Source organism: Mytilus californianus, unplaced genomic scaffold (assembly GCF_021869535.1).
Source record: "Mytilus californianus isolate M0D057914Y unplaced genomic scaffold, xbMytCali1.0.p SCAF_11, whole genome shotgun sequence".
NCBI lineage: Eukaryota > Metazoa > Mollusca > Bivalvia > Mytilida > Mytilidae > Mytilus > Mytilus californianus.
In genome coordinates, this window is record NW_026262593.1 from 56,808,806 (window position 1) to 56,952,984 (window position 144,179).

Genomic DNA, 144,179 nt, shown 5'->3' on the forward strand with positions numbered 1-144,179 from the left:
ATTTCTCGACATATTCTCGACATTCTTTTTTTTTCTCAGTATGGCTTGACATATTCTGAACATTTTGAATCGTGTCTTAAATTTACTTGACAGTTCTGAGTTTTACAAATCATGACCAAAATTCATGATATAACTTTAATCTTTATTTCTCTTTATATGATATACTGTTGTTTCAAGTAACACTTCTTTACAACAAAAATAAAAGTTGGGCATGTAAAATAATTGAAAATTTGGGTATATACATATTTTTACAAATGCAAATATGGCTATGAAATCTAAAGTATAAAATAATTCAAATGTGGGTGTGTTGATATAAAACAATTTCAATGTGGGTTTTTAAATAATTACAAATTTTGATTCCTAAATCTTATAAATTAAATGATTCAAACCAATCATACTGTAGACATATTTCATTCTACATTCATAATATTCAATGTTGATATGGTAAATAATTATTATACCAAAATGTGGTTTATATAAATAGCAAATTATGATGATATACAAATCATTCATTTAACAGAAGAAAAATTTGTGTAATGTCATCTGTTGGAATATATTAAGTATTACACATGGGCAGGATGTTCCCCATTAAATTAAGGTATTCCACACCCCAGAGTACACGCAACTGTCAAATAGAAGTTATTGCTTTACCTGTAATTAGCCATTAAACTTATCAGTTGACCGACCATGCCACTACAATTTAAAAAGTTTGTTGATAGATGAAAATGAAAATCATCATTTTGATGAAAAAAAATTGAATTGAAATGGATTTTCTTCATCAAAATTATGAAGTTAATTATTTTAACATAAAAATAAATTGAATAATTCCCAAAGATTAAAAGAAAATTATTACCTACTTCAGAAATAATAAAAAAAATGTATTTATAATGGGTCCCATCAATGATTTCAATAGAAATCATCGGTCTTATGAAATGGTTATGAAAAACAGACATGCATAATATAGATCTAAACATTTTTTTCTTTTCAGGAAGGAGTTATCACAAATATTTATTTTTGATAAAAAATTATAAAATTCAACACTCAAATTTGAAAAAAAAATGTTTTTGGGTTGTTCTAAAAAATGAATAAGGTTTTTGAATCAAGATGGGAACAAATTTGACCTAAACGAAAGCCCCCCCCCCCCCCCTCTTTTTTTAGCCACACAAACCCAAAAGATGAATTGTGGGGTCCAAAAGAGATACAAGATACCTATTTTAGTAAAGCAAATTTGACTGGGAGTTTTGCGAACGGCAAAAATCTAAATGCTGTTTGTCAATACCTTCGACTTATATTCCAAGTGAAAACAATTACTTAAATGTTTAATAAAAATACATCAAAATTAAACTACATGGGGGATTATTCAGGGTATTCCAACTTAGTTGCACCAAAAGGGTATCTTACTATACCAAATTAATCCTTGATTCTTCAAAGTTTAGTTTAGCCATAATAAAAAGGAGTATATAACAGCAATAGAATGTCATAAACAGTGCAGAATAAGTCTGTTCACATTTCAGGCGAAATTTAAACTGTTGAGATAGTGTCAAGACATATTTAAGACTGTCAAGAATGTGTCGAGACATATTCAGACATTATTTAGAATGTCAAGAATATGTCGAGACATATTCAGACATTATTAAGAATGTCAAGAATATATCAAGACAGATCGAGACAAATTTTAGACAGTCAAGAATTGGTCGAGACTAATCCAGACTCTTATCAGATGATACAGGAAGTGTCGAGAAATTTTAAGACAATGTTCATACTGTCAAGACACTTGTCAAGAAAAATCAAGAACCTTATTAGACAAATTCATATTATGTCAAGAATTTTAAAAATTATTCAGACAAATTAAGAATGTCGAGTAAAAATTCATGCAAATTCAGACAAAAACTGGTCTTTTCAGACTTTTTGACTTTTGTAGTGAGTACAAGTCTAAAAATATATCCAATTTTCAGAAAAATTGCAAGTTTATATCATACAAATTTGGCCAACACACATTCATACCCCTATAGACAAGTCAAGAGATGTTCCGAAAAGTGTAAATATTACCTTTTTGCACCTGTCTAATCACTCTTTCGATATCAAAATCAGTTAAAATAAAACATTCAAAAGTTTATTTCAACTCTTTTTTTTCATTTCCACCCCATAAAAACTAAGATATGTATGAGAAAGGAAAAGAAAAAATAAAGAAAAAATACACTATAATAAATTGTATCTTGTCTTGGGGAGGGATAAATCCTACTTGGTAAAGAATCACTCTGATTCAAACAAAAATTTTTCTGAAACTGACATTATCAAGATGCTTGATTTCTTGATTGACAACATATTTGTTACGTTTGAAGGACGTGTTTTTCAACAGACTGTCGGCATTCCAATGGGAACCAATTGTGCCCCTCTCCTTGCCGACTTGTTTTTTTATTATGATGAGGCTGACTTCATACAGGAACTTCTTAGGAAGAAAGATAAGAAGTTAGCAATATCCTTTAACTTTTCTTTCCGATATATAGATGATGTTCTCTCACTATATAATTCAAAATTTGGTGACTATGTTGAACGCATCTATCCCATCCAAGTAGAAATAAAGGATACAACAGATACAGTTAAGTCTGCCTGATATCTTGACTTACATCTAGAAATTGACAATGAGGGTCGGTTGAAAACAAAGCTTTACGACAAAAGAGATGATTTCAGCTTCCCGATTGTGAACTTTCCATTTTTATGTAGCGACATTCCAACAGCGCCTTCATACGGAGTATATATCTCCCAATTGATACGATATTCCCGGGCTTGTATTTCCTATCATGATTGTCTTGATAGAGAGTTGCTGCTCACAAGGAAGCTATTAAACCAAGAGTTCCAAATGGTGAAGTTGAAATCATCCCTTCGTAGATTTTACGAACGCCATCACGAGTTGGTTGACCGTTAACGTTTCACAGATGATATCAGATTTGTTCCTTATGTCGTAATCACAATCCACATCTTTTTTCACCACGAATGTGACCTACCGGATTAGACTATTTACCGGATGTGTAATAGCATGAGCAACACGACGGGTGCCACATGGGGAGCATGCTTACCCTTTCGGAGCACCTGAGATCACCCGCAGTTTTTGATGGGGTTCGTGTTGCTTAGTCTTTAGTTTTCTATGTTGTGTCTTGTGTACTATTATTTGTCTGTTTGTCTTTTTATTTTTTTAGCCATGGCGTTGTCAGTTTATTTTCGATCTATGAGTTTGACTGTCCCTCTGGCATCTTTCGCTCCTCTTTTAAAGGGAACTATATTCGTGGACAACGAAAAGCTGGATCATTAATTGTGGTCTTGGGCCACTCCTGGCATCTAAAAACACTTACACATTTTGCCGCAATAACGACTACGGTCGATGTCGGAATCGGAAATTCTATAACTTCTTTGAGAAAGTAACATCTCGAATGGTAACTTTTAATACGTACTATTAATGACTGTTTAATAAAGGTTTGATTGTATACTATTCAGATACCTGCATAAGACTCCTCCATTATTATCGAATTGAAATACTTGGTAACAAAGCAAACTCGACGTTGAAGAGTATTTGCAACCCACAACAACCGACAATTATACAGTAAATTCTGTAACTGGGGATGAACTGTATAATACAAATCGATCAATATTGGAACACAATGACTAAACAATTGTGTCGGGTTTAAATAAGAGTACCAATATTTTGTTTCGTCTCCAAAATACAAAAAAAAACTTATCAAAGGGATATTCAAACTCATAAGTCAAAAACATACTGACAATGCCATGGTAAAAAAAAAGAAAAACTATCAAAAGATAAACAACAATTCGTAAAACAAAACATAAAAACCAAAAACTGAGCAACACGAGCCTTACCAAAAACGGGGTGGATCTCATTGGCTCCAAAAGTAGGGGCAAACCGTGCTCCGAATGACGTGCGTCGTATTGAACATGTAAGTGCTCACTCGTTGAACAAATTTTACAGGTAGGTAACACTCGAAAAAGAGAATTGCAATTTGGGAATGGAACTTATCCGTCGTCAATTAAGAATCAGATATTCCATAACGTTTAACCAGCTGGTGATGGCTTCGAAACATTTTCAAAAGTATTACTCAAACTTCACATCTTTGAATAGTTTTCTAGTTGTACACATCAACCTTCTTCTAGAAAATCATGATATAAAATCCATCATACCAAATTCTATATTTTTTAGGTTATATAAGCAGTACAAATTGCCATTCATGAAAGTCTGCATTCATTTGGTAAGTTTAATTACATTAAAAGGTCAAGGTGCAACAGGTTTAAGAAAAATTAATATTTTATAATATAGATTAAGACGAAAAATAATTTCGAGTATTATCTGTTTATACTAATTTCAGGTTTTAAAATTCACATCAATAGAAAAACATATTTGAAATGCCACATTTTGCATGTATAGTTATAAATTAAATATGAGGACAAATAAAACATTGTAGGAATACTATCATATTTAAGATTGATTATCTGTGATTTCTGATGCAGTATAACTAACGCATTACCATGTGTGCATGCCCTTTTTTTTACCTTATCTTGATAAATTTGTTTACATGTGATCGCTGTAATGATGACATACAATTATTCATGCTCTCCTGTTACAAAAAAATATACTGATATTAAATTTAAACAACAAGAATTTTGATTTCCTATCTTTTATAAAAAATGAATTTGTTCGCCTGAACATATTAGCCTATTTATAGTGTCCACGTAAATTTTGTGAATGCTATTATTATTTTCAATTTTAATGTGCACTGCGATATATTGTAATGGTGAGTAAAATCGCATAATAGGATCTTTATTTTCAAATAAACAATACACAAAACGTCATCATAAAAGACGTATTCAACATTGAACTTATCGGTTTCAAAGGAAAATAATCGCAGATGGTTTTTATATATAATAAAGTTGAGGAATGTTTTACTCATTTATATGTTCTTGTATTGTGAATGTAGTTTATAGAGTGTTGATTTTCTCCAATTTCAGATGTTTTTATACCACGAGCATAAATTAATTTATCCATATTTTGCATGCATTTTCGGAAATTTCTTGATTTTGTTCAATTTTGTAATTGATGCAATGTGCAAACTAATCACATTACCATGTCCCTGAGGAACCCTGTGTAGGAGAAAGTCCCGAATTTTAGTTACCAATCTGGTATTTCATATGCATGTTTCTATACATGCAAGTAAGATGAATAATTTGTTCGGAATGATTCAGAAAGAAACACATGTTGATTGGATCGGGTTTGTTTGTTATTACTAACGACTTTGTTGAACATTTGTCAATCAAAATAAATTTAATACTTATACATAAAAATTTAGACGGAACAAATAGGGGAACCTACTTTTAAATATATACACATAAGTGGGTTTAAATCAGAAAACAAGATTATGGATCTATTACAACTCTGTTAGGTTTGTTCGTCGTCAGCATGTTTTGCTTCATCAATAAAAACATTAAATCGTTTTACGTTAATATAAACATTTTTTTATGATTCATATTTTGTTCAATGCATATTTTCACAGGTTGGATTCTTGTGGCTTCTTTTTGCTTATGCATACATGCTGTTATTTGACTACAAAGTAAATGGAATTTCACGCACAGACTATTTTATAATCACTTGGATGGTGAGCTTTTTCGTGGACGAAACCAAACAGGTTCTCAATTATTTTAACAGCTTAAAGATTGTGTTTAATAGATAAAAGAAGATGTAGTACGATTGCCTGTGAGACAGTTCTTCATCCTAGTCCCATTGTTTTAAAAAGTAAACCATTATAGGTCAATGTACGTCTTTATTCACCGAGCCTTGGCCTTGTTTGTTTTCGATATGAATGTAGGGTTTTTGCTAAAAAATATACATGATATAGTGGTAATGCTGTTTTTTTTTTTAAAATGTAATCAATAAGATGTCTGTTTGTGCAGATGAGGCTTTCTACCTGAGGCAGGTTATTAGTCTTTTTTTATATTTTCCCCATTAGTTTGTGATGTGCATACAACGTATTGATAAACAACGCAGATTATAAATTAAATGTTTTATATATATGTGAACGCAGATTTACCAACGTCATTTTAGCGCGTATATGAACAATTTTCGGCAGTAGAAGTACAATCTCCGTGATTCTTAGTTTTCTGATATCTTTACTTTGTGCTATATGTATCTCAAAGTACCTACATAAATTATCAAGTCCTTTCCAGTGTTTTTTTTATGGTTGCTATGACGCTGTTTTATAACCCCGACACATGTAGGCTCCCTTATTAAATGGCAAAATCTAAAGGTCAAACACACCAAGCAAAAGGAAAACAATTATAATCATATGTTTGGCTAGGTACATGCATTTTGTCATGTAGAAGATGGTGGATTAAACCTAGTTTTTTAACTATTGTTCCAAATTATTTTTTAACAGGTTACTACTATATGTTCTATAATACCAGTCGTGTTATATTTTTAAGCATATTGTATCAATTGTACGAAACAAATGGAAAAGTTACATTAGTGACTGGTGGAATCGGTTAGACTGGTGTTCAATATTGGTATATACCGTTGGAATGTGTCTAAAGTTTGGCGAAAAACGAATTTATCAAGATGCATCGAAAGTCTTATTAGTAGTTGCTTTTATACTTCTGTGCATACGGATCTTAAATCTGTTTTGTATGTCAGAGATTCTTGGTCCCAAGTTAGTCATGATTCGCAAAATGGTATGTACAAATTTATTAACAGTTCACTAGTATTTGTTTTGTTTTTTTTCCTCTCAGTACAACCACGATACAGATGACATTATTAACCATGTCAATACATAAATCCTTTCTATAGATTTATTTTAAAAACTTTAAAAAAATGGAGAAAAAAATAACACAACGACTATCAAATAAAAAGTATAATGTGACAAAAAAAAGTGAAGCGTTATTACCTCAAGTATGATGAAGATCAACCAATGCCTGTAATGTCAATGTATTGATGAACATTCAGTCTGTTACAAAAGACAATAGCTAAAACAATATGTTATGCTCTTAAACTCTCTTAACTAATAGAATGTGATAAAATTATTCATCTGATTTTCAAAGAGTTAACTCCCTTATGAATTTATTCTATACATTCCTTTAACTGTAAGATGTAAACAATACTTTACATAAGTATGAAAATTAAATGAACATGTTTTATTTACATCACGTGATATCGTAAATATGGTTTTTGTTTTTTAGTTTTCAGATACAGTTGCCTTTATGGCCATCATGACAGTGATTATGATGTGTTATAATATATCTTTTCACGCTCTTTTATATACTAACTCTGAGTTTACCTGGTCAAAGCTGGAAAAGATCACTCAAAATGGATACTGGATGTTATTTGGTGAACTGAATTTAGATGCGGAAAAATGTAAACACACATGATTCTTGTGAAAACTTAAAATTATCTTTTTTCAATTTTGAGTCCGTGATATCAACATCACATCTCACACAATATGTCATTTTATTTATTTGCAAAATAATAATAATTAAATTCTTTTAAACGAATAAACAGTCACTTTTCCAATGGTCAAATCAAAATTGAATCATGTCGCCTCAGATGAGTAGCTCGTTTTAAACATATTTTTGCCATACGTGTATATGTTATATGAATTATATTAATTGAAATACATTATTAGAGTACATGACTAAAACATAGAAAAATACATGTTATTTATAAATAATGATACTCATCACAAAGCAAATTAGGCATTCTATAATCCTTGTTTTCTGATGGAATATATAATTGTTTTACTTTCTATACAAAAACACAGGTGATTAACACATTAAATTACTACAGTACCATTCATATATAGCTCGGGAAAGATCAAGGCAAACGGCATATAACAATAGTCTTAATGAATATAAAAAAAAGTTCATACAGTTGCTGCAAATAGTTGACCTGGAACTGAATTTATAGTCATGCATAATAGTATATTTTTAATGCAAGGTAAACGATCACTTTAACACTAAATAAAGCAAAATTAATTTAAATCCAGTACTGATTAATTTCTATCATATTGCCATTGTAACATAATATTAACATATTCCAGTAACTGTACCAGACTGTACATTCGACAGAACTTTGTTTGAATTTGGGGCTTTGCAACAATGTCCCTCGACGTTTGGGTTACACCTTGTGCCTTACTTGAAAGCTTTCTATGGATTGATAGCTGTAATATTATTGCTAAACCTGCTAATAGCAATGTACAGGTAAAATATGTCATTACCAACACAATGAAGTATTTGTATGAAATTATATCATTGCACTTTCCTATCTGTTATTAACATAAGCTTTCAACCTTTGGACATTATAAATATTAGTATAATATTTATCTATGATTATGTTGGCGATAATTTATTGAGTTCTTGCAAAGTATCAATATTTTTACCACTGAGGTCATTGTGTGTGGTTTATCAATTAACGCTCTAAAACGTATTCATTTCGCGTTTGTGTTCTTGATTTATGTTCTACATAAATCGGTGGGTCTCATGCTTTTGGGTTTTTTTTCACGTCTTTGGTGCCAATATGCATGACATTCATTCTGACAATTCGGAAAGGAAATAAACATTGTTTTAAAGAAATTGATTAGAGTGAATACAAAATTTACAAATTATCAAATAAATGTTTTAAATAACTATACTTGTATATGCAATTTTATTGATATGTTTTTTCGACGATGCTCTTAGAACTTAGATGATCGTTTATACTCAAGACATGTTCTCCCCCGTCTTAGATTGCTAACAATATAATGAAATGCCTTAATCTATATGTATAACAACTGATTCAGCATCTAGGAAACTTTAGACGGTGCGGAGACGTTCCCACTACTGTTAGCTACAAAAACTGACAAAGCGTTGCCTGTTATACATGTTATATTGCCTTACGTAAACTGTCCAGTTTGTAGAAGCTTCCACAATCATTAATATTTACCTGAACAATTGATAAAGCGTAGCATTTAGTAATGTCCGTACATTATTAGTGTTCTTGAGAAAGTTATAAGTATATATCAATTTATTTAGTCAGAAGCAATTGTATGTGCATTTGTCTATTTCGTTAAACACTAGAAATAAAAGATAACAGTAGTTAACTGATGATATAATACTTTCAACGAATTAAAATGTCATGATTGTATGTCACGAAAATAAGACTATCGATTTGTTATAATTTCTAGAATGAGGGAACCCAGATGCGAAGACAGAATACTGGTGCATAATTCGTCATTCGTTCTCTGTTGACTATACTTTTTTTCTCTTTCGTTTGGGGCACGCTATTAACGATGACATCCGAAACAATGTTATCAAGAAATCCTATTACGTATCTATTGTAATACTTAAACACCATTAAATGGGATAGAGAATATGTCAATGTTGAGACAAGGAAGATTAAATTTGGCAAGCTAAACTCATCTCATTTGTTTGTCATTTATAAATGATCTATCTGTGTAAATACACGAACAATATCAATAAATGATTTATACTCCAAATGTCGATAGTATCCTTAATTCCAAGTTCACTGTGATATATAACTTACAACCATTCACCGAAAGTTTAAATTAAAAAAGATTGCAAGATGATATGTTTTAGTTTGGATAATGTATTTAAAAAATCTGCTTCATACGTATAAGTACCAAACCAGTCGGTCTGAATATATGCACATGGCGTATCCATTGGAAAACAGACTGTCTGTTTAAATACATATTTTTGTAATCCAACGAGTTAATATATAAAATAATTCATTTTGATGATATTGACCTTGTTGTATTTAATTGTGTTATACTCTCTGAGTAAACATAATTGCAGTTTAAAAACGTATAGATAAAACATCAGCGGGCGTTGTTACACAACTGCCTTCGATGATTACTTTGGTCAATTAACAAACCTGAAAAGTAATTATATAACATACTTGTTTATATATCATTAATGTTTATACATATGGCAAAAGCATTGCGGAGAAGTAAATATTTCTCCTAAAAAAACATTTCTGTGCAGTTGAATTTGAATTTCTTTCAGTAATACATTTAAAGAAGTCCACGATGAAGCGGAATTTTATTGGTCACAGCTACAGAACGACTTTCTTGAGGAATACAGTGTGAAAACGATATTTCCAATACATGTCCAGTTACTTGTTTTACCGGTGATCATCATCCATGCCTTCATATGGTTTTGTTGTCCTTATCTTGGTGGAAAATTGTATGAAAAATGTCGCTGTGATGAAGAAGTTGATTATGGCCAGAAAGCTGTTGTCGACGACGGAACAACTTTAAATCGTGGTCCTATGTTTGTTAGAGGTAAACATTTGTCTAATATAATGTCTTAGTTCTAAATAAAAGTATTATATCTGTCAAAATGAAAATGTTGATGTAATGTCTGTAAATATGACAGATTAAAAAAGACAACACCATATTTAGAGTCTATGGAAGTATAACCCGGTTGTAAGAGGTTCCGGTGGCAAAACACAGTGCTCTTCATCTTCGTGTTTTTGATAACATTGATTCTTCGTGGTTAACGAAATTCAACAATATGATTCATAATTGTTTCAGAGATCACAATTCTGATGTTATCGACTCTTTTAAGGCTTTAGCGTCAAGAAAAGGTTTGCAGTTTTTTCTTCAGTACAGCTCCCTTACACTTGATCAGCAAATGATTTATTTGAAAAACATGATTTTATTATTTTGATTTTCCCCGTGCGATATTGAAAATGTACTGTTCTGCTTTAATATGAATAACATATATAATATTCAAACTTCAATACAAAAAAATAACACAGTGAACTCATCATCTGAATTCAATCTTAAATGTCAAAACTCATACTGACGCATCAACTTTGAAAGATGATTGACATACTTCATTTGTCTTTTGTGATGCCGCATACTAAATTTGTCTCATATAATGCAGTGTTTGTGTTTTGTCTGGCTTCTTTTCTGTGATGATTGCTAGGGAATATTTTTTGATTGTACATCGGTAAAACTCTCTGAAAAACAATTATATTTGTAGTTATGACCGTTCGTGATTAACAGATGTGCATACTGTTTTACTGTCTTAAGTTTCTCTGATTCCTGCTTCATCGGCTGGCAAATCTCATAATGATAATTGTCTTCATATCCATATATATATGTGCGATAAAGTTGTAAAGTTGTCACATATATACACACATATACTGATTTTATATTGCTGTAACTTCGTGGTTAAGATGATTAAGATATTCAAAAGACAACCAAGATGTGGAAGATATTCCATCCATGCGACTTACATGAATTCGCCAAACGATGCAATGCTACAACCTTATATATGGTCTAAGAGAAGATGCATAACTAGACTAACAAACGTTTTGTTTTACATACTGTAAAAGAGAGGCAAAAGATACCAGAGGAACATTCAAACTTATAAGTCGAAGCTAAATTGACAACGCCTTGGCTAAAAAAGAAAAAGACCAAAAAGACAAACAATGGAACACAACACACAACACACAACACAGAAAACCTAGACTGAGCAACACGAACTCCACCAAAAAACTGTAGGTGATATCAGGTGCCTGCGGAAGGGTAAGCAGGTTCTGCTTCACATGTGGCATCCGTCGAACGTGTGTTGCTTATGTTAGTACAAACCTGGTTGACCTTTTAATATGTTTTGCTAGTCAGAGTCACATTGTCACCGAAGCATGGGTTCACATTTTGCAGAAGGAAAATGTGGTAAAGATGAAACAAAGTATAGGTTATAGATCTATTCACCCATGTGCAATCTAGTTATATTCAATAGGGAACGTATATTTACGTTTATAAACATACATATTATCGATTTTATTTTAGTTTTCCTGTATAACACAAATTTTGATTTAAAGCTAAAATCGACGAATGAGGCCGAGGGAAATGGTGCTATGAAAGCAAAAGGGTAAAATCTTTAACGATATATTTGTTTCTGGTCCTAATCTAGTTTATATTCATTACTTCTTTGTTCTTATTATTGACCTCAAATATATGTCATTATTATATAGAACATCAGCTATTAGGAACCGTCTGGTCGAATAAAATAAAAGACTCAATAGAAATTGAAAAAACCAAATTATGAGTTAAAACATTACACTGCTGCAAATTCAATTACATGGTTCTGATTTGACAACATGTGTGACAACGTCTTGTAGAAGAGCATAGGTCAATTAAAATGCATAATTTTTTCTTTTTTATCTTAAACTGTATATTTGAAATACATATAATCTTTGAATTTTTTACTTCAAAATTGGCCTCATTTTAAGATTTTGTATATTACTTTGAATATAGTAACCACAGAAGTAAGAACATATTTTCTACAAGATGCACTTACATCTTTGGATAAAAAAGGGGGAAGATATCAAAGGACATTCACATCTCATTCATATAAGCCTAAAAGAAACTGACAACTCTCATGACAAAAAAAGCCAAAACCAAACACTAGTATACAAGTCACTTCATTTGGATGATCTCAGTTGCTCTGGGATTTCAAGTAAATCATTTGACACCTGTAGCAATGCAGTAGTATGCAAATCCAGGAAACCTGGTATCTTGTCCATTTCTAAAGTTTCTCCTGAATTCAAATCTACGTTGATTACTTTTTGAGTCTGATTCTCTATACTAATTGTTATTTTGGTTTATAACTAACTTTTTTTCCGTATTGTCATATTTAATTTTGTAGTTAGTTGCCTTTACAGTACCAAGTCAGGAATATGACAGTTGCTTCAATTTGTTTGACATGTTTAATGTGTTTGAGATTTTGATTTCCCATTTGATAAAGAATTTTCCTTGGAGTTCGATATTTATTTATTTAACTTATCATGATCCATGTGATTAGTATGCTGCTTGATATCATTTTTATAATTACGGAATCAATTTTCACTTTGATATATAGTTATATAAATCTATCCATTAGAACGATAATGTAAACAATAAAGAATACTAACATTCAGATATATTTTAGCACAATGACCACCAAAAAGTATGCTTGTGATATTTAATGTTGCCATATCCGTATATCTAATGATTGCTTATCAATTCCAGAGAAATAGACATCATGGAAACTGACAGAATAACGGTAAATCTTCGTGTTGATATATACTTAATATAGTGTCAGAATTCACTGAATTAAACCTAATTGTAGCGTGTTATATCCTAAATTTACAAAGAAAATGCATATGAAATCGAGAAAGAGAGAGTGATGCGTAACATATAAAAAATGCTCACAAATCAACAAACGTAGCATACTAGTATAGTTGTTTAAAAATTAAAATAAGGAAGCCATTTTGCAATGGCACATTAAAGGATCAAGCTACATTTTTTAACGATTCATGTAGATTTTCTTTTTGGAATTTCAGCAGTAGAGTCAAACAACATGAATAGCTTGTTCAGAGTAATCTCTTCTTCAACATTTGTTTTCTCTGTTTGTTTTTTTGTCCTGTGTTTTTCATTATGTGTTACTTATAATAGAACTATTTCATGTATTTTCGGCGCGTATTGAACTGATATTGTTGTATGACGACGGAACATTTGACTGGAAAATTTTGAGTTTTTTCAATACTTGTGTTTCCATTCAGTAAAGTGTTTCGAACATTGTTATTATAATTTGTATTTACTTATGTATATATTACCTTGAACACAGCACAAATGGAGTATTTCACGATATAATGGTGTACTTTATGTTTAACAGAAGCTTCAAGTTCAATTGGATTCAAATAGCTCCAAGCTAGAACAGCTTAACGAGAGAAACGATAAACGAAATCAAAAGGTTAGTAAGCTGATATCGAAAAAATTGAAAAAAAAAAACAAAACATAATTCATAGCTATGTGATCAGTTAAACATATCCTGACTTATAAAATAATTGATGATTGATATGTGTTTTACGCCACTTTCAGCACTTTTGTGATATTTCGTTGCTATCAGTTTCTATGGTTGAAGGAAGCAGGAGTGCTCGAAGAGAACCAACGAGTTCGGCAGGAAAACTGACAATCCTAGCCAATTAAGATTGCAGTCAAGCGCACCTGCCATTTGTGGGATTCTTACTCATAACCTAAATGTTGACATGCTAGTGATTCAATAGTTCGACTACTTTTTCTCTTTGCTACTTAGACCACTCAGCCACCGATGCCCCACTCTCTTTATACAATAAAGTAGCCTATTTGCTATCAAATTTCTATGTGATCATTACTTCATCACAATATTCTTTGACGATTTATATAACGTGATTTAATATTTATATGACTTGATCCTTATGTTTAGTTCCAAAACATAACATGAACAAGCTACTGGTCCTTTACATAATGACATGTTTTACAATATATTTGCGCAAAGTATGTTTATGCATCTACGTCATTTGGTCTCTGATTGATAGTTGTCTCATTGACAATCATGCCACATCTTGTATATGCATTTGTCGTTTTAGTTATTGAACAAACAGAAAGAGATGGATAAATATTTGAGAGATATGAAGAAATATTTGAAAGATATGAAGAATGTGGTTCGTAATCATTGTTATATTTATAAGTAAAAATCATTTATTCATATTGTAGTCACCACATATATATATATACGTATCATAGTAGTTTGAATGTTAAATTACAAAGAGCATAAAACATCAAAGCTCCAAAAAGTTGAGCCCGAAACACATACGTCGTAGACAATCTTTACGTAAGTGTTTCGAAAAATTCAATATTTCATAAACGGTATATTTACAGAAAACAAACAGAGAAATAATTTCTAGGCCAAAATAAAAGTGCAGAACTGTCCATTGTAACATTTAGCAACCAGCAGTCATTCAATCAAACATTAATTACATTCTTCTAGCCTTGTACAATGTTACACTGTTCACCGTGTTGTATGATCACATGGTCTTGTTTTTCTTCTGTTATCATATAAAGCCTTTATTTTAATTGAAAGAGAGACGTGTCATTTAGTTCATTAAACCAATAAAAAAAAACTGATTAAAGCAAATTTTGTTAGACGTTATGATATAAAAAAAAAGGAAGTTGTCGTATGATTGCCAATGAGACAACTCTCCACAAGAGACCAAATGACACAGAAATTAACAATTATAGGTCACCGCACGGACTTGAACAATTAGCAAAACCCATACCGCGTAGTCAGCTATAAAAGGCCCCGAAATGACAAATGTAAAACAATTCAAACGAGAAAACTAACGGCCTAATTTATTAACAAAAAATGCACGAAAAACAAATATGTAACACATCAACAAATGACAACCACTGAATTACAGGCTCCTGACTTGGGACAGGCAAATACATACAGAATGTGGCGGGGTTACACATGTTAGCGGGATCCCAACCCGCCCCCTTACCTGGGACAGTGGTGTAACAGTATAACATAAGAACGAACTATAAAAATCAGTTGAAAAAGGCTTTATATGATGGAGACATAATCTTTCAATGAGTTTTATTGAGGTCTGGAGCTGGCATGTCAGTAACTGCTAGTATTCCTTTGTTAAATTATGTATCATTGACATTTTGCTTAGTTTCTTTTGTTACCTATTCTGACATCGGACTCGGACTTCTTTTAAACTGAGTTTTACTGTGCGTATTGCTATGTGTTTCTTTATTCTACATTGGCTAGAGGTATAGGGGGAGGGTTGAGATCTCACAAAAAATGTTTAACCCCGTCACATTTTTGTGCCTGTCCCAAGTCAGGAGCTTCTGTTAGTCTTGTATGTTTTTTAATTTTAGTTCATTTAAATGTTTTGGAGTTTAGTATGACGTCCATTTTCACTGAACTAGTACATCATTTTATGTAGGGGCCAGCTGAGGACCCCCTCCAGGTGCGAGATTTTCTCGCTGCGTTGAAGATTCATTGGTAGACTTCTGCTGTTGTCTGCTCTTTGGTCGGGTTGTTGTCTCTTTGATATATTCCCCATTTCATTCTCAATTTTATTAACTCATCAGCTGGATACAAATAGAAATACATCTTACAAAAACACAGAGTGGACGTGGTCGGGTACTTGTATATCCCAACACCAAAAAGACACTTAATACTGATCTGAGAGTACTCGCAGTTACTGACAGCTAGTTCAAAGCCACTAACAACTAATAAAATAAATCATGCATCTAAGACTGAATTATCAATCAGTACACATCCAACATCCCATGGATTTAGTGTTAAGACGTCATAAAGAGTCAGAAAAAACTAGTTGTAAAAAATATAAACACCGTAAGTCGCTGCCAAAGGAACATCACCATCCAAAAAGGGAAAAATTAACAATAAGGAACGAAAAATCGTCCCTTTTGTCGTAAATTTTAGTGTGGAGTTTCCCGCGTAAAACCCTAATATCTAAATCTAGGAAAGGACAGTTATTATCGTTTAAATTTGATTTATTTAAAGTAATTTCCTTTGGGTAAATTTTGGCAGTATATTGAGAAAGTTCTTGATTATTTAACGAAAAAATATCATCAAGATAACGGTAAGTGTTGTTGAAATTATCAATTAAATGCAATTTAGACGGGTCTTTACTGAGTTTGGTCATAAACTCTGATTCAGTACAAAACAAAGTCTGCTATTAAAGGGACGCAATAAGTGCCCATTGGAATACCTACAACCTCTCGATAAACTTTGTTGCCGAAACGTACATAAATATTATCAAGGAGAAAATTAAAAGCTTATTATTATGTATTGTGTATGATGATATATTTGTTATGATGACGAATAAATATGTTTAAACTAAAATTAACAGCTTCAATCATCTCATCACACCTCTAGTAAGTATATCTAGCATATTTACCTTTCTCAGTAGAGAATCAATTTTCATATGCTATTGGAACGTAAAAATATTGCATATTGTTAGTTCAGTTATACTTTGAGCTAAAACAAGCCTCATTATACTGTCATAACAAAACCTAGCTTTTGTCTATCGTTTGATTTTTACTGTCGCTGTTTCTATAAGATATTTTTCTAGTTAGAAAAACACTTCAAGCAAACACATGCCCAACACTCTGTCTAGATACACTTTGTATTTCTTTAATTTAACTTATACTATTTTGTAAATTTTTACCATATCAGATATTGAAGAGACTGGAAGGTATGCATGGCAGTTTTGGAAGAATAGAGAAGGAGGTTTGTAATAAAGTATACTTGATTATAAACAAAATAAGTAGTCACCTTCAACCCATCATTCACACATGCAAATAGTCATAGTTTATGACGTTTTGTATTAGTTGTTGTTCTTCATGCATGTCAACATTTGACTCAATGCATTTTATATGAAAATATTCACAGAAATTTTCACGATTTTCATTTGCGAGGAAACATAGCATTCTGTTGAAATCAAAATTTAGTTAAATCAGCTGGTCGCAATGACATCCAATATGTTTATCATGATATCAAATTGATGTAACTTAATCCTTTACATGATGGAATGATGAAGGTATAAAAAAAATATGCTTTTTTTTTCCGTATTGCAATCAATTATCCATTTCACCATAAATCAAATACACTTGTGTATGTTCACCCGATACTACAAGCACATGGGTATCCTCATGCACAAGCGATTTCCAACAGAGTAATGAAGAACTGAAATCTGACGGACAACATTATGAGTTTTGACACACCGTCTACAAGTTTCAATTCACTAGCAACATGTTTTGCGTCTAAAATCTTTTTATACGAGTAGTTTAAGATCCAGATAAAACTTTGTATTTTCAATATTATGTGTTCGTCGTTTGAGTTGTATTATGTGCATAATCCACATTACGATTGTGTTTAATTTATTCTACAGGTTGTTTGATACTTTTCTTCTTTAAATTAAGATATATTAACTGAAATATTTTTATAATTATCGGTGCTTTAGACAAAGGTGTCAAAATTTAACACAGCGAACAAAAACATTGGCCTATAAAATTAGATCAACATTTCCTTAATCATAACAAAACATATTATATGACCAGTGACTTATATCGTATAGTAAGTATAATCAAATCAGTAATGGAGTTGCAGTTTTATTAATAACCTTCTAACTTGATTGTCACTTTAAAAATAAATGCATATTTATTCACCCCTTATTTTATTGATTTTTTATTTAAATTGTGTTCAAATATACATGTAGTTCGTATAAACCAACTCGGTCGAATGGTTTCTTATGCATATCACTATATCGGTAGGGGAGATTTATTTAGATGACTGATTTTATAAAAACTTATCAAAACAAAAAGGTGATATAACTTAACACCTTCATATAACTACACTTGGTTAAATGCCTATTTTTTTTTTCATCAGTTACAATGTCTTGGGTCATCAACGCAAAGTAACGGAAACAGTGTCAATGGGTTTCATTCTATCCAATTTTCTGGCCATATTCAAGATTTAAAAACATATTTTTTTCTTTTTCTTCTACAGATATAACATGTATCCAAAATGATTTAACATAAGTTCAAGTAGATAAATATATTTTTAAAGAGCCACATTAAATTGAGACGCTAGTTTCTAAAAGTGTAGTGATAACGCAATTAAGAATTACAAAATATTAAAAGCTTAATTGTGTACTCTTAGGTATCAAAAACCGCCAAAATTATGAAAGAGGTAGATTTCACTTCGGATGAAGAGGAAGAGGAACAGAAAAGTGATTCCTCAAGGTCAGATGAAGAGGATTCCGATGAATTATCTAGTTCTCTTGATTTAGAATCATCAAGTAAGAGCAATCGTCCTAACATTTGGTTAAAAAATTAAAAAAAAAGAATAGTAAGCAAAACACCGTTGTGTTAAAAAAGAGGGACGAAAGATACCAGAGGGACAGTCAAACTCGTAGATCGAAAACAAACTGACAACGCCATGGCCAAAAATAAAAAGACAAATAGACAAATAATAGTACAGATGACACAACATAGAAAACTAAAGACTAAGCAATACGAACCCCACCAAAAACTGGGGGTGATCTCAGATCCTGCTCCACATGTGGCACCCGTCGTGTTGCTTATGTTTAAATATTGAGCACTTTTGGGATAAATGAGGGAAACAGTAGTGTACATATATAGGTTATGACCCACTCATCATTTTTTAAATTATATACTCATATCAACCATCGGGACATTATTGAAAGCGACTTATACATTTGCATTTTGTGGTACAGGTGACACTTGTGAAATAGTTCTTCTCCGATTTTTGTTGGGGTATGCCGTAATAAATTTTGAGATCCTTTACATCTAAATTCTTAATTGGATGTTTCTGCCAATTTTACACCGAATACATAATATTAAGACATTAGATTTAATGATCAATAAACTGATATTTTTTTTATCGGAATTTTAAATTTGAAACTAAGAAATGTATCACCTTGATGTATTCATCTGACATCCAGTTCGAATTTGGCCATTCTTGTGATCCTTTCAGATTTTGTCAGCGTTTCATCGTTTCCATTATGTTTTGGTTTTCAAATATTTTGGCTGAGAGCATAGCTCAAGAAACTTTAAATGTGCATCTAGCGCTGTAACATTGGTACCTTTAATGTGACCAATACATATATATAGATTCTACCACTGCATCGAGTGTGATACGATATTTATCCACTCGAGACAGTTAAATATTTAAAATTTAACTGCCGAGAGTGGATAAATATCGTATTACACAAGATTTGGTGGTGGAATCTGTTTCTCTAATGATTTTCAAACAATACGCAGGCAAATGTATTCCTTCTTTTCGAATGATCTGCAAAAAGATGTGTTCTTTCTATGTGACGTCATCAGGCATGGTCGCCTTTTTTCATGCCGTCACAATAGGAAATTCAGAGGAAAGCAAGAAAATTCGACGTCATAATCGGATTTTAACCAATGAAGAACTGAGATCAAACGAACCACACGTTGATTAAATTTTTTTTTATACAATGGGTGCAGAAAGGGATAAACTGACGAAGAATAAGAGAAATTCCTTTACACATAGAAAGTTAACTGTTTATTGTTGTTAAGCATATATATATATATATGTTGTATACAAAATATTCCTGTTTTTTGCAGATGACCCAGATTGTAAAATGCAATGATCAGATAATAGCAAAGTTGTAAGCATGTTTGAACCAAAATTTTTTTCGGAAAAAGCAATATCATGACTATTTGTACCATAACATATTGTATGAACTTGACGTCCGGAATAACACTGGATTGATTGCCTACTATATGCCTTAAATCATCTGTAGTGTCGTAACATATGTATTTACATTTGTGTATATGAATGTATGAATATGAACTATATTTTCTCGTAGTATGTTCGATGTATTTCTTACTGTTTTCCAATGAAGTTAAAAACAAAAAGAGCAGCTGGTAGCTTTATTCTGTTGATTGTTATATCATAAATACTTGAATTTAGTTTGCAAAAGTTTGAATTTCATGATAACAATCATTTTTATCTGATTAAATTCTCATTTTCTCTGTTATTACAAGAAATGCGTAGTAACAGCAACAGTTCACCCAAAATAATTGCTTACGATCACTGCAACGTTTCTAAACAGAAAGCGAAAAAACCTATATGACATATATTTTCATCATAATGTTTTTTTCCTTTTCCTTGTTTATTTTAGATTATCGCTTCAGCTAAAGAAAACGTCCCATTACATGATTTTGTAATTAATTATATTCGTAATGTTAGTAGTTGTGTTATACTATAAGCTACGCTTTAGTGTTTTTTTTTTTTATATCAATTCAAAATAATTGCGAATCTTACTGTTAAATGAATGTTTACAATGAAATTGACGGTCTTAGTTTTTATAAACATTTCTGGTAGGCTTTAGTTTTCAAGTAATTTGTTATCAAGCAATTCGTGATCAATGGATAATTATTCCCGAATATTTGAGGCGTACTGTGAACAGTTTATTTTATTTGTGAATATGCCAATAACATTATAATACCGGTTGACCATGTTAGGTTAATAATACCATCAATTTATTTCAGAAAAACTATTTGTATAGCTTTTTATTCTATCAGCGTTATAATAAAACATAATTTACTTTATTAACTGTATTTGAAATAAATATATTTGTACAATCATTGTTTGGTCCTCAATTGACTTAATTCATGCAAATTAAAATCAAATTATGATGTGAGCAATATTGCATTTTCTCAAAACTGAACGTTTGTCTATGTTTCTTTTGGGCAGGGGTGGTTTTGTTTTGTATATTTTTTTTATCAAGTTGTTACTGTGACTTGGCTGTTGGTGTTGCTCTCAACCTTTTGCAACTTATTCAAAATTCTGACCAATTCTGCAATTTGTTTTATAGAACCAAACTGTTCAACTGGTCAGAATTTTGAACAAACTGCTGTAGAAAAACCACAGTCAAGTCGTGAAAGTGCAAGGTGATAATATAAAGCATACTTACAATCCTATAAGACTTTAATTCCACTTCAATGTTATTATGAAAAATCACTCTAACATTTTGTATAGAAATTTTATTGTTATTGTCATGCTATCGGTGATGGGTAGTAATTTTGAATTGCTAAAAAAAATGTCCAAACTAAGCTTTCATACAATTTTCTTTCGAAAAGTCTTCTATATTCATAAGAATCAAACATCATTTGAATTAAAACATTGTTATACTCAGTAAAATATGTGTGAAATAACAATACGATATTAGTAAGTTTCCATGGGAGATAATCAATTTTTCTTTCGAAAAGTCTTCTTTATTCAAAAGAATAATGTTTTAGGCTATCTCCCATGGAAACTTATTAACAACGTATTGTAATTTCACATATATTTTATGTGATATTTTTTTTTAACTCGTGACCGAACAACACTGATAATTAACTCATGCGCTACGCGCATTCGTGAATTAATGTGTTGTTCGGTCACTCGTTGAATATTTTTCTCTATTTGAATTCTTCGATTAGTTATTCTATAAATAATGACATAGTTTATTAGGCCATTGACGTTGATTTGTAACAGCTGTTATACCAATGTTATATGGTTTTTCATGTTGTATATTTTATCTTCATAAAATACTATAGAACCCCATATTTTCTTAACTTAATCCTGATGTTGATGTTAGGTTTAAAGTTCAGTATCACTTGCCCAAACAGATTTTGTCAACTTAGGAATGATTTTTGTTAGTCAAGTATTTGATGAAATATTCATATTTTATATTTACTTTTCATTCTTCTGTACAACTTATATATACAACCTTGATTTTTTTTCTTTTCTAAATAAAAAAAAATTGGATACATATATAGCGCTTTACATGTAAAATTATGAGCAGTTATGATTCTTCAACCTGTACCGATAGTGCTTACTTATATTTTTGCATTGCATAAGGTCATGTTTTTCTCAGACTGTTTAAGACGTCTATATACTAAATCCGTTGGATGTATTTAGATTTATAAACTTAAGTCTGGGAGAACATGATTTACTTATTTGTTGCAGTTGGCTTTGAACTGTGATTATGTTATTTATATATATTGCGTTATTTCATTAGTTTTGTATTATATACCTATTTATTGAGTTAAGCCGTTTGTTTGCAAATGATTTTCACAGTTTGTTCTAATTTTTTGCCAGTACACCACTGTCCCGGGTACGTGGAAAGTTGAACTCCACCATATCCTGTATGTGCCTTTCCCAAGGCAGGAGCCTGCAAATCAGTGGTTGTCGATAGTTTATGGCTTACGCATTTGTTTTTAATAATTTGTCCTGCTAAAATAAGCCGTTGTTGTTCTAGTTTGATTTTTTTACCACAATTTGTTATTTCGAAACATATTTCAGAACACTATCAGTTTCGAGTTTTTGTTAATTTTAAAGGCATGCAGTGACCAACTAATAATGCAGTAACAATATGTCCGCGCATCGCAATGGAAACATTAACGAAAAAGGTTATAACATACAAGTTTAATATGTATCACACACATTGAAAATGTCATGTCTGATTTGTTGAACCATAAATAAAAAGAACGATTATGAAATAAGAGTGAATATGAGGTAGAATTTATTTAATGTATATTTATATTTTATCTTTATCAATGTGTCGTGTCTAGTACAATCAATTTATTGGACGGTTCATTGTTCTTTGATGCAATAATATGAATGTTCATTTGTATTATTTTTTGTTTGTTTATTTGTATACTAAACTGTTTTTTTTCATACCGCTTGCATTTGCTTTAATAAAGACGCTTCAAATTTATTTTGTCAGTTCATTTAAAAACTTTCAAGTTTATAAGCTGTATTACAAAGTTAATTACATGACATATATTAGGTATATAACACGAAGTACTGAAAATTGCATTAACCTTTAAACTAGACTGTGATTAAACAAATTGACGAGTTTGCACCAGTGAAACTTCTTTTCTTTCAAACAAACAAACAAACAAAAAAAAAACATATTTTGCTAACTTCTAGTCCTACCTCTTACATATATGTTAAGTACTGGCACTATGTCATATTGGTTACACATGGTTACCGATATCAAATGGAAATCTTTTGTAATTTCAACATGATCCTTTTTATTGGGATGCAAAAATAGAAAACAATATGACATCATTATAGACCGTATTTTCCAGGCAAACTTTTTAAGCACTTTTTAAGCACTATATCATCGGATAAAATGTCTTTTTAAGCATCGGCAATATCAAATGTTGTGATGTAAGCCATTCTAAGATCATTCCAATATTACCACAATTTATAATAAGCGAAGGCTATTTCAAAGTAACATTCTCAGTTGTTTTTGATTTTCGAAAAAGAACAGTCAAAAACATTGCTCTGTGACAGTTAAACCCCCAAAAATATTACCAGACCAGCAGCAAGCTAAATGTTTCATTCCTGGTACGAGTTAAACGATGCATTTTATTTTGTTTTTCGGAGGAGGTTTAAAACTTTGTAATTGTATTATTCTTTGGCAAAATTGGTTTTTGACTGGCAGTTTTATTTGCTCGATTTATGTCCTTTTTCGTGTGATGCTCTGAAATCTTTTATTTATTTGGCTTCCTATTAAACTTATAGTCCCAATCATACAATTATATTTGGACTTTCAATTTTTCAAAATTAAGAATCATCTACAATAAAACCATTCTGATTTGTACATATCTTGAATAAACATTGACGGCGTTGAATCTTAATTTGTTGCAAGAGAAAGTATTGCCCAGAAGAATGACATTAGGCATCTCAGTTTAAGTTTCTGAACTTATTTTTGATTCAAAACTGTGCTTCTTTATGATACTACAAGAAATTGCGTCAAATAAGTCAAAATAATGGCAGCTATTCGAATGAATAAATGACTATTTTATTTGCAAAAGTATAAATAACATGCTGTGGCAATAGATAGACAAGTATATACAGTATAACAAAACGACAGATAGACAGAGAAATACATGATGTAATAAAGGGACAGTTAGTTCACAATTCATGATTTAATGTTCCATAATTCAGTTTAATTGTAATTGATTTAGATTTTGTTTGAAGCATTTGCATTAACCATTTCCTGTTATATAATAGTGATTGAGGACAACCGGAAATGAAGCATAAGCACTAACTTAATGTTCCAACTAAAATCAAGATCATCAGTACTTAATTAGGCTATAAGTGTTTTGAATGAAAAGCTTTCAATTTCAAAGGATTGGACGTATGATAGACTGATTTCCAGTTGTTGAATTCTTAGCCATGTGTTTTTATAAATAAGAAGATGTGGTATGAGTGCCAATGAGATAACTATCTATTCCAGTCACAACGTGTAAAAAGTACACAATCGTAGGTCAAAGAACGGCCTTCAATACGGCGCCTTGTTTCACACCGAACAGCAAGCTATAAAAAGGCCCAAAATAAAATAAAAATAGTGTTTTGTTCACTTATCAACCACTGGTCTAATAGGAAAACTAATTATCGCAACGGTTAATATTAATTTGATATAGTGGCCGAGTTGCATGTGCATGATGTATGAGGTGTAACTATTTGCGTTTTCGTTATTGTTGATCATCAACTAAATTGGAGTTCTGAAATGCTTGGATTGTACTGGTTTAAGTTCGAGTGGTAATTGATTTGTGGATATTCAGAAAAACAACAAATTTACAACTAGTACAATAGTAAGATGCTGCAAGTCAGTCTGAATGACACAGAAATTAACATTTATAGGTCACCGTACGGCCTTCGGCAATGAGCAAAGCCCATACCGCATAGTCAGCTATAAAAGGCGCAGAAATGACAAATGTAAAGCAAGTCAAACGAGAAAACTAACGGCCTAATTTATGCGCATAATTATGAACGAAAAACAAATATGTAACACAGCAAAAAACGACAAGCACTGAATTAGAGGCTCCTGACTTGGGACAGGCACATACTGAATGTGGCGGGGTTAAACATGTTAGTGGGCGCCCAACCCTCCCCCGTATTCTGGAACAGTGGTGCAACAGAACAATATAAGAACTGTACAAACAATAAACCAACAACGCATATGATCAACAGCAACATGCATTCAAGTACAGGCTCCTGAAGCAATTCAAACGAGAAAACTAACGGCCTAATTTATGCGCATAATTATGAACGAAAAACAAATATGTAACACAGCAAAAAACGACAAGCACTGAATTAGAGGCTCCTGACTTGGGACAGGCACATACTGAATGTGGCGGGGTTAAACATGTTAGTGGGCGCCCAACCCTCCCCCTAATTCTGGGACAGTGGTGCAACAGAACAATATAAGAACTGTACAAACAATAAACCAACAACGCATATGATCAACAGCAACATGCATTCAAGTACAGGCTCCTGAAGCAATTCAAACGAGAAAACTAACGGCCTAATTTATGCGCATAATTATGAACGAAAAACAAATATGTAACACAGCAAAAAACGACAACCACTGAATTAGAGGCTCCTGACTTTGGACAGGCACATATAAAATGTGGCGGAGTTAAACATGTTAGCGAGCGTCCAACCCTCCCCATAACCTGGGACAGTGGTGTAACAGTACAACATAAGAACAAACTATAAAAATCAGTTGAAAAAGGTTCTCAGAGTACTCGCAGTTACTGACAGCTAGTTCAAAGCCAATACCAACCATTATAAGAAAATTATGCATCTAAGACTAAATTACAAATCAGTGCACATCCAACATCCAATGGATTTAGTGTAAAGACGTCATAAAGAGTCAGAGAAAAACACAACCTTGTGCAATGCTAAGATACAGGTATCGACATATTGTAGAGCCAAAATATACATATGTATATAACAATTATATTTTGTTTTCTTTTAATTTACTGACAACAACATCAAAAGTAATACCAATAAAACAATATTCAAAGATCTATTTACAGTGTTGAATTGGTAAACTTTTATGATAAGTTTATTTAAAGGGTCGATAAGTTTACCAGGATAGTTTCTAAATTTCCGGGCACAGTAAACAACATCTCCGTAAAAATGATGATATGCTATCCCGTTTGACATCCAAACTTCAAAACCAAATCTTTATATCTATGGAACAATTTAGTAAAGGTTTTACGTAATTTGTGGTAACGAAAGCCCTGATTTAATAATTTCCCAGTAATACATATTACTGATGATAATGTAATAGATTACGTTCGTTAGAATCACAAACATCACAACATACACAGGCACAACGAACGAGTTGTGATATATAACAACCATAAGATGGTGCCAAAGGAACATAATAAATCAAAAAAAGGAAGAAAAATCGTCCTTTTTGTCGTAAATTTTAGTATGGAGTTTCCCATGTAAAACTGAAATATCTAAATCTAGAAAAGGACAGTTATTACCGTTTATACATGATTTATTTAAAGTAGTTCCTTTTGGTAAATTTCGGCAGTATATTTAAAAAATTCTTGATTATTCAACGAAAAAATATCATCAAGATAACGGTAAGTGTTGTTGAATTTATCAATCAAATGCAAGTTAGACGGGTCTTTACTGAGTTTGGTCTTACACTGTGATTCATAACAGTACAAGAACAAGTCTGCTATTAAAAGGACGCAATTAGTGCCCATAGGAATACCTACAGCCTGTCGATACATGTGTTGCCGAGACGTACATAAATAGTATCAAGGAGAAAACTAACAGTTTTCATCATCTCATCACACCTCAAGTAAGTATATCTAGCATATTTACCTTTCTCATTAGAGAAGAAGGCTTTAAATGAGTTGTGGCAAATATATTTGCATTCAGATTTACCAATCGATCATTTAAATAAATAGGACAACTTTTGTTTGATAAGATTGTGCGGAAGTGTAGTGTAAAGAGTTGAAAAGTCAAAACTGTCAACAGAATCAAAAGGACCATCAAAATCATGTATTTTGTCTAAAACATCCAAAGAATGTTTTAAACTCCAAAAATAGTTAATTCCCCTATTTTAATTTTTTTTTTTTTACAAAAGTTAATGATGAGTTCTTTGATAGTAGTTAAAGAACTAGTTAAGAGCACTTAAAGATTAGTTGTAGAACACTTACTAGAAGCCGAGATGAAACGATATCTTATTGGTTTTTTGTGTAGTTTAAGTAACCAATACATAGTAGGGACCTTCAAATGTTCAGAAGAGGCCTTAAGCTGTGATGTAGTTATGATATGTTTGTTTACTATATGACTCTCTGTAGAACGCATGGACTTGAATGTAGATGCATCTAAAATTTCGCTTTTAAAAACGTCAGTGAAGTATTTACGGCATACCACCACCACATAATTGGCTGCATTGTCGGCCGGTACAAATACAAACTGCTTTGAAAGTTCTGGAAGTTGTTTTCGTATTCTAGAAATAGACGTTTTATATACTCTTGTATTTATTTCTAAATTATTTTCCATATGTGAGATTCTAATATCCACAACATTCATACATTTATTTGAATAAGAATCAAGATATTTTTTATCAGATTTTTCCGGTCTAAACCGATTTTTACAATACGACGAAAGAACGTCTTTTGTGACATGACGACACTGTTTCTAATCTATTTTAGATAGAGGGCGACATTTTGGTCCTTTTTTCAAAAAGTTTTAACCTCTCTGTAGTAACATGGCCATAGGGATCATATCTAAAATTCGACGATTGACAGTTAGAGGAGTATTATTTTCTACATTGACGTCTGATGTTACTAACGTACAATTAAAAATTAAACTTCTGCTGTTTTTGTTTTGTATGTGTACGAAATGATAGATGGTTCTGTGTTATCAAAATAGGAAGGTATAAAGTTTTGAATTGTAGAGTCATTAAATATACTTGATAAGTTGATAAAATCAATACCTCTGTTAATACATTTAATTTTCGGAAAGTGCCGTTTATGATCTTCAGGTTTATTGATACGCGGGAACAGCCTATGGTGACAAAAAGCTGTAATAATACGCGAATTTTCATAGATAATAAACGAAATTGTGTCACACTCTTTGAAAATATCATGTAATTTACAAATTGGTATTTGACCCAGTTCACATACTAATTGATGCCTACCATTGTTTTTAAATATAGATAGGAGATCATCAAGTGTTTAATGTAAACGATGTTAAATTCGTTGATTTCGATTGATACGTTTGTCATGGGATCTATTATTGCATTGTCTTTTATCAACAATATTCATGATATCAATAGAAGAAGTTGAAGATATGTTCCCTTGTCCAAGCATATTTTCATTTAGACCAAGGGGATATGCTGTCGGCAGTCGTTTAATCCAAGACAGTTCGATAATTTTACTGGAATCTTCAAGTTGTTTATACTACTACCCTTGTTGTTTCTGGATCGTTTCGAGTGGTTGTGTTTACCTAAATGTTGGTAAATTATACTTTTGAATTTCTTAGGTTTTCGGAAGCGGTAAAGATGTTCTTGTGTTCGTCTAAAAAATTCCAGTCCTGTTTGTCCAACATATTGTATAACACACTTTGGATTTGGTCAAGTAACCAGATAAATGAGGCTTTCAGTTTTTCATGTACTGTCACAGGAAAAGAAAAGTGAATAAGCTCTTTCGTTCACTGTTGACCTAACAGAATTATCAGAAAATCATCTAGATCAGGTTAGTCATTTTCTGGCATTACAAGGGAATATTTGTGGATATCCACGTGCATTTTTATTTATCAATCTGGTTGCAGCAGCATTGCCGCCTTTAACACAATTGTAACAAGTGGCAAATCTAGAAGGGGAATTTCGATCGAAGATGGTTGAATTTATATTTGGAATGAGGTTTTTTTTAGCACGTGGATATCCTTGAAGGATTGATGTTTATTGTTTTCTGGCCATTTTGGAAAATCATGATTAATTAATACCTGTTTAAGCATTATCGTATAACTGTAATGCATACTGGTTATTATTTCCTATTTCAAAATCTGCGTTGGTTTCTAGACATGTGTCCTACTGAACTATAATGTGGCCTGTATCAGTTATATTTACGATAGTTCCAATTACTCGTCCGTCTGCATACTTGTATTCACTATTGGGTGTTCAGCTTTGGGGTTTCACAACTCGAATTCCTACTTTAATTTTTTCTGTGAAATAATGTAAACAAGTTTTAACAAACATATCAAACTCCAAGGTAAATTAAAAAAGAGGGAATCCATAAAACCTGACAAAATCAAACTCTCTTTTTTATTAAACAACAGAGCGAATGGACAACAACTGTTATATTCCTAGCTGATCTGGTACAAGCAATTTCTAAATAACAGAACATTGATTTCGTCTCGTTGGTCATAGATTCTAGCACTGAGATGTGCGCTTTTGTCAAATTTGTATCTGTATACAATGATTCGGAGAAAAGTGTAGATGTGGTTTCTTTAATCTCTGAATGTCCTTGTAGTCAACTTTTAATTTTTATTATAAATTCCTAATATTCAAGTTATTCTATCCAATTGTCATAACAAATCAGTTCAATAAAATGGGGTACAATATAAAATAAATTAACATCTAATTCATCATTTTCTCGGAAGTTATTTGACTTTTAATTCTTCTGACTATCCTACCGCAATTACACTTTGTGAACGCAACTTATGTTAGACTCTTTGATTGAAATGGCAAAAAGAAATAAAAAAGCATCAACTAAAACAAAAATCAACAATACACTATATAATGAAATCATAATTGTATCTCTCATGTTGACAGCGTTTTGGACATTTCGCTACAGTTAAGCAATCTTGTTAGTTTTGTTACACGGTGATGATTTGTATAAGCTAGTTGAATGATTACATTTATTGTTTAAATAAAAATGGACGACAATCCGTAAGTTTGTCCGTCTGTCCTTTATCCTAAACGCAATACTCAGAGTCAGTTTAGAAAAATCTCAAAAACATATTAGGTACTTCTGTTGATTATACTATACCGTCGGTCTTATTAATTACTCTCGGCTGCAGTTATTCGAATTTAAACCTTTTTGTTACTTTTGTAACACAATGAAACTCTCAGAGCGCAGCCCTTCTTATATTATTCGACAGAAAGCTGTCACACTTGCAGAACAACTTAGTGAAGACATAACAAATCATAATAATGTTTCATAGTTAATGCCAGACAAAATTAGCTTTTCACGCGTGATTTTATTGGTTGATCACACTACATTGTATCGTATTGTTGATTCAAAAATTTTACGAGTTATTATACTTTGACTTTTGAACCTTCCTGACATCTTGTAAATGGCACTCCTCTGAGACCAATTGATGTCGACACTTTTTAGGGAAGCTATAGGACTTTGACCATCTTTAGATTATTGTTACACGAGACCGTCTGAACGCAACTTCTGTTTGACATAAACCATAAACCTTTCATACTTGGTTGGAAGTTCTACATAATGTGTTGTTCACAATATTGTATCGTCATTTGATTTGACAATTTCTAAAAGAGTGGCGACACTTGGTCCAGTTTTTACTATTTGACACAGTAATTACACAAGAAAGTGTTGTAAACGCCATTCCCATAAGACTGTGTGACATAAAAATTTCATTCCTTGTAGGATTGTTGTTATAATGTATAGTGGACTATACTATACTGAATAATAGATCTGACTACATATCCGGCGGTTTTAGAAGGTTTAAACAATTTTCAATGCTTCATTACAATGAACAATGATAAGTGTAACTTCTCTTAGACCATTTGCCATGCAGCTTTCAGACATACTATTGTACATTACTCAGTAACAAATAACATTTAACTACAAAATGACGTTCCTGTTTCCATATACTTTGTGGTGCAAAGTTTAAATATATAGTTTTTGATGTCAATACTATATCCATTCGTTTATCTATGTGCATATTGCAACATAATTTTAATCAATCAATCAATCAATCCATGAACATAGAACATTTTGGTTTATCGTATAACACTTTTTTCATTTCCCTAGATATAAAAGGTATACATGTATACATACGATTTTACAGCCGGCATTTTTATCTCATGGTAGCAGGCTCACCACGAGATTAGCAAAAAACGGGTGAGATCCCGATTGGGTCAACTGAAGACATTAAACATGTATTTTCACTGCTTCTCTGCTACAAATGTGGCCTTAAGAAGAGAGCAAGGGCTAGGTGACTCTTTCTTTTTGTTTTGAGAATGAAAACCGTCACGTGTCCGAGAAGCGTAAAACCTTCCTATTGACAATGACAGTCGTCTTTTTTTTTATCTCGGGGAAACAGGCTCACCTCGAGATTAGAAGATAATGGCTGAGATAACGATCGGGTCAATTGAAGACATTAAATATGTATGTTTACTGCTTCTCTGCTACGAATGTGACCTTACAGAGAGAGAGCAAAGGCTAGGCGAGTCTGTCTATTGGAGCCTGAATATCATCAGGCGTCCGAGTATAGTAAAATATTCCTGTGAACAGTGACCTCGTAACCTAGCACATGCCAAATCCAGCTCAAAATGTCGGTCTAGTACTAAGCAAAGTTCACATTCATATCATATTGTCATGACTCTATGTCAATGGTAATTTTGAAGTTATGGTTTACGTCACAGTTTATGTAGGATAACATAATATATATCTGTATTGATCAATAAATAAATGCATCATGTCATCATTGTTGTCTTCTATGACGTCTATCTAATGTTTTCACTAGATTGTTTCTCTTGTCTACTGACGTAAACTGATATTCAAGCTTTTAACTGATTAACTACTTGCGTCTTATGAATTATTACACTTACAGGGACTTCAGTATAGTGATTTTTCAGAAACAGATAGCAAGTTCAATATCTTTTTACGGAATATGATTTTGGGTAGATTTATTGTTGCTGTTATCATACATGAATTTACTAAATATATTTGCAAATCAGATAAAATGCAAAATGAATACATTTTTAATATTCTACAAACTAAAATGACACAAGAGCAAATTCAGCGTATATTTATAAAAAATATGATGCTTAGTAAAGACCACAAACTGTGATTGATCGTCCAAGTTATTCAACATATATACTATGCTCTATGATTCTATATTTGTTTGCATGTGTTTTTTATTGTCATTAAATTATAATATCTATATTTTTCTTTCTAAAAAAAATTCATACCTCCATCGTATGCCCTACGAACTTCATTACCACAGAAGGTTAAGTACACTGACAACTGTCCATTCACACAAGGGTCATTCTGAATGTCCTGTCTATACTATAATTATATTAATTAATGTTTGAACACTACGATTTGACAATAATAAGCTAAAAGTAAAATCACAAAAATACCGAACTCCGAGGAAAATTCAAAACGGAAAGTCCCTTAACAAATAGCAAATTCAAAACCTGAAACATATCAAACGAATGGATAACAATTGTCATATTCCTGACTAGGTACAGGCATTTTCTTATGTAGAAAATGGTGGATTAAACATGGTTTTATACATTTTTGAAAAGATATTATGCAAAATACAAAATAGAAATAATGACAAAGTATATGTCGAATTTCAAAAGGTCCGTCATTGCTCGATATGGTGTCCCAAATTGTGAGGTACTGATTGCTGATTTCTGCAAATTAATGAAAACATATGAACCCAAAATCAAATAGAATATTTACAAATGCTGTGAACCAAGTTTACGTAAATGTTTTTATATATTCTTTCGGAATCTATATCTCGTATATGATGTTTGGAATTACGGGCATGGTCACTTGTACACTTTACGTTTTATTTTTATGAAACAAAAGTATTATTTGTATACAGGGAATAATATATAAAACATACAGCTTGTAAAGGAGACGGATATACTGTCTTTCCGAATATACGGTTGAAATTTTCGATGGTTGATAACCTCTCAATTGTCAGGTCTGCTAACTCTGTGTCCAATTTTACATGTTGAGTTATTTTACAACTGTTTCGTTCTGAAAAATTGAAACTTTTGTGTTAAAAATATGTCATATATCCTAACTGAATTATGATTGAATTTAGCAGGTAACTGTACTGATATTCATTATACGGACAATACTTTAAATGATGTCTAGGAAAGGTCAAAAGAGCTTGATAATTAAGATAGTATTTATGCAGATTTACGAAGACATATATTCTACATATGCGCGTGAGAACTCAGCAGGTTTATTTACAGTCTATCTCTGGCTGCTACAACCTTTATTTAAATAAAAATATTTTCCAGATATCGTTGCACGAAGCATTACAATCCGAACAATAAAATTTGTTTAAAATATATAGAATCAATCAGTCGAAATATGTTCCCCATATGATGAGAGATGATACACTGAACAACGTGTGATGTCGATAAGTAAGCTAGTAAGGTAACAATTAATGTCATTACATTGATGTATAGTATCTCCTTTCATTCACTGACAGCTGTGATGCAGAAACACAAAATGATAGTGTATATTGTATGCAAGAACTTTAATATGGCAAAAGTATAATCGATAACTGAAATCATCTACAAATGTTTGTCCTAAATATAATGTATTGTTCATGTTGTTATCCCTTAGAGTTCATTAATTTCGTATATTAGATTATACAGAAACTCATCGTGTCTCTTAAATGTGCCAATATTCATTATAAATAAAACATAGATGTAGGGTGAGAGTCCGTCAAGAGGTAACAACAGTTACAAAAGAGAGTACTAGTCAATCCCTCATTTGAAGTACATAATAATGAAAGTTTATAAGTTCTTATTGTTCTATGCTTGCGTTTTGCACATCATGCTTTTCCCTGAAAGTGGGTTGCTGCTTACAATGACGCTTTTAAACCAAGTATTTTAAGTGATAAAGTTAATGTAAACTCTTCGTAAAATGTTTCGGGCCCCATCAAGATTTGGTTGAACGTTAACACATTATCATTTTTCCACAAATAACCACGGATATATTCCAATTTCGTCCTCTTTTCCTTGCATGTGTACTTTCTAGAACAACTCGAAAGATGCAAGACATGGAGCAGGATCCGTTTTACCATGTTTACTTTCCGTAACACCTGGAATCGACTCGGTTTTCGTTCGGTTCATGTGTCTTGTTTTTTTTCACATGTTGTATTTATTAGTCGATATGAATGTGAACTTAAGAAAAGATTATAAATCAAAAGATGTATTTATTGTGGATGACTTTTCTCTTCTTAATTTGACACAAACAGATGCACATGTACACTGTTTATTTTACTAATATTCTAAGTTACACTGTTGCTGTTTTTTTTTTGTCTTTGAAAAAACATGTTTATTATACTATGCCTTGCCTATTTTCATACATTGTAGTAAACATGTCAGTGAGTATGACGTTATAAAGAGTCGTCTCCGGCCATTATTTGACAAGTTTGACAATATCAACCGGTATTGGTAAGTTTTACTCTTTAAAAATTACTGCATTACAAAAAGCAATTTTACAGGTGAATGAAGTAACTTCAATTATCCAAATTTGGAAAGTTAGATGATCATAACTCGCCCAATGTGTTTAGTATAATTTAAAGGACGACATTTAATCGTTCACAGATGGGCAGGCTTTTGAAATGGCCGATGGTCCCTTGTTTTTGTGTCAAACTCGCAAATCTAACTGCATAAATTGAGCAATTTAGCAAGCTGATAAAGTGAGCAAGAAAGAAATGTTTCTCCTTTTGAGTCACGAATTGAAGAAAACAGGAAAGAATTTTACTCTTTTTTTCGAAGATTGATTTGTACAAGTTGTTTTGTTTGTGTTTTTATGGTATGAAACGCAAGGAGAACAGAAACCAGGGGACTCAAAAGGTCAAACAAAGTTGCATTTGAGAAGCACTGATCTTGAAAACATGTCCACAACGTCAAAGGAATACACAGGGGTATAGGAATTGGTCCTAGTTTATCTGTGTAATGGTAGGACCCCCTACCTCCAAAAAAGGGATACGTGACATTTCAAAAAGAATATGCACAATCACTTTCGGTGAAAATTGGTACGATAATTATCCCGGTTTTGAAAATGTACCTCTACATGTTAAAATATTTGTTTACAAATTATTTAGGAATTTGTAGACATTTTCCTGTGATATTTAAATGTTTGGCCTTTCATGTTTGTAATACAACTTTACATGCTTACAGATATATTAGATTTATTTGAAATGTGTTAACTGAAATATTTGCCATTAGACATCAAAGTAGATGCGTCAAATAAATAAAAAAAAACAGAATCTTTTATTCCAATTAGAGGGCATATGAAGAGTCAAATTATATGAGGATCATGTATATATATAAAAATACAAATGTTCAATATATGATAATCATTTATTTTATAATTCGAGTCCAGAGACAATCAATGTTACCTACAGTTGCTTACATCACCTTATTTACTAATTTATTATTTTTCGTTTCCAAATACTACATGTGTATTAAATTATGAAATTGGGAAACATTTTTTTAGATAAAATTACCACAAAAGTTGATGTATAAGTTATACATGTTATGATATGCTTTTCAAAATTGATTCCGATGTTTAATATTTTGTGATAAATTAGAGCAAACTTTACCTTGAAGACTTAGTTTTGTCTCGCCTGCAGAACAAGGCATAGGAATTACAATCTAGGGACAACAAAAACTATTTGCATCATACTGTATATTTCCGTGGGTAGAAGACCTTGATGCATCATGATTTGTAAATAATTACTTTATGTAACGAAGTTATCTCTTGTTATATGTCCTTTGTCTTTGACCTCATTTTCATGGTTCAGAGAATGCTTGAAAAGTTTTTAGAATTGTTGTTTTGTTTTGTGAATTTTTCACTCATTATGAGTTATAGGTAACTATATTTGGTATGTTGGTTCATTGCAAGGTCTACGTGCCCGTAAGAAGGGTTCTCCTAACCTCGACCTCGGGGAAAAGAAGGGGGGTGTGAAGTGGAAAACAAATTTCAAATAACAAGCCTAACGTTGTACCCTCAAGTCCTATAATTACCGTATTTGTCCTGAAAGCCCGTAGATTTGATTGTTGTGCCGTCAAAAGATCGATCTAACGGCATATTTGCGGGGAGAATTGATTTCACATGTTTTCTTGCATAATGGAATGAGGAAAACAGTTGACAATATATTTTCTTCGTACATATAAGCATATTTCCCCCTGAATGGGTGACTGTGAAATATGTTTCCATGAACATCTGAAGACGTTTTTTACGCTATTTTAAAGCGGAACCGTACGTCGACGTTCGACAATCCGGGAACCAAAACGTTCAAGTTAAAAGTCATAAATATCTCATACCAAGCAATAATTTTTTTTGTATATTCCCAAGGCATACTGGATATTTTACGCAGGGAACCTATCTAGAAGTTATATAATATACTAGTAATCTGATATTGATATAAATCACAAAAAGTAAAGAGATAGATCGGTCATTCATTCTTTAATATAAAAGTTAATTCTGCAATCAATCAACTATTATACAAATACATGATATATATATAGGTGCATATTTGTACATATACTGTTTCCTGTTATCCTGATTTAATGTTCAGGTAACAATAATCTTTGTTTACGCAGCAGTTCATTTGGGCGTCCTTTTCGCGGTCCGCATTTCTGTCTTCGTCGTTCAATTTGGGTGATCACGATATGGATATATCATTATTTTTATAGATATTAAAAGATTTGGTATGAGTGCCAATGAGACAACTCACCATCCAAGTCACAATTTGTTAAAGTAAACCATTATAGGTCAAAGTACGGTCTTCAACACAGAGCCTTGGCTCACACCGAACAGCAAGCTATAAAGGGTTACGATTATATTCCATACTCTGACGTACATCAATTGTGATATCATAATACTTCCCTTTTAAACTCATGTTAGTTAACTTATTTCTGACGATTAACTTGCAAGTTTCTTGTCTGTTAAAATTTGTTGACTGAACACCGATTTACTTCAGAAATTGATGAGGAAAATGCAAGGAAATTCCAACCCTGTTTGCAGAATGTGAATTTGGGTAGTTCTTATTAGAAAAAAAATATCAGATTAATTTGAAATAACTTAAAACATGAAGAACAAATTACTTTGTATTTTGGTTTGTAAACAGTAAGTATCTTTCAAATGATTCCATATTCATGATATTATTTTTTTATATTGTTCTAAAGTTTTGCAGATGTTTTTTGGACTGAAAACCTATATTAAAAAAAATTACCTCCGTTGTGTCCTATGCTCAATTCAGAACCATTAAAGGTCGAATCAACTGACTCTTTGTCAGGCAAATTGTGTTCGTCTTGAATCTCCTGTGAATACGACAAACACCATGTCTAATAATGCTCGTGTTCAAAGATTAATATTTAAGAAAATAAGGAGTACTATTAAAACTTATAGGTAAATGTATATGTAACTGCAATAAAGAAGTTCATGTTTTAAATAATGTTCCCATTCTGTGAGTATCTTCTTATTTGGGGTTTCTGCAGCGAACAAGCGAAAACGATCGTCTATTTCTTTTTATTTATGACAATTCAAATAATTTATTTACAAGTGTTATAGTGAAAACATGTTTTTATATAATTTAGTTTATAATACTACATGAAAACAAGTTTAATTGTCAGACCTATTCCCTCTACAACTGTTTACATTTGGTAGTCTTACTTCCGAAAGTTAAACCGCTTTAAATAAAATGATACTGGACGCGTTTAACTCATTGTTGAAGGCCGAATGGTGTCTAATAGCTGCTTACATTCACGTCCTTTTGTCTCAGGTTTAAAGCTGTTCCATTGACATTTATAGCACATCTACATTTTGAGTACTTACTGCCGTATGATTTAATGTACTGTAGATTCAGAAATTAATGCTTGCATTTATTATTGCGATTTGTGAAGAAAGGAAAAAAAATGCAAGATATATTATAGCGATTTCAGGAAAAAAGTCTGTATTTACAGTATCAAACATACAGAATGTAAACTATTATTTTCTGAGTGATCACTGGACTCATTTTCTATCTGCCCAATTAACTGATTGTTTTGTCCTTCTGTAAATTCTTGCACGTGTATTATGTTGTCAGATAAATTTGCTGCTGATCTTGCATCTGGAACTGATTCAAGACCGTTCGTGTTTAAAAGATTGTTTGGACTTTCAGAATTTGGATATACAGCTGTCATTTCTGAAAGGACACAAACTATGTGGTTATTAAAAATTTGTTTTTATATTTGTTAAAATAAAGTCCAAAAGGGAAAATGTCGAAATGATAACATCCAAATTATAAAATAAAATACAAAAAATGTCAAAAGGAAAGCTAACAACTTCAATAAAGAAGTATAGATTTGTGTCAAACAAATTGGATATTTTGGGATTATTTAAACAATTTAATTCGGTAAGTAATATTACTTTTCAACACACAGTCCGTATTTACTTTGTTAATAAGGAGAGTAAGAGGAACTTGATAATGTAAATATCAAATCTGGATTCAAGATACCAAGATCTTGGTGATAAGATAAATATTCCGTATCAACTTCACAAATCAACTACGATGGTCTTGAAGTATATATGCGAGGTACTAACGTTGTTTATCATTTTAATAAGGTGTAATACTATTCTTTTATTTGTCTTTGTAAATTATTACTTTACTGTTTAGTCTATTTTTGGTAATGTCATTGTGTTATTGTGCTATGGTAATTTTTTGTATTCTTGTCTTTCTTGATTTTTGATAATGTGCTTTGTGTATATGCCTTTTTTTTCTTTGTTGAAATATTTGTTTGTTTTTATACTGATTAAGATTATAACACAATGTTGACTGCTGTACCCCTATTTTTGACATTTTCACCTATCACGTCTGTTTGTTTTGTTCACACATCGTTGTCAATTTAATATAATGGAATTTTATGCAACTGTCACACAAGTGAGAGGTTTAGATAGCTATAAAACCAGGTTTAATCAACAAGTTTCTACATACGAAAATGCCTGTACCAAGTCAGGAACATGACAGTTGTTTTCCATTCGTTTGATGTGTTTGAGCTTTTGATTTTGCCATTTGCTTAGGGACCTTCCGTTTAGGATTTTTTTTTTCGGTATTTATGTTATTTTACTTTTTTCAAGCAAACACACATGAGAAAACGACCAATATCATTCACATAAACTGCGAAAATACTAAAGAAGGTTATAACTACGTAGGTATCTCCTAGTATGCTTGCATCCACCGGCAATCCAAATTCTAATTCAGTCTAAATGTCAAGGCTAAAACACGACATTAGTAAACATGCTATATAAGCCACTTTATAGCATGATAACTCTCCTAATAAGTAACAATAAGTAACTTTACATTTTTTTGTTGCATCTCTGTTATGAGATCATGCAATACTAGCTGAGGTATTAAATGGAAAATGCAATAATCCAGTACGTAAAGATAGTCTTTATGTTTTCCCTTCATTGTAATTCATTCTTAAAACAAAAACTTATCTTGTCTCATAGAGGGCTTACTTTTATTATAAGTTAAACAAATCTGGGAGGAAGGTTTCCAAAAAAAAAAATTCCTAAAAAATCTAATCAATTTCTAATTAAAATGAACACAGTTTGCTTAATTTCTTTACTTTCTTTTTCTTAGATAGACATACTCGAAAATGTTGAATCTATTTTAACTTTTTCCGACAAACTGGACATACTAATTTAATCTAAACTATGTTGTTGTTTATATGGCCTTTGAATTCAATTACGATTCTATTTAACTCTTTGGTTACATTTTCCTACACGTTTTCAATTTAATTCTATATGAAGTTATTTGAATGTTGGATTTAAAATTGTAATTTAAAATTAAAGGAGCAGTCCAACCTGTGATTACTGGGATTGGTTACATGATTAAATGTATTTCAAAAAGAATATTTTTTTTGACATAAACGGTTCTTTAAATTATATTGAATTTTTAAAACGGAAAATGCATACATGAATAGATTTGAAAGACGATAGAATATAGGGTAAACCTAGTGTGTCATTTAAAACTTAATGTAAATAGTTGACATACTATGTAGGTACAAATTATAAATACAACAACTGCTTTATAATCAAATATATGTGTGAGACATTTTACCTCATCCCTCCGACCTCCGATTTAAATGTAAATACATAAAAATTACTGTTTCAAAATCCTATTCGTTAACGTCGTTGTTTGAACCCATACCTACAAGAAACGTGTTGTTATTATCACATACAATTTCTAACTTTTAATGGCATTATGACATTCCAATGTTTTGATTAAATTTGTTTTAATATAGAACTTTTCATATAATCCTGTTGGTGAACAAGTTAAAGATAAGCCCATTAACTTACAAAAGACACATCACTCGATGAAGTCCAATAAAAACATGCTACTATAGATCAAATATCTTTTTCGATAAGGCTGTGGTTCATATTCAGTTCGAAAACTAATTTTAAAATGGTCATTTATGTAGTTAAATTCGGAAAAGGACCTATTTGGCCCCGATAATATGTTTGTCGTTACACAACTAGAAATTTTTCAAGTTGATGAAAAGAATTGTTAAAAAGTGAAATATATTTTTTTCTCGAGTATTTCTTACAAAGGGTTGTAATGTACACTAACAATAGGCAAGCAATTGAAAATTTGGTGACAGTTAACAAAATCGGCTGGATTTGAACGTGTGCAACATATTTATACGTTGGAAACATAGACTGCAGGGTTCGACACACTAAATATTCAAGTCAGATATGCAATTTGTGATTACAAACATAATATAACGAACTGTAATGTCGACACATGCGCTGTATGTCTGTTTTCAGTGAATATCGTGAACAATCTCTAAATGTGCTTTCTATAACGTCGTAAAAAAATGCTGATTCCAAAGTTTCTCACACACAGACTTATTGCTTATCTAGTCAGTGGTTGGCTATTATTTTTGATTTCTCCATTTGATAAGGGCCTTTCCGATTTGAATTTTCCTTGGAGTTCGGTATTTTTGTTATTTTACTTTTTTCGAACACACTTAAAACATAAAATTTGTTAATTATGGCATGCTTTGACGTCAGTATGATATCAAATTGACATTTAAACTAACCAAGATTCTAATTGTTTGTCAAATTAGCACATCTTTTAAGCTTAGCAAGCATGTACCATTCTTACAAATTTAAGGGTTCTTTTCATGTTTTAAAATTTGAAATCTAGTGTCCAACTTGGCACACGTTATCAAAAATAGGCGACCAGACACAAATAAAAATGAAAAAGATCTCTGGTTGATCTAACTGACGTTAAAGTTATTTTTCGGAAGATATTATGACACCAAAAAAACTAAACAAATACAAACCTCTACAAGAGCATAAAAGAACAACAACAAAAATACTCTTCAAATATGTCGATTATACCTTATATAACTTATTTTCACCATATAGCTCATTATTATAAGTGTTATTATAACTATCATTTTTTCAATTACTATTGTTATAATTATAGTTCATTATCATTTTTATTATTATTATAATCTCAAACAAAAAAACACTTATACGGCTTTGAACGTTCCTGATTAAGGTAAATTTAGAAAAGCGCTTCGGACGCATTCAATTATTAACGTGTTGTTTTAATTTTTTACAGCACTGGGTCGATACTTCTGCTTGTGGACTATCAGTCCCCGAGGGTATCATTAGCTCAGTAGTCAGTAGTCAGTACTTCGGTACTGACATGATTTATAAGAAACTTTTCTGAAATTGTCCATTTATAAATTTTGAAATTATAAAGAAAATAAGGTTTCAACTCCCTCAGGCAAAGTTCACCATAGATGGATTTTGCTATTTTTTAGGTATTTTTTTTTGTCACATAGCTGTTCAACTGTTTCGGTTCTTTTACATTCTCGGCTTTTAAATATTTGGCTTTGAGCGTTCCTGATGAAGGTAAATCCAGAAAAAGTGCGTTGGACGCCTGAAATTATTTAATGTTTTGTTTTCATTTTTTATAAAACCATTTGAACGTACTACATGCACTTTGAAAACAAAGTAAAAATTCGTGCGAATTCATCAAGAGTTATAAATTTTGAACACTGAGGGTTCTTAAATCTGAGTGTCATTAACTCTATTTCCGATTTGTAAATTATTTTTTAATGCAAACCAACTTTTAAAAGAACTATACACGATAAGTAGTGTCCTGTACACACCAAACTGATGCACTAAGTTACATGTGTGTTATTAAGTAATTGTGTAATTATTAACAACTGTAAAACGGTAAATCTTTTACTCACTTTTAGTGAACTCCGTATGTCAATCTAACCATTATAACCATGTATATGTTACTAGTATTAGAGCATGTTAAAACATATGTTCAAGATGGTTTAAATTTATCCTGTATAATATTGAAAAAATCTACAAACAAATCAATGATGTGTCGACTATTTTCAACATAAATATTTAAAGTTCTTATAAAGAGTACACATTTAACTATCAAAGATAAATGTATATGCTACCAATTTTCCCGTATTTTAAACGAAGTTAATGTATTTCTGTGTATCATTATTATTATTTCTATCTTTATTTTAAGTTTGTTTTATCAAAGTAACATCCACGTCATTTTGTCTCAGGTGGACGGATGTCTAATTGGCAATCTATAACATATATCTCCTTACATTTACTTAAGGATTTCAGTTGAAAATGTTCATATATTGACTGACTTCATCATTATCGATCTATTCTATGTCAAAAGTCAAATTGCTTGGAACATATTCATTTTCTTTTCAAATTAAGATTAAAAATGCCAAATTCATAGATCAAGGTAAAAAACAAGTTTAGATATTCTATCTACTAGATAACCTATATTTTTCACTTACCGTTATATAAATCTAGGTTAGAATAAATATGACTTAAGTTATCAAAATTATGTTGTTGGCACCTGGAGAGTTTTGAATAATTATTATTTTGTCAGTAGAATCAGTAGTATTCGAGTGTTTGTTTAATACTGAAACTTCAAGTGTTATGCGATTCACATCGACAACAACAATACTGTGCTATTACTTTTTTGATTTGCGTGAAAAGAAATGATTTTATGACATGGATCGATACACATTGTTCTTTTTTTTTTTTATTAAAAGTTGTACATAGTTCACAGATATAAGCGGTTATACCCAGTACACAACTTAAATTTTTTCAGTTCAAGGTATATGTTTTTTTACTTCCACGTTAAAAGCAAGAAATGTCAAGTTGAAACTGACAAAGGCAAATTTGAAGTGTCATGTTGGAAGTAAGAAATATCAAGTTGGAAGTAACAAATGGAAAATGGAACAAAATAATTTTATATCATGATAACTTATCGCATTTATGCAACCAATCAAAAATTTGTTCTGATTATTTACAATGATTGAACAATGCTTATATACAAATTTGTCACTGTTTATCCAATATCACCTCTATCAGGGTATATTATGAACATTTAATAAGTAAACTTAAAATACTATTCGGGCATGCTTATTTATTTATTTTTAAAAAATACGGAAATATGAAAAGATTTTAGTTGCCATATCTTTGCATGCAATAATACCAAATGTTAGAGAAACAATGCATTTATGAATAGAATCAAGTGCAAATGCTTTTGCAGTAACGGGAAATATGTACACACGTTTGACTTCGTTGCCACAAATATTTAAATACTGTAATAAAAAAAAATCGATAATGTTAGGGTTCAAATATAAATGTTTAAGCAGCTACTTTATGTAAAAGGTGGTCTTTGATAGTTACAAAAATATCAACGGAGTAGTATTTGCATATAAATTCGCCTAGGTCCAAATGCTAACAAATAGAAAAAAAAAAACAACTTTGCAAACGTTCATGTGACGTTTTTCATAAAATATTATCACAATTTAATTATGCTTACATACATTTTCACATGTATAATGTAGTCATTTACGATTTCCAATTAATTTCTATTATTTGGCGTAACCATCTTATCTAAAAAAAACTTGACTTTATGAATTGAATCATGGGTTCATACGTTGCAATGTTACAATGTGCTTGTTTAAATTAACTTTAGAAAAGATTTGATCTAATAGCAACATTTTTTTAAATTATCATAATAGTTATAATTTTAGTTTAAACGACCTGTCATAGATTTTTATCATACACATAATTAAAGGTATATACACAAATATTTAACATTGAAAGGTAAATCAGAAAATTTAAAAGTGTTCAACAAAGGGAAATAAAAAGTGACAGATGATTTAAAATATCTTCTGTTAAATTTTATTTGTCGAACGAATGGAGAGATTTATAAAAGGACATGTAAACGCCGTTTTTAACCTTTCTTACAATTATTTGAAGTATCAAGACAGCTTTTTTGGAGTGTCAGAAGAATAACTGTGAACCACAAATTTATTCAAGATAAGCAACAGACTACTCGGACATTGATTTTGTAACGAGACAACAAACAAATGAGAGAATCATAATGTAATCAACAGTATTCAAAAATATACCAATAGCGATTAACTTTAAAAGAATATCAAAGAAATCACAGATTCATTAATATGGTTTAGGATGTCCTTTCTAATCTAAAAAAAAATGTCTTTTGAATTTTGGGTCATTCGGGTTGCTATCTCATCGACCTTAAATACCTCACATTTTCCTTTACTCATTAATAAAAAGAAACAGTTCTTTTGAAGACTTTTTTTTTGCTTTCTGGATGCTGATCTGCATTTAACTCATTCGAACCAAACATAACAGATACTTTAATGAAACTATACTGCAAGCCGAACCGAAAAGTACATGAAGTTTCAAAGGTTGTTAGCACTTCTGTAATGACATTACATATCATTGATATGGTCATATTAATAAATTAACCGTTTACACCTGTTAGAATTGTTCGAAATACTTAGGATTTTCTCATCTCAAATAGATAACCTTACCTGTATTTGGCAAAACCCTTAGGAATGTTGTGTCCTCAATGCTCTCGAACTTTGCCATATATGTCACCTTTTAACTTTTTGGATTCGAGTTTCACTGGTGAGTCTTTTGCAGACAAAATACGCGACTGGAGGACAGAATGTTAAGAGAGGCTATGTATACCAAAGGGACATTCAAACTCATAAGTCGAAAATAAACTGACAACGCTATGGCTAAAACAAAAAGACAAACAGACAAACAAAACAATATAGAAAACCAAAGACTGAGCAACATGAAACCTACAAAAACTTGGGGTGTTCTCAGGTGCTCCAGAAGGGTTAACAGATCATGCTCCACATGTGGCAACCGTCGTATAGCTAAGGTAAGTACAGACCCGGTGATATTTGAAATTCGGTAGGTCATATTTGGGGGAAGTGAACGATATTGTAGTTACCACAATTGTATCATATCCGTCGTCATCTGTGAAACCGATATATCACCAGGAATACAAACCACTAATTCATCGCCCCATTGCTTCTAATGCTAAATTCTGCATTGTAAAGCATCAATGGCTACTTTGTTTTTAATTCAAATAAAGGGAAAGTTATTTTATGTCAAAACTTTAACTTATCATGACAAAATTCAACCTACCTTTAATTCCCCTTTTAAAAAAGTTGTTGGATGATTACCAGTGAGACAAATATTTGCGAGAGATATCAAAAGTGTGTATGTTTCTTCACTGTATAGGTCACCGTACGGCCTTTAATGATATGCAAAACCTTTACATATAGTAGGCTATAGAATTCCCAGACATCGATACATTTATTTATTCAAACAAAAACCCAATGGCCTGGTTTACGTTTAAACAATAAAAGAAAAAGCATATGTGACAAACAGAAAACATTGCATATTCAGAATGAGGCAGGGTTAAATATGTTTCCGAGTGCCCAACATTTCCATAATCAGTGTTAGTGGTGAAATACACATAAAGAGAGGGTAGGATACCAAAGGGACATTCAAACTCACAAAAAGAAAATACACTGACAACGCCATGGCAAAAAAGAAAAAGACAAACAAACAACAGTCAACAAAACACAACATAGAAAACTAAAGACTGTTCTTAGGTGTTCCGGAAGGATAAACATATCCTGCTCTGAATGTGGCAACTGTCATGTTGCTCGTGTAAGTTCAAACCCGTTGATAAGTCTAATTCGGTAGCTCACATTTAGATAAAATGGGACGGGATTGTAGTACTTTACGACTATAGGAACATATCCGTTGTTATCTGTGAAACGGATATTTCATAACGGTACATCAACTCGTGATGACGTCCTTAAAAATTACGGAGGGACGATTTCAACTTCATCACGTAGAACTCATGGCTCAAAGTTTCCTTGTGAGTATCAATACTCTATCAAGCCCTGGAATATTGTATCAACTGGGAGATATATTTTCCGTATGCAGGTGCTGCTTAAATGTTGCTGCATAGAAATGGGAAGTTCACAATTGGGAAGCTGAAATCATCCCTTTTGTCGTAAAGTTTTATTTCTAACCGACAATCATTGTCAACTAATAAATGTAAGTCAATATATGAGGCAGACCTACCTGCATCTGTTGTATCATTCATCCTAAGTTTGATTAGATAGATGCGGTCAACATTATCACCAAATTTAAATTATTTAGTGAGAGAACATCATCTATATAGCAGAAAGTGAAGTTAAAGGATACTGCTAAATTCTGTGCTTTCTTCATTAAAAGTTCATGTAGGATGTCAGCCTCATAAGAATAAAAGAACAAGTCGACAAGAAGAGAACCACGGTTGGTACCGATTATTATTTTCAAAACTACGTCCTCCAAACGTGACAAATATGTTGTCAATCAAGAAATCAAACATATTGATAATGTCAGTGTCAGAGAATTTTTTGTTTGAATCAGAGTGATTTTTTACAAAGAACGATTTATCCCTCCCAAGAACATTGTATCTACGTGGGCCATTCGTCTTTCTGAAACATAGCAAGACCAACTCTTTGAATTTGTCATTTAGGTTTAAATGGGAAGCAAATAAAGTGAAGGAAGATCAATTTATTTTTTATCTTTGGTTGAGATTCCAACGTAGAACAGACATACGATCATCTAGGATTTCGTCCTTGGTAAGTGTCGTTGGGGTATATTTTGGGTCCCCCCAAAGTGAATTGTCAATACCTAATTCATGTATCAAGTGAATGCTATTTACATTCAAAAACGATGCTGTTTGAGGCTTTATACCATCTGAACAAACTTTAAAAGTCAGTCGGAAAGGACTTGACTTAACTGATTGACAAGAAGCATAAACACAACTTACAAAACGACACAAAATACTCATAGCTTGTTTAATATCAAGTGCAACTAATGAATAAATCATGTTTACCCAAACTGAATATAAATCAGTACACATCCGATTATCAAAGCGGGATTCAGTGTTACACCTTGAATAGCCTACAACGCGAAATGTTTATTCGGATGGTCAATCAATTCAGAGATCTTTGATAATTACGTAAGCAATATTAGTATACCGCTGTTCAATAGTCATGAATTGATTAAGCGAAAACAAATCCGGGTTACAAATTTAAACCGAGGGAAACGCATCACCTATAAGAGGAAAACAACGGAACAACACAAACACTGAACTACAACAAAAACAAACGCCAACATACATAGAAACGGACTATTTGATAACAACTGCCATATTCCTGACTTGGGAGAGGACATTATAAGAAAATATGATGGATTGAGCCTGGTTTTATGGCTAGCTAAACCTCCCGCTTATGTGGCACTTTAAAAAATACCGCTTAAATGACACCATTACGTGACTGAAATACAACATAAATAAACCCAAGAACACTCAGGACAGCGAAATACATAAATAAAAAACATATTAGTACATTACATCATGTTAACCACAGAATAACAGCAGACACCACCCATTAATTGAACCAGTAGACAGTTATCACCCTTTATTGTAAATTACAGTTTTGACATATAGTTATTTAAGAATTAATTATATTATGTCGGGATATGAAGGTTGTTTACATACAAATAAGGTGTCAAGCTATCTAAAAAAAACCAGGTTTAACCAATCATTTTATTCGGAAAACACTTATATATTTACTTAAGTTGGGAAAATGTCAGCAACCTTGAATGCAAAAGTGTTTTGCAGAACCGAAAGTCTTCTATTTTGTTCCTGTCGTTAAAAAACATACAGTTTTATAAAAATCACTTATAATTGTATCAAAGTACTTATAGTGAAATTCAATTAAAATTCAAAAGAAATAGAACTGCAGTTCTGGGAAAGGATATAATATTGTTTTTTCAAAGGTTTTACAGTATTTAACCTGAATCTGTTTTTAAATCAATTACACACGAAAAACGCTAAACTGGTAATGCAAATTCAATTCAGATGTGTAATATATGAAGATTACAAAAACAGTAAAATAAAAAAAAAATTAAAAAAAACAGTCAGCACTAGTTTGCATAAGAAAAGTAATGTGGAATGAGGACATTTTAAATTACAAATAACAAAAATGTAGACCATCAAAATACAATATTAAAATCTATCGTTGTGTTGCGTCTGATAAGGGTCGATGGCTATGTGTTAATCAGAAACGATCATACACTAAAATTGATAGCCAAGATCCTATAAGTGCCTAGACATGGAGGGCAAAATGACTAACATAGGCGTGAAAAAAAGAAAAGAATTTATCTAAGATTGACTTTTTCTGCAGAACCCTATGTTTAATAAAAGAATTCAACTGATATCTTGAAAACACCTGTTATCGAACATCCATACACATTTCAAAAGGATTATTGAACCTTACTATTGTTTCTATTATTTCCTATTCATTCGTTTCACCGGTATATATGTCAAAGTACTAGTTGTGAAATGAAAATTGAATTTAGATAGCAAAAAAAGTTTTGAATTGTGTGTGGCTTTTACAAATACAAATGTGGGTGATAATTATGTCTAAGCAATTGTTTTATCTGTTTAGATACCGAATTGACTAATGAAGAGAGATTTATGGTCGAAATGTGCATCTGGTGCAGAAAAAAATTGGTATTATACAAGTAACAAACAATGACTTACATAATAATCGAAATACAAAACAAAATCGTTTCTAAAATATTGATACAGTAATATTAAGACAGATTGGAGAGCTTTACAATTTAAACAAAATTCAACAATAACCGACCCCTCCGATAAGTCTCCAATCGTTATTGACTAGAATTGTCAGTTTTTCTACCGAATATCGGTAGTCAATCAATCAATCAAAATCACCGATAAAGTTTAGGTTTAAACAAACGTAAATAATAACAAACAACTCATGGTCAAAACTTGAGCCAACAAGAAACAGTTTTGATGAATCTGGTATCAACCAGTTGTAATTTCTATATCAAAGTCTTCTTATGGTTCTCTATCAAAATGTTTAAGCCTATATCTCTTTTTCAGTTTGAATCTCGGATTGTATGTTCATTTCTTTTCAGCATTTCTGTTGCATTTGTTCAGCATTTCTGTTGCAATTTTTCAACATTTCTGTTGCATTTTATATGTTCCTACAACCTCACTACCAAAGAAATTGTTGACGTCTTTTAACAATTCACGTATTTTCTTATATATCATATTTTGTCAAATGAGTATCAATAATGCAATACTTTCAACTGAATAGATCCTAAAATTACAATCATCATAGATACCAGGTTTCAAACTATGTATTTGCAAGACGCGCGTTTCGTCTACAAAAGACTCTTTAGCAAAATTCGAATCAAAAAAGTTAAAAAAGCCTTTTAAGGTACGAAGTTGAAGAGCATTTAGGACCCAAATAACCAAAAGGTTTGCCAAGATCAGGTTATTGATATTGGGGAAGAACATTCTAAGCAATTGAAAAAAAATTGTAAACAGTTAGTTTAAAATTATGATCGTATCAAAGATAATTCATTTCATCACAGAAATGCTGAATACTGGGCTGGTGATACCCTCGATGAGGAAACCTTTAGCAGGAGTGGCATCGACGGAATGGTTGTAAATAAAAGTCAACACAGATGACCAGGATGATAAAAAAATGTATTTTCCAGACGCGGATTTAGTCCACTAAAAGAGAGGCGAAAGATACCAAAGGGACATTCAAACTCATAAGTCGAAAATAAACTGACAACGCCATGGCTAAAAAAGAAAAAAAAAAGACAAACAGACAAACAATAGTACACACAACACAACATAGAAAACTAAAGACAGAGCAACACGAACCCCACCAAATACTGGGGTGATCTCAGGTGCTTCGGAGGCGTAAGCCGATCCTGCTCAACATGTAGCACCCGTCGTGTTGCTCATGTTAGTACAAACCCGGTAATAAGTTTAATTCGATAGGTCACATTCGGGAATCAAGCTCATCAGTGACGTTTGAATTGAAAATGTCTGTAAAAAGTCAAATTAAGTACGATACGTTCTTTATAAAGAAAAGTAAAACCAGTTTATTTATTGTAAATTATGATATGCATGTTTTGTGCAAACAAGTTTGTCTTAGACTTGTCGTTTCATCAGCACAGTCGATTGAAACATAAGGTCAAGCGACTTATCAATTAAGTGTTACTTGCGGGGTTTTTGTTTCTAAACTTAAGTAATATTTGAAATGATTTATTGAATGCTATTGGTATTTTCTTTCTTTTGGCCCTGATGTTTTTTATCGTTTTGTATCGCTTCTTTCGTATTTTAAATCATTTTAAACAGGCAAAAAATACCAATCTCAAAGTAGGGTTGTGTTTTATTATGCACTGCCAAATATATACAGGACTAATTGGAGTTTTAATTAAAGCACATTGACTGCTCGTAAACGCTACTCATATAACTACTTGCTAATTTAAGTAGCTTTCTTACCTGAGAGGATTTTGTTTCATAATAAGACATTCACTTAAAAATTGAAGCATAGTGAAAATTTTTGATTTGCTTATGTTAGTCCTGAAGCATTCACATAAAGTGCATATACGCTACCGCCATTGTTTTCACGATATTGCAAAAGTTTTGGGATAACGGATATATAGGAACTTAGTTGACCACCCGCTTTTATAAAATAACCATGAATGTTCGTCATCTTGAGTAATCAATCATACTTTATTGCCATTCTACTTTGATAATTGTTTTTGTTATTTTCTATCAGGATTGGTAGTCAATACCTTTTGATAAAATCGTAGAAAAACAATATGGAGATAATGTAGTACGATTGGAAATGAGAGAGCTATCCGTCATAAGATAAGGATGTAAATAAAAACGTGTTATAGTTCGACTTTCGACAATGAACGAAACCTATTAATTACAATAAGCTATGCAATACCCTTGGATAAAAAAATATGTACCCAAGTGAAAAGAAAAAAAAAATCGACTCATGTGGGGTAATGACATTACGTGATAATCACTTATGCCAATCGAGAGCCATGTGACATTACATTATCCTGGTTTCTGAAAGGCACATACAGAATTTGTTAGGGTTTAACATGTTTGTCAGTGCTCAAAACTTAAGACAATGGTACACAAGATAAAAACCAGAATAATTACTGAACTTTGAATTAATCAAAGGTAAACACCGATGCTTATGATATGTTGAAAATTTATTATATTTCACTATATTATGTCTTTATCCACCAGTAAATACCATTTTAACACAGATTTCTGAAAGGTAAAAATTATATCATGCGGGATGTATAAATTCCCAATAACGTCCGGTTAAAATGGGTATTTTAAATCCGATGCATCGCGTAGATTGTGCCACGTTGTGTGCACATGAAGAACCCTTGCAATCATACCTTGAGAGGTCAGTAGTTGACCGGTTTCAATGCTGAATTGCTGTCCCTATCAAACATATCATGTCTTTGCGAGTGGCATTCCAAATATTCCGCAATTATCCTGGTAGATCGCATATTGCAGGACCTTCATATTGTATGCACTAGTATTGTTTATATTTTTCTTTTCCTTAACATGCATGACATTGTTGCCATTGGACGTTAAGCAAACAATAATCACATTATTAAATTGGTTGAAAACAGCTTTAAGACAAAAGGAGAAATTTCAGCTATCGAATTATGAACTCTTCATTTCTATGTGAAAATATCACAGAAACTCCTGTATATGGAGTATATGTCTAACAGTTCATAAAATATTTCAGGGCATGGGTTTGTTTTCATTAATTACTTGTTATAGGATTGCTGCATACCAGAACAAGGAAGCTATTGAACCAAGGTTTCATATTTGTAAAATTGCTTGCAGCTCTTTGAACGTTTTCCTGATATAGTAATTATGTTGGTTCGTGCTGCTCAGTCTCTTGCTCTCCATATATCATGGTATCGTGGTGTTTGTTTTTAATCTTGATTTATAATATTTGATTGTCCAATCTGCTTCTATATTAAGTGTAAAACTATGATTCCACAAATTTTTTAGGAATATGTCTTTATTAAAAGCAAGAATATAGCAATATATCTTTGATAGGCATTATAAAAGAACTGATTAAATAATGAATAAAAATTATGAAAATACACGAACATTTTCCTCGATAGTTCTGACATCTGAGGAGAACTTACAAACGTTTATGATAATATGCATTTCAGAGTATAACGAATAAAAGAAGCACAATGTAATAAAACAACAATGACAATGGTAAAAATGACTAAACTATAATCATAGTTGATTCAAAATATGCATTAAAACAATGAAAATGTATGGAATTGTTATTTGAAATAATGTTGTCTATGAAAATGAACAAATAGCAGTGAAAAAAACAAATATAAGTAAAATAAAGTCATCATTTTAGATACTGTGGATTTATTATTATTCGTTAAATATAAATTTTCGTGGATTTCGTGGTTACTCAGTAACCACAAATTCCAATGTACAACGAATTACACATTTTCTATAAGAATGTATGCAGACTTTGGCCAAACCACGAAATCAAATATCCACGAAAATGCAAGTTTTCCTTAATCCAGGCAAATTGGTATCCACAAAAACAAATGAATCCACAGTGCACACCAAATGTTAACATCCATCCTTTCCGGATGCAATTGCTATTAAAGGGGCATTAGCTGTCAAATTTATGTTCACCTTTTCCATTCAAAAACATTCAAAACGTCTATATAAAAAAAGTCATTTAGAAAAAAAACACAAATCGTGAACTCGTTAAAATGTATCAAAAATTTCCATTGTATTTAAGAATGGTTGTCATATAATTAAGCATCGCGATGATCTCCGTAGAACGTCGTAGGTCATACCACCTGATGTAAAGAATACTATACACATAAATACTACGGCAAGCACGGGCAATTGCATAATGACAAGTTTTCTATGTATTTTAGGTTCCATGCATAGATTAAAAAATATGTAAATCATTATTTTACTTGTATGTGAATGATTTTTTGGAGACAAAAGTCAACAAAAGAGATCTTCCGGTTGCTGCCTTTTTTTTAACTTTTCAATGTTGTCATTCTTTTGTTTTTTTTAAAACTAAACATGTGGACCACGCGTAACTAACCCCCCTCAAGGGTCAATTTGAAGTTCACATGAATACACATTGAAATAAATTGTTGACTTGCAAGCCAATAATACATCGTCTATGTTTTGAGCTTTTTTTGATAAAATTAAACCAAGTTGACTGTTAATAGAGAAATATTATTTCACAATTTTGCTTTTTTTGTCAACTTCGTAGCTAATGCCCCTTTAAATTATATAAATTGTTGAGAATCAACTAAAACATGTACATATCATTAACAATGATAACAAATGATAACAAATGTATTAATGATCTTGTAATAATCAAAGTTAATTAAAACAATACATAACAACAATTAAAACATGCTGATTTTGTGTTTAGCTGGCAGCTATCACAAAGCTGAATAGATAACAATAAAGAAAAACAAAAGAATATGAATACAATTAAATTATCATTATAACTAAAGACCTATAGATAATACGTATATCCATCCTTACCGGATGCAATTAGTATTAATTTATATAAATTGTTCAAAAGTCAGTGAAAAAACACATATATAGCAATCTTGAATTAAAAAAAAAAATCTAAGTATGGTAACATCAACATTACCTTTTTTATAAATTCCCGAAGAAAACAACAACTAACGAACACACCACAAACTATTTATTGTTTGAACAGGAGAATTATAAGCTATCTAAAATTTCATTAGCCTTATATTTGCATATCTTGTTATTGTTTTATCGATGAAAACATTTGAGTTGAATAACATTATGATTGATAGTTACATCATTTTTAATGTTTGAAGGTTAGGGCAAGTATCAATTCTAAAAATACCAATTTCATATCTTACATTCGGAGTTATTATCAAAACAATTCTATATCAGCACCAGTGATCACAGCCTTATAGAATTGTTTTCATTTTCCGTATTATAGTCATTCATATGACATTCTTTTTCCATTTCATAGTTTGCTTTAGTCGTCATTGCATTTTTACTTTTACGGACTTTAATGATTTTTTTCCTTTGTGTATTTTACTATTTTTTTGTTCTTTTATTGTGTTTCAAATTTTTCACCAATTTTGACTTTTCATAGTACATTATGACAACTTATCTTAATTGTTGTATTAACACATGAAAAAGTATAACAAAATTAGCGAACTCCAGTGCAAATCCAATAAAGGGGAAGTCCATAAAAACTGTCAACATCAAACGCTATCAATCAACGGAACAAGTGAAAAACAACTGCCATTTACCTGATTTGGTACACACATTTTCCGTAAAATAGTGGGTTAAAACTGGTTTTAAATGTAAATACACATCCCATTTATATGACTTGTATAACAAACTTTGAACAAATTTACATAAAAAAAGGCACCACTACATTTGAAAAATACAATATTTAATTTATTATTTTGAGAAGAGATGACTGAAAGGTTGATGCACATTACTGCTGTAGACTAGATATTTATGAGAACGAAGAACCACTTCCAAGAAACGACGTAATAACCAGTCTAAAATAGATGGGAATGGTTTAAGTATCGTGAATCAATCTTTATTATAGGTATTTCTATGATTACCAATAACATGAACAATAAGTATCGGACAGGATTTATGTTTTCAAATGTTGAGCAATTTGGAAATGGGAGATAAAATTTAATTCAGTTTTTAATATTATGCTAGGAATGCAATTACCATTATACCCTTTTTAAATTTTTTTTTTAATTTGATTGATGAAAAATCATCTATTTGATGAGAACAATCTTTATACAGCTTCCTACTTAAAAAAAAGGAAAACACATTGTAAGGATTACATCGAATGCAGTTCTTTTTTACTCATAAAAAAACATTTGTTTTATAAGTATTGTTAATTATTGACTAGAGTTTGTAACACAGTAAAATCCAGAATTTGTTACACAGTAGAATCAAGTACTGGCAACAAAACATATAAGTGCACAAAGAATTTGCATTGGTTCGACACGATTCTATTCTTCACCTGTTAAGATATAGTCCTGCGGCTCTTTTCACAAAAAATCTTAAGAATAAAAATACTCGTAAGTCATACACATTTCAGTATAACTTACGATCAATCTTAATCGTAAGTTTTTTTGTGAAAAGAGTCGCTGAAATATAAAAAAAGGAGATGTGGCAATGAACCATATGTCTGTTGAAAAAAATGTTAGAACATGTACATATATCAATCTTTATGAACTGTTATGAACTTCTTTTAAAATGTTCAATTTTCATGTGTCGCTTTCTTTTGATGTAGAATCATTATTTTGTTCGTATTGCATATTGATTTGTCAAATTGAACAGAATGTATAGATCCTATGAACAGTGATTTCTGATCCGAAATCTATAAACAACTTCACTGTGCAGAACAAGCAGAAAATATAAAAAAAAGGTTTATTATTAACATTCAATTAATCTATGTTAATTTGATATTTCAAAATGATGATTGTTATAAGGAGAACACGCACGTATGGCGTACTTACGCCTGTTATTATGATGTGTGTTTACTTTGATAGTAGTTAATTAACCTTCATTAACCATTATACAAAAAGAAAACAACCATGTTTGGTCTATGTGCGGTGGAATCATGTATATTCACTCGAAAAATATGTCTCATGGCAGAAAGAGAATTAGGTTTGTTTTGGTTAATATAATTTTGCATACATTATTGAGATTTTAATAACTAATTTGCATTTAATTGTTCAAATAAACAAAAGTTACCGTATACACATGTATATTTATCGTATATTTATCATTGTATCGACATCAATGTATGCATAGTTTCCTATGTTTGTTGTAATGAATTGAAACAAAATTATTAAAAAATAATTTTACTTTATTTACTTCTAACATATTAATCTGATGACACAGACTGAATGTCAGAATCATCCTCATCTGACGATGACTATCCAAAGTGATGGTCATCATCCTCATCTTCCGTTAGGTCTTCCAAATTCTCCAGAGTTTTGGAACTTTTTGATAACTGAAGTGCAAAACAATATTACATACAATACTTTGTATATACATAGTGTGTTAGTGACCTATTATTAGGTCACTGACACCTTTGTAACGAAATTATCCTACCAACTGTCTTAACATGTGACATTCAGACTAGTGGCCTATCTAAGTGATCAAGTCGTCAATAGTAAGAACCTACTTCCATTGGTCTATACAAAACCAACTGCCAACAATAACCACTTGTTAGCTTTAATGTGTTTTCTGCATTTATTTTCAGTCGTTCATCATCAATTTCTTCATCTGTAAATTTGGTGAAACGTTTCAGATTTTCTTCAACGTCATGTTTATTTTACGAAGGTACGCAACACTGCTGCTTACCCAATATTAAAATAAAACGCGCCCACTAACCCCATTTTAAATATTCAGGGTCTCCACGCGGTTCTCTTTTACCAATCATATTCCTAGAAATGTTTAGGAGGTAAGATAAGTATAAGTATACTCCATGTATGAAGCATTTATTGAAAGATTAAGAATAATTGTAATGTTCAGTGTTTACATGTAGGTTGTCTTTATATCCAGAAATAAATATTTATATTATGTTTGAGTTAAGAATATGAAAAACATCATCCGTCTAAACAAATTTTATTTACAGAGGGAAACAATGGTCAAGTATAACAAATTGCCGATTGCCCCATTATTTTGGAAATGGATTTTCTTTTCATGCAAACGTTTTTGTTTTATAAAATGTCTTTATTACTAAATCATATAGATATAACAATAGTATACAAAGTCATAACAATATCAAACGTCACAGTGTTAACAGACTTTACGTTGATGTAAACACAATTTTAATGTCCGGGTAGCATATTTTCAAATCGAAAAAGACATTTTGTTTCACATCACGAGATTTTGCATTTATTGTCAATTATTGACATCATTAATACTAAAGGTAGGTGGTTTGCCATTTTTCCTATTAAGGATAGGCTCCTTCGGAAAGATATATATACATTTTCGTTATGCTTGAACATATTTAATTTGAATTGTTATCTCCTTGGCATACATTTTATTTTTATTCATTATCCAAAAAAATATTTATGAATAATGTGAAGTCAAAAAATTCCTACGAGGATTTTAGATGAACAAAACATGTACAAAACTACCAAATTGTCGATGGTGATATAACATTTGGAGTTTATCAATTGCAATTAGCTTATTCTACTGAAAATGAAAACTTGTAAATTACCAAATAATCTTTGTATTTATCTAATGACACAATGTACGTCTTTAAACGAGATATGATTAATAAAATAACTTAAACAAGTGAATTATATTATGACGCATCTGTTCCAGTAACTAGCAACCACATGTTCTTATTGCAAAATATTAAAAAAGGTGCGATTTTTTACATACATGAAGATGTTAATCGTGAATGACGTAATACTAAGAGGTCCGGGTAATTGTACACCTTGCGATGAACGAGAATATCTTTAGTTTACCTTATTATTTCGTTTGTCATTTTTTTCGTTCTGTGTGTCTTGTTTTTTGCTATTGGTATCCATTTGTCTCTGTAGCATCTGTTGGATATATTCAAATATTAGCACGTTATATATATGCGTTTGAATTTAATTAAAGATACTTTTACTATGAACCTATTCTAAACAAATAATGCGTTTATGGAAATATTTGTTATCCATGTTGTCAAAAATAACAAAACAATAATAATTATAAAGAAATGAAATGTGTCGGTTGTTTGGTAAACAGATGAACTTGATCCTTCAAAAAGTAGAATTTCTTCACGTATCATTATACCGATTATTGAGTTAAAAGTAACTCATATTTTATTTCGAATTCCCCAGTTTTTTTTAAGGGGATTTGTAAATTCGTGAGGGATTTATAAGATTTTAGCATCAGAAACATCACGCACAAGTCACATGTAACTCCTTTTCCCTCAAATGAATACTCGTCAAATATTTTCTATAAAAGGAAAAAAAAATGTATGCCTTTAAATATGTTGTGATATAATGTCAACTAACTTTGATAAAGTATGTGTGCGCTTAAAACAGACAAGTTTAAGTTGCAGAAACTATCCATTTACAATACAGGTTGTATAAATAAACTAGCTAGGTCATGCGGTTGTGATATAGACTTTTGAAATATATAAGATGTGTATACGTTTTGGAAGTAAAACCCTTCTAACGTTCTATGTCAGTGAAAATAAAATGTTGTCAAATAATTATAGTTTATGCGTTTCAATTTGTTTTAAAATTAAAGCGATGTAAATGTTGCTCAGTCTTTAGATTTCTATGTTGTGTTTTTGTGTACTGTTATTCGTTTGTTTTTTTTCTTTTTAAGACATGGCGTCGTCAATTTATTTTCGACTTATGAGTTTGAATGTCCCTTTGTTATCGTTCGCCTCTCTTTCAAGATAATCGTATATTAAGAACGGGATAATCGTCTCTAAAAGAGATATTTTTAAAATACGAGGACAACCCAAAAAGTATTTCGTTATAAAATTTCGAATAAAACACAAGATAATTTTGTTTTTAACTTTCTTTACATTTTAAATAATTTCATGTTTAGAATAGTTATATACCGTTTGAAATAGAATAATTAATAATTTCTTTTTATAATTTTTAAGTTACTGCAAAATATTAATACGGATAATGACTCTGATATTTTTCAGTTATTATAGTTTTTTCATCTGTTTCCTTTTGTCTCAAATGAGTCCTCATTGAAGACCCTTTTAACGTTAGAACAAAACGCGAGATCCGTATGTGTTCCGTACTCAAAGACTACAAATCAGAAATAAAAACATTTTCTACATTTGATGCGAACGAAGCACCCATGTTTATTTACCTGGATCAGTACCACTGAAACCTAATGTTATATGAGTACTTGCATAGGCAAGGTGCAATATAACTGAACGAAGAGTTAAACAGACGAACGCAGAATAAGGGCCCTGAATCTGAATTTTGATCAACATGAAATCTAATATGCAAATTTTACACAAAGCATGTTGACTACAATAGTATGATAATTATTTAAAAAGTTAAATTTGTACTCCAGTAACATATTTTACTTATGTCAAAGAACAGTGACTTACTATTTTTTTATCGGACGAGGTCGTTTTAAAAGTAAATTAGACTTTGGTTGACCAGCCAAACACGATTAACACCTTTTAACAAATATTGACTTTCATTTAATTTATGTATACATTTAAAAAAAACGACCGAAAGAATAGGACTAAGTAGAATTTAATACCAACCATTGTCTTTATTTCTTTTAACATCTTGTCCATATGGTGCTGGTTGCCCATTATCTAAAAGAAGACTAAAATATAGTGGCATATTTTTCAGTTGCTGATAACTTCTATCGTTACATTTTTGTTTTGTTTAAAGAATATTCTTTAAAGATTTTAAAAAAGTATTTTGCAACAATCAGACAGTTGTTTGTAATTACTGTCATGCATTAAAGAATCGTTACAGCCTTCGAATTTCCAAACTGCATTTAATACATATTATGACTAATGCAGTGACGGCAAATTATCAATACTGCATGTATTAAATGAATCGCCGCAATATACCCTGTTTGTGTTGAGGCGATGTAAAGCAAACACTTATTAATCCATTTAATCAAATTAATGTAACTGTTTTGATTTGCTTGAAAAAATAAATAAATTAAAGAATAAACAGATTCAAGATCGCTATCAAACAGACACTGTTACAAAGTATATAACAGTAAAATATCAAACTATTTTAGAATTCAGCAGATAATTGTGTGATTTTTGGAATAGCATTTTGTACTTTATCATACACCAATTAAATACTGAAAATATGAAAGAAGTTAGGAGCAAATTTTTAATGTGTTGTATAATATCCTAAAAACAGTTTTTTTAGAAGAATTGCAATTAGCTTATTCTACTGAAAATGAAAACTTGTAAATTACCAAAATAATCTTTGTATTTATCTAATGACACAATGTACGTCTTTAAACGAGATATGATTAATAAAACAACTTTAAAAAGAGAATTATATTATGACGCATCTGGTCCAGTAAGTAGTAACCACATGTTCTTATTGCAAAATATTAAAAAAGGGCGATTCTTTACATACATGAAGATGTTAATCTTGAATGACGTAAAACTAAGAGGTCCGGGTAATTGTACACCTTGCGATGAACGAGAATATCTTTAGTTTACCTTATCATTTCGTTTGTCATTTTTTTCGTTCTGTTTGTCTTGTTTTGTGCTATTGGTATCCATTTGTCTCTGTAGCATCTGTTGGATATATTGACAGAAATTTTCAATTATACATATTGAACTGGTAAAGTATTTAGAACATATATCTTTTACAATGAAATTGCCACATAATGGCATAAAATTGAAAATGAAAAAGGAATAACAAGTTAAGTGTCAACTTGCATGCTAAATTGATATAATGAAAAACAAAAAACAAAATAAAAACCACGTAAACGCTTCTGTTAACATATCTAATAGGTCGCATTATTTCTATTATCACAACAGTCACATTGTCGTTAGTTTTTTTTTGTGTTTGCAATGTTTGTGCTTAGCAGCGATCTGATGAGTCAAGCTCTTTTCAACTGTCATTGTTTTTTTTAAGTCGTGGAGTTGAACCATTCTCTAAGCTTATCGGATGGTTTGGCTCCGGCAAATATGTTTAACCCGCGACAATCTGTATGTAACTTTCCAAAGTCAGGAGCCTATATTTATGTGTATCATATTTAATTTTCGTTCCCTTATTTTGATATAAATCAGACTGTTGATTTTCTTGTTTGAATTGTTTTACATTAAGGATTGGCAATACCTTTTAAAGCTTTTTATCAGGTAATGAATATAACAAAAATGTTCAAAACGTGGTTAAGATCATAAATATGTAATATCAATTTTAGTACGAAAAAAAAGAGCTGTACAATTTAATCTAACATTATGTAATAATTAATTTACAGGAATTGACCGCATGAATGATTTTTTTTGTAAACACGGAATGAAGAATGGTGGTCTGGTTGTAAACTTTGGGCAAAACTGTATACTATCCAATTTTTCCACCCATTGGTTGTCAAATATCATCCAAAATAGCAGGATGGAACTATGGAACGTTGGATGTTCGTTTAATAAAACACTCTTCAGTTCTGCTATGATCAATAGTCGTAAGGCCGAATCAATTACAGAGTCGACTAGCACTTATACCCTAACATTATCCAAGAAAAGTTTACCAAATTTGAAATAGCCTATCTATAAAAAAGGGGTAGACACAATAAAAAAATTTTCCGAATGATATTAACATCTGGTGAACAGTGAAATTACCGCTAGTGAATTTATCAATGACAAAACAATGTCTAATTACATTCATTGAAAATTTATTACAAACATTAACTTAGTGTTTAATTTCAGCAGATTCTATAAAATAGTGGTGGTTCTTTTAGAAAAGGTGCAAATAGCCTATTGCGTTTTATTCATTTTTACAACGCGCTGTCATTAAGTTTTAATTGCTTTAATGATCAATCTTCTTTTTTACAAATACAATTGCCGAATCCTTGAAAGGTCAGGTTTATATTTCAGATAATAAGAGATATATTGGAACTTTAGTTTGGGTATAAATACAAAACCCTCAAAGGGAACATAATTTCATTAAAAATTTTCTTATCATGTCCTTTGTACGACTAATGCCTTCCGTAATTTGAGTGACTTATATGATCATTGAAAATGATCAACCCTTTATAGCAATAAAAACACAAGGAGATATGGTATGATTTCCAATGAGACAACTATCCACCAGAGTCAGCTATAATAGGCCTCAGCATGAACAAAATGAAACGATCAAACAAGTAAACTATACTTTCTTTAGACGTTTGCAATTAATGTCTTTTAAGTTTCGCTACGATTAGAAATAATAAATATGTTGTTTAAAAAAAATGCATACAACAGAAATACTTATACTCTCTCTCTCTGTCTGTCTCTCTCTCTCTCTCTCTCTCTCTCTCTCTCTCTTACATGTTTACCGTAATCCTGTCATTTTCAGAAATGTCTATTTCCCTGAAAACAATAAAATGTAATAATAATCAGTCCTGCATGCTATTATGAGAGTATGCAAATGGAAAAATGGAACACCAAAATACAATCACGTTGTACTTGTTATTATTGCTGTGCTATTGCTTGTAATTCCATTGTGGTCCCATAAACCAACGAGAATATTTAATCATATAGGAACGTTTGTAAGTTGATATGTATGTATTAGCAAAAAACATTTACTTAAGTTTATTGATCAAAGTAATAATTATTGGTATTCTTTCCGGAAAGCTATCAATTTGTTGATTCATAGTTTGAAGCAAAATTATATTTTTTTCTTTTTAGTTTGTTTTGAGCATTACACCAGATCATGTCTTCCTACGCTAATTATTATAAGTTTGCTATAAAAGATACTCTATTTGTAAAATGATAACAACAAGTCATGTCTAGTTTAGGACGATATGAATTCTAATCAGCAGGTTAACTACGTTGGACTTGCTTTCAGTAACTGATACCTTTCTTTCGTTCATACGAAGTAGTTTGGCATTTATTTTGTGTTTATATCTAGTATACTTTGTTCAAGTGCTTTCCATGAACTGTTTTATTATAGTTTGTGTATGTTGGTTTTCGTTATGTACAGACAGAAAATTATTAAGGGAAAGATTTAGATATTAAAAACACTAGTTCGACTTATCATAGCTTCCATGTGCTTGTCTAATAACACAATAATTCATTCCTGAGATTTGTATCACACTAATATTTTTTATAATTTAATTTTTTGTATTCAAATGCCTCCAACTAAAAAAAAAACAAAAAAAACAATTGACGATATTGTGAACAACTCTAAGGAAAATGCTTATACAAGAAATTTAAACTCAATTGGAAGTATAAAATCGTCACGTATTTTTTTTTTCTTTTTTTTATTTAGTTTGGCCGAAACAATAAAAAAGCAGGTTAGATCAAAATTATTGTACTCCTCGAATATTCAATATACAAAATAGGTCCCTACGAGCGAAAAATCAAGTCTTGTTACCGTATCTTTTTTTTAAATTTAATGTTTTGCAGACATTTCATATATCAACTTTACTTCGGTTACGATTCTCTTGTCAAAATAAAAACTGGCGACAGTTTTCAAGGTTATTTGTTCACGAACAGATGAAAAACAACATGTGACCTTCGATTAAATTCAGACAAATTGTTATTGAGACGTACACATTTGTATATTGACCTTTTTATTTCGGTGTCTGCTATACGAACTACACAGTACTCTGCCATTATATCAAGACAGGAACATTTTAAGTACTTGTCGTATCTCATTACTTGAAGCCTAATGCAATTCAGATAATTTAGTTTAATTGTGTGTCGAAAAAGAGAATGTAGGTATCTTACAAGGTGATCTAAATTTAACCCTCTCAAGAGTTGGGGTTAAATATTAACGTCTAAAAAACTAACGGCTTACTGAACATAAGAAGGATGGTGTTCGGTAGATTGATGATAATATTTGATTTTCAATTTCAATGGTTAACAAAAAAATCAAATGTATAGGCAAATATCTGTCGGTGAAGATTGTGCGTTGCTGTCTATGAAAGTGTATATAATATATGACTTTTTGTCGTTGTGTAACTGTCCTTTCGGCGTTTATCTAGCATATTGTTTATTCATGTATAAATGTATCTTTCCTTCAGATAATATACTATAATAATTCATACGAAACGGATAACAAAATATAAAAACACAAAGAAGAGTAATACAAGAAAACACGACCTTTACTCATGTTAAACGAAACCTTACTTTTAATTTGCAAGTTATACATAGTATAACTATGAAGGGGGCAATTCTTTATTTTATGCTAACTAAAAACTCATTAGAAGAAGAATTTATGTTTTGGGAGTATTGGTTCATTTTTGTTTCCATTCTCATACGTGTAAGTAATTGTTTATTTACCCTTTTGCTCTTAGTGCACCATTTCCCTCTGCTTCCTTTGTTGTTTTCAGCTTTAAATCAAAATTTGAGTTGTACAAGAAAACTGAAATCATATAAAGCAAGTGCATATAGATTTCAACTACCTGTGTGGTTTATAGTTTCGTATATTTCTCAAATGAATAAAAAAAAATGTTATGAAATATACATACAAACAGTCTATCTCTGAAATAAAACAAATCGGTTCAACGCATCTATCAAGAGAATAGTTCTGTTTAATGAATAAGAAAAAAATGATATAAACATTCATATTGATTTTGCCAAAACATGCGTTCTGATTCGAATCGGCCGTATTAACTCAAAATAAATATAATCTTTAATAACCCAGCTAGTATTAGATATACCCGAACTAGATTATAACTGTGTAAATATTTACATAAATACCAAAGGGTACAATTAAAATCACTCACTTTAGTATTTCGAAACAATTTATATATTACCTCTCTCAAACATAGGGCGATAATTGAGGGTTACTTTATTCCCAATTCCAGAATCCTGTAGGCCACGACATCTTTTATAAAGTTTTCCACACAGATGAGGACAGATGAACCAAAGAATTGCATGAATGATTGTTGCTGGTAGTACAAGTAATTGAAGATGTACTGGAAAAACCGTCTTGAGGCTGTATTCTTCAAGGAAATCAGTCTGAATTTGCGCCCAGTAAAACTCAGATTCTTGATGAACTTTTTGAAATGTATCACTGAAAGAAACAAAAAGGTTCTATTACAACTAAGCATTTTTGTGTTACCCTTGTCCGTCCGTCCGTCCATAAGTACGTACATATGTTTCAAAAATTAGTTTCCGTCTCTAACTAAAATGTGCCTCAACCAAATGTTTTGAAACTTATCCACAATGCTAGTAACCATAAAACACAGATTTAATTCATATTTCGGTGGCGTCATTTTTACTGTTCTTGAGTTATGCTCCTTGTTAATATTATATCCAAGCGGTGGCATCATATGTGTTCCAAGGACACATTCTTTATTTATTTCCTAAGGAAGAATACAAAAAAAAAATTGAAAAGGAAACACGTATATTTGCTTTGTTTCGAAAATTATGTTAAACGCAAATAAGCGATGACCATAGATCACACATGAAAATACATTTTTTTAGGAAACAAAATACTGAAATACCTTATAAAATCCTAATTTTATGTAATAACAAAGAAATTAGTGAAATCATTGTTCGTTTGTGTTCAATCCTATATCTTTTAAAGCATTCAAAGCATATAGCCTCTATATTTAGTTTCCCCCAAACACGAAAACAAGGGTTATTTCTGATCATACAAGCATTTTTATAAGCCTTTCCTAAGTCAATATCATGTAATTCAGTGGTTGTCGTTTGTTGCTGTATATCATATGTGTTCTTTGTTCATTGTTTTGTACATAAATCGGGCCGTTAGTTTTCTCGTTTAAATTGTTTTATATGTAGTTTTGGGGATGTTATAGATTACTATTGAATATTGGTTTTGCTCGCTCATTGTTCAGATACAGTGACCTATAGTTGTTTACATCAATGTTATTTGGTCTCTGGTGGAGAGTTGTTTTATTGGCAATCATACCACATCTTCTTTTTTTTATATTTTGAAAAATCTATTATCCTTGATCAAACATACTGCATCGACAGTTTTCATTATAAGAAAAAAATCAGTTTGATTCTTCATTACAGCGTACTTAATATTCATATTGTTTTTGAGTTAAAAAATGCGTTATACATGTACCTGTACATAGCTATCAGCAGATTAAGGAGTAAGATAACTGCTATTAATCCGTACAGGGCTTTCAAGTAGGGCGTAAGGTATACACCAAGCTGTGCAGGGCATCGCTGCATATCAGTACTTTCATAAACAGTTCTGTTAAATGTGCAGTGCGGTTCAGATACTGAAATAAAATCACATGAACTTGAAAAGCAATTATAAAACGCTATCATATTCTTTACATTCTTTATTGAATCTCGGTATCGTACTCTTTGTTTTCTTTAATTATATGTCTTGATATCCAGTTATTTTCCAACCGTCATACGACGACAGATTTGTGGTGTGATCCCACCAACCTAATGGGTATAGTATGACTGTACAAAAGGTACTCCTAGAAGAAATGTTAGACACGTAAATGTACACAAGATATAAGACAGAAGACACTTAAACTTTGATTTATTTTAACTACAGGTACAGTTTGAAATTCCATAGGAATATGTATGTTTTCTTTCCTAACTTATGATATTTTCTTGAAAGTTTCAAAGTAACATGACTATTTGTTGATTATATCCCATGTTCGTTAACGGTAGCAATATCAATATGACATCTTTACTTTTATTTCATTCGAGGTGTACACTTTATTCATCAGTTGAATATCGCTAAATACTATAAAGATCTAATCATACTTTTTCATATTAAGGAATATCAACTGAATATTGCCACTCGGATAGAGAAATAGTAATTTTCAATCTGTCAATAATTTGAGTAAAATGTTGAACCAGAACGACAATTTATATGCAATGCTTTTTTTTTATATTATTACGAATGATTGAGTGTATAAGTAATAAAATTGAGAATGGAAATGGGGAATGTGTCAAAGAGACAACAACATGACCATAGAACAGACTGTTTGTTCAAATACCACAAACTTGTTTTAGTTCAATGCTGTTCGATTCAATTTTGATACCATATTTATCGTAACAACAAAATTGCACACACTGTAAACAACTATTACACTGACACAGCTATCTCAGTGAAGTCCCCAAAAGTCAAATGAATCTTCTTCAAGTTTCGTATAGTGTTAGTCGTTTACAACAAAAATATTATAACATCAATAAGTAAATAATGTCAAATTGTATACTAAGCGATATAAGGAGATATAGTTCTTTAATATAGTAAAACTTGTATAAAGGAATATTCATGACATTTCCTCTTTAGATTAGGGACTTTCCGTTTACTTTTTCAATGTTTACTTGTAAGAAAACAAGTTCGGTGACACCATACTTTAAATTTGATGTCTAAAAGCATACTTAGTAATTATATTCTATATGTTATTTAATCATATCTGTTAGATTTCTTTTTAATCACATCAAACAATTTTCATGAATAATCTATCAACAATATTGCAATTTTGCACGGTAACCAATACTTTTTATTTTCTTTTAAATATAAGCCAGATGAATCTACAGGTTGGATACCGACCGTGCAAGGGCTGTATAGCCAGTCAAGGTCGTTAAATACTTCCATTTGTTGTACAAGTTGGAAAATAATAAGTAAATATTATCTGAGAAGCTACAACCAAAATAATGGAGATGACTATGACTATCCTATTCAAAATTCTAGAAGAACATTCAGTCGAAACTGGTGTTTTGTTAAGATGATTGTTTTGGAACAAACCTTACATGATAGACATATGAATTCACCTCTTCGAATATTTTATTCATTTTCATTTAAAAGGTTGGGTTTGCAGACACAAAATAGTTTCGTCAGCAGTAATTATACACAGCTCTTTGTCCTTTTGTCATTTTACATTTGGCAAAGGCGTCGAATTCATTTCTTTAGGTTATGGTCTTTGATTGCCCCGAAAATATTGTTTTCTTGTAATTTATATGCAACGATTCTTGTTTTATTTCGTGCAATTATTCTACTATTTTTCTTTTTCATATTATGTCAAAAGTAGAAGCAAGATGATGACCGACAGTTACATTTGTGCAGATACTGGCTGCGAAACCTGTTTTAGATTTTCTAGGTTAAACCAAACTTTTATTAATACTTACGTGTGTCACTATCTAGGTTAAGTTCTCCAAATAACATCCAGAAACCATTTTGTATGATCTTTTCAATCTGAAGCCAGCTGAACTCGGAATTAGGATATAAAAGTGCATGGAAAGATATGTTGTAACACATCATTATGACAGCCATGATAATCATAAAGGAAACAGTATCTCGAGCCTGAAATGAAGACGATACTGTAAAATACAGAACAGCGCATTTTTTTTTTGCCACTGTCTTGTTTTAAAAATAGTATTGAGCGCTCGCGAACATGTTTACCCCGACTCATTATATCTGAATAATAAAGGCAACAGTAGTATACCGGTCTTCAAAAGTCATAAATCGATTAAGAAAAAAACAAATCCGGGTTGCAATCAAAAATCCGAGGGAAACACATCAACTATAAGAGAAAAACAAAGGAACATCAAGAACACTGATGTGCAACAAAAACAAACGCCAACATACATAGAAACAAACTATTTGATAGCAACTGTAATATTCCTGACTTGGTACAGTACATTTTAAGAAAAAAAAATATGAGCCTGTCCAATGACAGAAGCTCACAAACCAATAGTATTGTAATTGTAAGTAAACATGCAGTGTTAAGACTGATTTAGTTATCTCACCATCGAAGACATGAAGACGTGTGAATAGCTACGAAAATTGAAACATATTAAAATCAAATACTTCATATTTACGACTAAGGATCCTTGATTTAATAGCTTTCGTGTAAGCATCAACCCTTTACCTGGTAAACAATGATCGGAAATAAAGCTTTGAAATATCGTAGCCACTGGGACATATCTACTCAATATAGAGGCGTATATTTGCCAATGTTGCGGTTTTTTTTATGATTTATGGTTAATGAAAAAAGAAAGCATTAAAAAAAAAAAACAATTTAAGATTATCAATATCATTCATTTTCTTTTAACTGTTTCGGATTTCACAAAATATATACCTCGAAATTTAAAAATAAAAAAACAATATCTTCCTCCACTAGCTTACCGCCAGATTTACAAAGCCAATCGACAAAACCAGTTTTAGTACAAACATCAAATCAATTGCAACAACTGAAATCTAGAAAGTATTGTTAGAATTGATATACTAAGTACACTTTCGGACATTGCCCATCAACTAGTAGAGCTAATTTTCAGTATGAAACACAATCAAGTAGTACTATCTCGTTTAGAATAAGATTAAATAATTCGAAGAGTCATTATCAGATTATATATTGATAGTCATGCATACCATTTTTCGTATCATGACTAACTTTGGTCCTAACATTGCTGACATGCAGAACAGATTTAAAATTCTTATTGATAAGAAAATAAATGCTGCCACCAATAAAACTTTGGATGCATCTCGACACCGGGGTCCTTGACATAACTTCAGCAGCATTCCAGATGCATAAACTATGATGGAAAGCCAATCTAATAAGTTCCAACAATCACTTGCATAACTCTTCCATTTTGTTCTAATCATAGAAACGACGAGCTTAAATTAAAACATAACAATCCAGTTGAAACATTCAATATTTATTAATTTTTCCAAATACATGCACATACGTTTGTCCTCTTAAAGCATATTTATTGCAGTAATAACAGTAGTATAATATAGAAATATAAGATAGAAAAAAAAATATATTTCAAACCGATAGTTACCCTTCTAAATGTATAACAAATATGTTACCAGAAGCAATATTATTCAGAAAAATTAAATTGTTAAAGAAAGAAATAGTTTTACCCTGATCACTTAATAACTATGTACTTGTTAACAAAAGTGGAACGGAACTATCTACAATCTTAACTTTAAATCCTGCTGAATAAACTAAATAATTATTAGGTTTTTTTATAGCTATATTTCTCGACAATTGCACAACATTTTGCAATGACAGAGAATTTCAAGATTAAGTTTACAATCAGTGTTTAAAATACGATGTAGAACACCTTTTTTCATTTGGTTAATGCAGTTCACTCTTGTAGAAGTCACACGACCAAAGGGACACTAACCCGAATGATGGTGTACCAAAACTATACCACATGTCCAACTAAATTATACAACAGAATTTTGATTAAAGCGATGGTTTTAATATCATATTTACTGAGACTACATATATGTTACGAAATTACTACCTTCGTGTGATTAATCTATTTATCAAGTCGAATTAAAATGAAAACAAGGATACTACAAGTTCAGTTAAGTACGTTACATATATTCTTTTTATTGGCTACATCAACGAATATTTTGATATACCAAACTATGTAGCTGTACCTCAGCGGCACTTACTTATAGAGAATGCTTTTCCTGGTTGAGAGCTTGCGTAACTGTAATACTTTCACTACTGAGATTTGTTAATACTAACATTATGTCATCAAAAATCCTACGTTAGACATATCAGGACCATAATAGGTACTGCTCATCCGTAGAGAGTATCAATACTAATCCCGGTTTCGTAGGCATTTTCATGGGCTTCGTGTGTCTGTAAAATTTACATTTTGAGCAATGTTTTGTTGTCTGTTGTTTTTCTTTTCTGTATTTTTTTTTGTTTATTTGGCCTTGTTGCTCGTGTTGCTGTCTGTTTTATTTTTCGAATTTCGTATTTTGATAACCCGTTTTATATTTTCTCTTTTGATTTTTCATTCTAACATATTTTTGTTTTTCCAGAAACCGTCTACCATTACTTTACTCTTATTTATGTACAATCGCTGAAGCAAAGGTGAGTTATAAAAATAAGTATTTAAAAAAATAACCTGCTTGGTTTCATCCACAAAGAAACTGACCATCCATACTATTATGAAATAGTCCGTGTTTGTAATTCCGTCATCACTATAGTCAAACAACAGCATGTATGCATATGCAATATTGAGCGTTACAAATCCAAGCTGCAACATAAATCAAGAAATAAATCTGAATACAGAACATTAAAATCCTGTCCTACATTTCAATAACCTTAACATACGAATAAGACTAAGTAATGTGTGTTACAAATGATAACGTTCTACTTTTCCACTGAAAATATCTTATTTAATGAAAAAGAAAAATAAAACACTAACAGAAGACATCATTAGGCAATGTTAAAACAGCATAATAGCTCAAATATTTTTTATTGAGAATCTTAAAGGATGAAAGCATTTATAGATGATGTGATTTATTTGAGCTAGTGTTATACAGGCTGTAGAATTTAAGTACGATCATTCTTAAAAAAAAAAAAACACGAAACTAAACGACTGAAAATATTGCAGTTACTTAGTTAAACTTAAAAATACTTAATTGTTCTATAGAAATGTAAAATATGAACTGTCATACCATTTGCATGAATACTTTCATGAACGGAAGCTTATACTTCTTGTAAAACCTGGAATGATTAAATAACAGTGTTAATCTTTCTTATAATTGTTTCAGAATAACCAACAGCGGACTGTATTGAACGTTCATATAATGACATTTGTACAGTAGACTTTGTTACAATAGATGCATTGAAGTCTGACATAGATATCGTTTGAAAGTTTATAGACCAACCTGCTTAAAATATTGTTTCTATTAAGGAAATAATGATTATATTTTGATAACGTTAAGCAAATGTATAATTACTTATCAATTGTGTTCTTAACTGAATGTGTAAGTAGTCTATGAATGTCAACGAGTATTCGAGCATCGTTCGGTAGTACCGAGTATCAAATACCAAATCGATACTCGACTTATCGGTTTCCTGTTAGAATATTGCTGTTTTCTTTATATTAAATTGATCATCTTCAGAACCTCTTTCGGAAAATTAAATAAGCACTGATTCATCATGCTAGTAAATAAAATACATTTTGTTTCGAATGATTGTGCTAAGTTGTCATTTAAAATACCTCGGAAAATACGTAGGCTATTCCTAGGCTAACACTTTAAACTTTTGAATTAACCATTCCGTGACATCGGTACCGTCAGAGCAAATATTTTCGTCTGCATCACTGTAATTTACAAAGTTGCAAATGCGACTGTCCCCAATAGTAATTGACAAGAAAATGTTTCCAAATAAAATAAATTCATTGAATCCTCTGATGACCATCAGTGAATAGTTAAACTTCTAATCTTTACGCTTTTGTAAACATTAACATGTGCTTTCTTAACGACTACCAAATACTATTCTGTGATATGGTTTTTCCTTGTTATAATTTTTAAATCGATGTTCTTTAAATCATACTGATAAGATTATTGTTTTCACTTACTTATTACTTGTAGGTAATGAGCTATCAATTATGTAGGTTAATTTTGCTATTCAGATACTTATGTAGATGGTTTTTGTCCGTTGAACAACACACCACAGAATGTAAAGTACGTATTTTTGTGTTTTTTGTTCCAGATATATTCCCGAGCGAGTACTCGAGTTTCGCTCGATAAAACCAATGAGTACTAGATTAGGAATTGTTCACCCAGTTGAGATCCCTAGTAAATACGAGGCAAATTTCAATGCTTAACAGCTAAATACACTTAAGTCGTTCTATTATTTTTTTGACAGGTAAACTCAGATATTTACAGGTAATAATACTTATCTATTTATTAATTTATTCAATTATTTACAATAACAATTTTTCTCGGCATATAGCTATTGTCAAACTCTTCAGGTCTTATTCAATAAGTATTTCTTTTTCTACATGTATATTCATTAATTCGCAACGGACTAATTTCATAGGTCTAGCAGTTATGTCTTCTGTCGCCTTTATCTTAACCTCAACACGGATAATCTGCCTCTCAAGTTTTCCAGAATCGGACTCGTGTTTATGTTCACAGTTACCATTTAGAATGGCTGTTGAATGTTCATCCATCGTATACTAATAATTTTTTTTTACCCGATTTGTTTCAGACAAACGAAACACTATTCACTCTGAAATATTCTCAATCAAGTTACATGTATGCCTTAAGCTATAACGGGATTTATCATGATCACTTTATATTTTGTTTAAGAGTTCAATATATATGATCAATATATAATTTGAATTTAATATTTTTTTTCAAAATAAATAATTTATAGTCATATTAATTATGAAAATTAACAAATTTTAGTCATTTATATTATTTTTACCTGCGTTTACCTGTAAAAATAAATGCGCGCAAAGGTAAAAATATATAATCCCCAAATGCGCGTAAACGTAATGCGCCCATCCTATATATATGATTCACATACACGGGATACACAGAATAATAGATTCCTCCAAATTGTTTTGTTATTGATTGTTTTTTTTTTTTTTTTTTTTTTCTTATTTTAATATACAATGAATTTATCTTGTTAAAAACAACTACTTTTCATCATTTATCATTTATACAATACGCGAGATTATGCACTTGTGTTTCAAAAGTAACAAATCCTATCGAGTTGCTGGATTTTTTCTTATCTCTTCTTCAGTATATACAATATTATGATTTTTTTTCCATTGTATTTGGCTAGCTTTTCTAGTTGCAAAATTATTCTTTAACTCCTTTTTATATCACTACAAATTATTTTTAATTGATGATGTATAATCAATTTTACTTCACACGAGGGCCACACTTCTTTGTAGAACCTCATGTTCCTTTTAATTACTTTCAGTGGATTGCCCGCCATGATACATCAATCCATCAACGACTTAAAAGTAAGGATGGAAACTATAAACAACATGAAACCTTTACTTAAAATTTTGCATCTTATGTGTTTTCTAGAATGTGCGTATAATAAAATCCTCATAAGTTTGTGAAAAATTAAATTGTTTTTTTCGTTTAGTTTTTCGTTGACTGGGTACAAGATAATCATATGTTTTTAAGTATAATGTAAATATCGTTAATCAATATTTTTAACTGCAAATATTTTAACATGTTTAATAGAAATGTACTATTGTTCAACATACATGTGTATACAACACAATATTATCTGGCTGAAAAAAGTAGCAAATATTCTAACGACCAGCAATTGTTATCAAATACTTTTAAAAATAAATGCGCTAAAATTAAGGGCACATGGCAACAAAAAAACTCTTTTTAACAAAATTGTCATAACTGGTGATAAAAAAGGTTTGTGATCATGACAAAATCGAGACGAATACACCTTATGAATAAAGAGAGATGTGATAGATACGTCAAGGAGACATCAACCTAACAACACAAATAACTAAAAGCCGTCAACAATAGACCGTGTACAAAATACGTCAAACTTGAAATGTTTCGATGGTCCTACAGTTGTATTTAGCACAAATACTTTAACTGTTTGGGAAGTGTGTACAGGGTACGGCTGTTATTTAGAACTGGGTAAAACTGATTAAGGATGAATTACACAACATAGGACCAGGTGTATTGTGACTACACCAGTCTAAACTGACATTTGAAACGCTATTTCACTTATAAAACAGCGCCTATTAGATATAAAAACACAAGAACTATATTCTTTGTCGGAAAACAGTAGCAAATATGTGTGTTATTTACAAAAATATAATCACAAACCTAGATTTACAATATCACTTGACTAAATATATCCCTCCTCTATACCAAAAGGCTACTAAAAATAATAAAACTATCTGCTCATTCACTAAATATTGAGACTGGTCGTTTTTTGAATGTACCAATAATGAATCGTTTATGCAAATATGTAGTCAATGTATTGAGGAAGAGTTCCACTTTATTCTTTTGTGTTCGGCACTACGTGTATAGACCGAGAGTATATAAACTGATACAGTTGTTAACTCTACAACTGAATGTTAAGAAGTTGACATTTTTGGGAAAATTTATTATCCTTGTTTTTAAAAGGTGGGACAATATTTTACAAAATAATTAACATTCTCTGTCTTCATGTTTTATTTCAATTATAATCTGTTACTTCTTGTTTACACCAATGAGCTGTATAGCTTAATGTATTAACGTATATATTATGTTGTATTTTTAGAAGACCTACTTTAAAACCGTCCTATAATACAGTAATGTGTGTGTATGTTTCTTGTTTGAATTATCATGTATGAGGGTATGAATGGCTTACCACCATGAATGAGGGTATACGTATGGATAAGGTTTACAGATGAGAAAATAAGTGTAAAAAAGAAAAGATTAAATGATTAGAAGAAAGAAATGAATACAAAAGTATAGAAAACAAATTAAAAGTGTGACGATATATAAAGAATAGAGAACAATTGGCAGAAAATCGAAGAGAAGAAATGGTCCAAAAATAAAAATCTACCACCCCACCCCCTAAATCACCACAACCATAACCATTCCATTTCATTCCCAGCACACACCACCACCAGTATCCACTTTCGCATATTTATATATCTATACAAATATTCAATTTTGATTTCATGGTGTCCCCCAGACATCGGGGTTCTGGGTCCGCCCCTGTCATATTAACATGTGGTCCGTGATAATGAATAAACTTGCCAAATTTTTCAAATAGGTGACTTCCAGATCCAATAATTCGGGTGCAACATTGACTATACAAACCACCTTGTACTATAGTTTTATATGTATTTTATAATACATGATCAAAAGTCAATATTTTTAACAAATAACTTACTTACTTTCTAGCGGCAAACCAGAGTATGTCTTTGAGCAAACCAACTTGAGAAAAACCGCCCTTTTTTACTCTGATTATAACTCAAAATTGACTTTTAAAAAACAAGAATGTGTCCATAGTTCACGGATGCCCCACTCGCACTATCATTTATATGTTCAGTGGACCGTGAAATTGGGGTCAAAAATCTAATGTGGCATTTAAATTAAAAGATCATATTATAGGGAACATGTGTATACTAAGTTTCAAGTTGATTGGACTTCAACTTCATCAAAAACTACCTTGTACAGAAACTTTAACCTGAAGCGGGACATATGGACGAACGGACGGACGCACAGACCAGAAAACATAATGTCCTTCTTTATCGTGGCAAAAATAGAAGTTTTACTTTATTCCAATTGATACAAAAAAAAATGGCTCCGTTAATAAAGTTTTTTTTCGATTATTCTTTCATCGAACTACTATGAACCAAGGATAGTAAATCTATACACATCCTTGTATCAACTAATCAATTGGTAACGATCAAAAGACAATTGTTTATTGGATAAGGTCAATTAAACATGATGCTTGGGAATTTTAGTCGTGTGTCACGTGCAGGGTGGCACGCGCCGATCGTGATTAAAAAGTCGTTTTACTTCAAAAATTATAATATCAGTCTATTGATACAAAACTTCATTTTCATACTTTACATGCTTATATCTTCTTGTATCCATGTTTGTGTGCTCCTAAAACATCCTGTAGTGCATTAATGCAAAAAATTTGTTCTTGGTACACCCAGAGACATATGTGTCTTTTGATCCATTAAGAAGACCTTCGTAGTACTTCTATACATGCATCGCTGGCAATTCTCACTTGGAGTATATGTTTAATTTCAAATTTGTAATAAATAAGTACAACAAAAACAAAAACAAACGACTTAGCTCTTAAATGTTAGAAGATTGTATTTTATAGTATATAACATTTCGTCAGAGCGTAAGCAAATGCTTTCTTCTCAGTCAAAATATTAATAATTCTAATACATAAAGTTGTACAAATAAGAGTTTAATGTTTTACATAAATTATAGCAAACGGGTTTTGTCTGCAAATACATGTACGCTAATCAAGAACTTGAAACCTTCTGGACATTCATTAATTCGTTAGACTCGCTGTACTAATGCGACAAATACTTCTAATGTATGTTCTCTTCATAAATTAGTTCCCCGCATTTTTCATGGACAAAAAACTTAGTTCTTAATAAGAAGTCCTTTGCGGTATTTCTACACACTTGGTTTCTATGGATGACATACATGTATATATATATATATATATATACAAGTCTAAATTGAAATCAACGTTCAAACCTATGATTGCGTTGGATAAAAACCGCAATTTTTATACGTGTGCATGCAAAACAAATTTCTTGGTAGAGGGGTCTAAATACAGCACAAACAACATTTTCCAAAAGACCAAAAAGTGAAAAAGTATATTTTAACAAAACGCATTTGACTAGCAGGTCGAACAACGGATGTTCTTAAACCCCTGCTGACTGCCATGGCGATTGCCAAATAAACGGATCACAGATGTAACAAAATGGATCTTAATTTTAATCTAATACCAAATAGAAAAAACAAAAAACTTGCGGAAAAGATGGTATACCGCAAACATGAGGTGCAAAAATTTGTACACCATAACCGGATTTCGACAATTAATGTCTCTTCAGTGATGTTAGGAATCGAAACGGTATTTGCAAGGCCATATAATTTACCTCAATTTGGGATTGACTCTTGAATTTTGAAGAGTCGAAATAGGATGAACGGATCATATAAACCCGAAGGCAAATATAATACAAGCCCAAACGAAAAAATATAAACAAGTCTAAATTAAAAACAACGTTCAAATCTATGATTGCGTTGGATAAAAACCGCAATTTTTATACGTGTGCATGCAAAACAAATTTCTTGGTAGAGGGGTCTAAATACAGCACAAACAACATATACATATATTATTCGAGGAGGAACAACAGTGTAGGTGCCGTGTGCAAAACTGTTCATGTCACTTGTTACGATTTCAGCTTCCGTTTAGCAATTTTAAAAATTGTAAAAGATTGATTTGTATGTGTTTTAAAATCAAATATACTCTACTGCATTAATGGAAAATATAGCAAGTTTTCACAGAGAAAGATTTATTTTTGATTTAAAATAATAGTTACCTATTATAATTATGCTTTTATATAAAAACAAATAATGTATTTATTACTTTATGGGGGCAAATTGTAACTTTGAAGATTATATTCAGTAATGGCGGGATCGATATCTATAAAAATACGAGGAACAAGTTTGTGTTAATATTTCGTAAGTTCGCCAGTAGAAGTCATTGACAACTTTTAACAGTTAAAGAATATTGTATATACAATCTTACACATAAAAGGTCTCTTTAAGTCTCCATCTGTTGCTGCATAGTACAATGTTAAAAAGCACCGAAATATATTTGTTAAATACGTGAGTCAATACGTAACCCTAAGGCATAAAAACTACTTTTTTGTGTATTTTGATTATATTCAAGATAAGATGAAAATGTTACACCTGAAAAACCATGAAAAAAAATAACTTTTTAAATTAAAATATTTTTCTTAAAATTGTTTTAGAATTTGTGTATTGGTCAGCTTCGTTTTCTCGGTTTTTTTTGTTTGTTTTATTGTTTTTTTTGTTCTTTTATTTTTTTTTTACAAATAAACGGAGAATGAAAACAATATTTATAATTTTGTAATAAATTAAATTTGGTCCCAAATAAAACTTAAAATCAATCAAATGAATTCAATCTATGTCCATGCGTATATATGAAATAAGCCCTCAGGGATAAGAATGACAAGTATGTATATTCACGACAAATAATGACCATTACAAAATTCGTGTATAATGTGTTCATGGACGTATATTGTATAACCATTAGAACTGTATATAACTTTTTATATTTATAATTTATAATCTCAGTTAACGAATTTCGAATGTCCAGTTGATGTTGACGCCACGAACTGCTTGTAATAGATGACACGTTTTCACCGCGACCGATTGATTATATAAGACAAATCTTCGTGCCGTGTGCAAATTGTCGTCCCTCCTCTGATATATAATTAGAGTTCCGTCTGAAATTCTGTTTTTTCTTAAAATGAGGAATACCTAATTTACTAGCAATAATTTCACAGAAGTGTTCGCTCTTTGCATACTTAAATACAAAGTTCCATGTAACTGTGTAGAATTCTCACTTAAAATGTTTTACATATGTTATTTTTGGGGCTTTTTATAGCTGACTATGCGGTATGGGTGTATATGTAAAACTTAGAATATTTACACGCCATTCGTTCTTCCTTAAATATGATCATTATATCCAGCTTTCAAAGAATTTTTCGAATTACACGTGTATGTCTGACCGCCTATTAGATTTTCTATTTAGAAATCGTTTTGTATTACAAATCATGACAGAGCGTAGGCAAATACTGTCCTCTCAGTCAAATATTAATAGTGTACAACATGTCCACGTTTTTCGAGAATCAGATTCAGCAACCAACGGCCGCTCCACTAAATAAATGCCTCTACAAAGAGAACTGCATAAGCTATCGTTTGTTAGCGAGGGTATACTATACAGATAATTCCTTGCCCCTCCCTCGCAAAAAAAATGCATACGGAATAAAAAAATTAAGAAAAGTATATTAAATTGTTATAGAATAGCGACATTCGATGTCAGCAACTGCCGTCGTCAAAGTTTTACTTTCATATCAATAATTTCCAAAACGTGACAATATACGGTGCACGTGACAGGTATACTTACACTTCATGTGGACATTTTATATTATATTATTTAGATATTTCAATTTTATTCAACAAATTTTCTTTTGTGCAGCATTTAGAAGTCTTGCATCAACAACTATAATTTACTTAATTTATTGATATGTATTTTTTTTAAGGGGGAATATTTGATGAAGATAAATTATCTTACGAAAATCAATAACGTTTGGAATGGACAGACGATAGAAATATCTATCGGGGTTTCTTTTCTGCTTGAGTGATTTTCCTTACAAGGAGGCTGACTTTTTAAAGTTTAAAAGGAATTAACATCAGTTTGAATTATTTTAACGGGAGCGTGGCTTGTTAGTTTGACGGTGGTTAACTGGGTCTTAAAATATCTTGAATGACCGCAAGGGAATCTATTTGACTTGTATTAAAATAGTTTGAAATAGATGGAATAAGATAGAAAACCGTTTTTAATTTTTGTTAATCTGATTCAATATTCCAGTAACCTTTTTTAAAGATGGGTAATACCTATTTGGCCGTTTAAGCTAATTTCTGGTTACTAGTGTAATCTAATATAATTAAGGCTGGGAAACTGATAGGTTTCAAATCGAGTGAAAATTGGATATCGCTCTTTGAAATTCGAGTTTTATTTAATTCCAATATAATTCATTTAGTGATTATGTTTCCTTTTGTTGTTTCAGAGCTAAAATATGGAAGTTTTTATCAAACAATCACAGCCTTTCCCCCATGTACTGCAATATTAAATGATTTCCTTAAAACAAGTTTTTAAATAAAGATATTAGTTACAACAATTACAAATACGAACATATTTAAGCACACCTTATATGGTGCGCACGACTGTAATGACTCATCACATTGATTATTGGAGTGTAAAGGATGTTTAGTACATTTTGTAAATGTAACATGTTAACAAAACATGAACAAATAAGTGAGTACTGTATGTTTTATACGTTATGACGAAAATTACTGTAAAAAAAACCTTCGTGGTTTCTGTTAAACATTGGGCTTGATTTACCACAGAATTCCTATTTGGTATTAAATACAATGAAAAAAATACACGTTATTACTGACAACAATTATTCCTATTGATAACGATGTTTTTAAATTTTTTACGTTAAATCAGACAGCCTACAAATGAAACGTAATTCATTTGATGTAAGTTAAGGTCTTTCATTAAAGCCTTTCCTGAAAAATATTCTAGAAAAATGGGTAACTTTGTGAAGATTAATTATGATTTTGAATCAGTCTCCGTGTATAAACTTAGAATTTGTTAAGAGTTCAAGTTTTGAACTCCCACAGGCAATGCTGACCGGAGATCTTCTTATCTTTTACTCTTCCATTTGATTAACAGATAGATACATATATCGCTCATGAATTCAAATCACTTTTTCGTTTTTGTAAATGTAATTTTTGAGTTTAAGTTTTTAGGTTGAAGATAAAGCAAACCAAAGAATTTCAAATCCGCCAAACTTATAAAGTGTTATTTTTACTTTAACATTAGTGTGCTTAGTTGAAATTTGAGTCTTAATAGAGAATATATACTTTCATTTAACAAAAAAGCAGAAGAAGAAAAAAAGCCAATTTCCCATAGTGATATGCCCAACTTACAAGCATTTATCATGTAATGGAAGTAATGATGTTCAAAAGATATTTAATGATGTTTATACACTTTGAATATTAGATATAAAACAGTAGAAGAAAAATGTCTTGCTACTTTGCCAAACAGATATAATCGAACATGTTTTCATCCAGCTATGTCTTTAGAAAAGTATTTCATTACTTCAAATTCAGATAAGATCTCATTCATTTCACTATTAAAATAAAAAATTCCGAAATTCTGCATCACTTCATTTGCATGTTCATGTGAATATCAATATAGGCCTATCAGTTGTATTCAGTACTAAGCAATAACGCAAACGACTTGCATTTGGCATACACATATGTCTTGTGTTCACCCTCTTGAGATAATTGCAATGACACATTTGCAAAAGGGAAAAACAAATTATTATTCGCTCACTCAAATTTGGTTAGAATATTATAAAAAGATGCGCAATTGACTGATAGATATTCACACCAGGTACCCTCTATTCATTTCTAAATTGACACTTAGTTCCCTGAACCATGTTGAAAAAAAAGTTTTCGAAGAAACACCCGAAAATATTAAGTATTATGTTTCCCTTATAACTACGTGTATTTGATTAATCACACGTTCCATTGTTTGACAAGCTAATTAGTATCGAACAAGTTATTTTCAGGGACGTACAATAATTCAGATGAAATCTGATGCTGATAGAGAAACTGTTGCAGTTAAATCGTACATTTTTTCACTAATATATCCAATTGGGCTATATTAATTACATAAGGTCAATATTTATTTATATGGTTTTGGATAGTAGATGTTCAAGAAAGGCGAAAAATACCAAAAAGACATTCAAACTCATAATTCGAAAAAAAACTGACAACGTCATGGCAAAAAAGAAGAAAAAAAAACATAGAGACAAACAACAGTATCCATATCACAGCAAAGAAACCCTAAGATAGAAAAAAACGAAGCCCTCCCCTCCCAAAGAAACCCTCAGTGCTCCAGAAGTGTAATCAGACCCTGCTCCACATGTGGCACCCGACGTGTTGTTCATGCAAGTACAAATCTGGTGATTCATTTCAATAAAGAAAAGCGACAAGGAAGAGACAAAAAGAAATAAAAAACAAACATTCATTGAGTCCAACGGGTTAAGGAGTATATATCTTTTGCATTTCTTCGCGTTTTGCCTTGTTTGACAAAATTTGTATTGGGCTTTCTAATTTGAAAGGACCTACATGCATTTACGAAAGCAGCCATGTTCTTAAGGTGTATCTTGATGTGGTAGTGTTATCCTTTCTTATAAAATGAACAATGATTATTTTGTCTGAACTTAAGGATGTACTTAGGTCAGGTTTATGAATTATTGTCAGATGTTCTGACTCCTTGGTTTTTTTTCCTACGATACAGGGTAAACTATTTTGTACCATAACACCCATTGTTCTTTTCATATAAGACTTCGATAGCTCATAAAATGTCATTTATCAAAATTTAAGCAAATTCTAGATTTCTTTTCTTTTGATTTGAGATCCAAAAAATATCAATGCAAATATAAGGTAAAAATCCGAGTAAACCTTTTCCCGGCATTTTTTAAAACTTAAATATCTAGAAAAGGAGCTCCATAACCTATCAACATTTTTAACTTATTTTTTTCATTAACTAATGTTCTTCTGACTTATAGTATCAATTTTAAATTCTAGATTTTTTTAATTTCACCTAAGTACATCCTTAAATATTGTTTTTGTTTCACCAAAATATTTGTAGCTCACAAGTTCCACTAGGAAGAAAATAAATTTTATGTTCCGAATTATAGTAACATGTTGCGATATGTTACATCTATGCTCTGCTAATGTGCTGGTGAAAGTGTTTTAAGTGTTGCATTGTTTACATCGCTTACAATGGCTTAGAAGTTGGTTTAGATTATAAAATGTATTACAGTACTACAGACAATTTAAAAAATAGGAAAACTCTTCACTTACCAAATTAAAGGACCTGCCTCCATACTTATCATTAATAAAGGCAACACAATCATGTGCACAACAGCAAGACCAAAGAAGCACACACTCTAGATAACAAATATGAATAACAAGATTTGAAAAAAATATATCCAATCATTGGTATCTTCTTATCTTTTCACTTAAGTTAACATTACTTGTCTAAATTATTGTATTTTTCAAATTGGTAACTTTGAGCCAATCAAAAAAGGTTGAAAATGTTCACAGAACATTATCTTCAAATTCTCCAGTGTGTCGCTTAAATACATGTTTGTTTTATAATTTCGAAAAACGGTTGTCTCAATTTTATCGTTTTGTTGCATGAAACTAAATACCATTACATCAGTTTTTACATTTTATTCCTATTGTAAATATTATAAATATTTGTTTTCAATAGATAGGCAAAAACAGCCATATGAAGACGAAATTCTCTTCTTCTGGATGTTTATTTTTGTATTTTCTTTTGTTTTATTGATAACAATACACACTTAATTTGTCTTGAGAATCAGTTGTCCCCCTGCTTTAATCAAGTCCTTACTTTTAATTTAAGCGTAATTACAGGTATTCTTTCACATATATCTTTACTGATGATTACTATAATCCTAAACTAACCGTTTGAATATCTAACTTTTCTGTACCGTACCACATTTCATTTAAGATATTCTTCACTGTGCTGTTGTCGAGAAAAGTCTTATTTTGAGTCTTGATAGCATCCTCTATATATCCATGATTTACCAATAGCCGTCCAGCATGGTTAATATGGTCTCCCAATTCTTGTTCTTCTTTTTTTTCTGAATCTTTATCAGAATTGTGTAATTTGTTCTCTCTTATTTTCGTAGATACATCCTTTTTTTTCTTGTCAGCCTCGTAAATACAGCTTGTTATTCGAATTGCTCTCTGGGTAATTGCACTTTAAAAAAGGGTTACAATGCTAACAGAAAAACAGCTTTGATTTTATTTTTCGTAGATCTCGAATTGAAGGGTTATGCGCTATAAATTTAATGGATCGATTAGCATTTACCAGATTTATGATTTTTGGTCATATGGGGTTTTAATGTTTACAGTTATTGCTTTTTTTGAATTTAGATAACAAATGCAAATGTTGGGTCGTAAAAAAATTGTGAAGGAAATAAAAGTAAACATCAAAATATCCGATGATTATTAATTAGTTTATAAACTTTTTGTTGGCGCTTTGATGAGCTATACGTTTAAGTGTAGTGCTACATGAGTTTTCGCTCGTGAATCAACGTTGGTAAAGCGAATGGTGTATTTTATGGACCAAACACATGAAATGAAGTAAACTAAGGCAAGGATATTTAAAACATCTAAGATGTTAATGCTAATGGTAAAGTATGCGATACGACACAATACATTTCAAGGTTAAATTATAATTACCGTTTGAATCGTTGCAATTGCTCCTTCTGGAATGAATTTGTACTCCAGTGGCTGACTTCATCTTCTAAGATTACACATCCGATGAGAATATAACGAATCCTAATCTGAATTATAAAACATATCAATACAAGAAGATTTTAGCTGGTAAGTTATGTTAATATGCTTAACTTCTCATTTGAAGACATGTTTTTTTAACAGATTAATAGGTTTAGGACATCATTCGTAAATATAGATCATTATGCAGACATCTAATACGTTCAGGTATTTCACATCCGATCTTTTATGGTAATATTCTATACAAAGCACACAAATGTAGTCAGCATGGTCATTCACCACAAAAGCTAATCAAACCGTTGAACAGACTTATTCAGAAGGGATAAACTTACGATACTGTTGTCAGGTCATAAAAGATGGCATATTTTGGAAGTAACATTGATTCACTCGTAGGGTCTTTGCATCGGGAATAAACACATCTATTCTAAAACCAGTTGTTGGCATGATACGGATATGTTTTTCTCATATAGTTTATGATGGTATGATACTAAACCCCTTACGGGAGGGATTGTGCTTGATATTCATATGACGAAGACATAATCTTTCAATAAGTTTAATTGAGGTCTGGAGCTGGCATGTCTTTTTTAATTTATGTATCATTGTCGTTTTGCGTAGTTTCTCCTGCTTCTTATTCCGACATCGGACTCGGACTTTTTAAAACTAGGCTTCACTGTGCGTATTGCCGTGTGTTTGTTTAGTCAACATTGGCTAGGGGTAATGGAGGAAGGTTGAGATCTAACAAAACATGTTTAACCCCGCCGCAATGTTGCGCCTGTTGCAAGTCAGGACCCCCTGACATTTGTTAGTTTTGTATGATTTTTTAATTTTAGCTCATTTATATGTTTTGGAGTTAAGTGTGACGTCCATTTTTACTGAATTAGTACACATTTTTGTTTAGGGGCAGCTGAAGCTCGCCTCATGGTGCGGGATTTTCAACTATTTGGTCTGCTTGTTGTCTCTTTCATACAATCCACATTTCCGTTCTCAATTTGATTGAATAATTCCTCATTAAAATCCACGATGCATAAACTTGTAATGTTAACTAAATATCTAAATCTGTACAGTACACATGGTTATGATTATACAAGATGAGTCTAGTTGTTTTTTGTTTTAAATATACATTGTAGAAATCAATTTCAAAAACGATAAACAATCGTATTACATTATTTGAGTTTGATAATAAGTCTAAAGTTATTGAAAACTGGAATCATTGTAAAACATCTTTTTAGAAGTCTTACTACGATTTGTTGATGAATTAACACCTGTAGTTTACGTTACAAGATTGTGATTGTTCTACTTCTTTCTGATTTATCTTCAATGACAGTAAAAATAATCTGCATGATATAAACTTTAACCATATCAAAAGTATATAGGATGGACGATGCAATATGTCAAATCTTATCGACAATCCAAAGTTGAACAGTGGTTGGCACCGTTGTTTTATGTGTAATGTGAGCTTGAACCTTGGAGTTAAAGACGTATTCAATATTTCATTGCCCTTTCAAACATACTAGATATCAAAGATACCGTAGGATTAATAACATAAACTGTACCAATTTTTCTGCACCAGATGCACATTTCGACGATCAATGTTTCTTCAGTGATGCCAAAATATTTGAAAATCCAAAGCTTATTAAAAGGATGAAGAGCTTTTAACCAAAAAAGGACAAACAAACATAGCCAAAGCAGGGCAAGGAATCAGAGCTTTGCATGAGGGAGATACATTCCTTAATTTTAAATAATTTCAAAAATTTTGTAACAGCAAATTTTAATTACACAAAATCCGTATTTGTATGCCAGTAATTAGGATTAATGATTTGAGTTGAAGAATGCAATTGAGTTGTATTTTATACTATCATCTGCCTTAAGTAAGATACTTTAAAACAAGCTGTGTTGTATAAGGTAAACATGAGTATGGTGTAATTTTTCCATTTGAAATAAAGTAGAACAATCTTGATGTTGATGACGTAATAAAAACATCAAAGCTGACATTTTGTATTGAAGTGTCCTGACATTATCTTCTTATTTATTTGTCAATTTGACATCCTTTTGAAGCGATTCAATTTGTTTTTCTCTTCGAATTTCATGGGATAAAAAATTGCGTTAAACATACAATAACCCGAAGCAATGCGTGCTCGCTAAATAGGTTACTTCTATGTCCAAACATGTTGTGTGTTTTTTATACATTGGCTAGAGGTATAGGGGGAGGGTTGAGATCTCAAAAAAACATGTTTAACCCCAGCGCATTTTTGCAGGTCAGGAGCCTCTGGCCTTTTTTAGTTTTGTATGATTTTTAATTTTAGTTTCTTGTATATATTTCGGAGTTTAGTATGACGTCCATTGATACTGAACTAGTACATATTTTTGTAAATAGCCAGCTAATGCACGCCTCCGGGTGCGGGATTTTCTCGCTGTATTAAAGACTTATTGGTGGCTTTCGGCTGTTTTCTGCTCTTTGATCGGGTTGTTGTGTCTTTGACACATTCCCCATTTCCATTCTCAATTTTATTGTATAGAGAAATAACAAATACGTCATGATACGATATGAATATTGGTTACTTAAGTGATACACGAGAGGAGATTTTCTTTTTGAGCTACAAAGTCATTTTGTTTGAATGTAATTTCATATCAAATTATACATAACTTTGGTAATACTTTATACTTACACATCCTGTTTCTATCAGTTGTCGTGCACCAGCCTGATACTGTTTTTTCAACAGGGCGTATAATATAAGGCCGTACAACTCAGAAGTTGAAACCTTGAGTTTTAGTGTGCGTCCTGTTTAAAAATATGAATACACTAAGGTCATTTATGTTTGTTCATCAAAATCTAGCAAGAGCAAGAGCAAATCAAATAAATGAATAATAATATTTAAACATTTTATAGCACTAGAAGAAAATAACCAAATAATGTTCAGATTACAGTACATAAAGAAATCATGATTTAGCAGCATTAACCCTTTTCAGGTTAGTCCTGAACTGCCATAATATTGATCCCATATGATATGATATTAATTCAAAAAAGATAGTGGGAATAGTTTAAATCTTTGGTTCTGTCTACGTATGAAGACAAAAAAGGTATAAAATTCTGAACGAACGAAGCTCTTGATAGTTAAAACATCTTGCACGTATGTATCCCGTTTCAGCGGCAAGATGTATATTCATCTAGTACACTTTAATCTGTTCATATGCCAATTGCACCCCCCCACCCCCCCCCCCCCCCTAAAAAAAAAACAAAAACGATCAAAAATGTTTTCCTACAGACGAATCGACATTTTGAAATAAACATTCATTGTAAATATGGTGTAACGTTTGGTGTGATTTCACGTATACAGTAATTTACATCGAAATGTATAATAATGAATTATGTTTTCCTGGAAAAACTACGCACTCACTTTTTTTCTTTGGTTTATCCTTTTTGAAAAATCGTTTGGCTTTGGCTATTTTGCTAGTTATTTTGTTATCTTCATCTGTGTTCCCTACTTCTGATACTTCATATTCATCTTCTGAATCATCTTCTTTTTTTTCTTTGAGAAAAAAAGATGTTTCATATCAAATGTGTTAAAAGGGTTTATCGGCAACTTTTACATTTTACCTTTGATCTTACTGCCTCATACTTTTATGATCAAGGAAAGAGCTTGATACTAAAAAATATTAGGCAATGACGTCATATATCAGTTCAGCAACGTCAGGTGCTTAAGTCTATCCGCGTCAATTTATCAATGAAATGCACGCGACTTCTTTCATACAACCGAACAACTATCAAAACGTTTTGTACGCGTAAAAGTTTTACTCATATTTCATTTTACTTCATATTCTATACCAAAAACATACAGTTAACCTTTTTCTTTCCATTTGTTCATTTATGATAGCTTTCATTCATGTGAGATATGTTGGTTCTGGTTTTTTTAACTGTCAATGTTCAATTGTGAAGTGCAATATCCTAGTCTCCCTCAATTTATTCTTTTTCACGGAATATTAAATGCGATGATATGATGGAGGCATACCGAAAGACAACACTGTTTACCGGTCACACGAAAACGTTAACTTCCTTTAAGTATGTAAATAGTTTTGTCCCCAATATGTATCCGTCAATTGAGGTTTTCTTAACTCTTGTTGGTTGAAATATGGTTTTGGATCAATGTTTGACAAAGAGAGGCAAAAGATACCTAAGGGACATTCACACTCAAAAGTCGAAAATAAACGGAAAACAACAACAGACAAAAAAACATAAAACAAATAACATAAACAAAACACAACATAGAAAACTATAGGGTAAGCACCATATACCCCACCATAATTTCGGGATGTTTGCATGTGCTCCATAGGTAGATAGATCCTGTTTTACATGTGTCACCCAGCGTCTTGCTCATGATGATACATACTCGGTCATAATTCTAATTTTGTAGTGACATCCAAATGAAAAAAAGACGTTATGGTAGCTTCGACATTTAGAACATATCCGTTGTAATCTGTGACAAGCCTTGTCTTTTCTTTATTGAAATTTAAGTAGTAAACATTGTAAAAGGATCGTATCCTTATTGATATAGTGTTAGTATCGTTTTGTACACTGTGGTTTTCAATATCATACTGTAGATATGTTCATGCTTAGACAATCAAAACAGATTCACATCAATAACTATATAGATACCTCGAAAATCAGGAGCTTTGTATGCCATATTGGTCATGGATTTTAGATAAGACCATAGGCCGTTTTTAATTTCTGATGTCATATCCTTTAATTAAAGAAACGAACATATGTTTTACAATAATAATCAATATAAAGCTCTTTTGTGTAATCATTGTATCTGAAATAAGTAAAGCAAATACAAGTCAATCAATCATCATCCGTAATAAATACTGGTATATCTTTTCCCAATGTATGATCCTTTTTAATTTTATAAAACTGTTTTCTTCCATAAAAATAAATATATTTTCTGCAATATATTTGGGTGTAGGAGATATAATCGTACATGTGTAGATATGACGGCTTATTATCAAAGCATGCATGAATACCCTAATTGTAAAGGTAAGTTACGTTAAAATGAGCTCAATCAATAGTGATTAAAATATACTTCAATTTATATACTCAAGAACAGTTGGCCTCCGACTATTCCATTGACTCATGTTCTCACTAAATTCATGTGTTGCTGCATAATTGTATTTGATTGTGATTATGGTTTATACCATACCTTCTGTAGTGTAATTCAAAACGAAATTCCTACTCACTGAAACAAGTATCATAGAAATGAAAAACACGGGAAGAAAATATTCTACATTAAAGGAATGGTAAACACATAAATGAAAAAAAAAAACAACAGACAAAACCATAATTACAATAAGACAATTAGGGTACTAACACGCGAAGATTCTCAAAACACAATAAGGAAAACGAAAATATTTTTTCTGTTAGGACAATACTCGTAGATCTGTTTTAATTGTTTACAGCACGTGTAACACTCCGAAGTTCTTTTGTTTGCAATGCTACGGTTTTGCGAACTGTTTTTTTACGTGTAGATGTGAACATGTGTTGTTGATGATTTGTACTACTGTGTTGCCTTCACACGATAATTTATGGTATTATTTCATAACAAATCATTTATAACAATAAGTTGAGTTGTTTGTCTTAAGTTCTTGTAAACTTTGTAAACAAATAATCACACAACACTTCTGTTAGAGACCATATGTTACCCTCCAGATAGCTTTTTTTATTTATTGTGAATTGTGGATGATTTGAAATATACCCTACATCTTCTATTCCTACCTCTTCATAAATGTATTCCAGTGATCTACAACCAAAAGACGTTTTGATATTCTCTTTTGGTATCCTCCACTTTCCTTCCTTTAAAAGGTACATCGATAAGGCGTTCGCATACATTTTAGTATATGATCCCTGAAATTTCAATTACTTCTTATTTCCTGATTTTGTCATTGCAATATATATTAGTAGATGTCAAAAGATTTTAACATCCATCTTGATACAATATCAAATAATGCTTGTAGTTTCTGAAACAAGCTAAAAGTACGTAACGTGTTGATAAAAATCATGCCGTTCACTATTTCACCTGCATATACTATATGGTGACTGTTGTACTCCATATGATATTGAAGAAATCAACATCAGTTGCAATACAGATAAACAAGATAGTGTCCATTACCAAAAGACAAACTTAAAGAAAAAAATAACTATTAGGTGTATGGATTCAAATATAAATTGGCGAATACATAGTGATCCAGAAAATAATAGAGACGACGTGGCAGTAACTTGTGTAGTAAATGTATAACCTGCATCACTATTTTAAATGAGACAGTATCGAAGGAAACACTATTATATTTGTTTGTTCCAAAATCAATTACCTCAAAAGCTGAATGTGAAGTACTATTTCTATTCAATTTTGCATGTGGACGAATACTATTTTTGTTAGCAAAACATTTGACCAATGTATGAAATGATTCACCATGCTGTTTAAGTTCCTGGTAATGAACATATCATTTCAAAACGCGGATATGGAACAAACTGAGAACTTAAAACTTTACAAGAAGAACCCAACATTTCTTCGTCACTAAGGGAAGAAAATATAAGAAAAAGAAGGGTTGTATCATAAATTGTGTGTGATTAAAACACTGTTAAATTTGAATATCAATTTATAAAAAGTGATTTGGTCATAATTTTTGTTTATCTTAGTAAGAAAAAGTTTTTATAGAGGTTATGTCTTTATATTTGCCGGTATTGTTAACACTATAAACACGCATCAAGCGACGTTTTGTTGGTTCGTTATGTCAGAAGGTTTCGCATCCAACGGAATTCATAACAGAAAGGCAGTATCTGCAATAAGACAAAGCATTCATGTCCCATCGGAATACCAATAAACATGATAAAATATCGGTTGGCTCTATCTTAAACACAAACAACAATTTTTTCAGGCGAATGCAAAACAAAAATAAAGATGTTTGAATCATTCCTATGTTTTTAACATTAAAATAAATCTCGATTAAATCTCCAATCTTTTGTACTGGATACCGGAACTCCAAAAACATTCTTATTAAGTGGGTCGTCAATATGTTGTACTAAAAAGTTGTCTAAACTTGTTTCACCACTATTATTTCTGCAAAACAAGATGAACTTCAGAAATAATGTGAGGAGATATATTCAACAAGCGGTGTCAATCAGATGCAGATTCTGAAAAAAATCTAAAGATCTACTCCAAAATCACAATTTTTACAATGTTGCGACTTTTGTTTTTTCTACACTCTACACTGCTATTCATTATGCCAAATGATTAGTTCGACTTCGTCGATAAATTAAACATATTTAAAAAAATATAAGAGACATAGATACACATAATTTTTTATCTTGTTTAAAGTTAGAAAACATCTTTCTCAGTTAAAAACCACACTCATACTAAACTTTAAAACAACGAAGATGATATCGTCAGAATTCTGGACATTTTTAAGTTTGGTGGATGGATATTTAATCAGATAGTCGGTATGTAAGTTGATTCTTGTTGTTCAGTCATCGTAATATCACAAATTATACCGCTATTATGTGACGTCATAAACTGCATCATCGTATCCATAACAAATTAAAGAACTCGTTATAAATTGTATGCGCTCGACACACTTTTTCTATTACCTTCATCAGTATAGCTGAAAGCTGAATATTTGAAAGCCAATGATGTATTAGAACCAAAACCGTTGAAGAACTGTAATACTTAACAAATTGCATAATCGTATAAACTGGGAGTTGAAACATTAGTTTCTATAATTTGCATAAATACATAAATTAAGACATTAAGTGCATTATTTAGAATTTCTGAAGCCGGACAATGACACATATCATAACACCATATTTGTGTTTGTTGTAATATATTTCATTTTTCTGAATGATATTGCTGATGAAAATATATCTAGAAAAGCGGTTTGAACTCATGTCACTGATTTAATGGTATTTTCATGTACTTACAAAAATTTTATCTTTAATTGATCCTGTTTCCATCGACACTGTAAATATCAGAAGAAATAACATAAATATTGCTAAAATGGACGGAATAAAAATATAAATAAGATTGATTAAACAATTCCTGTTACCTTATTTAAGGCAGATCAAACAGCAGGTTCTCATTTCTAGTACAGTAGCATATATGACAATAAGGTCTTAAACTAACTGGTGTTAAATCGAATGAAACTTTTTTGCCTTTTTTACATTTGGTTTGATTGGTAGCACAGAACAAGTGCTGCAAAAATTAAAATCACAAAAATTCTGAACTCCGAGGAAAATTCAAAAAGGAAAGTCCCTAATCAAATGTCAAAATCAAAAGCTCAAACACATCAAACGAATGGATAACAACTGTCATATTCCTGACTTTGTACACACATTTTCTTATGTAAAAAATGGTGGATTGAACCTGGTTTTATAGCTAGTTAAACCTCTTACTTGTATGACAGTCGCATCAAATTCCATTATATTGACAACGATGCGTGAACAAAACAAACAGACACAATAGGTAAAAATGTCAAAAATAGGGGTACAGCAGTCAACATTGTGTTATCATCTTAATCACTATGAAAACAAACAAATGTAACAAAGAAACACAAAAAGGCATACATCAAATTTAACATCCTCATTTTGCTTTTTTATTATACGATTTTATTTATCTATGTATATCCACCCATAAAAGATAGAAGATGGAAGGTTTTAAGTACTGGCGTAGAATCGCGCGTTTGACGTCACACAGGTAGATATAAAATAATGTTGTCGTTCAAAGTATGACGGGATACATAAGTACAGTGTCACGTCAAATGGATATCACAAAAAAACAGACTTAATAGTAAAAGTAATATTAATAAAATAAAATAATCTCTCGTTCAAAGTATGACGGGATACATCAGTGACCTTAAAACATGTCAATAGTTTAGATGTATGTTGAAATTATTGATAGATTTCTAGCAGTTCAACACTGTTTGTATACAGTTTCCGGACACATTGCGAGAGGATTGTTATACGATGATATCATCAGAAAAGGTTATAGAACATTGTACCATGATTTAACGAAACATTTCGTTCTCATATCTGATGAAATCTGAATACCGTTAAATGCTTTCATCCCTCAGTTTTTTGTTTAACTGCAAACATTCCAAAACCACATTCCTGGCATACCGAGGTCAGTCACGATATCATTCGTCATATTGGACAGGTTTGAAACTGTTTCATTTGCATTGTCAGCTCCTGACAGTATAGTCAACCCAGCAGTAAGTCTATTGAGTATTTTTAATGCTACTTTTTAAATCAAATTGTCAGTGTGGTTTCCTCGACGAGACTGAGAAAAAATGCGATTTTGTGCCACACATGATAATTCTTATTGAGATATTTTTATTCAACCAATATAATGCTAGGATGCCGCTACTAGAAAATATTATATCTCTGAATGTTTCATAAGTCCTGTAGTTAGAATTCTTTTTTGGCATTATTTTAACAATACTATAATTAGATTGACTTGTCTTACATACGGGAGTTTTCGCTAGCTTTAAACCACCATTATCGTCGGCAAATACCTAGTACCTAGTCAGAAATATGGCAGTTGTTTTTCACTTGTTCTGTTAATCGATTACGTTTGATTTTATCAGTTTTTATGGAATTATTCTTTTTTAATTTAATTGGTGTTGAATGCATTTAAAATTCATATTTTATTATATTTCTGACTGATTGTAATAAAAAGAAAATCAGGTTTTTCTGCCTCATTATCCATAATCAACACACCTTTTTGGAAAACTTAGTATTCAAAGCTTTTCAAATTCATATTCAATTATATTTCACTCGCGTCTGACGTCATAGATTATAAGCCTGGTATATTTGATTATATAGTGGTGGGAGTTCTAACAATGAACTGATTGTTTCAAGCAGTTCATTATTGTCACTAAGAAATTCGAAAGACAAAATTGACCTTAAAGCTTGCTTGTTCAATATTCAGGATTATATTTTTTAACATTTTAACGACAAACAACCCAACACTTACACAAAAGAAAGGAGGACTAGACATATAAGTCATTTAATATTAAATATACAAATACATCGATTTAAAACAAAGATCAAAAGAAAACTTGATTACAATTTAAGCGCGTGAGAAATTAGTTGCTGTGAATTATTATTTATGTTCGGGGATAGCAAGTATCTTGGATTGAGGAAAACAAAACTTGTATTTTCTTAGATATTTGATGTCGTAGTGTAACCATACATTACAATTTATGTTAAAACAAGAATAAAATGTATAACAAAAATACCAAACTAAAAGTTTCATTAAAAAAATGGAAGTCTATACAAGCTGACAAAATCAAACGTTATAAATTAAATGAAGTAGTGAAAAATAAACATTTGTCAGCTTAATCTCTCATTTATATAACAGTTGTTTATAGTTCCGTCATGTTGACATTGACCTATACACAAGAACTCAACTAAATCCCATAAATAATTACGGATCCACTGCAGCAGTACTTTGTTAAGCCATGCAAACAGTTCTATTCCGTTTTGGTATTCAAAAATATTACTATAACTGTGGCATGGTCATCAAAGAATGTTTGATGATAGTTTTGCATTTCTGACAATGGTTATTTATTGATTATATGTATCTTATTTTTTCGGAAAAAAACATACCTCCGATTAAAAGACAGCAAACGAGAGCATCTAAAGTGTCCCGAAAGTCCAACTGAATCTCTGAAATTACAGCTATTTCATCTGGATCATCCTCTCCGTCATATTTTCCCAATGTGTAATCCCTTGGTTTGGATGTCTTAATGCTAGATGGATTTTTTATGTCTGTTATGTGTTCTGTCATCTGTACTGACCCATAATCTAGCTTCTGATGAGTTAAAACGCTTACATCCAAGCTTTGTTTCTGTGATATTTTTATAAATATCTTTATTACAATAGTCTTAATAAATCTTAAGACGATCAGATATTTATCAAATTGTAATTTTTTTTTTTTTTTGTAGACTCAATGCTATATAGTCAAGACTGTGTTTTCATACATTCATACATATCAAAATGTAGTACTTTGTGCAAAAACATTTTCAAAAAATATAAACACCCCTATTATCAAAAAGATATAGTTTTTCCTATTAATGTCGTTTGTATAAAGTACATTAAGATCTTTTGTCCAGAAGCTTTCTTGAACGACAGTTATCATTCATGTTAATGTTTTATACAATCACAAGCACTTTCATGCGGTTAAACGCATCACTGTTTTAGTCCGAGTCTCTGAAAAAATTACTAACTGAGAGAAGTGGCAACTTAGATATATTAAATTCTTTAGTATCTTTTCGTGGCCTTACTGTGGAATGTTGATAAACCATGCATCAGCAGGCAACATTTGTAGCGTTTGTAATCAAAAGACTTACAATCTACGGATATTTTATTCGGCATAGACTCTTCAGCTCTCACCGATAGGCTCAACATACTTATGAATTGCCCAAAAGCTATCATGGGGAGGGGGAGGGGGGGGGGGGGTCTCAGGAAGATCTTGGAAAGTTTAAGATTCTTGTCAACGAATAACCTATGCTCATTAATAACACCGAAGCTGGTTATTTTCCTGATGACAAGAAGCAGTGTTTACAAAGCAACCAAAATTTGAATTATTTGTTTTTAGTTTCATTCTTTTCAACTGTTTTTAAGATCAATATGATAATAAAATATTAATGGATCAAATATGACCACAATTGATACTGCCGTACGCAAATGAAAACAATTCGATAGATGTTCGACAATAGAAGACACGTTTTTCGAAAAGTTAATATGCGTCATCGATGATACAATGAAAGGAGAATATATATAAGCTCCTGAAAATGCAAAAATTGTAAATGTGTGCAAGCCTTCCAAAATCATGTTAATTGTATTAATGATTGATTATGTTAATATTAAGTGAACACTTTAGTGCAGACATGTCATTTGTGTAGTCATCTTGACGTCACAAACATGTGGACATTTTTAACATAGTATGATCAACTGGTAAGTGAAATGTTACTTTTAATCGAAATGTATCTTACTTAAATAAAATTAGGCACCAATAAAAAGGATCAAACAGTACATCACCATAGATAAAGGAATATAACCAATACAAATTGAATAGCCCAGTTGTAATCACTAATTCTAAAGTCGTTCAAAGGACATCACTAACTATTCATGCACGCTGATTTATGCAAGTGAGGTTAACGTTGATAAATTCATATGTATTTTTTCAACATAAACAATGTGGCTTTACCACATAATTCATTTCCTCTTCATTTGATACTTAGATTACTGAAAATACGTTCTACATAGTTAGATATGTATGTCTATGCGCGGGAACTAATTTGCGTTAAGGGCGTACTGCTTTCCAGTATTACCTTTTTGCCCAGGCCCGATTAAGTAGTGTTACATCGTACAAAGTCTTTTTGAATTTTTTTGAAAAGAATTCCGCTCCAAACAGTGATAGGAGATTTCTAAAACTTGCAATGATGTGAGAGAGTTTTTTGTGTTGCCCCATGTCGAAGGCCTATATGTGACTTTGAGCTGACTGTATACCCAATATCCTTTGTTTTTTTTTTCTATTAAATATCCGTATGAACATGAACATGTTTATGAAATATTTTTGTAATTAGATCAATTTATCAGCTTATGCAGTAATTTTGATAACTTTACATTTCGTCGCTATATATTTGAAATCCAAGTACAATGGTCTTGCTTCTTATTCAACTGCAATACGATATTTCTACAATCTACAAGTTGTTGTCAAAACTGCACTGTTCTATCGATCTCAACATGCATTTTTGAATATAATGGCTTAGTCACCTAGTTATTTCAGAGAAAAAATATTTCTATAGTGTTGTATCTCCACTATTTCTCGAACATTTTTTATGCTAAATAATTGTTATCAAAATTATCTTAGAAGTACTATGATTAAATTATTTGCATAGTTTGAATTCAATCTATGACCAATTCTTAGCAAATCCATCTGTACAGAAATAGGAATATTACAAAGTTAAAAAAAGGTCTGTCTTTAATGGAAGTATATGGATAAGTTACAAAAAGTACATTGTTTGTAGTGAAATGTTCGATCTCCAAAACGGGCAGGCTTGATAAATCTAAGTTGATTGTCAATTAAAAAATCAAAAAGTTACTCTTCATGTACGTTAATTCTAATTCTGAATATCTTTTTTCTTGTCTCATTAAATATATATGATATTGAGCTTTTATCTTTTGATTTAAATTGTTACCACTATTAACCAATGGAAAATACATTATAGTAATTCACAACACGATTTAGTCACTAAGGTCCAACAGCCACTCAGTTGATAAAAATGTAATCGTTGTTTAATAACCTATATGCGGTTTCGAACACCATCGATAACAAGTATTTGTTTGAAAAAGCATAAGTAAAGCATAAGTAAATGAAAACAAAGACGAACTGTGAATGCATTAATATATACCATAAAGTTTTAATCATTAAACAGATTCATTACCTTTAATCGAATTATAGGTATTTTTGATTTTGCTGTACTTGTCATCACTTCCCTTGTCATTCCACCATTACGCAAGGATATGACGACTGGCAATACAGGTTCTTTACTGACATCTATTTATTAGAAACATGAAAGTTTTAGTTTACGTACATATTGAATGTTCTGTATTTTATAGTATGAATTTAGCTGTAACTGGTACAATAGATACTATTTAAATTAAGCTCTGAAAACTTCTATATCTAGATTCCAATTTGATATACAACAAAAAACGAAAGCCACTGAATAACAGGGTTTTAACCTGAGACAGACGCATACAGAATGTTGCAGGCTTAAACATGTTTTCTTACGTCAAACCCTCCTCTTATTTCGGACAGTGGCGTAACAGTTCAACATTTTAACAACCAATAAAACTCACTTAAGAAGGGCTTAAAAGCATGGAAAAAAAATACACAAATTACACCCAGTTCAGATCTGAGAGAACTCTCAGCTAGCTTTTCAACTGCAATATCTAAATTACCCCCCACCCCGAAAAAAAACCAAAACCCAAATAAAAAAACAATTAATGAACAGACTAATTCATGTACAAAACAGACTACCAAAAAACGAATTTGATATACAACAACAAACGAAAGCCACTAAATAACAGGGTCCTAACCTGAGACAGACGCATACAGAATGTTGCAGGCTTAAACATGTTTTCTGACGTCAAACCCTCCTCTTATTTCGGACAGTGGCGTAACAGTTCAACATTTTAACAACCTATAAAACTCAATTAAGAAGGGCTTAAAAGCATTGAAAAAAAATAATACACAAATGACACCCAGTTCAGATCTAAGAGAACTCTCAAATTAAAGCCAATAACAACTATTAATACAATAATGGTTCAAAGACATAAGTATCAATCAGTAAACATACAACAATCAAATGTATTTATTGTACAGACGTTATTACCAGTCAAAGACAAACCTAACCTTGGTCAATGTTAATATATAGGTATCAAAAGATTGAAGGACAATGAATGTACATAAAAGCAAAAACAATATCTAAAGACATTATCACAGTGATGAATTGGTAGCCATTATAGTTAGTTCATTTGAAGGATTGACAAGTTTACTCGAATCGTATCTAAATTTACGGGCTCGGTAAACAACATCACCGTAGAAATTGAAATATGCTATCCTTTTTGTAAGAAGTCGTCCCTCCTGTCCTCTTAATCTAGGAAATAACTAATAATTCGGAAAATATTTAGTTCCTTTTTGGTATAATAGCTCTTCAACTGTTTCAAACCGATTTGCGTTTACTTGAAGTGTGTTTCTTATTCTAGAAATAGGCGTATAATATACCGCAGACATCTTATACGTTCAGGTATTTCACATCCAATATTTTATGGTAATATTCTTTACAGAGCACAAAAATGTCGGCATCCACCTCAAAAGCTAACCAAACCTTTAAACAGACTTATTCCAAAAGGATATAGTTACGATACTGTTGTAAAGTCATTAAGGATTGCATATTTTGGTATTAATATTGATTCACTCATAGGGTCTTTGCATCGGAAATAAACACATTTATTCTAAAACCAGTTGTTGGCATGATACGGGTTATGTTCTTCTCATATATTTTAGGATGGTATGATACTAAACCCCTAACGGGAGGGATTGTACTTGATTTTTATATGCTTTCAATCAGTTTAATTGAGGTCTGGAGCTGGCATGTCAGTAACTGCTAGTATTTTTTGTTCATTTATGTATCATTGTCATTTTGCTGAGTTTCTTTTGTTACCTATTCTGACATCGGACTCTGACTTCTTTTAAATTGACTTTTACTGTGCGTATTGCTATGTGTTTCTTTATTCTACATTGGCTAGAGGTATAGGGGGAGGGTTGAGATCTCACAAAACATGTTTAACCCCGCCGCATTTTTGTGCCTGTCCCAAGTCAGGAGCCTCTGGCCTTTGCTAGTCTTGTATGTTTTTTAATTTTAGTTCATTTATATGTTTTGGAGTTTAGTATGACGTTCACTGAACTAGTACACAATTTTACTTAGGGGCCAGCTGAGAACCACATCCGGGTGCGGAATTTTCTCGCTGCGTTGATGACCCATTGGTGGCCTTCGGTTGGTGTCTGCTCTTTGGTCGGGTTATTCTCAATATTACCTATTATTTATTTCTAAATTATTTGAAACAATGTGATACTTGAATATCCACATTATTCATACATTTATATAAATAATACGAGGAGGTTATTTATCACGACTATTCCTGTTTAAACCACGTGTTACAATATGATGAAAAAGCGTCTTTATTTACCAGATGACACGGTCCAATCTTTATAAACAGGACGATATTTTAGACTTTGTATTAAAGCTTTTAACATCTCGGTCTTGAACGATATTGAGGTCAATCGACAAAACTTTGCCACATCGATCATATGTAAAACTCGATGATCTATTACAGTCTAAAGTCGAGAGAATTTTATTTCTATGCAGACCTCTGATATAACGGACGTATAATTAAAATTGAAACTTCTAGTTTTGTTTTGTATGAACACGGACTAAGAGATGGTGTTAAGTCTAAGCATTAGGAGGGATACCGTTTTGAATGGTAGGTCATCAGGTCATTAAATATACTAAATAAATTTCGCTACCATTGGTTTTTAATATAGATCGTGAAGCGTACCTATATTAATACGATGATAAATTCGTTGATGTCGATTAATACGTTTACCATGGTACCTAAATTTCAGTCGAAATATTCTTGAATGGCAATTTTTCTGGGACACTTTCGATTCCGCAGTACATATGAACCCAAGTCTTCCAGACATTCAGAAATTTAATTATTTAAATTCACAACTTGTAGGTGAAGCTGCTCAAACTATTGATGGGTTCGCATTGACAAACGTTATTTATAAGGATGCAGTTTACGTATTAAAAGAAAGATACGGACAATCGAGTAATATTACACAAGCACACATGAACGCATTGCTAGACATGAAATCACCAAATGCTGATTTAGCTAGTTAATACGTCTTTTATGACCGTTTAGAGGCATCTGTACGCGGATTTCAAGCTTTAGGGCAATTGCAAGACACTAATGGCACATTACTGGTCCCAATAATTTTGAGCAGGCTTCCAGGAGAAGTAAAACAAAATCTAGCACGGGAACATGGATCAAATACTTGGATTTTATCAGATTTACTTAAATCTATTCAGAATGAGATCAATATAATCGAAGCAGGTCAGGATTACTGTATCCGACAAAGCTATTCTACCACGCCTACATGTACGTTTCTAGTTGAAACACAGTCAAATAATGCAATGAATGTAACTCTATGCCGTTCTTGCAAGAAAAAAAAGATGATACTAGCTTATGTAGTAAATCAATGGTCGATAAAAGAAGGACATATGTCCAAAGTTGAACTTACATGAATCAAAATAAAAATCATAACGAAAACGCGAACATTCTACTGAAACATCACAATCCGTAAATGTAAACATAGTAACTGATAGAGATGGAAAACACGTCGACGACACAAACATACTTCACTCATTACATAAGGCACATACCAGCGTATTATTGAAAACTGCAGATGCACCCGTTTGGTCCAATAGTAAAGGTATTGACACAAACACTCTTTTTGATTATGGTGCCCAACGCTCATTCATTAAGAAGATCTAGCATGTTCTTGTCGTACCGAAAATAGCCGTTCCATTAGAGAATCTTGTCCAAAAATTAGACTTGAAAAAAAAGTACATGTATATGCTAGGCTTGAATCTAGCGCATCCAATCATCGATGAAAATTTGTTTGAAATTGCAGGTTAAATAGGAGCAGATTATTTTTGGCAGTTTGTTGAAAACCAAACCATCCACGAAGATGGACCTAACGCAGTATCATTAAGAACAAAGCGCATAATGGTTTCGTTGACAAAACAATATAAACTGCCCCACCCAGTAAGATCCAAGAAGATGCATGTGAACAAAGTACCGTACACGACATTTGTCCGAGACGTCAAGCAAGTTTAACAGCTTGTAAACAATCCGTAATTGATTGAATCCGCCATCTAGCTTCTTTTCATTCTTTCTACGAAAATAGTGGTATTATTTCTGTACATTTCTTAATGTGCCCAAAATCATGATAAGATAACGGGTTTTGTGAAAACTAAATGAGACAAAAAATCATCGCATAGGATAAATTCAATTACGAAGCATTATCATAATTTTCCTGTTCTGCTGTGCGGTTTGGATTGTTCAAACACTAGTTTTCTGTAGCATATCTTATGGACTGTTCTAGCGATAATTTCGTTGTTTGCTTTTTCATGGTTTGATTATCCTTCACTTATGAAATACACGTAAATCTTCACGTGGAGGGAAAGAGATAAAGATGATTTATCATTAATTCATTGAAGCATGAAAATGGGGTCATGGGTTTATCACAAAGCGAAGAGATATATTAACTCTTCATGGGCTCATACTGCCACCTACCTATATCCGTAAACTAATCACGTCAATATTTGTAACATTAGCAGTTTTTAGACTCACTGATTTACCTATCATATGAATTGCAGAATACTTCGTGTGTTGCTATGTGTAGGGGTCAACACCATATCGATTGGTAAACATACTAATACCAGTAAACAAGTGGTAGAAAATATTTTTTGTTATGCTTTGTTTTATTAAATGCACAATACTTTATGACTTATATGCAGTAATAGTGAATTTTAATCACTTGACGAGTAATAATAGTTACATTCTGCCATTCGTATGAAGTAATGAATCTCATCTTCTTCATTTTCTTCATCCATGTCTCCCCTCTCGAATTTACGGAAGCCTTTCTTTGCAAGTTCCTGAAACAGCATGTTATCAATTTTAATATCAATAAATGTATTTAGATATGACGTCAAACTGAATATTGAGAGCTAATAAAATATGTATGCATTTGGTGATTACATGTATAAGAAATCCAAATTAAAATACTAAGGCCTGTTAACACCATGCGTGATCAAATTTGACACACTTCTGTTTTGATTCGAGTCACTGGTAAACAAATTAAACTTAACAAGTCATTTTGATCTGAAAATCCATTAATAATTTGTGTTCAATATTTCAGTTAACAAGTACTTTAAGATCTGTATAGTCTATATCCAGATTGTTCAGTAGCTGTTATTAACCTGTGCGGTACAACGACATACTGAATCTCTGAAAATAAATAGAATACCACTGGATTGACTGCAAGAAAATATTTGAAAAAACTTAAAATCTTAACAAGACTTAACAATTTTAGTTTCAGACTTTTCGGCTGGTGTCTTAAAAGATACAAATGACCGGTTAAGAATTGAATTCATTTGAAGTGCTATCGCGTCTTTTGTAATCATATCGACTTACGTATATTTGGCGTGTAAAATCATTAACCGAGTTGGTGTTTATTTGTTAGCATGAAACAGAAGGGAAAAAAGTAGTATTACATTTTTGCAGCTTTAGGTTGGCCTTTTGTGTACCCAAGGCAGGTGAAGGAAGTCAACTTAGGAGCGCTGTGATTTGATGTAAGGGCATACTATATATTTTTTTATTTATTAATGAATAACTGCAGTGTGTCTATTTATAACATAAACTTTGAAACCTATTAAAATATTTTCTTGAGAATTATTCGAAGAAACTTCCTAATTTTCATAAATTTGATGTAAAATGACGGTGGGCATGAATACCATAAACAAGCTCCGTTTGAAGTTGGTCATGAAACTATTCGACTTCAATTTCTAAAACATAATAATAAAGTACTAATACCACACATAACTGTTTTGTACAGGCTTTTATTATAAACAGTAGTAAATTTAGAAAATGTTAGTATTGTCGCCTATAGAAGAATAAATACTACCGTTTTCCAAGAAAAGTTATCCTAATTAAAATGTTCAAATACAATATTAAAAATTTATAAAAACAGATCTCGAAAATTAAACTTAAATACCTCAACAGTATTTTTCTCTGTTTTATAGTGTATAAAGACATCATTGGTGGAACCGCTGTGAAATAGAACTCTTTGTCCTACAACGTGACAGGGAAGTTTGGTCTTCTCTGTAAAGTTATAAACAACATATTTGTTTTATTTATGTATATTTACTAGAATGCATAAAAAATAAATGATTATATATTTCAGTACTTGTCGAAGAATACTCGCAATTTACAGATTCTTTTAAAGTACCTTTTTAAGACGCATACAATGTACATGAATAAAACGAGTATTGGCTAAAAAAACCTAAGTTTTGATATTGAAGAATCTACATCTTTGGCGAAATCATATAAATTTATTAATTTCAAGTAGAAGCACTTTGTAATTACTTTTTTCAACAAACAGAAACGGAACTAATTAAACGAGTTTTGTTCACTATTTTATCCTTAAGTGTTCGAAATGATTTTTTCTATACGGTGTACGTCTACATTGGGTTGTCTGATAAGTTTGGTTCTCAATACTTACTTTCGTTTGGTTGGGAGAGTAAAGTTAGCATAAACTGTTGTAGAAATGACAAAAAAAGCATAAAGGGTTACTGGCTAAAAAAAACAGAAAATCTATTTTAAAGACAATAATCGTGTCTTCGCTATTGGATGAATAGAAATGTAATTTTTTTATATCATGATTAGACTTGCAATGGAAGTCGTCATAACGTGTTCGACTATGTAGAACTAAACAAGATAAATGCACTGAGTTCACATCTTTTAACAGAGATAAACATTTTAAACATGTTTGTTAGTGTGAGCTTTGTGTTTTGTTTCTATCACAGCTAAATTTTATCTTAAACTTTATCGTGATAAATATTGCTATTTGAATTTCCAGTGAGAAAACAGTCATTAAATGAGTGTAGCTGTTTATGTTAGACCATACATGATAGCGTTTCAATGGTATTCTGACGATATGTTAATAATGGAATTTATTCTGTTACACCGTTCCTCAATTTATTTAGTTCGTTTGATTATATTCTTAATCTGTTCATGTGTTCCAGTTTAGGAGGATTATTCATCTTTAACCTGATAAGAACGTTAAAACATCGTATCATGGCTACCTTTCCTTTTCTCACACGTATTCATTACAGGAAAACTGCAAGGTCATTACGATCACGAGGAATATTTCGTAGAGACGTCATCTTGGACACAATTTCTGGCTAACCACAGAGTGAGTTAACTTGATAACATTGTATTTGAAGCCTTCAAATTGCTCTACACATATTTGAACATTTTTTCCGTGAAATACGAGAAATTTAACTGCTCTTAAAAGTACAACATTTTCTTGCATTCAATGGACTGTGCTATCAATTATATATGACTTTTCGTTATCATAACATTAATTCAACACATCGTAAAATTGTATTTTATTTGTATATCAGCTTTTTACCATTTGTTAGATTTGTTCTTGATTAAAGTATCAGCAACTGATAGTCTTTTCTGCTTGAGCCCAATCGTCGGTTATACTTAATGGTCAGGCCATTACAGTAAAAGTCTACAACTTGCCTGTTGTGTCTCACAGATAACGCAACTCCACGTCAGTTCCACAGCTACAACCTGCCTGTTCAGCCCTGCAATGACGCGTCATCCCTTGACGTACTGTAAATTGACAACAACTTGTCTACACATCTCCTGAACAGGAAATACAACGGAGCATCGTTCGTAGCTGTTACCTTGACACTACGCAACAAAGCTTGTGTGTCCTAGGCAGCAAACCAACAACGTTGAACAAACATTGCCTACAGTTAGTTGATTTACATCATGGATCCCAGTCACGCGTAACAGTAAGAAGAGGTTTAGCCCCCAGATGGAGATGTCCCTTAAGAACTAGTAGTAAATCCGTCTAATACCATACATTTAAATGAAAATGCCGAGACTAGGCGAGAACGTGAACTTACCGAAAAGGGACAGGGAGCTTTAACAGAGAAACGTGACAATTCTATCATGACTTAGAGGCCCTATGGTCAGACCTAGAATCCCAGTTATTGGAAATGACCACGCCTCCTAACGACCTCCAGCAATTGCTAACAGCACAACATAAAATTGTACAAGCCTGTACTCGATATCGCAGGCTCACAGACGAGTACTTGTAATTTCTAAAAAATACAAGAACGTTAGACAGTCTTAAAGACATTGATACGTGTAAACTTCCGACAGATATCCGAATGTCTAAAGTTGACCTGGCAATTGAAACCTTACACGATCATCGCCTCACCCTGACAAAAGCTAAATCTACAAAAACCAAAACCACGCACAGTGGGAGCTCAAACGTTTCTGACATGTCGAGCCTAGCACGGATAAAACTTGTCAAGGCAGAGTCTGCTAAATCAAAGATAGCCTTTGCCGGGCAACAAGCTGCTCTCCTTAAGCAGGAAGCCGTATTAGAGGAACGGGCCATATATAGACAAACAGAAATCAAGGCCGAAATAGAACAAGAAGCCATCCAAGTAAAAAAAAAGCGGCCGTTCGTAGGAAAACCCAAATGGAACAGGAAGCCACACATGCAGTCCGAGAAATGCCGAACTTAAGGCTGCTGTGAACATTCTCGAAGCACTTGGAGAAGCTGCAGCCGCAGAAGCCGAGGCCCGTGTCCTAGAATATGACGACAGCCAAGCGTTGGACGATCTTCCAAAAGAAACGGAAGACCCGCTCCAACGTGTGCAAGATTTCGTAAATAAATACCCTGTACCGACTGCCGTACTTGAAGCAACAGGCCCTCAAAGAAAAACACAAACTCCTGTTAAGACTGAGCTTAGTCATGAAGCAACAGACTTCGTGCTATCCGTGGTATTGAACTTGCGGTCACAGACACCTGCTGTCTTGCCTACCGATACCAAGTCACCGGAAGTTACTTTTATCCAAGATCTTGGAATAGTAACCGGCATACAAAAACTAGGCTTTTCAGAGGAGATCCTTGCTGAACACCAAAAACAGGAGTTGCAGGTTGCACTTTGTAAATACAGCTGTTTCTCAAACCACGCCTCGTTTGGGGAGATACAGAATATTCATAGATAATTAATTTTGTTTTACAAACTGGATCCCAGTTTTGATCTCTATGTTTCATCTCATAGAGACATAACTTGGGAATGTTACCAGTAAATATAAATATACATATTGTTTATATTATCCTACTGTTAAGGTAGGGGTAGTTAAGAAATTTAGTGTTAGTTTAAACTCTTAGAGGTTCGGGGCATATAAACGTTGAAAATATGCCGCACAGCCGTAAATTTTGACCTTTGAAAAAAATAGTAGTGCATATGAACTTTCCATTCTAGGATATGATTTTTTTCAAAGCTTCATAGTAAAAGTGATACAGTTTTAGCCGTAAAAGGAGTTCCTAAGGAAAATTGCATTGTCAATATTTACAGAAATGCAACCTATATTGGGTGAAAAAAGAGAACATACAGAATTTATCCAAATTTGATTGATCTCACAGATTTTAATGAAATTAACTCGAATATGAAGTTTTATAAATATTTCATGAAGATTGAGAAAATCCTGGGCCTTATCTATGATGACTCAACATAAATTCACAGTTTACAGTATGCATAGTTTACTTAAAGCCCTGAATGCAAAATAAATTCATAATATATGCATATTTGTTAGTTAAATTGTTGAGAAGTGCTTATTTTTACTCTTCGCAGTCATTGAAACTCATAGATCCTTCCTGAAAATTATTGGTGGGTGTTTTTGTCCTGTCGATAACCCAAAAAGTAAGCCGTAACACCTAAATCTGCTTTTTTGTCACCGCGGCATAAACAATACAAGCTAGAAATACATAATTATCTCAACAAATATACATTAGTGTGTTCTATCCTGAATATGTACTAAATATTTCATATTAGTAGAAACAGCAAAATAATTGAGGAAATTTGAGGCCCCAGAGGAAAAAAAACAGAGAAAATTGCCTACCCCCTGGGTCATAAAACCAATAATTTAACTTGTAAATGCTATGATTTTATGATTTTAAAGGTCTTTATATAGAAAACAATAACTGTGCTTGGAAATTATGCAAAAATCAGATGTAAGCAGTCATTTCTATAAATTTTAAGTGAATTTATACATCAGACTTGTATCTGCATACATACAACTATTGCAAATATGGCTTTGTTTAAACACTTCTAGTTCATATAATAGCTAAATTATGTCAGATATATGGTTAGAGATGATACTGTTGTGACAAGAATTCTTAAATGGCCATTTGAGGCAGAAATTGTGAACTTTCATTGACAAATAGGCATACAGTAAGATGTGGACTGGAGACAGATGCAGGATTGGGTACTTTATATAATCTTGAATGTTGGAATGATTGACTGCTTAACATTACATTTACAGTATTCTGAAATGCTTTCAATTTGTTATCAGAACAGTTTTAAACAAATTCTAGGCATTTCATGTCAGAAAACATGCAAATAGGGTAAGCTGGCAATAATTAAAGTCTTGTTTTCAAATTCTTTAAAAAACTGAAACTGGGGAGGGGGTATAAAATGTACAGTAAAAGAAAACTTAGAGTATATGCAGTAATTTCTATAAGGCTATAAATCTGATAAATAAGTATAAATGTGAGAAAAAGTGTTTTTTGAGAGTTTTCTATTTGAATAAATGTTTGTATAGGTTGCACATTGTAAATACAGTTGTTTCTCAAACCACGCCTCTTTTGGGGAGATATAGAATATTCATAGAAAATTAATTTTGTTTACCAACTGGATCCCAGTTATGATCTCTGTGTTTCATCTCATAGAGACATAACTTGGGAATTTTACCAGTAAATATACATATACATATTGTTTATATTTAAATCTGTGGTAATCCTACTGTTAAGGTAGGGGTAGTTAAGAAATTTAGTGTTAGTTTAAACTCTTAGAAGTTCGGGGCATATAAACGTTGAAAATATGCCGCACAGCCCTATATTTTGACCTTTGAAAAAAATAGTAGTGCATATGATCTTTCCATTCTAGGATATGATTTTTTTCAAAACTTCATAGTAAAAGTGGTACAGTTTTAGCCGTAAAAGGAGTTCCTATGGGAAATTGCATTGTCAATATTTACAGAAATGCAACCTGCAGAAGAGATCCCTGTTGCATACCAGCAACAAATCAATACTACGTCGGAGATAACCAGATTTCTCCTACGCAAGGACCTGCTGTTCTCCCGGCTAACAAGCTTTAATGACCGGGCAGAATCCTTCCATACATAGAAAGCCAGCTTTTAAAACGTCATAGACAAATTACAAGTTTCGGATGCGATATATATAAACATTTCGTATTTGGTTCGAGCTTCTTATTATTCTTCATACGCAAATTATTACTTCTTTTTTTTTGTGAATTGCTAACGTTGTCTGCTTTTGTAAAGTTCCATTAACGTGTTTGATAGAACCATCTTAACTCCCATAGAAAAAATTGTGCTCCTTTTGCAGTCGACATGTTATTTAAAATGTTTAAAAAAACAGCTGACATTATTTTTAAACACCACGTTCCGCGTTCAAAATGAGGTCCCTTTTAAAGTTTTTTTTTTGCAGCAAACTTGTTCATCTATTCGTTTCAAAAGAAGCTGACAGTATCCTTGAACTTCTAATTCCGCTTTAAAAAATTAGATCCGCTTTAAAGTGTTATGATTATATTGATAAATTCATTTTCAATTTAAACAGAAATGAGCATGCCGTAGTTTGTTTGCTTTATGATATGATGTTTATATGACATGCATTGATGGTTGAAATCTCCAATATCAGAGAAAAAGCGGTGATCAACAATTGTTTCATTTTGAACTTTCTGTTTCTATGTAGCAACATTACACGATTATATACATTTCGAGAATTTATCGGTTAAAATGATTCATTTTTGTTATTCCGATAATATCGAAAGATGCATTTGCTGATCCTTGTTTTGTGCATTCTTTTGTTCGGTAATGTGTTTTTTTCTTCTTTTGGGTAAATTGTTGAATGTCTCTCCAAAACGTATCAATGGAAAGTGCGCCATTTTTATAGTTCGGCAAATATTGAGTTGACATATATACATGTTTAGCTGATAAATCGTAATCATTACTAATGTTAAAACAATAGATATACTAACTTGCAAAATCAAGTACTTCTTCCATAAGTATCATGTTGTCATTGTTATCGCCTTTTTCCTCTTTTTTGTCTACATCTGTATGATTTGCAAATATCAGATACAAGCTTGGTTTAAATATGTCTTTCTTGACTTGCTGGATATTACGCCATATATCAACCTGAATCTATATGCATTTGTTAAATTCACTAATGATAGCATAATAGCATTTAATCATATGCTTTCCTAAGCCTTTACACAAATAGTAGCCATTCTTACGTTACAAATATTGAGAATAATAGTTCAATAGTGTTTCATACGAACAAAAAAGAAACGCCAAAGAGGACACAAAGAATGGTTGGTTAGGAACTACTGATATATAAAACTATATTTTTTTTGTCGTACATTCTGACAAAAATAATGATATAAAGCCAGCAAAGGAGTAGCTGTGTTACGTTCTATGATATATCCATCATCATTAGCCATTTTTGCTTCAGTATGAATACAATGATATCATGTTATGTCATAGGCAACCTTTGATTACATATAAGAACGCACAAGTAACCGGAATTCAATAAAAACATGAACAGTCAAACAACGGGCAAAGAGCAAGGCACTTCTGATCTGAGGAGCAGTATTTATGCCCTCCTTATTCAATTTCATACATAAAATCAAATCGTTTCGCTCGTGTATGTAACAACGTTTTTTAATTTAACGAAAGAAATCTCTGTATTACTACAAAATTATTACAACTGGGTTATAAAACTGGTTAAAACATCTACTAACTTGTATCATCGGTACAAGGACATCATTCGTAAATATAAATCAACATGCAGACATCTTATACGTTCAAGCATTTCACGTCCAATATTTTATGGTCACGTTCTATAGAAAGCACAAAAATGTCGGCATTCCACTCAAAAGCTAATCAAAACCTTTAAACATACTTTTTCAGAAGGGATATAGTTACGATACTGTTGTCAGGTCATACAAGATGACACAATATTAATTCACTCATAGGGTCTTTGCATCGGAAATAAACACATTTATTCTAAAACCGGATGTTGGCATGATACGGGTTATGTTCTTCTCATATATTTTATGATGGTGTGATACCAAACCCCTTACGGGAAAGATGGTGCTTGATTTTCATATGATTAAGACACAATCTTTAAATCAGTTTAATTGAGGTCTGGAGCTGGCATGTCAGTTACTGCTAGTATTCCTTTGTTAATCTATTCATTATTGTCATTTTGCCTAGTTTCTTTTGTTACCTTTTCTGACATCGGACTTGGACTTCTTTTATATTGAGTTTTACTGTGCGTATTTCTGTGTGTGTGTGTGTGTTTTTTTTTCTTTCTACATTGGCTAGAGGTATAAGGAGAGGGTTGATATTTCACAAAACATGTTTAACCCCGCCGCTTTTTTTCGACTATCCCAAATAAAGGCAACAGTAGTATACAACTGTTCGAAACTCTTCAATCGATAGAGATAAAAACAAATCTGGGTTACAAACTAAAACTGAGGGAAACGCATCAAATATAAGAGGAGAACAACGACACAACAAAAACACAACATTAAAATGTAACACACACAGAAACGAACTATAATATAACAATGGCCATTTTCCTGACTTGGTACAGGACATTTTAAGAAAAAAATGGTTGGTTGAACCTTGTTTTGTGGCATGCCAAACCTCCCGCTTTTATGGCAACGTCAAACACAAAACCAAAACGACAACATCACATGACAGGACCACAATACAAATAAATGGGAGAACATATAGGACAAAGAAAAACACGAATAGTAGCTAACAAAAGGTACTAGGCTTAAAATTCAATACGCTAGACGTGCGTTTCGTCCACACAAGACCAACCAGTGACGCTCAGATATCAGGATCCTCGGGCCATTGTTAGTCTGCTAGGTTTTTAAATTTTAGTTCTTTTATATGTTTTGGAGTTTAGAGTGACGTCCATTTTTACTGAACTAGTACACATTTTTATTTAGGGGCCAGCTGAAGCCCGCCTCCGGGTTCGAGATTTTCTGTGTTGAATACCCATTGGTGGCCTTGGACTGTTTTTTTTTCTCTGTGGTCAGGTTTTTGTCTCTTTGACACATTTCCCATTTCCGTTCTCAATTTTAAATTTCTAAATTTGAAACAACATTCAACATGGTAAAAAAGGTGCATGAACATTCACTCATATATATATATATATATGTATATCACAATTCCCATTTAATGGAAGTATAACAATAATTTACTTTCACTTTTAATTTTTTTATCTCAACACTCTTTTTTTCAAACACAAGAATCAATTATCAGAAAGATTACCTTTGTTGTAAATTGATTGGCAAATACAAAATTTACTGCAAAGTAGCCCTGGGAGTCTACAAATATATAAGAAAATAACCATTTAATATAATTGTCAAAACACACACATTAAAATGATGTTAAATGATATATAACATACTACTGAAGTGACATTAACCATACAATTAAATGTTGTATGAACCTATCTAACACACGGCTGAATCATATACCATTCGAAAGCATATCATCTGTATTATCTTCTTCGCCAGTTCGTCGACTATTCGTAAATTTCTATTTCTGTCAAAGCATGGCCAACGGTTGCAATTATGTTATGTTTAAAGATACATGAACATGATGAAAGATGTCAGCATTATTATATATAATGTTTTCAAAATAATAAATAATGATGTATATAAAAAAAAATTGTAGAACATACATTAATAGTCCCTCATCATACAACATACATACTATAAAATGTAAATGACGTAAACTTTAGTAAATAAAACTATTCCCATAAAACTACAGTGAGCATGAAAAAAATGTCCGAAAACCAAAATCATTCATGTGGTATAAGTGTTAATCATATAAAACCTAATACAAGATCTGGTATATATTTCGCACAATTTAATTAGTTTCAATTACAATACTACAAACGCAATTGGCTTTTTTACTCTCACAGATACAGTTAAGTTTGCCTCATATCTTGACGTACATTTAGAAATAACTATGATGAATGATTGAGAAAAAACAACTTAATAAACCAAAGGGATTATTATAGTTTTCTAATAGTGAGCTTTCCGTTTTTATGTAGCATAATTCCTGCAGCGCCAATATTTGAATCATATATGTCCCGATGATTCGGTTTCGATAGCTGGGGTTCATTTCATGAAGTCATCAAAAGATTGCTGGTTACAAGGAAGCTGTTCAACCAAGTGTTCTAAATGGTTAAGCTGTGATCAGCTTTTCGAAATTCCTAGAAGGCTATATGGATGCCATCACGATTTGTTTGATCGGTTTAAAACATCTGACTCACAGATGACCTCGGAAATTATTCTATCATCATAACTGTAATCGCATTATGAGACTTATCACAAAATTTGTACATATCATGCGCATCATCTGTTCACATTTCGGCTGTACCTACAACTACCTCCGTCGCGGGGTTTGTGAAAGTGAGAGTTTTTGTGTTTTTGTAATGTTTTGAGGACTCAATTCTCTTTTTTGTCGTCTTGCGTTGGTGGCATTGTCAGTTTCTTTTCGAGTTCGGTGATGTAGAATGCTCCTATAAGCTGTCTCTTTTCCGAAACGAATAAATTATGCAAAACTCGGATCAATTTCGGATTGAAAATTATATTTGATAAATAGAACAATGCGAAATATAAATTAAGATTAAGTACTGTCAAAAAAAAATTAAAATATAATTTCTTGATGGAATGTGTTATATGGGACTGTGGGGGAGGGGAGCAGGTGGGGGGGGGGGGGGGGGGGGGGCTGTAAAAGTAGGCATGGGTGGTAAAGGGGTTTACAAAAGTGGTGATCAGTAACACAGAGGTAAAACGTAGTGATCGTGGGTAGGGGTGGGTGAGGTGCGAAGGAAAAAAAGTGGGAATGGCGAAAAAAAATAACAAAAAAACGAGATTTGTTACGCTCTCTTAAAATATAGTGATGAAGTATCTGTGTCACAGATGAATATGTTTTAACAGGTAGAGCAAATGCATACTTTCCTTCGTACATTTTGTGAGAATGCTTTATATATAACGTTTTATAACAAATTATTTTTGATCGAAGGATGTGACCGATGTTTTTTAGAGGGGAAAAACACCTAAACAAATATAACTGGAGAGATAGATACTCATTTGTAAAATATTGTGCTTTTGACATGTTTAAAGCTCTCAGCATTGACCAAAAAAAAAAAGTAAAAAGAATTTTTTTGTAGTTTTAACTTATTACCCACCATATTTTAGATCGTGCATGTTGGTTTGAATATGATATTGCATTGTCCATATTAGAGAACTGTTTTTAGAAGGTTAGGTCTCAGAGACTTGCTCTTTTATAAATTTAGAAAATATGACTCTCAGTCATTGTATAAAAGTCTCATTATATTAGTTTGTTAATTAAGCTTAACTTGTACTGAGTTTTCCGAAAGAAATGGATAAAACATATTCCAAAATATCGACCATGGCGGAAACGCGATTTTTAACAGAATCGTTAAGAAATCTTTCCGCACAATAATTCAATCTACGAATTGGTTGTTGACAGCGATACATTTAATGGTTGAAAGAAGCGTCACCGGTGTCATTCAAAGTCATGTATTGATGATCTGAATTGACAGTCGGTGTTGACTTGACGATGCATTCAGAGTAATGTTCTCATTCAATGAAATTGTATGTAAAAATCTATTCTTATGGGTCAATATATGTGTTTTTTTTTTAATTTAATTTTTTATTAGATTAATTGCATCATTCAATAACATAATTAAATGTGTACCTCTTCCTAAAGCAGGCAGGTGAGCATAGTAATAGTAAAAAACCCCTCCCCTGACATATTTTAGATCCAGAATCCGATGTGAACTTTTTGATTCATCCTTGTCCCACATAACTTCCACTTCGCTTCGACCTGTGTCTACCTTACAGTCGCCAATGTCTATGACGGTGCCTGGTTTTTCATCTGTTATAGAAACTACAAATGTTAATGTAACAGCATATGGTTCTGAGTCGGTATTACAATGATACATGTTAAAAATAATCATACACACACTTTGCAAGTATGGTTGATTACAATTATTTTGTTGTATCTTCGGTTCTATTATTTTACCATAACGTGTGGTTATATCGTTTATTTTTTATCTTTTCTTACCAAATTCGTTCAATTCAATATTTTTGATTTTTTATTTAGAAATAACCTTTATTATTTAACCTGAAAATGTGGCGTACATTTGGAAATATATTAAAAAATACACAAAGCCATACCAATACCATGAACATCATATAAACTATTTTCCGTCTACATACAAAGGCTTTTCATTTAACCATGTCGTGTTTCTTTTCATTTAACCATGTGGTAGGAAAAAATATTCAACCAATTGTTAAATGGAAACAAATCTACTCACATGCCATGGATTATTCCTTTATTTGTTTTACCTGATAATTACCAACCAATTCTTCCCAATTATACTTGTATGTGACAGATACATCAACAATTAAACAAAAGGAGGGAAATGTAACAAATATATTGAACGTTGATAATCGAGATATTTCATTTTATTTGGCAATGTCTTGACTGGTATAAGGGAAGTTATATCCAAATGACTGTGTTTTTCATCTGGTAAATATGCATGTTAGTGTTGTCAAATCGAACATGTATACATCACTGGTAACTCGAATAATATTTTACCAGTTAGCCGGTTATACAGTTGATGTTCAGATTCAATGTTGACAGTACTTTATCAATACATGGTTAAATGATACGATGTATCAAAGTTTGTCATGACATTCTTACGTTGATCTCTCTGTTTTGCTTATTTCCGCGTGTTACTGTTAGTGTATACACCAACATTTGCTTTTAACAATTCTTTTTAATCAGCATTTCGTTGAATGCATAGGTATAATATATGGATGATTGACATTTCAAATTGTATGTCCACTCAATGTTAAGTTACAGCGAAATAAAGAATCAAATCGTAAACATTGATTAGCTTACAATTGTTTAACGTCGTTTATTTCATACATTTATTCCATGCTAATTATGAGTTTTTATTTTCCCACAAACTAATAATAGTATGTTTTTGAGTTAATTAATTTTGTTACATTTGAAATGTTTCCAGTTTTAATCGAGTAACTAGTAAGTAAAATTAAATAATTGATTGTATTTATTATCAGGATGATCGTTTTAACATTGTACATAACTATTTATGATTTTAATACACATTTATATCAAATTAAAAAAATTCCAGTTAAGATTTTTCATATATGATATTAGGTACTTCAGACGATTAATCTATCAACCGGTATACACTTAGCAACTCTAATCAAACTTTACAATCTCAATTACTAATTGAAATTTAATATTACTAGTAATTTGCGTCTCATAATGAAACAAAAACCTTTTTATTTCAAAGAGCAACGTTTTTTTTTTTTTTTTTTTTTATAAGGACCTGATTGTCGATAGTTGTAAGCAGTTCATCTTCAGTATCACTTAATACACAATCTATTTTTAAGATACACTACATCCAATTATGGATGATGATCAGCTGATATTACAAGGATATTTTGGTTCGTACAACAGCAGAAAAAATATCTTGTGTTAATTTTCCTCTGGGTGACGTTAAATTGTCAAAATATAAAGCAAAAAATAAAAAAATTTAAAAGAATTTAAATTGTAAAAATATTAAGAATCAAATCTAGATACGTCCAATTATAATATTACAATTAAATGCCTGCTGAATCGGCTTATCGGCAATATCTTTTTATTATAGAATTGAAATTACCGCTTTTTTCTGGAGCTACTTCAACAACCGTTGCATCTTTAAATATACCGTAGGATTGTCTTTTTACTGCTGACCTTGGCTGTTCTCTTGATGTCTGCATATTTTCTCTAAAGAAGTTAAGCATTTAATTGATGATTCAGCAGAACACGTTATTTTGGTTTTTGCAATGACAAAAAACATGTTAGTAGTGTAATCAATTTATTTTTAGATAGATACTTGGTCAAAATTCATTAATGCCAATATTTTAATAGTATATTTACTTAAAACTCGCATCGCAAGACTGTAAGAAGAACCTTATCTAAATGTTATATGGAAATAAAGAAATCATGCTTCAAATAAGTATTCCTTATAAATGCAGAATCTAAAATCATTAAAAATGCTTATGAACTCCTGCAACTCATGACAAGACTCTCACCTCACATTTGCAGAAACTATTCTTTGAAATATATGACCCAGATCGTGTTTGTCGGACATGTAGCAAATATTACACAAATCAAAATCATGACACGTATTACATTTCCATCGGATACCACGTATATACTCTTTAGTCGGGCAACAATAACAAATATAACCCTCGTGAGAAACTCCTGTTAAAAAAATGAAGCACTAAGCATTCGATTTAGGCTATCTAAGTTAAAAATAATAAACAGTTACATGTTCATACTTGTAGTTATGAAATATTCGCTACTAATTCATGTTTTAAACCGATAATGCATTCAAGGATAATAACGAATATAAAGCTATTTAAATAAGCGTAAAGTGTCTTGGAAAAGAAAAGCATCTTGATTAACTAGCTAGGTTCTAAATAATATAGGCGACCATTTACGCATATTAAGTAATCTTAATGCTTGGATATATATAATGTTTCATAAAGTAGGCGATTTCGTAACAACAAATCAAATAAAACGTTGACTTATTTCTTTTATTAATACACACATTTGATAAGGAAGTTTCACTGTATTTTTATAATTTTTATTAAATCGTTTAACGTATTTAATCGGAACTACTTTTTTCATTTTTTAAGATTAAACATGTCCACATATATTGCTTTATATGTATAGTTTTGAGTTTTCATGATCCAACCGGTTGTTGATTAGGTTTTACTTTTATGTTGGCATTGCACACGGTCATGCGTTTCCAAAAATAGTTTTGACGTCTTTCGACTCAATCCCTTGAATGTATACTGATTGATACTCTAGTCTGGAAGAACATGGTTTATTTATTATATGTTCTAATATTAATTAACTTTGAACTAGCTTTCAGTAGCTGCGATTACTCGTATATCGATGTTGCATTTTGAATTTTCTTGTGTGTTTTTTTCCATATCTTTCGAGTTAAGTCATGATCCAGTTTGCTCATATGTTGTTTCAAAACCGTACTTAGTGAGGGGTTGATCGCTGCAAAACATATAAAACAACTCTACATTCTAAATGAATACGTCCCAAAAAAAGGAGCCTGTTATTAAATGATGGTCGATGGTTCTTGTTTTTCGTAAATTGATTGTAATGAATTAGTCCGTTTAATTTCCACTTTGCAATTTTGTTATCTTTAAACTCATAGTACCGCAGTCCAATTTGTGTACTGGAAGATTGTAACAATAGTGTAGGCTATTTATTAACAGATCACACGACAATGAAGTCGCACGTTGATAAAAACTGCGACTTTGAAATAATGTGTCGCATTACGAGTATTTATCCTAAAAGAAAAATGTTGAAATTAAAGCTACGTATTATTTGTCGAAGGAAAATTGCATAGTTTAGGGAAAATGATGCAAATATTGATACAAACATGTACAACTTGCAGTGTTCTAGTAAGCTATACAAGACCCCGTTGTGACAAAATGTGAAAAAAAATATATATATATTGTCATTTTTTAACACGGAATTATCATATCAAAACGACATATACTTGATATTCCAATTTGGTTAAAAGTAAAAAAAAAAAATAATAATGTGTTCCGCGAGTTACTGTTTAGGAAGGACATCACATTATCCATGTGTTCATTTGTATATGCTCAAAAAGCTAAATTTATACATGCTATTAAGAAGTAAGTTACATTTGTCAAATAACAGTACCTGATGGTCCGTTGTCAAACAGTCGTAAACAATTACTTGACAAACTGTAATCCTCTATATTACCATTATCCCATTGTACTTTTACATCATGTTTAAGTGTTAACATGTCGACTTTTGACATCCTCTTTCTGTGTTTGGTTTTTACTGATTCTTCTTGTGATGTTATATTTTCATTTCCTCTGAAATCTCCAACCTTAAGGAAATAATAGTCATTGCATATTATTCATTGGGAATTAGCAGTATTGATGGAATTCATCATGACAGACAGTTTTACCTATCTCTTTCATAACAAAAACAATCAACTGAGATATGTCCCGCCCGTTAAAAATGTAACAGAGAGGCAAACGATGCATAAGGAATATTCAATCTTATAAATCATAAATGAACTGACAACAAGACTCGAACCCCAACAAAAACCAGAGATGATATCAGGGGCCCCGCAAGAGTCATATCCAGAACCACACGTGGTATCCGTCGTGTTACTCGTGAAAGTACGAACCTGTTGATAGGTCTCAATCGGTAGGTCACGTTCGAGAAAAGAGAAGGGGATAGCGGAAACGATGATAAGAACATGTTCATTGTCATCGGTGAATCATTTATTCCAAAGCGGTCAACCATTGCGACTCGTGATACCGGCCGTCAGGTTTTCGAAGGTATTATTTCAACTTCATCACATCGAACCCTTGTATTAAAAACAACCTTGTATGCGGCAACCTTTTATTAAGAATATAGTGTTAGGAAAAGCAAGCTAAATATATGGAATATCGTTTCAACTAGGAGATATATATTCCATGTGAATGCATGTCAAGTTCAATGCATCTTCAGGACGAGAACAATGTTAATGTCATAAAAAAAACTGTTTTCAACTATATACGATACACTGAGCTAGTCACTATTTGCTTTACCTCAAAAAAATTTCGCGTGGGAGGTAAAGACGTAGCGAATACCAATTTTAAAGTATGGCTTGACAGAATGACCTCCTGAATACTTCGAAAGATTAAACATAGAAACAAAGACATAAACTAACGAACAACGCTTGATCGAGACGTAGCCTACGTAAAACATGCACACAATATTGTATGGTTGAATCAGTTTTATGCTTCTACAAAGCTATTCGCATGCTATGATTGACCACATGAAGTAAAAGGCCAAAGTACGATAAGGGGCGTTTTTGGCTCCCTCCTCCAAATAATTTCATATTAATATCGTTGATGGTCTTGGTATAGAAACTTGAAAAAACAATGATTGTATTGTGTTCCGGTGGAAGGAATGTTGCCTAGCAATGGTTTTTATTAAATATTAAAAATTATCACATATTAACTGCTTTATCAGCACAAATTATATCAATTCCAAAAATTATAGTTTATGCCACGTCACTTTCAATTTGAAAGAAAATCGGAGGCCGTTCTCTAGAACCGGTTTCACAAAAAAACTTACGACTTAGATTGATCGTAAGTCACGAACAATTCAGTATACTTACAATCAATCTGAGTCGTAAGTTTCCTTGTGAAACCGACTCCTAATACTTATCGTACCTTATCCTTTAATTACACAATACAAAACCTGCACATGCTAGTATCAGGATGACCACTAACCTGAACAAAAAATTAAAAAAGACATACACATAGTTATATTTATATCTGGGACAAATGTGAGCTCTACTACAAGAAGCAATTGGCTTGATTAAATCTTACATGTGTTACTGTTCCTAAATATCCTAGTCCACCATCACAGTTGTTATTGTCATCCCATCCAGGACCTCTTACAACTCTTGCACCTTTCTGTACATTTTCTGTATTACAAATAACACCGAAAAGTATTACATTTGTGCATATTCACGTAATTATATATATATTATATAGAGAGAAAAAGTATATTTTAACAAAACGCATTTGATTAGCAGGTCGAACAACAAATGTTCTTAAACCCCGCTGACTGCCATTGGCGATTGCCAAATAAACGGATCACCGATGTAATAAATGGATCTTAATTTTAAAATTAATACTAAACAGAAAACAATAAACTTGCGGAAAAGATGATATACCGCAAACAAAAGGTGCAAAGGTTTTGCACACCATATCCGGATTTCGACAAATAATGTCTCTTCAGTGATGTTAGGAATCGAAACGGTATTTGCAAAGCCCAACAATTTACCTCAATTTAGGATAGACTCTTGAATGTTGAGGAGTCAAAATAGGATGAACGGATCATATACACCCTAAGGCAAATATAATACAAGCCCAAACGAAAAAATATAAACAAGTCTAAATTGAAAACATTGTTCAAACCTATGATTGCGTTGGATAAAAACCCAAATTTTTATACGTGTGCATGCAAAACAAATTTCTTGTTAGAGGGGTCTAAATAGAGCACAAACAACATTTTCCAAAAGACCAAAAAAGTGAAAAGTACATTTTAACAAAACGCATTTGACTAGCAGGTCGAACATCAAATGTTCTTAAACCCTGCTGACTGGCATTGGCGAATGCCAAATAAACCGATCACCGATGTTTTAAATGGATCTTATTATTAATTTATTACCAAACAGAAAACAATAAGTTTGCGGAAAAGATTGGAATACTGCAAACATGAGGTGCATGTTACCTTTTTTAATTTTTTTGGTCTTTTGGAAAATGTTGTTTGGGCTGTATTTAGACCCCTCTACCAAGAAATTTGTTTTGCATGCACACGTATAGAAATTGCGGTTTTTATCCAACACAATCATAGGTTTGAACGTTGTTTTTAATTTAGACTTTGTTTATATTATATAGAGCTACATTCATGGCCTTTTTGATATCGACCCGGGTATCATCCCAACACCCCCATAATAACCCAAGACGTTATTCGAGGGTTAGTGGGGTTCCAAGGATTATAACCAGGCAGATATGGGAAAGGATATGTATTAATCTTTTTATCATATACAAATTGTTTTACATATGAGGCAAATAATACGTTTATATAACCTTTTATGAGCCGAGTACAAATAAATTTTATATTTCGAGACAATGTATGATTATTCTGTACATAATTCAACTCTTACAACTGTTCCAAATAATGTATATTTGGGATAAAAAGTTTTTTTTGTATTTGAAGCGGACGACGTAAAAATTCCGCGAACCTTGTATTTTGAATTGACGTCATACATAAAACTCCACGGAAAAGCATTGTCAACGTCATCAATAAGGCGATATATAATCACGTATGATTTATTTCACCAATTAAATTCTATGATTGCAACTTTAATAAACCGAATACCATCTGTTATGTCTTTTTGTGTCATCATGGTCATACGTTATTTGTAAAAGGAAGACGCCGTGAAATACCACATGTAACATGCGCGAGAGGCACTGTAACAATTATTTGCACTAGACGCCCCTGATAAGGGTTATCAGCTTTGGTGTTAATTAATGGCTAGCTTACCTCCGCTAATTACACATGTGAAAAACTATCATGTTAATGGTAAGTATATGAAAAAAAAAATATGTTTAATCTGAGAAACTACATCTGAAATGTGAAATGCAAACAAAGGTAATAAGATTTTAATGTATTTTTCTGCATTTGAACTGGTAGTAAACTGAAGTATAGTCGTATCTAACTAAGGACTAAAGTAAAAGCTTGTTTCGTTTAGGCGAACACAGTTTTTAAATGGTCGATAATGTTTTTTTGAACTAGATATGTATATCGGAAAGAAAGACAAGATGGGCTGGCTTTAATGACGACAGAAAATACAATTGATTGAATTGATCACTTCTGGAAAAAAAAAATTTGTGTTTCTAATAGGAAAAAACATAGACCGACTGAGGAAATGAAAGACATGATTAAACAATTTATATTGAGGTTGAGTTATAATCGATACTAAGGGAATTGGTAGTGTGTCCTTTGATTACTGATATTTTCACAACTCTTAAATATGGGGTCACTATCTATGTTTCACTAATCAATGTCCACACTTTTTATCATGCATTTTGTTAATGCATGCTCAACAGTATTGAAAGGATGAAGTAATAACAAAAAAAAAGGAAATTTAAGCAAGGGAATCAACAATGTATATGCAAGTACTGTGACTACTGCTTACGATTTTTAATTTACTCACCAAATGTTGCAACAGGCAAATGGTCTTCGTAATACATATGGCCTTTTGCTGCATCTATAAATTTTAAATCACACTGCCCATTGCTACCTACTCGATAGCTTCCTTTCAGGTTGTCATCCCAGTTTACTTTTGCATCAGACCTGTATGTTTCGATAGTGTTTTCAAGGAATTGTTCTACTCGACCTGAAAAAGGCACATCCAGTGTGATTTTAAATCAAATATATTTATATAATAAATAACAGTTTCTTGCCACCGAAACATATTTCACACTAATCAATTAAGTCTGCATAGGATGACTAGTATATGTTCTTGGTTGTTGTGGATTCTTGTATGCGAAATATTAATTATACATTTCAATGTTTCAATATTCATTGTAAAAGTAAGTAAAATATTGTGTAATTGTTTGTTTTTAAAAATTGTTGTTATTTGTAATTAGGTAAATATCGAGATGTTTCTTATGTTATAATGATACTAGATCATTTTACATAATGATGATCGTTTACCTTTATGTTTAGTGTCACTATACAGGTAGACAATTGCTTTTGGTTGAATTCCAAAGGCAGGTGTTAAATCCTGATTTTCTCGTGGTGGCATTTGTTCACTAAAATGAAATTTAAAGTATACCCATTTAACCATGCATGGAATACAAAAGATTTTATCATTAATTGTGCAAAAATCCAGGATAAAAGCATGGGAGAGTCATTTATTCCTTTTTTCGATAAAGAAATAGATGTCAAATGTTCAGAATTTGCTAATGATACACAATATCTGTTAAGACAAACCTTTTGAAAACAGGACTGTTTGTGAAGAAAGTTATGCTTCAAGCTTTTATGTAAACGATGTAAATGGCCGATAAATTGCAACATAATGAGATGTTGAGAAAAAGCCAAAATAAAGGGAAACTCTAAAATGTCCTTTCAGATTATAAGATGTTTATAAAAGCTTTACTAGTTTACATTATTTTAAGGGGCCAGCTGGAGATAACAACATTATCCAGGATTTTCTCTTTACGTAATACACCCATTGTGGCATTGGGCTGTTTTCTTTTCTTTGTTCGGGTTGATGTTTATTTGACAACTGACCCGTTTTCATTCTCAATTTCATTGAACGAATAATTAAAAGTTACGATATTTTCGACATGAACCGAAGAACTATGAGTTTAATTCATGAGAAGCAAATATTTGAAATATACAAAATAAAAAGATATTGAGATTAATTTTGAAATCAATATGCTGATTTCGAACAAAACTATATTTCTTATCAGTAATACTTAATCGGGATTTGGAAGTCTACATGCGAGTCAGTTTAACTCTTAAGTTAAGCTGAAAACAGCAAATATTTACTTATGTATCAGAAGGATAACTTTCGATAATGTATAAGCAAATGGAAAATCACCTTATAAATTGGAAATATAGATTTAATCTTGAGGACTTACTGTCCACCCGATTTTACCGAGAGGAAGAAGCATAAGCAGTCCTCCTTTTCACGTCACATTTACAATTATTGGACGGCATTTTACATTTGAATGGAGAACTAGTATCTAAAAATACACATCACCACGTTCCCCAAAGACGAATTATTTTCTATATGGCTTTGTTATTTTATGTTGACTAATAAATTTAATAAATCCCCGTTTCTATTTCTGGCTTATTGTCGTATGCTGTTTCCTTTTGCTTCTTTTTTGTTTTAACATGTACCTACTTTTTTATATTCAAATGTGTATGTTCTCGTGTGTTAATTCGGAATATTATCAACTTACCCTTTTGAATCAGTACTGAGCATTCTTTTGAATATATGTGAAAGGTCATGCTTATTTCTCATGTAGCAGTCGGTACAAAGATCATAATCCCCACAGATCTTACACTTCCATCTTATTCCGCGTAAAGGGTACACGTCGCATCCATCGCATTGAACATTGGTATGCTTGACACCTATATTGAAAAAGTAATAAAAAACAGGTTTTGAAACCTCAGTACTCATACGTGTAAATTTGTTACAAGACACAAAATATAATAATTGTAAGATTTTTTGTATATATAATTTCACACTGTCATCTTTAGTTCGTTTGGAATTGAGCAGTCTTCTATATGTGCTTACAAGTCGTCAGAAAACTGTCTGTATCCCGTTCGAGTTTGTCATTCCCACAAATATTCATCGGATAGAGAAACCGGAGAAGATATATTAAGCATATAAGTGCAAATAAGCTTGTTTTGTATATTATACATTCACATCGATATTACTCACGTCGTCAAGGTAGTGAGTTGTTCAATGTAATCATGAGATAATTTATATTATGCTATGTTAACATACATTTGTTTTACTTTTGATAATTGTTGCACAAGTTATCATCTGATAAATTAAATAATACTTGCTACTAGGGGGAATTATAAAACGCTTATAACGGTTCGTAGGTTTAACTAACTTGATATATTCTTTAAAATCGTAGCGTTTTGCACAAATGAGCTTGTTAAACAATTTCATACTGAGTCTCAGAATATAAATTGAGTAGTGTATATTGTCAAGAAATACTATAGCAGATCTCAACAAACCGAAGTATAGCTTTTGTTTTGTAGAACGATAAAACGATATATACTAGCCACAGACAGAAAATATCCCAGAATTTTTATCAAAAAAATTTGTTTTATTTTGTTTTTCAATAATGCTATTTTAGTTTTTTTTTTTTTAAAAGACATTCAAACATTAACACTTAACGAAGATAACAGATCACAATAAATTTTCATAATTAAGATGTCGTTGTTGAAATCAAAATTTGAAGAGTTAATATCGTGTATGACCACCTCTTGCATTTAAAACAACAGTCAACCTACGACAATTAATCCAATTTAAAAGTGGATAAATGCTTGTGGAATGTTATTCCAGCAAAGCGGCTCGTAGCTGGTTGACTGACCCTTGTGGCTGATGACCTCTGTGTACACGTTTGTCAAGTTCATCACATAAATGTTCAATGGATGATAGATCTGGCAATAAAGCTGGCCATGGAAGAATGTCAATGTTTTTCTGCCCAAAATGGTGTGTACATACACGTGCCACGTGGCAGCTAACATGGTCCTGTTGAAAAGTATGCCAATTTCCATGTCTTGTGATGAATGTTTGGACAATTGGTGAAAGAATCTCGTCACGATAACGAAGTCCAGTTACACTTCCGTTGATAAGTCAAGTCAGTCCGTCCATAATCGATCACATTGATGCATACATGAGTCTGCATATCGTTTATCTTGGCGTCTGTAAACTCTCACTCTGCCATCACATCTCCTTAACCGAAATCTCGACTCATGACTAAAGATGACGTTTTGCCACTTAACACGGTTCCAATGCAAATGTGCGTTTGCCCAACGTAGAGGTGCAGTCCGATGGCGTTGTTTTAGAATTGCTCCAACTACTGGACGTCCTGAACGCTTACCAGCCTCTCGTAGCCTATTACAAACAATTTTGGTGGATATTCCTGGATTATACCTCCCAGGTGTTTGTCTTACAGTAGTTGTGGGCTGCAAAAATCGATCCCTGAGATGAGTGAATCTTATTCGACGGTCTTGACGTAACGTCGTTTCTCTTTGACGTCCACTACAACCGCTGTCGTAAGAGGACCAAGTCTGTCTCAAATTACTCATTAGTCGTGGTGTTGTCAGTTTGGAAACACCAGAGTGTGACGCATACCTGCTTGTAGTTCTAGCACGCTCATTTTGACGTAGACGAGGAATATGAAACCGGCTTTTTTGGATGTCACCTTCATTCATTTTTTGTTTACCTTTGTTTACCGAATATTTAAACACCTTCATTAAATTTAAAACCCGTGTTTCAGAATTTCATTGAGAACAAGTGGTCCATACGCCTGTCATATGCTGTAACTCAAAGAAAATGGTTTCAGACATTTAAAATCATTGTTATAAACCTACACTACGCAATCTGTTTTTTCCGCGAAATAACATCGATCGTTAGCTTAGTAGTTGTTGCAGTTGTGCAAAAGCAGATTAAATTATTGTTTGCAGATAAAAACAAAATCCACCCCCCTATTCAAAATAGTGTACCCTTATTACCATGCGGCCGTCGAACTGTTCGTTTTTCATCTCCGCTGATCAACATTGAAGAATCTGCTTATTTTGTTTATAAAATCTGTGTTATGAATGTGAATGAAATATTAACCAATAAACCGTTGCAGACCGAAAATACAGTATTCTTATCATACCTATTTGTGCATTATCAAATAAAAGCAAATCAAACTGGTTATTATCTCCTTTCTCAAATTCATCCTTTCCACCTGTGTCCCACTGAACTTTAACATGGCCTGATTCAGTTACATCTACTATAGTTCCAATTTCTCTGCCGTTCCCAAACTTGTTTTCACTTTTAGGTTTCAAGCTTGGTGGTCTCACAACTCGAAGTCCAACTTTAATTTTTTCTGCAAAATGAATAAGTGTTCAATTGAAGAAGGACATATCATTATATTTTATACTGTAATCATGCAATTTGATTGGTTATTTTGACAGGGGTATGATTCCATTTCAGACGTTATCAAGCGGTAATAAACGTTGAAACAGTACACTCCAGTATTCCCTGCCAGCAGATGAACTACAACAATGAGCCCATACCCCTTATGAAGTTCCCTTAAATGTAACAATAACAGATTTTACTTAACGTTGTTGATATGACATTTTCAATTCGATGTATTGGAGTTTCCTAAGCGTAATAAAGCTGTTACAACTGGAAGTAAAGTACAACAATCATAAAACATGTCTAATATAAGTACACAACAACAAATACTATTGTTTTATTATTTTTTATTTTAAAGGTCGAATCTAGACAAACAAAGTCGTAAAAGAAAGAATTTTAAAACATAGATTTCAGTATTTGAGCATTATCAGAAAATGCTTCTACTCATATTAATTGAATACAAACAAATTGAAAAAAGTATAACTGGAAACACGTTATTTTTCCAAGATTACTGTCGTAAAGATAATTACTTTCAAACGTAGTTTTAACGTGAAATGTAATGTCTAATCACAAGACATGTAAAGGCATACACGCAATCTGAAGAAATCTAAAGATTGATAATGATCATTACGAATCGCACAAAAAGGTAGTGCAACCAGGTGCTATCATTTCAATTTAAATCGATACACACATTTACATCTATGTATAAATTACATATTGGCATTATAACACCCTTAATTAGAATGTACAATGTTCTTTTCTAGACGATTTCCATACCTCCCGCATATGCCTTGTGAACGTCGTAACCATGAAAGGTCGAATACACTGACAACTTTTCATCCACACGTGGATTGTGTTGAATTTCCTGTTATTAAGATAGATATATATTTCATTGTAGAGCTTAAAAAACATAAGTTTTATTTGGTATTAGATTAAAATTAAGATCCATTTTGTTACATCTGTGATCCGTTTATTTGGCAATCGCCATGGCAGTCAGCAGGGTTTAAGAACATCCGTTGTTCGACCTGCTAGTCAAATGCGTTTTGTTAAAATATACTTTTTCACTTTTTGGTCTTTTGGAAAATGTTGTTTGTGCTGTATTTAGACCCCTCTACCAAGAAATTAGTTTTGCATGCACACGTATAAAAATTGCGGTTTTTATCCAACGCAATCATAGGATTGAACGTTGTTTTCAATTTAGACTTGTTTATATTTTTTCGTTTGGGCTTGTATTATATTTGCCTTCGGGTTTATATGATCCGTTCATCCTATTTCGACTCTTCAAAATTCAAGAGTCAATCCAAAATTGAGGTAAATTATATGGCCTTCCAAATACCGTTTCGATTCCTAACATCACTGAAGAGACATTAATTGTCGAAATCCGGATATGATGTAAAAGTTTTGCACCTCATGTTTGCGGTATACCATCTTTTCCGCCAGTTTTTTTGTTTTCTATTTGGTATTAGATTAAAATTAAGATTCATTTTGTTACATCTGTGATCCGTTTATTTGGCAATCGCCATGGCAGTCAGCAGGGTTTAAGAACATCCGTTGTTCGACCTGCTAGTCAAATGCGTTTTGTTAAAATATACTTTTTCACTTTTTGGTCTTTTGGAAAATGTTGTTTGTGCTGTATTTAGACCCCTCTACCAAGAAATTAGTTTTGCATGCACACGTATAAAAATTGCGGTTTTTATCCAACGCAATCATAGGATTGAACGTTGTTTTCAATTTAGACTTGTATATATATATGACTAATGAAGCCGATCGTTTGTCTAGTATGATATAACTGACTAAATTTGAAATATAAGGATTTGCAGTGTGAATATTACCGAATTATCTGGATAACAACAGTCCACAAGACAACACTCGACATAAACTACCTCAACCGTCACAAAATTAACTTAAACCTGTGCTCATGCTATCAATGTACAACGCTGACGACTGAAGCATGGGTAATACGAACTCAAATATACTCGTGAAGGAATAATCACTACCATCTTATTGTCTGAAGCAAGAGTGCCGTTGGAGATATACCGAAATACGATTTGAAAACTCACAATGATCAATTAAAATTGAAGTCTTTTGCACCTGACACGTGGGGCTCGAACCAACCAACTCAGCTGCTGGTACAGTCGCTAAACTAGTTAAACCACTCGCCCGCCGAGACCCTTTCGACACTATCGAAAAAAGTGTAACAAGCATACACTTTTTCAAAGACATTTTTTATAGCGATCGAATGTGAAAATGTACGTGTTTATTAGGTCATCCTCATTCGTTTTAACAACATTTATCGTTCTGCACTCTTTTATATAAAAATGGATTTCCTCGGATAAAAGCATTATTAAATTGATAGTGTTGTCTTCATTATAAAAAGTGTATTCCCTTTGTAGTACATTCCCTTTGTAGTAAATTCACTTTGTACATTGCAAATATTACAAACTAAGAGCGAAAAAAGAGTATGGACACTTTATTTGCGTTTGCGTCAATACTTTTATATGTGTCCTTGACGTATTCCAACATCTATTATATCACACACAAACAACCGATACAAGGCAATGTGTTTAAATAAAATATAAATATAAAAAATAATTGATATACGGTATTAAAATTAAATGTTTTCAAATTGATGTAATATTTAATACAAAGAGTTGTTTCTCGTCATTTGTATTTGCAATTTCATCGATTTCAAAACATTTGTTATCACCCGAAGTTTAAACAAAACAACATATTGATGTGCAAATGAATTAATTATAATTATTTTCTATATTGTTTTATAAATTGAAGTTCGAACTAATGTATTCTAAGTAATTACTTTTTTTTACTAGTAAATATATGGAATTAAATTTATATTAATGCAAAGATGAACTTTCATTTTCATTTTAAAAACACAAGAATCAAATAAACTCATCATAGATACCAGGATTGAAATTTTGTATTTGCGCCAGACTTGCGTTTCGCCTACAAAAGACTCACCAGTGACGTTCGAATAAAAAAAAAGTTAAAAATTGCAAAAAAGTACGAAGTTGAAGAGCATTGAGGACCAAAAATTCCTAAAAGTGTTGCCAAATACAGCCAGGGTAACAAATACGAGTAATTGGAGTAGATAGGTGTGTTCAAAGACAGAAACACAGTATCACAATGTCATCATACTATTATTTGATTCTTATTTGCAGCACACATTTTACAAATATTTATCTCTTCCTATCACTGAATCATAACTTATGAAACAATATATTATTCGAAACATCATTGCAAAAATGATTAACTTACTTTTTGCTGACTGTTTTCCTCTTCATCTCTGTCATTCTCAGATTTAAAAAACATGTTACCATGAACAGACTGCAAAAATAAAACGTTTCAATTACTGGTGGATGTGACAAATTACTGAAAGAGTTGTTTTATTTGTAACGCTCATGTTTTTTTCTAGAAAAAAATAACGATTAATGATATTTGACGAAAAAAAAATGGCTATCCATATCAAAGATCTCTCATACGCGTACTTTACATAGTCATATAACTTATGGTTTTCGTGTATTAAACAACAGCAAATCATAATAGACTATAAACAAAAATGTTGTCTATAAAAAAGAATGCACCACTCTCAAATTATTATGTGATTAGGAACCCAATGCGTTTGCAAAGTCCAAACGTAGGTAAGTCAAAATCCCAAGTCTTAAATCTATGAATATTTTACGCAAGAACAACATTTGCCAAATATCCATTCGATCTGTGTGTGTGTTTTTTTTCCATATAAGTTTACAACCTTATCCTGTCTTTTAAAAAAAGCAAACAATAGACAGTGCTCTAGAACCGTTCATCCAAACTGAGTACATTTCATATCAATATGTCCATTGTGCCACTTCCTCTCAGCTTAATTAAGACTACAACTTATTAGAAGAAAGGAAAATGTTGTTTATATGTACCTTTAAATCAAATGAACATCCAGGAAGGTCTGTTTCCATATTGTCTGAAATACAAAAGTCGAAGTTTTACCTTATACACATTATATTTGATGAACACATCTTCTTATCTGAACACTTTACCATATTCGCTACTTTTCCACCGTGAACAATATTATCAGAGGAGTTTTGTCTGTTGTATAATAGAGGTTATTACATGAATGGCGATCTTCAATTAATTCCTTGCATTCTATCAAACATGCGTTTTAGGTTTACAGTAGCAATAAACGGACTTATATAAATACTGTCCTTAAAACACCGACCTAATCACTACCCTACACAACTTTCAGTAGCATCTCAACACAGTGATATTGAAACAAACGGACGATACCGATAATGTTTCATACAGAACACTTGATTTTCACGGTTGGGATAGCCAATAGCATAAGCTTGTCAAGATACTGAGCAGTATGTGACGAAGCAACGGTGACGAAGTAAACCAAACAAAGACATTGTGAGGTCATTATTAAGTCATCTACAACAATAACAGTTTTGAAAACGTCCAGTTATAAGTTGCCTCGAACCTAGTCTACTTATGGAGGAATAAAATACAGTTACAGATTCAATACTGTTGGGTTATGTTTCAAAAGAAGTATATGTGTTTTGTAGCGTTTGTGATTATCGATTGGAGGATGTCAGTGGTAAAGTGATCAAACTGTCAAATAGAAACATATTAACGTGAATGCACGGTCGGTGTACATCACCCTTAAGTTGTGAAATACATATGATCTGCATGATATACCATCTATATTCCGTCATACATCATGTACTTTGTTTAACTCTAGATTAAGCTTTAAGGATGTTTGCTCCTCTTGTTTTTGATTTTTTGTCAGATATTCGGAATCCTCTGGTTTTATCCATGTTTTCCATTAAGAAATTTTGTCCACTAACCCCTACTTTTCTTTTCATAATTTGATTAAATATAGTTTAAAATGCCATCTTTGAAAATCTTATTAAATCCTTGTTATTTTTTCATACTTTTAGACAGAAAAAAGGTGCCAATGTTAAATGTATGAAAAATCTAGAGAGAATCATTTCCCGCCAAATTTTCAATGGCTTATATCTCGAAAACAAGCACACGGACCCTTCAATTTTATCTGCTTTTTTAGTTACTTTATTTATATACTATCAATTTATAACAGTCTTTTAAAAAGCTTATTATTTTGAAACAGAGTAGCGAACATCCTTAAACCGATGCGGAAAGACATTACGAGACCATTGACAGCTATAATTTTATATTACATACTTTTACGAGTGGTTTACAACTGGAAACAGTCTCGGTGGATGTCACATAAACATGGGGTAAGGGAAACGACGGTAACGTGATACCGCAAATTTGCAGATCTCACATTTTGGGTTGAACAGACGTATATACCGAACAAGAATAATTTGAAAATAATATGATACCTATAAACAAGATAAATATAAATATACGTACATGTCGAAATATGTGACAGCTATACGACTGACTTTCTCAACGGATAACAAAGGATAATACAATGCTAACACCACTAATCACACATAATTAATTTCAATTTTGTTCAAAAAAGTTTAGATCTTCACATTTGCGTAAGCAAAATGTGGTCTTTCCTCGACATATATTTACTGTCCTTTGTTTTCAAATACGTAGAAATCTAGCTATTTTTGCAAGATATTCAATTTACCTGCCAGCATGCATCATAGACCTTGTTATAAACATAAGAAAAAGACGTCATTCGACAAACGAAAGTTTTTTTTCATACATTCTAGTTGCGTAAGTTATCTAGGTGGGTAGACAGTGCATGATGAGTGGACACGATGTCATAGAAACATAGGTTCAACTTTGCAAATCCAGCTTTGTTGTGCTAATTATAAATTTGAGACGAAGTATATGTAATTTGTGGTGTTTGCCATGTATAACCCTTTTCCAATATCATAAATAACTATCATGTTTTACTATAAGGAGATGTAGTATGATTGCAAATGAGACAAATATCCACCATTCAAATGAAGAAGATGTCAGCAATTTAAGGCCATCGTATGGCATTGAACAATTGGAAAAACCTATACTGTTTAGTCGGCTTTGCAAAACCCCGACGACATGAAATTTTGAAACAATTTAAACAAGAAAACTGACCACCTTATATATAACAAAACGATTTACGAAAAACAAGGATGACAGACATGAACTGACGACAACTTCTGAATAACTGGCTCCTGATTTGGGACAGGCACATAGATAATGAGGCTGGTCTAAACTTGTTGGTGAGCGCTCAATTCTCCTCTAAACAGGCACAGTGGTGTAACACCACAACATAAAAAGAAATTGTGAAAAAAAACATTTGCACTTGGCTTTACTCACAACGAACACGTAAACAATATACCCCAAGCACCAACATAAGAACTGAAGAATACGAAATTACTGAAAGATATTTCACAGCCAATTACAACTAAGAAATATAGTATGTCATCCTAGAATAGAGTATCAATGCGTACACATTCGATGAATATAATGTGAGACATTAAACAAAATCTAAGAAACGCATTACCTTTTACAATGAAAACTTTATTATAAAAATTGTTATTACTTACTGATCATTCATTTACATGTGTTGGGATTTTAGAAATCATGCTAACTGAACAATTGATAATCGTTTTTGTGTGCTAGAATAAACGAACACGATACAATTATATAAAAGCCGGATTTCTTAATATTCTAAATTTTTTATCGTGGTTTTGTAGACTCAACGAATCTAGCCTTGATATGTATCGTTAGCGGTCTTATGAATTAACGAAAAGAAAAAAAAAAGGAAAAAACATTTAATGTCAAGTTAATTTATATTCTTTTAAAACAAATTCAATAATATAAAGAAGTCAATACATAACAATTGAATTTGTGTTGTTTTATACAGTTTCCAAATGTGGTTACTATATAAACCATGCACGGTTTTTCTGCTTATTGTTTAAAAACCCAACCAAATGTCTGACTTTTAAGACTATATACCCAAAACCCCCTTTTTTTAAAAAAAAATGCCATGAAACAGATATTGAATCATTTAAACTGTGTTATTTCGTGTACATTTCTTTTGTGAATGTTGGCGATCTTAGCAGGCGGTCTACTAAAGTTCACTAATTTTAATTGAACAACGTATCCAAGTCCAATAAAGCTACATATTCAACGAGTGATCGAAAAACAAATTCGGTGCATAAAATCGCGTACTCGTTAATGCCTTTCGGTCACGAGATGAAAATATTTGAATATTTGAATTCCTTGATTAAGTATTTCTTTTTTTATCGACCATGTACAATTTAACCGTATTGTCAATTCGTGTCTAACTTGATACAACGTAAAATTCAATGTCTTGACAAAACATATGGTTGTATGACGTCAGAGAAGGAACATGAATATATATGAAATTATTGGTTTTTATTGTACAGAGTTTTATTGCAGCAAGTGTGATTCATTCATCATGTTAAGTTATCTATACTTACCCGTTTCACTTTTAATCTTATGTTTATAAAAAGATTAGGATATAACATAAACCAAACCTTTGTTTACAATCACATTGAATACGGTGTAAATATCTTAATCATAACAGGGGTATATCCTAGACCTGCGGGATACATACATGTAATGTCATCATTTATTTGTTTCATCAAAATGAACATATTTCTGAAAATCAATATGCATTATATGGCTATAATATAATGAATGATATTTGACGAGTTTGTGTTATGTGCAAATACAAAATAAATGGGAGTAAGAACATGAATAAAAACTGAACTAAATTTAAAAAAAGAGGAAAGTTAGTTTACTAAAATGGCTACTTACTACATCTATTTCCCTATCGTCAGGCAAAATGAAATTGTTTAAATCAGTCGCACTAGTGTTGATAAAATTCTTGGAAAACAGACGGAAATCCTAAAATCTTTAATTTGAATACGATGATATCTGTCTCCGAGAAATGAGATTTGAAGATTGTTTAAAGTGGATTTAAAAATAACATACCGTGAATAGCAAAGCAATCAATGCTATTCTAGTAATTGTATTTTAATGAAAAAAGATTAAAAAAAAAACGAAAGTTCCCAGAGAGACATCTAAACTCAAAAGTCGAAAATAAACTGACAACGCCATGACAAAAGAGGTATAAATACAAAAACGCAAAAGACAAACAAAAATTTACAAAAAATACAGCAAAGAAAACTAAAAAATTGAACCACCAAAAACTACAAATGCATTTATGTCATTTTGGGTTATAAGAAAAGTTATTATTGAATCGGTTAATTGCTCTTACAGTAAAGATAACAACGTCTATCCATTTTTCTTCTCAGTTGATACACGCTTTTGGATTACAAGAATAAGATGTTTGCATGTTTGTATTTTAAGAATATCTAAATATTTTCTTGATTAATTATTCATTGAAATTTTTATGGATGTTAAGAAAATATGATGATCCGAGTCCTTTGTAATTGATTAACATTGCATCAAATAAATAAAGCTACACGTTACCATCGGCTATTCGTAAACAATGTAGATATGGTATTGCTATAAGACATATGTTGCCCGTTGGTCGAAAACAAGATTTTGCACTACCTTTATAAGGCTCTGAGTGGGGGGTTTAGAATTGAAAATAGTGCGCAAAGAATGTGGAATAATTACCAAAATAAAACATTGAAAAGAAACATATAAATAGGCAGCAAAAAATAGAGACAAGTGGGGTGCTGAAATGTGACGAATGGGACTAAAATGGGTAACATCAATATATAATAGAGGACAAAATGGAAAAAAAAACCTAGGACCCCCAATCTTGGCCGTCCTTAGTTTGCCAAAAAAAAAAATATGAGAAAAATGGTGTAAAGAAATGAAGGACTACATCCAGACCCTCCTAAATTGTAGACAAGTAAATACAAACAAAACGAATCAGAAGCAGTGTACAATATCCTAGTCATAGTAAAAGAAAAAGAAAGACAATTATCAAATTAAAACTACATTTTCTTCTACGACCATGTATAGCAGTGGTTAGTAATACATTTTGATACTTACAAAGCGTTCTACAATTATGTTTTCAATCTCAAAAGTTCAAGTTCCACTTGAAAATTTCTTTAATATCAACTTAAAATTTCAAGAATGAGGAAGGATATTAGAGTGGTCTGTTATGAGTTATACTACAAACAATCCTACACAAAAACCATCTTTTTGTAACAAATTTATCAATTGTTATCCTTATAAACCCTTGTTTTTTTTGTTTTTTTTTTAAATATTTGTATTAATTCGGATATTTGAGATTATAAAGTCAGTGCCAAAAATTAAATGCAATGATTCTTTTTATCGATAATTCGTCTTAACAATATGTTTTTGTTGTTGTTGTGAATATGAAACAAAACAAATTAGTTAGTTTTACGCGTACAAAACGTTGTATTACATTTTGTAGTTGTTCGACTGTTTGAATGAAGTCGCGTGCATTTCTTTTACAAATTGACGCGGATGGACATGAACACGTGTCGTTGCTGCACTTCTACGTGACGTCATTGCCTAATATATTCGACTATCATGTTCTGTACATAATCTACACAAATATTTGGCAGTAGTATCAGATGGAAAATATACAAATTGCCGATGATTCAAAAATACTTGCTTTTCTTTTGGGTCAATTTCTATTGCTATTGAAGCAGTTAGTGGTAATGTTAGAATTCGGTAAGGTTATATACATTATTCTAAAACAATTTCAACAAGATATCTATTGTTTGTAACGGTTGCTGACATGTTTGATTTCGGTTCGGAAAAAAACACAATGCAAAGTAACCTTCAAATAATTGTCATAAGTTTGCTATAAAGTGGTCTTGCTAGATATACGTTTATCAAAATGAAATGTTATGCCCTTGCACCGATTTTAGGAGACATTTAATTCCGATGTCTGCGTCCGTCCGTCTTTTCCTTAGACCGTTATTTCGTCAGTCCAGTAAATGTTTTTGTTTTGTTTTGTTTAAGATAGTTAGTATATCATGAAGTTGTGGTTACGTCAACTTGCAACTTCGTACACATGTTCTTTATGATTAGACTTTATAAAAATATATATTACAAATTATGTTTTTGCAGTTTACTGAATATGGATTTGTATGATATCATGCTGGGTTTAGTGTTCTATGGATACATATACTAATACGTTTGTTTCCTTAAGAGACTTATCTTTCGTAACAGAGATGGAAATAACTGAAGTCAACTGGAGTATTGATACGTAATTCATACACCGCTTTTTAAGCTTCATTTAGACAAATCTTTCAGATTTTTTTTCTTCATTTTTGTCTATTTAAAACATCGTCCACTATTCTGAAAACGCACCATCCGTTTATCATCACATACAGGGACCAGAACATTAGCAGCTATTGACCGCTTACAGATTTCTTTATCTAAAAATTGTATTTTATTGATAATTCAAGATTCACTTGAGTCTCTATGAATGTATTATTATACGCCTGTGTTAGTATTTTTGAATTCATTTTTACCATTTATTTGCCTTTGATTTAACAGTAAACAGATAAGTCATGCTTGAAGACCGTTTAGCCAATGTTAAATACCAATCGGACCTTTTTCTGCATATTGTCGATATTTTAATTGATACATTTATGACTTTCATTTTAGAAATTGTTGCGACCAAAGTTGATGACATGAACCATTAATCGCTCCTGGAATCATTAATGAATAATTTCTCATAGTTCGAAATTAAAGTTCTATGGGACGTAAAGCTTGATTGCACGCACCTATGTACTAGATTTGTATTATTGATCAATAATAAGATAGGATTCAAGTTAGAAAGGCTTAAATTCTTTCTTTTTGAATATAACTAAGTCGGATACTTTCGTATCAAATCTGCTTTCAACTTCATGTTTAATATAGACGTGGTCATGATTTTGTATACGGCATACGTATACAACCTGTATTTAACTAGTTACACATGCTAAATTTACATTAAGAAACATGATCGTTTGTTAATAATACAACATATAACATGTATAGGCAGGAAGCGAGTTTCTTCCAAAATTGCGGTTTTTAGCCACGGAAGTTGATTTAGTAATGTCATGTTTAAGAGGAAAGATTCTTTGGTAAAGATGCATTTCTGACAAGTTACGTTTTGAAATTTCATTCTGCCACATTTAAGAATTGATCCATTGTCTAGACTTTTTTTCTTTCTGTGGAGAGTCTATTTCAGTAATAGAGTACTAGACTACTTAGTCATATCTAACACTAGTAACCATAATCTAGACTGAGTATATGGAAAGTTATCAAATGCATACAAATGACATTTAGTAGCATTCAAAGTAGAGAAAACGCGATAAGAGATATAAATGGATGCATATACCTAGACTTGCTATTCGTTATTTGTTTTTTTTTTCAATACTAGAACAAACCTCCGACATCGCAGATCCGTAACAAAATTATCTACGCCTTTTTTTAGTCTGGATTTCGATTCACTTGCAATAATAGGTTAAATAGTATTCAATTTTTATATTTATGTATATTTTTAGGATAATGATATTTTATGAAAGAATGTAAATAACCTTAATTTTTTTATTTTTAAATAAGTTATATTAAAATTAAGGGCTTCTATACCGGTGTGACAAGAGTGTTTCGACAACGAAGGAATTAACTATGAGAACAAAAAGACATATTCTATTGGTATCGGTTTGGGATTCGACCAGGAACATGTTTATTATTCGAGATATTAATTATGTTGAAAACAAAATGGCCTGGAATGGTGTATGTTTTAATCAACAACATTGTCCTATATTAGTTATATGAATTTTTCGAATAATATAGATAACTGAACATTTCATATCAGGTCGAAGTTTAATTCTTATATGACAGAAATAAGAAGATGTGGGATGAGTGCCAATGAGACATCTCTCCAATCATGTCACAATGTGTAAACAGTAAACATGTATAAGTCAAAGTACGGTCGTCAACACGGAGCCTTGGCTCACACCGAATATCAAGCTAACAAGAATCGGAGTTCCTTCCGATCCTTGTCAAAAACAAGAAGATAGTTTAATTTCATATTCAGATATATTGATGATGTTGTTTCCATTAACAATCCAAATTTTTCTGATTGGGTTTCATTTATCTATTCTCAAGAAATAGAAAAAAAAACACAAAAAAAAAAAAAAAACAACAGATACATGTACGGCTTCCTCCGTCTCATTTTTAGATTCATACCTCAAATTTGACATAAGCGGTCATATGCATCTCAGTACCAGAATCCATGACAAACGAGACAATTTTAATTTTGAAATTATCAATTTCTCCAAACTTAGTGGCAATATGCCAACTTCACCTGGACATGGGATATCTATTTTCCAATTTATTCGGTATTTAAGGGCTTACAGCTGCTAGTGCTACTCAGACTTTATTAAACCTCACCAGTGTATGAGAACCAGGGTTATGTCAAGGAACGTCTCGTACCTTTTCAAAAACATTTCATTGGAAGATTGATTGATAAATTGATTGGTGTTAAACGCTTTTTTCCTATTTCGTGGCGGCCAGTTTTTATTAGTCAAGGAAGTCGGAGAGCAAGGAGAGGATCACCAACCTTCGGTGCTGGATCCGAACTCACAATCTCTGATACAGTAGTTCGACCACTAAGACCACTTGGCCATAGAAGCCCTTCATTAGAAAATACCAAGACCTTGTTGATAAGTATTCAATATCAACTCTAAACGATACAACCAGACTACAGACAACAGAGACGACAAGTGCACATTGTTAAGAGAAGCTCGCGCACGACTTTTCAACAAAGTGACATTACATGTTTGTTGTCACCTTACCAACATCAACATCTTTCTGTAATACAAAGTGTAAACAAGGTCATTTGAAGGTCTCTTTCGCTTAAGGCTTTCATATATTATGGAACAGAATCTGAAATATGTCATATACAACTGTCATGCCATCTGCAGTACAAGAATCTTAAAAAAACAAATGAGTTGAATATATACGACCAAAACAAATGAGTTGAATATATACGACCAAAACAAATAAGTTGAATATATACGACCAAAGCAAATAAGTTGAATATATACGAACAAAACAAATACCTTATAAATTATATCCAGCAGACTAAAATCGTGTGAAAAGGTGAAAAAAAAATATGATAGAACTATTATAGTTACTATAGTTATTTAGGAATTTAATGGGCCATTCACGTGAGTGTATATACTTTTACCTTTTTGCATTGTGTTTTGTCAATGAAGATAAAACATGTACGCGTTTAATAAAAGAGGGGCGAAAGATACCAGAGGGACGTTCAAACTCATAAATCGAAAATTAAACGACTACACCATGGATAAAGAAAAAAGACAAACAGACAAACACTAGTACACAAAACACAACATTGAAAAATAAAGACTAAGCAACAGGAACCCCACCAAAAACTGGTGGTGATCTCAGGTGCTCCGGAAAGGTAAGCAGATCCTGCTCCAAATCGGGCACCCGTTATGTTGCTCATGTTAGTACAAACCCGGTAATAAGTCTAATTCAGTAGGTCTTATTCGTGATAAGAGAACGGGGTTGTTGTTACGACATAAGCATTAATAAATATTCTAATAGTAAGATGAGCAAAAAAAATGTATATGATATTGTCAAGAGGGTAAACATTATAAACGAGATCAGATATCCTTACCAAATTGTTGTTTAACCTGCTCAGGATCATTACACAATTTTCATTTTTTTAGGACATATTATATAGTAAGACACATCTACTTTCGTATCATTTTTAGTTTTCATAGTCATTGCGTAGCTTTAAAATGTATACATGTTTGTCTTTTGTTTTTGTCTCATTTCAATAAGAGTTGAAAAGAAAAGTTGAAGTCTATATAATCTGCGATTGTAATGTAGAGCTGATACATACAAGTATTATAGACGTTGGAAAATGTTTAATGTAAGAGAATGGCAGAAAACATACTAACTTGTTAAAAACATTGATAGTATGGGAAACATTATAAGAGTTTAAATTCGTTAAAGCTAGAATTCACTAAACTGTGAAGTATATAACGTCATTCTGTTTTTGTGCTGTCAGTACAACTGATTGTTTTGTCAGATCTAAATTCAACTATCTGTGTAAACGGGGTTATTTGTCATTATTTCACAAATATCTACCAAACATAGTTATGTCCATTCACGCTCGTTATTTTAGGAGTTACATACCTTTATTAAATGCAACGCACATTCAGCGGTTTGTCAGCGTGTTTGACTTGATGATTGTCGTTGTAGATGGGAGAAATGACTTAATGAACTTTCAAATTATTCCTATATTTTATATGTTTCATTATAATTATGAATAGTTAATGCGCACGCATGTCTTTGAAGATTTAGGTTTCTGTAATGAATGACGTAATAGCTGAATATGTAGGTATTATCGGGATGCCTGAACTGACCTTGGGACAAATATACTGACTTCAACGTTGGCAATGTTTCATTATTTCTATCTAAACTACATTTCTTTCAACACAATTTGTACACCCCGCATGACGCTACAGCGTCGGTTCATGCAAATCCGTTAACTGAATGAAAAAAAAAAAACAATTGCGATTATAACACACAAAATCTCCAGATGTTGTAAACTGTAAACCATTTTGATTTTCAAATTCGAGAAACTAAAAAGTGGCTGTATCAAACCAATTCTTAGCAAAATAATAAAGCGAACACCTGTCAATTAACCAATTCTTACAACAATCCTAGATATTTGAACACCAGTGAGAAATTGTTATTCGAACCATTGTGTTTAAACAACATGATTTATCCATTTTACATTATAAAAAGCATGATATTTCCTCTTAAAAAAACATCTGTGTAAATATTGTGTGTATATATTTACCAAATATCTGGAAACCTTTCGTTATACATGTTCTATAGTCGCTTTAATTGAAAATCAAAGACATGTTCAACATGTGGTATCCGTAGTGTTGCTCATGTCAGTACAACTCTGGTGATACGGCTTATTCAGTAGATCTCATTCGAGGAAATTTGAAAGAAGACAGGATGGCGGTTACTGCAAATTAAACAAATCCGTCATCTTCTGTATAACAGATATTCCATAACGGTCAATGCAATTGTGATAGTGTTAGTAAAATTTTCAACTTAACCACTTGATATTCATGGTCCAATAGCTTCTATGTGAGCGGCATCCCTCTATCGATAAAATTATGATAGGAAATGCAATCTCTAGACTATCGAATCAACTAGGTGATACATGTATATACACCATATGTGTAATTACCTTAAACCCATACAAAAATATAGACTGAGAGGTTTAAATATAATAAATTTATCAAATTTTCGAAAGAAAACCATCAAAAGTATATTATTAATAAGTGATTGTATGTACATGTATAAATAAATCATTAAAATCACTTATAATATCACATTAATTAATAACCTTTCATTAATGTCTAAGATGAAAACGTAAATAGATACAAAGGCAGGAGCGGCGCTTATGAAATAGAAAAAAAAATATGCAAATAGATGATTATTCATTAGAAATTAAAACAAATTTAGCTAATGTTTAGCAGACAAAACTCTAAATTATAAAATTGATTTGAATTTAAATGATAAAATTTAAATAATTCAATAACTTTCATAAAAGGTTTTAACATATACATGGAACGGTAATTGAAGTATTTAATTCCGTGAGAAAAATAATAAACAGGTTGTAAGGACTGTAATATAATCTGCTGCATTTCAAAATCATTCTCATCAGCCTCCCTTCATAGATAATGAATGGCCAATTGAAGAACTAATATCTTAACCATTAGATCATAGCTTAAAGATACCATACTTATTCGCATTTTAAAGGTGAAAAACAAGGTCATAAAAGGCTGTTTTTCTGCACGGGATATTACATGTATTAATTGTGCACTGGCTGCAGTTATTGGGATAACAATTATATTATATTCTAAACTATTAATCATTGTAATGTTGTATAGATTTCAATTTATCAATAATTGTATTTATCGGTCTTCCATCTCTGTGTATCGCTCGATTCGGCTTTTTATTTCATCGCATATCACGACGTTGGGACGTAAAATACGTTGACCCAGCCTAAGCAACTCTGAACTGGACATGTCAGCGACATTTCTGTGTCACGAACGACGTAAATGAGTGTTGCTTTCACTTATCAAGTGTGCTAGTGAAACACAGATAAAACTATTGTTTTTATCATGAAACCATACACATACAATGCAATAAATCGATCATTCGGTATTCATCATATTGAAAAAGTGAAATGTCTGCTGTCTGTCACAATATGAATTTTGTTTGAAACCCATTGCTGCGCTCACCAGACGAAAAAAAAGTCTGAGGTCAAAATAGTTATATTATCAATATTCAAAACATCTAATAATCAGTACAAAGAAAATAGATTATTTTTACTTTCAAGATTCATGAACACACAATTCAGGGTGTCATACATTACATTTTAAAGATTTAAACTAAAAAGAAAATAGTATTCACAAAACGTTGTTTATTGTTATTTTGCCAATACCGGATTAGGTTATTTTTAGATGTTTTAAATACCAATATGTGTTCATCAAAAGCATCGTATAACTCAGTTCGCGGAATTACATTTTTACATGACGTACCATGCTTCATTTCATTTAATCAA

At 31.8% G+C, this 144,179-nt stretch overlaps 2 protein-coding genes and 1 long non-coding RNA gene across 6 annotated transcripts; 2 read left to right on the forward strand and 1 right to left on the reverse strand.

Moving 5' to 3' along the window:
- The first annotated feature begins 4,213 nt into the window (after positions 1–4,213).
- LOC127720406 (uncharacterized) lies at positions 4,214–6,786 on the forward strand. Its single transcript, XR_007990725.1, has 3 exons — positions 4,214–4,256; positions 5,556–5,687; positions 6,481–6,786. It is a non-coding gene; the product is annotated as an uncharacterized LOC127720406 (long non-coding RNA).
- Positions 6,787–10,023: 3,237 nt separating this feature from the next.
- Positions 10,024–21,620, forward strand: LOC127720391 (transcription initiation factor TFIID subunit 1-like). The gene is made up of 8 exons (XM_052226978.1): positions 10,024–10,325; positions 11,844–11,925; positions 13,065–13,098; positions 13,711–13,788; positions 14,444–14,518; positions 17,065–17,118; positions 18,550–18,688; positions 20,007–21,620. Exons 1-8 carry the CDS (start codon positions 10,313–10,315, stop codon positions 20,030–20,032), a joined length of 501 nt encoding a protein of 166 aa, XP_052082938.1. The 5' UTR covers positions 10,024–10,312; the 3' UTR covers positions 20,033–21,620.
- A 32,423-nt stretch (positions 21,621–54,043) lies between these two features.
- On the reverse strand, positions 54,044–117,521 carry LOC127720376 (uncharacterized). 4 transcript variants are annotated; one of them, XM_052226955.1, is made up of 30 exons: positions 117,387–117,518; positions 116,972–117,078; positions 114,973–115,152; positions 112,507–112,562; positions 110,199–110,361; positions 104,102–104,208; positions 102,887–102,983; positions 98,142–98,254; positions 95,299–95,539; positions 92,614–92,651; positions 90,415–90,543; positions 89,302–89,386; positions 88,046–88,177; positions 87,317–87,429; positions 84,597–84,700; positions 83,814–84,111; positions 83,187–83,272; positions 71,634–71,682; positions 71,078–71,209; positions 69,576–69,821; positions 68,333–68,507; positions 66,300–66,459; positions 65,020–65,279; positions 64,544–64,625; positions 62,593–62,626; positions 60,773–60,850; positions 59,840–59,893; positions 58,071–58,148; positions 56,461–56,599; positions 54,044–55,616 (listed from the first exon to the last, which is right to left on the reverse strand). In XM_052226955.1, exons 1-29 carry the CDS (start codon positions 117,443–117,445, stop codon positions 56,522–56,524), a joined length of 3,534 nt encoding a protein of 1,177 aa, XP_052082915.1. In that variant the 5' UTR covers positions 117,446–117,518; the 3' UTR covers positions 54,044–55,616; positions 56,461–56,521. The 4 variants fall into 4 exon arrangements, with proteins under 4 accessions (XP_052082915.1, XP_052082913.1, XP_052082914.1 ...); XM_052226953.1 differs by having other exon boundaries at positions 114,973–115,164; XM_052226954.1 differs by having other exon boundaries at positions 54,044–56,599; positions 114,973–115,164; positions 117,387–117,519.
- Positions 117,522–144,179: the final 26,658 nt, after the last annotated feature.

Coding starts and splice junctions, on each gene's coding strand:
- LOC127720391 (XM_052226978.1), top strand. Junction 13,099..13,710: donor TGGAAACTGACAGAATAACG/GTAAATCTTCGT, acceptor TATGTTTAACAG/AAGCTTCAAGTTCAATTGGA. Junction 18,689..20,006: donor TCTTGATTTAGAATCATCAA/GTAAGAGCAATC, acceptor TGTTTTTTGCAG/ATGACCCAGATTGTAAAATG.
- LOC127720376 (XM_052226954.1), bottom strand. CDS start 117,445: ATGTCCGACAAACACGATCTGGGTCATATATTTCAAAGAATAGTTTCT. Junction 90,544..92,613: donor CAATTAAAGATAAAATTTTT/GTAAGTACATGA, acceptor TTGAAATTTCAG/GGATCATATACTAAAATGTA. Junction 71,210..71,633: donor TGAAAGTATTCATGCAAATG/GTATGACAGTTC, acceptor TTTATGTTGCAG/CTTGGATTTGTAACGCTCAA.